At 45.3% G+C, this 144,179-nt stretch overlaps 1 protein-coding gene and 1 long non-coding RNA gene across 3 annotated transcripts; both read right to left on the bottom strand.

The window, feature by feature from the left end:
• Positions 1–666: 666 nt before the first annotated feature.
• Positions 667–35,411, bottom strand: IFI30 (IFI30 lysosomal thiol reductase). 2 transcript variants are annotated; one of them, XM_069741003.1, is made up of 7 exons: positions 35,237–35,411; positions 29,169–29,234; positions 28,126–28,200; positions 27,491–27,586; positions 23,257–23,409; positions 21,040–21,108; positions 667–843 (listed from the first exon to the last, which is right to left on the bottom strand). In XM_069741003.1, the coding sequence occupies exons 1-7, from the start codon at positions 35,351–35,353 to the stop codon at positions 772–774; spliced, it is 648 nt and encodes a 215-aa protein (XP_069597104.1). In that variant the 5' UTR covers positions 35,354–35,411; the 3' UTR covers positions 667–771. The 2 variants fall into 2 exon arrangements, with proteins under 2 accessions (XP_069597104.1, XP_069597096.1); XM_069740995.1 differs by having other exon boundaries at positions 29,043–29,234; positions 35,237–35,409.
• Positions 35,412–85,531: 50,120 nt separating this feature from the next.
• On the bottom strand, positions 85,532–143,638 carry LOC138658161 (uncharacterized). The gene is made up of 3 exons (XR_011317369.1): positions 143,552–143,638; positions 104,574–104,771; positions 85,532–86,223 (listed from the first exon to the last, which is right to left on the bottom strand). It is a non-coding gene; the product is annotated as an uncharacterized lncRNA (long non-coding RNA).
• Between the last annotated feature and the right edge of the window lie 541 nt (positions 143,639–144,179).

Raw genomic sequence — 144,179 nt, 5'->3', positions numbered from 1 at the left:
TCTCTTCAACCCATCTCCACAACTGAGGTTTTCCCCTCATCTTTCAAACATACCTCAATCACACCCATCTTCAAAAAAGCCCTCTCAACCCATCCTCTCTAGCTATTGCTGAGTCCTGTTGCTGGGTTGTTGCCCTCCTAGAGCCCCCTTCATCTCCTTGTATCCGCTCCATGCTCTGGACACTGACAGACACAGCTACTCTTGCCACAGCTCACATTGATGTGCCATCATGTATGAGCTGCACTAGAATTTCTGGTTACAGAAACCACTTCATGCTACTGTACCTTGGGAGTGTAGAACCACCCCTTTATGTGGGTTGTTTTACTAATTGCCTATCATTTCTACTTGTTTGTTCAATTTACAGAACAGCAGGAGGACTAAATGCACAATCTGTGTTGCTTCATAACTGGACAGGTTGATTCCATAGAAGTGTGTTTGACTTGGAACTACATTGTATTTGTGTGCTTTTCTTCAGCAGTGTATAAATATATAGAAGTTACACATCTCCAGTGCGGTTGCATTTCTTGCTTGTCACAGTTACTGTACTAACTGATGCACAATGCAATATGGCAGAAACATCTAGTAAACATAGGTCACGCAACAAGTGTTGCTATATAGCCCCAGTTGAAGAAGTTAAATACTGTATCTTGATAAATGACAACCAAGTTTGTAAAAATAAACCTCAAACTTTATTATTTATATACTGTAATTTAAGAATGCATTTTTTAACATTTGATTTAACAGGTGGCAAAAATTCTTGTAGTAACTAATTCAGTTGAAACAGACAGCATCCTTCCTTAATGGAGTAACTTCTTCCTTTCCACAAGCTTCTGGTTTCACCCCCTGGTTTTAGAAAACAAGCAAACGTTAAATTGTTAGCATCAATAATGGAAAGTGAACTTAGAGGGGAGCAAACATCACTTGAATTGTATTTGATATTCCTGGTGTTTACACACAAGAGTCCACTAGGCGGTCCTATTCAATGATGGACAGTTTTCCATGTGTGATGGCATGCAGAAATTGCAGTCGATCACTAGGGGGGACCACTCAGTTATACGTATACAAACACCTGGGATTTCATTGGAAAATACTCAACAGCAGAATACGAAGGTTTGTAGGAAAAAAACGTTAATATGCAAGTTTCCCCTTTAAGCAGTTACATGTGCACAACTATATATGCCACATAGATAGTATATGATACTCTATGGTGTTATGACAAGGTATTCCAAATTAGGGGGAAAAAAAAAAAGGGAGATGTCAAATTTTGAGGTTTAAAGTTTTAATTCTTATGCCCTTAAACCAGAATGTTATCACACAAACTAGTTTAGAATGCTGAAGTAAGTACCGTAAATATTAATTTTCGCTAGGAGGGTTAAAGTTTTCCAGCAATTTTTCAGTTTTCTAACAATTTTTTTTTTTTTTTAATTTTATTTATTTTTTTTTAATATAAATAAAATGGTAGGGCCCACATCATATTTGAAGCGACTTTGGGATGCGGGGGCCTATATGACAAAAACCCCAAAATGACACTATTCTAAAAACTGCACCCCTCAAAAGCATATCCAAAAAGTTTAACAACCCTCTGGGTACTTTGCATTAATTCCTATAATGTAGGGGAACAAAAAAAAAAAAACAAACCACAACCTTGTCCAAAACAAGATTTTGCAGCGCCACATTTGAGTGCCATTAGTTTTCTATATTTCTACCGACAGCCATGTGAGTGCTTGTTTTTTTGTGGGACAAGTTGATGTTTTTATTGGTACCAAAACCACTGCTGTATGCTGATAACTATAACATTGTCTGACACTGTATGGGGGGGGGGGGTGGCGCTTGTTTATTGCTAGTCAAGATGACTTCAGCTATACCATTTTTGCTTACATTTGTCATTTACTCCACTTAGTTCGGCGGTATAAAAAGCAGTTTTTTCTCAATTATCCCCTTCGGTGAACACTGTGAAAAGAATAATCTAGTGTGACAGTTGGTCGTTCGAGGTTGGGTCGTTCCGGAGGTGGAGATACCAAATATGTACTTTGGTTTATCATTACATAATATTTATGGGAACAATAGTTTTATGTCTTTTTTTTCTTAGTGTTATACTTCGTTTTTACTTTCACTTTAGCAGTCTGAATGCAGTTCTAAAGCATAGCAATTTTTTTTTTTTTTTTTTTTTTTAAACTGTCAGTTCTACACTGACATGCTGGCTAGCCTGGTGACCCAGACGTAATCGTGGTCACCATGGCGTCGATTGGGCCCTTGCAATGGCATCAAATGTGTGCCGACTGGCAGGGAAAGCCTCTTCCTTCTAAATGCTATACTCGATATCCATCACAGGATTTAGGGGGTTAAACAGCCAGGAGAGGTGCAGGCACCGCTCCTGGCAGTGAGCCATGTGTTATCTGTGATGTTCACCTGGTACAGAGTTAAATAGAGATAAAGATATATATTTTGTGGTAGATAGACTCAGAGGTAGACCGGAACATTTCCTGGTTTATTTAAATCACGGCATAAACCAGTGCAGGGTTCGACAAAATAAACATGGCCTTTCTGGCAAAACCGGGAACCAAAATGATAGTGTACAGCACAGTCCATATGCCTGTGTGAAGCTGACCACCAGGGGCGGATTATCAGAGGGTCAATATGGGCGGTAGCCCAGGGCCCAGTGGTCTGGGGGGGCCCTGGGCTACCGCACAGATTGACCCTCTGATAATCATCTGTGAATGCCGGCGGCCGCCGCTGGCATTTATGTGCCCCCGCCGTACCCGGTGGGCAGAGAGAGGGGGCCCGCATCGGGCCCATTCTCATCTGCTCACCGGGCCCCTTCCGGCGCTGCGGCAGTTTCCTATTGACGTGCGGGCGCTCGCCCGCACGTCAATAGTTAACAACAGCCGCCAGCCAATTGGAGGCTGGCGGCTGATGTCGGCCGCAGGTGCACACGTCGCCGGCGTCTGACGTCATTGTCAGTCGCCGGCGAGTGTGCTCTGTTGGAGGGAGCTCCGCGCTGGAGCGGACAGGTGAGGAGACTTTGTTTTTTGTTTTTATAATGGTGGAAACACTGAGGGCAATGCTGGAGGACGCTGGGGCAGATTGCTGGAGGACGCTGGGGCAAGGCTAGAGGACACTGGGGCAGATTGCTGGAGACACTGGGGCAGATTGCTGGAGACACTGGGGGAAATGCTGGACATACTGGGGCAGATTGCTGGACACACTGGTGGTAATATTCTGGACACACTGTCTGGGGGCAATGCTGGACGCACTGGGGCAGATTGCTGGACGCACTGGGGCAGATTGCTGGACACTGTCTGGGGGCAATGCTGGACGCACTGGGGCAGATTGCTGGACGCACTGGGGCAGATTGCTGGACACACTGTCTGGGGGCAATGCTGGACACACTGGGGGCAATATGCTGGAGACACTGGGGCAGATTGCTGGACACTGGGGCAATATGCTGGACATACTGAGGCAGATTGCTGGACACACTGGGGGCAGGACTGGAGGCATGGGCAGAATGTAGACACGGGGCATGATTGGAGACACGGGGCAGAATGAAAGACATGGGGCAGGATTGGATCATGGGGCAGGATGGATACGATGGAGACAGATGGGGCAGGATGTGGAGATCATATGGGGTAGAATGGATACTCATGAGGGCAGGATGCGAGAACATATGGCTGGAGCCAGGAATGAGACACATGGGGCCAGGGTGGGGAATATTATTACCATAGGGGCTAATTAAGGGATATTATTACTGCAGTGATGTATTTATTTTATTTTTTGAGTATACTGTTTTAAATGGGGGTCGGTCCTGTTACTGTGCAGAATGACACTATATCGCCTTTTTTTCTTCATGTGGTGTAATGTAGAAGTTGTGAAAAATTAAGTAATGTGTTCTGCAAGCGAAGCTCGAGAACTTATTTCCTGCAGAAACGAGTCCTGGCTGGAAGAAATGATGGCGGTCTGTGCTGGATGAAAGATGAAGGACTTCACCTAGAGACGTCACTGGTGAGTCAGTGTTACCTATACACTGACACTATACACTGTATACTATATAGAGGTCCTGTGTATAATACCACCAGTGATCTCTGTATTACCTCTACACAGACACTGCATACTAAGTACAGATCTCCTGTGAATACTGGCACTTATGGTGATAGTATTGTGTTTTTTACTGATCAGTATTGTAGTATTCAGTCACTATGTGGTGGTAATATGTGGTCTGGACATGGTGTTGTGGTATTTGTCCCTTGTATGTGATATTTGGTCACCAAGTGGTTGTAATTTGTGGTCTGGTCATGGTGCGGTGGTATTTGTTCCTTGTATGTGATATTATTGGTCAAAATATACCTAAATTGTATTGCAGATTTTAACAAATATTTAATAGGTTACAGTAGAGTAGGGCCTGGCCATTTTTCTGGAATAATCTGGTTCGGGTATATCATGACCCCCGTCACATGACCCCCATCACATGACCGGGGGGGGCCCACAGTGTCTGAACAGCCCGGGGCCCTGGCTACCCTTAATCCACCCCTGCTGACCACTCAGGGTACAGAGCCCAGCACACTGTCACAAACACTTCACTGGAGCTTCCTGCCTCTACACCCACAAACAGAACACAGTAGTAGGACATTTAACTTGCTGAACCACACCTTTGGGGTGGACATATGGCGAGTAGTCCATCTTACAGCTACTCACAAAAAACCCAACCCTGTCATGGCTGATTAACCCCTCAGCACATAACATGGAGAGAAATGTCTGGGTTTTCACATCACGGATAGCAAAGGGATATATTGTGACAAGGTCAATGGTAATGTAATAAAATCCACTGCTCAAAAAAAATAAAAATAAAGGGAACACCAAAATACCACATCCTAGATCTCACTGAATGAAATATTCTAGTTGTAAATCTTTATTTCATTATATAGTGGAATGTGTTGAGAATAAAACCTAAAAATTATCAACGTAAATCACAACTAATATCCCATGGAGACACAAAAGAGAATAGTAAAACCAAAAACACTCAGTTTGAAAAAATGTTGCAGTAATCCGCAAGTGCTAGTAAAAGATGTAAAAAACAGGGTATTTGGTTGATACGTTTTTTGCAAAAAATGTATACTAAGCTGCTCTACCAATCTTCATGGTATACCCTTATCAGAGCAGTCCTAACTAATGTATGCAATCCCTATCTGATGTATTTAAAAACCTGATCATCTGTATATAACCTGTGTGAACAGGGTTCAGAGAGGAAAAATCCATGTGTGCATACAGGGTAGAACAGCTTTTGTGCAGATAGCCCAAGAGGAGTGGTGGAACTCCCCAGTCTTGTAGACACAAGAGAACAATTATGGAAACAGGAACACATGGGCTACTTGCACAGTGAACAAGTCTGTATGATCATGTTCACACACCACCAAGAAACCTGAAGACACAAAAGAGAATAGTAAAACCAAAAACACTCAGTTTGAAAAAATGTTGCAGTAATCCGCAAGTGCTAGTAAAAGATGTAAAAAACAGGGTATTTGGTTGATACGTTTTTTTTTTTTAAATACATCAGATAGGGATTGCATACATTAGTTAGGACTGCTCTGATAAGGGTATACCGTGAAGATTGGTAGAGCAGCTTAGTATACATTTTTTGCAAAAAACGTATCAACCAAATACCCTGTTTTTTACATCTTTTACTAGCACTTGCGGATTACTGCAACATTTTTTCAAACTGAGTGTTTTTGGTTTTACTATTCTCTTTTGTGTCTTCAGGTTTCTTGGTGGTGTGTGAACATGATCATACAGACTTGTTCACTGTGCAAGTAGCCCATGTGTTCCTGTTTCCATAATATCCCATGGAGGTCTGGAGTTGGAATGATGCTCAAAATCAAAGTAGAAAATGAAGTTACAGGCTGATCCAACTTCAGTGGAAATGCCTCAAGACAAGGAAATGATGCTCAGTAGTGTGTGTGGCCTCCATGTGCCTGTATGACCTCCCTACAATGCCTGGGCATGCTCCTGATGTGGCGGATGATCTCCTGAGGGATCTCCTCCCAGACCTGGACTAAAGCATCCGCCAACTCTGGACAGTCAGTGGTGCAACATGACGTTGGTGGATTGTGCGAGACGATGTCCCAGATGTGTTCAATCAGATTCAGGTCTGGGGAACGGGGGGCCAGTCTATAGTTTCAATGCCTTCATCTTGTAGGAACTGCTGACACTCCAGCTACATAAGGTCTGGCATCGTCCTGCATTAGGAGGAAACCAGGGCCAACCGCACCAGCATATGGTCTCACAAGGGGTCTGAGGATCTCATCTCGGTACCTAATGGCAGTCAGGCTACCTCTGGCGAGCACATGGAGGGCTGTGCGGCCCTCCAAAGAAATGTCACCCCACTCCATTACTGACCCACTGCCAAACCGGTCATGCTGAAGGATGCTGTAGGCAGCAGATCACTCTCCACAGCATCTCCAGACTGTCACATGTGCTCAGTGTGAACCTGCTTTCATCTGAAAAACACAGGGCCCCAGTGGCGAATTTGCCAATCCTGGTGTTCTGTGGCAAATGCCAAGGGTCCTGCACGGTGTTGGGCTGTGAGCATAACCCCCATATGTGGACGTCGGGCACTCAGACCATCCTCATAAGTCGGTTTCTAACAGTTTGTGCAGACACATGCACATTTGTGGCCTGTTGGAGGTCATTTTGAAGGGTTCTGGCAGTGCTCTTCCTGTTCCTCCTTGCACAAAGGCTGAGGTAGCAGTCCTGCTGCTGGGTTGTTGCCCTCCTATGGCCCCTTTCACATCTCCTGGTGTACTGGCCTGTCTACTGGTAGCACCGCCAGCCTTTGGACACTACGCTGACAGACACAGGAAACCTTCTTGCTACAGCTCGCATTGATTTGCCATCCTGGATGAGCTGCACTACCTGAGCCACTTGTGTGGGTTGCAGAGTCAGTCTCATGCTACCACAAGTGTGAAAGCACAACCAACCTTCAAAAGTGACCAAAACATCAGCCAGAAAGCATTGGTATTGAGATGTGGTCTGTGGTCCTCCCCTGCAGAGCCACTCGTTTATTGAGTGTGTCTTGATAATTGCCAATAATTTCCATCTGCTGTCTATTCCATTTTTCCATTTGCACAACAGCATGTGAAATTGATTGTCAAACAGTGTTGCTTCCTAAGTGGACAGTTTGATTTCACAGAAGTTTGATTTACTTGGAGTTATATTCTGTTTAAGTGTTCCCTTTATTTTTTTTTGAGCAGTGTATAAACATACATGTCAAATATCATGAGGGGGTCGATATACAGATAAAAATACCCCCCTCAGGATGCAACAATAAGACATGTTATGGTGGGTAAGCACTAGTCTGTCTCCAGTGGAATTACTTTTAAAAAAGGGGCATTTTCATATCCAAGATCCTATCCAAATATGTAGTAGGTATATTAATATCAAATGCCTCCAGTTAGAAACCGTATAGTTCTGATTAGCTTTGTCCTCTCATGTGCAGGCATTGCAGGACCTTAGTGGCTAAGTGTCATAACCATGAATACGCAAGATCCTCACTTAAAATGACATTAAAAAGTTGTGGGCCAAAAGGATGTACAATAGGGATCCAGAATATAGGAGACACCAAGGATGGCAGGCAAACTAACAGCAAAAAGCAATTTGCAAGTCCAATAGGTTATATCACCAAAACTGAATATAATTAAGTATTAACTGACATTCCTAACTCAGATTAAAATGCACAGTGCATATAAAGAACATAGGGCATATTCAGTAGTGCATATTCAGTAGTGCTGCAGAAGCAAAATATACATATAGTACGCTGCAAGAGAAAGCGTTTACCTGAACCATGCAATGGTGCCACAACCCCATAGTCTGGTCGTGGTATTTGTCCCCTGTATGTGGCATTATTCGGTCACTATGTGGTGGTAATATGTAATCTGGTCATGGTGTGGTGGTATTTATTCCTTATAGGTGGCATCATTGGTCTTGGTATAGGGGATTGTGTTGTGTATGGAGGTCACTTGTTCTCCGATATCTATAAGGGGGGACCAGTCATGTGACTATAACAAAGTAGCAAATATGTACGTACAAGGCTTGATCACCTAGCACATGTCTATATTCACACATTCAGTATTTGGTCAACAAATACTAGTGGGGGATAAATACAGAAGTGGTGATCTGTTTCTATTATCATTTTCCTCTGTTCCACTCCTGGCTTTTACCTTACAAAATACTGAACGTTTGAACGTGGCCAAAGGATAAATGATAAGTTATTAGATAAATGATTAGGAGTTATAGATTGGTGGGGTCCGACTGCTGGGACCTGCACCGATCTGCAGAATGTGCAACTTTTATCCCCATTAGTATGGAGTGACATGTACAACTCGACCACTGATCCATTCATTCCCTAAGGGGCTGCACTTGGCTTTTTCTGGAAGCTCCCAAAGAGGATGAATGGAGCTGTGGTCAGACATGCCATCTGCTGCTCCATTTTAGAATAGGAATAAAAGATCACCGTTCTTCCGATTGGTGCGGTTTCCAATAGTTGGATTCCACTGATTAATAAAGTTATCACCTACCTAACCTGTGGATCGGTGATGACGCGTTTTCACCAAAGAACCCTTTAATGTAAACTACAGTAATTGTACATCCCAGTTATGGTGGTGCACAGGAGATGTGCAGGAGCCTCGCTACACTATATCACAGATGATGGCTAACAGATATTTGCATATAGTTGTAGGGTGGACCCCTAGAGTCCATTCCACCTGTGGGACACCAGTCTGGCCCTGTGGATAGCACTGACTGAAAAACAGACGTGTAAAGGAGGCCCAAGAATGGAACATTGCCCATACAAGTGCAATGCTGCATTCCAACATTTGAGAGTCAAATTCATATAGACTTTGAATGAATCAACAGCTTGCAAGGGTGACCGGTGGGTACAGTAGGCAATGGTGTTCTTTATGGGAAAACCCTTGACATTTTCCAACAAAGTGCATTTAATTAATAAACCCTGGAATAATGTTGAAGGGTCTTTAAACCGCTCACCCCCGCAAAAAAAAACAAAAAAAAAAAACAACACATTGCCTCTTTATTAGGTGGGCTGTATACTTTTCATATTGCAGGAGTTTTCCATTTCTCTCTACACTGACTCATTAAAATTTTAGAATTAGACCATTGAGAAATTGTGTCCAAATTATTTTTACCAAGCCTGTGCAATCTCCAACTGGACCACAGGCTGAACATAATGGCAAGCACAGCAGATCTCTGGCTACGATACCAACCAGAGAGGGTGTGCCCTGCCAGTCAGGTTTGTGTACTTTTAACAGATTTGTTGTCCTCCCCTCCCAAGCCTGGTTTCACCTTCCTGACCGGGCAAACATTTTACAATTCTGACAGATGTCACTTTATGAGGTTATAACTCAAGCGCTTCAACGGATCCCAAAGTTTGAGACATATTGTACACAATGACTGAAGTCCTACTGAAGAAACGTTACCACGGTGTTTGGTTTTTTCTACAAACGCAAGCTTGACCAAAAAATCAGTTTGAAAATTGCAAAATTAAAGGGCATAAAAGCCATGTCTTACAAACTAGTTACCGGTAACTAACATTTCTTGTTTTAACAACAAAATACACTTTTTGGAACTAAAAACACATTTGAAGTGACCGAGGGGGGGTCCGACAGAAAATACCCAAAAGTGACCTCATTCTAAAAACTGCACCCCTCAAGGTATTCAAAACCACATTCAAGAAGTTTATTAACCCTTGAGGTGCTTCACAAGAACTGAAGCAATATGGAAGGAAAAAAACGAAACAAAAAAAAAAAAAATTGGGTCTAAAAGTAAAATCTTTATTTTCACAAGGGTAACAGGAAAAAAATGCAACGTACAATTTGTGCAATGTCTCTTGAACACGCCCATAACCATTATGTGGAGGAAAATACTGTTTGAGAATACAGCAGGTCTTGAAAGGGAAGAAGCACCAACTGACTATTTGAATGCAAAATTTGCAGGAATCATTAGCGGACACCATGTCGTGTTTGGAGATCCCCTGATGTGCCGAAAGAGTGTAAACCCGTGCTAAGTAACCCCATTTTGGAAACTAGACTCAAGGAACTAATATAGATGTGTGGTGAGCACCTTGAACTCACAGGTGCTTCACAGAATGTTACAAAAATTTACAAAAAAAAAAAAGTTCCCATAAAAATGTTTTAGCCACAAATTTCTAATTTTGACAAGAATAGCAGGAGAAAATGGACCTCAAAATTTGTTGTGCTAATTCTTTGAGTACACATACCCCATATATGGTCGAAAACTACATTCGAGGCACAGTACAAAGCTTAGAAGGGAAGAAGCGCTATATTGGGATTTTCAGATTTTGCTTGACTGGTTTGAGTTTGCCATATCACATTGGCAGAGTCCTTGAGGGTGCCAGAACAGCAGAACCCACCCCCATAAGGGACCCCATTTTACAAACTACACCCCCAATGAGGTCATCTAGGGGTGTAGTGATCATATTGACACAACAGGTGTATCACAGAATTGTATACCATTGGGAAATGGGTAAAAAAAGGGCACCAAAATTTGTTCCACAATTTGTTGAATGTAGAAATACAGTACTGCTAGGCCATATGAGGAGACTCAGGAGGGACGTAGCGCTATTTTCCTCCTGGAGTGCAAATTTTCCTAAAATAGTTTTCAGACTCCATATGCAGAGCCCCCAAGTTCTAAAAGAACAGAAACCCCCTCAAGTGATCCCATTTAGTAAATTATACCCCTTGGGGAATTTATCTACAAGTGTAATTATGATTTTGACTCCATGGATGACTTCCAGAAACAAGCATCATTGGATATTGGAGTGAAAATTTGTACACTGCCATTTTAATGTCTGTATGTTGTAGTGGACAGCTCATGCTTCTGGAGACACATACAAATAGGCAAGCTCTCCTTGCTACAGAAATGCTAGACATTAAATCTGGTTTAGGCACACTGCGGGGCTCAGAAGTGAGAGGGTCATTTGGGTTTGGGAGCCCAGACTTTGCCGAATTTCTTTTGGGGGGCAAGGAGCTTTTCAAGAGCCATTAGACTACCAGTAACATGGAAGCCCCCTATACACGTATTTCCAGTAACAGATGATAGACCTGAGTGGGGACTTTATTTTTTTTTTGTGGATTAAATTGAAACTTATTGGGAACACGTTTAATCCTGCTCTTTATGATGAGCACTTACTTTGGGGGTTTACATCTAAATCTCCAAGTGATGCGATTCAGATGAAACCCGTGAGGGAGCCACTCACTATAAGGAGGCAGCAGAGTTACTGTGGCGGACCATGCTTTTATGTAAGAAAAAAAAAAAAGTTCATTAAAAATTCTACACCAATGTTACATCACATTGGTATATAATACAATTTTGCAGTGGGAGGGAACTAGTAGTGCTGTCAGGATGGATTCCTGGCAATACAATTACCGGTAGGTTTAATTAGTAACATAGTAAGGCCGAAAAAAATACATTTGTCCATCCAGTTCAGCCTATATTCCATCATAATAAATCCCCAGATCTACGTCCTTCTATAAAACCTAATAATTGTATAATTACCATTTTCCAGTTCACCACCTGACAGCACCATTGCAGAAGTACCAAAGAATTGTAATCTTAGGGTGGGACTACTGCATGCAATACTTTCCTACCAAAGGTTAACTGCTCTGATGAGACATCAAGCTTATAAGGTCTAGCAAAGGTAAAAAGACTGGTCCAAGTTGCTGCCCTACAGATCTGCTCTGCTGAAGTTGCCCCCTTTCTGCCCATGACGTAGCTATAGCTCAGGTTGAATGGGCTCTAAGGATGTCTGGGGGATCTTTCCCTTGGGCTTTATACGCTAGTTCTACAGTAGTTTTAATCCACCTAGCAATGGTAGACTTTGCTGACTTGCAACCTTTATTTGGTCCCCCGTACTGTACGAACAGTTTCGTATCTTGTCTCCAACCTTCAATCGCCCTTAGATATTTTAAAACAGTCTCTCTAACGTCCAGGTTATGATAGACGCCCTCTTGAGTTTCTAGGATGTTGGCAAAACAAAGGAAGGATTACTTCCCGATTGATATTTGTAGATGAAACTACTTTGGGGAGAAAGGCCGGGTTAAGTCTTAAAACTAATCTGTCCTCAAAAACCTGAAGGTATGGGTAACGCCTGCAATTCCCCAAATCTCTTCGCTGAAGTGATGGCCACCAAAGGCTGTTTTAAAAGAGAGATTGGCTATATCCATGTCCTCTGATAACAGGTATGGGGATCTACACAGAGCATTGAGGACTAAATTTAAGTCCCAGGGTGGAGATTACAAGGGGTCTCATTCTCTGTGTGGCTCTGGAGAACCTTGCTATCCAAGGATGGGAAGCTAGAGAGGAGTCAAAGAAGACACTAAGGGCTGCAATCTGTACTTTTAAAGTGCTAGGCCGGAGGCCTTTTTTAAAACCTAGTTGTAGGAAGTCAAGTATCCTAGGAATGTCTGGATTTGAAGTGTCTACTGGGACTTCACCTAAAAGAACAAAACGCTTCCAGATTTTATTATAGATTGCTGAAGTCACCGGCTCGCTACTTGCTTGGAGTGTGGTGATCACATCCTCTGATAGGCCTCTAGATCTTCGGGTTAGGCGTTCAGGATCCAAGCAGATAGCTTGAGTGAGTCTGGGTTGCTGTGGAACACCAGACCTTGGTACAGCAGATCCTGTCTCTTCGGTAGAAGAGAAGATCCACTCGAGGCATTCCCCACTGCTGGCATATGCTTCTGAACACTTCTGGATTCAACTCCCATTCCCTGGGATCTATTGGCATTCTGCTCAAAAAGTCTGCCACCTGATTTTTGGCACCTTCCAAGTGGACCGCCAAGATGGATCTAACGGATTTTTCTGCCAATCTGAAAATCTAGTCTGATAGCTGCTGTAGAGATGATGTCTCGGACCTCCTTGATGCCTCAAACGTCACTGCTGTCACATTGTCGGACAATATCCTTACGTGTTGGTCTCTGACCTGTGACTGGGCTTGGTAAAAATCACTTTCAAAATCGCATAAAGTTCCCTGAAATTCAATGATTTGGTTATCTCCGGACTCCACTTCCCCTGGTAGTATGTTCTTCCTATATGTCCACCCCATCCGTACTGACTGGCGTCTGTGGTAATGGTCACACAGGGATAAAGGACCCAAGGAACTCCCACTTTCAGGTTCTTTGGGATGGTCTACCAGGTTAGAGATTTCCTTCTTGAAGGAGAAGGAGTCATCCTCTTTTCCAGAGAACTTTGCTTTCTGTCCCAAATTTTCAGACTGTTCTTCTGTAACCCCCGTGAGTGAAACTGACTCCACTTCACACAGGGAATACAGGCCATCATTAAGCCCAGAATGCTCATTGCCTCCCTTATAGAGGCAGGGTTCTCTCTGAACCGGCGTACGCTCTCGATTAAGGCTCTGTGCACACGATGCGGATTTTGCTGCGGATCCGCAGCACTTTCCCATGAGTTTACAGTACAATGTAAACCTATGGGAAACCAAAAACGCTGTGCCCATGCTGTGGGAAAAAAAAAAAAGAAAAAAAAAAAAAGAAAGCGTGGAAACGCAGCAGTTTACATTATTCAGCATGTCAATTCTTTGTGAGGAATCTGCAGCGGTTTTACACCTGCTCCATAATAGAAAACCGCAGGTGTAAAACCACAGTGGAATCCGCACAAAAACCACGGTAAATCTGCAGGAAAAAACAGTGTTTTTGCCCTGCGGATTTATCCGTGGAAAAATCCACAGTGGACCATTCTATACGTGCACATACCCTTATGCCACCTGTCTCTTCTGGCAGAAAAGATGTTCTGGTGTGGGAATCCAACATTACCCCAAAAATTTTTATTCTGGAATGTGGGACTAGATTTGATTCTCCCAATTCACAATCCACCCCAGTTCTTGTAGACTGGAGAGTGTGAAATTGCAATAGATTGAGAAGCTTCTCTACTATGGAAATACCTTGATTCCTTAAGTAGGCTACTACTTCTGACATCAGTTTGGTAAATATCCTGGGGGCAGAGGCTAGGCCGAAGGGAAGACATCTAAATTGAAAATGTTAAATTACTCCCTTGTTTATCAGAGCGAATCTCAGGAATTTTTGGTAGGAAGCATGGATTGGGACATGGTGATGTGCACCTTAGATCTAAAGAGTGCATGCTACCAAGTCCCTGTCTATCAGAGGTATTGTGGACTATAGACTCCATCCTGAATCTCCTGTATCATATCCACCTGTTCAGGGGTTTGAGATTTATAATCGTCCGGGAGTCTCCCGATTTTTTTTTTTATTGAAAAGGAGGTTTGAATAATGACCCTTGTCTCTCCGGGATGGGTACTGGGACAATTGACTCTACTTTTAATAACTCCTGGATGTCTGGCCACATTCAGGAACTTAGAGGGGATAGGATCTGGTTACTGTGAACCTTTCTGGAGGAAGACTGGTGAACTCTAGCCTGTAACCCTGACCGATTACTTGAAGAATCCATTGATTTTTGGATATTTTCTGCCAACCCCCTAGAAATTTTTGTAACCGACCTCCCACTCTGATGTCATTTGTTAGGCTTCCCTCAACCAGGACACGGGAAGATGGAGTCTCTACCTTTTCCACTTTTGGGATAAGACCATCTCCCAGTTTTCCCCTTACCTCTGTTGTCTGTCTTGTGACTGGGTCGGGACCTACAAACGGGCTGGTATTTTTTTTTTGTATTTTCCTCAGGGAATCCTTTTTGTCTGAGGCCTTTTCTAAAATGTCATCTAGAATTGGCCCAAATACTTTACCCCTTGAGAACAGGATCCCACAAAGTTTACTCTTTGATTTAATATCCCCTGACCAAGTTTTTAGCCAGATAGCTCTTCTGGATGCATTGGACAACGACTCGCTTCTGGCGGCAAATCGCACCGACTCTGCTGAAGCGTCCGCCATGAATCCTGTTGCGAGCTTTAGTAATGGCAAGGACTTAAGGCTAAAACCTCTAGAGATGTCATCCTCAAGATGTTCCTCCAAATCTTCCATCCATAGATGCATGGACCGGGCTACAGAGGTTGCTGCTATATTTGCCCGTATTACTGCTGCTGAGGCTTCCCAAGTTCTCCTAATCTATCTTGGGAACTTCATTATTGACCAACAAGAGAGCGACGATACGTCAGGAGGTTCAGGATGAAGTCTGCTCCTCGCTTACGATGTTAGACGTGCATGACTTGCAAAGCGGCTTCCTCCAGTTCTCTGGTAATCTAGCTACACAAACGGGACATTAAGGCCATGTGCACACGTTCAGGTTTTCGCGTTTTTTTGCGCTAAAAACTCATTAAAAACGCATACATTATGCATTCTATCATTTAGAATGCATTCTGCATGTTTTGTGCACATGGATGCGTTTTTTTCCCGCGAAAAAAAACGCATCGCAGTAAAAAAATTAGCATGTTCATTATTTTTGCGGATTTTCTGCGTTTTTCCCGCAATTTTATGCATTTGGGAAAAAACGCACAAAAACACCAAAAACGCGTCAAAATCGCGGTAAAAACGCATGCGGATTTCTGGCAGAAATGTCCGGTTTTTGTCAGGAAAATTTCTGCAAGAGATCCTGATGTGTGCACATACCCTTACTCTTCCCAGTCTTTCTTTTCAGATGCAGGGGTGGGAGGCTCTCCCTATAACAGATATCCAGTATTACCTCTGAGTAAATAGGGAATCAGGAAGTAGCATTGTGGTATGGCTTAGAGTAGCTACTCACGTGCCCCTGTGTCGGTTCTGGGCTCTCAGGTCTGCCTGTATCTTCCATTAGGAAGGTATACTAACCGGGTGCTCCCTATCAGGATGGCCGGTGGCATATGCAGCCCTATTACCCCTTTTATTCGTTTCGTTACCTGGTTGATCCTGCCGCCCTCACCTCATCCACACGGTGCGACCATGCTGAAAGCGCCTCTGAGGCCGGTGCTACCGCTGGAATCTGCCCGCCGGCAGACGCCGAGTGCCCCGTCAACCGTAAGGGATGCGGTTGTCACGGCTGGAAGTGACGCGGCCTGGAGATAATTCCAGAAAGCGCCGCTACACACCCAGCAGCTGGCACCGGGACCAAGAGCCCCTGGCGTGGAAGAAGCGGACCTCAGGATACTGGGGAGGCTCAGGGACTCCCCAGCACAGGTATCAGCCGCAGATATCTTGCGATGGGGAAAGGAAAGGCTGGACCCCCCCCCCGATCACCACCATCGGAGGACCTGATTGCCGTTCCTATCCACTGTGGGACAGGAAAAACACTGGTGGGTGGTAAGGGCAGGGTCCTTTTAACCACTTGGTGTTCCTGTCCCACTGAGGGTAAGAAGGACGTCCTCCAGTGGTGCAGTCAGGTGGTGAACTGAAAAAATAGTTTTATTCATTTTTTATGCTGTTTTTAGCAGGACAAGTTGACATTTTTATTGGCACCACATTCATGTACATTCAATTCCCCCCCCCCCCCCATTCCGATTTGTGGGAGGCAGAATGAACAAAACCAAGCAATTCAGGATTTTGCGTTTCTGCGTGATAACATTGATTTAGGAAGCTTTATTCTTCAGGTCATTACGGATGCAGCGATAAAAAAAAAAAAAAAAATAAAAAATATATATATATATATATATATATATATATATATATATATATATATATTATAATAATAATTAGTGTTATGTTTTGGTGCTTTTACACATCTATTTTATAGGAGTTATTGTTTGCATCGCTTCATTCTAAGAGCCAGAACTTTTCGACTGAAGGAGCTGTCTGGTGGCTTGCTTATTGCGAGACAAGATGACTTTCAGAGATACCATTTTTATTTCCATTGATCTTTGATAGTTTTTTTTGTTCGGTAGTATGAGGACGTAGTTTTTTTTTTTGCCTTTATGGTGTTCACTGAGGGGGTTAACTAGTGGGAGAGTTTAGTAGGGCAGGTTGTATTGGACAAGGCGATTCCAAACATGTACTTTTGTTTTTAGATAAATAAGGTTATTTAATTACTACTAATTTGTTTGTGTTATGCTAAATATTTTGAATAACTTTACACTGTCCCAGAATGAGACATCAACTTTCTCGGTCCTGATTGCTGATCTAATACTATGCAATGCTTTTGCACCACAGAGCATTAGAACAGTGCATCGCAGGCAGGGAGGCTCTGAGCAAGAGCTCACAGGCCACCATCCCTGGGTGACACTGTTCTCCATGGTAATACCGGACTAAAAGATAGCCACAATTGGCAGATATGTACCAATTAGGAGCTCCCTCTTCAATGCCCATCAGTGTTGCTGTCACTTAACAGCAGGATCAGAGGGGTAAAATGCCCGTTATTGATGCATCGATCATGGGCGTTGCCACAGGGTTACAGCTCTCACAGAACCGACACCGGCATTTGATCATGAAAAAAAAATAAAAAAATTATATTATATATATACACACACACACACACACTGAAGTTTGTGGGAATGCAGCTCCTGCAGTGCCATAAATGCAGCGTATGTCGTGAAGGGGTTAATACTGCTGTCAAATTATATGCGGTATTTTAGAGGTTAACAGCAGCCAGAGCAAGGTCGGGGGTCACACTCAGCGTAGGGAAATACGGTCCGTTTTTACAGGCGAAATACGCAGAAATGTTCCCTAAACAGTGATCCGTATGTCATCCGTAGGCAGGGTGTGGCTGCGTATTTTACGCATGTCATCCTCCATATGTAAACCGTACTGCGTTTTTCTTGCAACCTTGCAAAATGGACATAATGGATCCATGGGCTCAAATATTCGTGAAAACATACATACGCCATCTCCTTATCAAACCCGACAGGATATGAGCCATGGTTTACATACAGTAAACCATTTCATATCCTTTTTTTTTTTAACATATTCCTCACTAATGTTAGTAGAGAGTGCAAAATTTGGTCGCTCTAGCTGTTAAAATAAAGGGTTAAATCACGGAAAAAACTGGCGTGGGCTCCCGCGCAATTTTCTCTCCCAGAATGGGAAAGCCAGTGACTGAGGGCAGATGTTAATAGCCTAGAGAGGGACCATGGTTATTGCCCCCCCTCTGGCTAAAAACATCTGCCCCCATTCACCCCAGAAAAGGCGCATCAGTAAGATGCGCTTATTCTGGCACTTAGCCTCTCTCTTCCCAATCCCCTGTAGTGGTGGGATATGGGGTATTGAAGGGTTAATGTCACCTTGCTAATGTAAGGTGACATAAGCCTGGTTAATAACGGAGAGATGTCAATAAGACACCTATCCATAATTAATCCAATAGTAGTAAAGGGTCAACACACACACTAAGAATAAAGTATATTAATGACATGGGGTTTTAAAATCTTTATTGTATGCTTAATCCACCTGAAGACCCTTGTTCTGTAAAAGAAAAAAAAGCAACAATATCCCATACCTTTCCGGCGTGCAGTCATATCCCACGCTGTAAATCCATCTGAAGGGGTTAAATAATTTTACAACCAGGAGCCTGCTAATGCAGCTGTTTCTCCTGGTTGTAAGAACTGGGGAATGACTGGAATGCAGGGGAATGTGGTATCGTGGACTTGCAGTGCTGCGCCCCCTGCTGGCATAAACTCATGAACTCTACTAGATGGTGGCCCGATTCTAACGCATCGGGTATTCTAGAATATGCATGTCCACATAGTATATTGCCCAGCCACATAGTATATTGCCCAGAACCACATAGTATACTGCCCAGTCACGTAGTATATTGGCCAGTCACGTAGTGTGCACCATATCCCTGTTAAAAAAAAAAAAATATATAAAAAAAATGGAGTGGTCACCGGGGCGTCACGAGGAGCATCGGTAACCGGCCGCTTCGATCCGGGGGCTCCGGATGGTGAGTACGTAACTTTTTAACATTAGATATTTTTACTATTCATGCTGCATAGACAGCATGAATAGTAAAAAGTTGGTCACACGGGGTTAATAGCAGCGTTAACCGAGTGCGTTACACCGCGGTCAACGCTGCCATTAACCCTGTGTGAGCGCTGACGCCAGGCACTACTGTGGGGAGTAAGGAGCAGCCATTTTCTTCTTGACTGTGCCCGTTGCTGATTGGTCGTGGCTGTTTTGCCGTGACCAATCAGCGACTTGGATTTCCATGACAGACAGAGACCGTGACCAATGAATATCCGTGACAGACAGAAGGACATACAGACAGAAGTGACCCTTAGACAATTATATAGAACATGGTGAGAACATATTAAAAAAAATTCCCACGCTAGAGTACATACGAGTTTATGCCAGCAGGGGGTGCAGCACCACAAGTCTACGATGCTACGTTCCCCTGCAGTCCATTCATTCCCCAGTTTTTACAACCAGGAGCAACAGCTGCATTAGCAGGCTCCTGGTTGTAAATTCATCTGAAGGGGTTAAATTTTACAGCGTTGGACATGACTGCATGCTGGAAAGGTATGGGATATTGTTGCTTTTTTCTTTTACAGAAAAAAGGGTCTTCCGGTGGATTAAGCATACAATAAAGATTTTACAACCCCATGTGTGTATTCGTTTTATTAAAATATTTTATTCTAAGTGTGAGTGAGCGAGTTAACCCTTTACTACTATTGGATTAATAATGGATAGGTGTCTTATTGGCATCTCCATTATTAACCAGGCTTAATGTCACCCTACATTAGCAAGGTGACATTAACCCTTTATTACCCTATATTCCACCGCTATTCGGGAGTTGGAAGAGAGGCCAAGTGCCAGAATAGGCGCATGTTACAGCCTTTTCTGGGGGCAGATATTTTTAGCCAGGGGGCCCACCCAATAACCATGGTCCTTTTCTAGGCTCCCTCTCCACTCTGGCAGAGAAAATTGCGCAGGAGCCCATGCCAGTTTTTTCCATGATTTAACCCTTTATTTTAACAGCTAGAGCCCCCAAATTTTGCACACACACACACACACACTCTCTACTAACATTATTACTGAGGAATATGTAAAAAAAAAATAAAAGGGATATGATACACACACACCTATTCTATGTGTAGACATTTATTCTATTCTAACCTGTCAGTGTGATTTTACTGTACACCGCGCTGAATTGCCAACTTTTCTATAGAACACCGGTACGTATTTCTCGCAAGTCACACGTGTGGTCCGTGTGTAATCCGTATTTCTCGCCCCCATAGATTTTCATTGGTGGATTTTTTGTACAATATGCTGACAAACGCAGCATGCTGCAATTTTCTACGCACATAAAATACAACTGAGAAATATACGGCGGATAGGCGCTGCCCCATAGAGAATCATTGGTCCGTGTGCAATGCGTAGTTTATGACCTCTCATAAGTCCGTAAAACTAGTGTGACGCCAGCTTAAAAAGGTGTCTAATTTTAAAGACTCTAGCCCAAGTATACCAGCCATTAGTTGGCTTTGTGCGCATGGCATATTAAGCCACACCCCTTTCCTGACAATCCCCACTCCCTAGCTAGACAAGTGTGTGCATGTATATACAAAAAAAAAAAAAAAAAAAAAAAAAATGAACCCCCGACACATGGGCTCACAACATGCATTATATTTGCATTTATAATTTTTTATGCAAATTACACCAGAATCCTGGTGTGTTTAGTTTGACAAACTCAAATTGTTTTTACTGTTAGTTCTTCAAATCTAGAGCCGCAGCGTTTCAGAGTCAAACACTTTATAAGCCGCTGAGGGACCAAGCTGCATGATAAGACTAGTTGGACAGATAGGTCGCTGATGGCTTCTCTCTGGCCTCTGCACTGGATTGACTGGTCTCTCCCTGCATGTGAGCTCAGGGAGAGATCTGTCAGTGATTGGCAGAAGGCAGGGAGAAGCCACCAGGGACCAACCCGGCCATTTACTCCTCCATGGGGCTTTTAAAAATAAACTTTTCTTAGAAACAGAGCCAAGATCACACAGCCAGTGCCTGATACGTGCCAATGGTGGATCGGGAAATAAGTCAGGTTTACCTTAACGTGATATAAAATGGTGATGCTGTGTTCTACTGTAGAAGGGTCGTACATCACATGCACAGGATGAATTGTGATAAGCATAATACTCACAGTGTACATGTCACAGACAAGGTTGAACAGTGCACTTATGGCTGTATCCTGTAGTGTATCGTTGTGTTTCTGAAACAAAGAACATGAAACATTTCAAGTTATATAAAAAACATTGGAAGACAATTAGGTTAGTCTCATATATACGCCAAATATAACTGGTGTGTGTCAGAAGCCCACCTGTGCTTCTATAGGTCTGATGTGGCGTGCCATACGATAATTTACCCTAAGGAACGGGATGATTCGGCTGTCCTAGATCCACCCGGAAGTGGCAAGTTACTTGTCCTGGATCCGTGCTTGATCCTCCGCAGACCATGTACCAGCCGGTCACGTATGTTCTCACACTGGTCTGCAAAAATCTGCCATCCTGTGCGACATCACTAAAGCTGGATATTTTCCTTCCCTAAAGCGAGAGAAAGTCCAAATGTTCATCCAATACGTTTGCGGTTTCGACCTGTTTCATCAGATCAAAGCTTCAGAAATGTGTTGGATGAACAGTCAGACTCTCTCCCTTTGGGAAGGAAAGTCTGGCTTTAGTGATGTCACACAGGCACAAGATGGTAGATTTTTGCAGATTAATGCTAACAGACGTGACCGGGCGGCACTAGCACGGATCCAGGACAGCTCAATCACCATGTCACCATACCTACGGGTGAAACCCAGGATAGCACACCACATCAGACAGGCTTCTGACAAACAGTTATTTTTAGCATACAAGGTTTTTTTTTTTTTATAATATGGTTTATTTGCACATGTAGGCAAAAAGTGTGCCCATATGCAGATTTAATAACTTTATTGGAGCGCTGATGCACACATTTTAAAATGTTTCTTCCAATTAGATTTGTATTATGAGGAACTGTCAAATCTATGTTGTATAACGCGAGGAAGTCTTATAGAGGCTGAAGAATTAGGAAACAAACATTGGGGTAAGAAGAACTTTAAATGAAGACTTCATGCAGCAATGTGGTCATTGTGGGAAAAGCCAAAATGTGCTGGGCCACTGGTCAATAGCCCTTGGCACTTTGGAGCCCATTCAAAGCCTTCATGATAGCCATCAAGATTAGATTTAAATCTGCACCATTTTCCTGAAGCCCACCTCCTGGAGATCAGTGGCTCCTACCTCACACTGCTGGGACACCCCTGCTCCCAGCCCTGTGCCTGCAGCACTGGCCCACTCCAGATCCCACACACACACCACACCAAGTTGAAGAAACTGACACCTTGGCATCTGCGATTTGATGTCTTACTCCAGAGAAATCCACTTTTTTTCTTAAAATGTAAACGAGCTTTTAAGATCTATAGGCTGGACACAGATCTGAGAATCTGCCTCCAGGGGTACTTTTAAGTGTATGGGTGTTTATTACCAGTGCGAAACATGTAATGACATTCTTGCTCTCCTGATCTACATGTCTCACACACATATATCTAAACGGCTCATTCACAGATAAGGTTTCCCCTGATTGCAGATATCAAGGTATTTTAACTTTCTATGACCTGCATGCACATGTAGACTGCTTTGAAAGACCTGCCGCCAGGTTGCACCAAAGCACAAGCCGTCTGTTTCTATGATGAGGCGGCCTGTGGACATGTCTTTCCTTGGTTTCTTTGTCTTTGAGCAGGAAGATAAGACCCTGCCTACAGTCCGGCCCCAGAGCACAGGCATATTAGCTGAAGGCTTCCAACACAAGAACCACCAGATGGATTTCTTCACCCCAGGAATAATTGAAGACTGCCAGTTTAAAACCAGCAGCATAGCCAAGTGACTAGCCCAAACTTAACACTGATTCTGCGGAAGCAAAGTTTCCTCTAACCATATTGTGGTGCAGAATGCAGGGGGGGCAAAGGCTACCCAGATTTAGCCACTCAGAGCAGCGTTTGCAAGCAGTAAAGCTTGCAAGTGCTTCCTTCTTGTCCAAGAAAACTGCCGACATGGGTGGCAATGTAGGCAAAGTTGTAAACTAGAAAATCAAAAGCCCATTATCCTTAATAACGGAGAGGACTTTTAATGAACAGTAAGAATGCAAACTGGCTTTTTCTTTTTTCTTTTTTTTTTTTTTTTTAGGGCATCAGGCAACATTCCTAGCCATCTGGATCAAGAATACTGAACTGAGGATAGGAAACAGAAGATAAGATTTTGCAGCTTTAAATCCATACGTGCTACTAACTGTTAAGTTGCTGTGTAACACAGCTCATCTACATCACCACAGACGTACAACTTACCCCATTAATAACCACCCATGGCACATACGCATGTGGTGGTTTTAGTGAATCTGTTTTTATGGCATTTTCATGCATAATTTTGTTCCCTAGGTCGCCATTCACACAGTCCATAACAGTTTTGGTCGACAGGTCTGGCTGATATGCTGCAAGGCACTGGAACGAGTAAATCACAAGAGAAGAGAAGTTAAAGATTAACGCATAAAAGAAAAAACCTCGTACCTTTATTTTTCTAGCATTTATTTTAAAGGGACACTTGTCACCTGAATTTGGAGGGAACAATCTTCAGCCATGGAGGCGGGGTTTTTGGGTGTTTGATTCACCCTTTCCTTACCCGCCGGCTGCAATATTGGATTGAAGTTCATTCTCTGTCCTCCGTAGTACATGCCTGCACAAAGCAAGATTGCCTTGCGCAGGCGTGTACTATGGAGGACAGAGAATGAACTTCAATCCAATATTGCAGCCAGCGGGTAAGGAAAGGGTGAATCAAACACCCAAAAACCCCGCCTCCATGGCTGAAGATTGTTCCCTCCAAATTCAGGTGACAGTGTCCCTTTAACAACATTTTCATCTTAACAGTGCCCTTCATTTTTATTCTTTCTGCAGCCAATGGAGTTGCAGTTTTTATTTCCAAGTGTGAAGAGTCATGCACAAAATGCTTTTCAACTCATTTTCCACATGGGGTGTAGGGGAACTCTTAAGATACATCCCCATGTATTACCTTTCGTCCTATATACACTGATGTGTCTCTGCTCTGTATATTTTGGGCAATACATGCCTTGTTTATCCTGCCCCGCATGTACACTCCCCTGATAGCTCAATACACATTCGAGGGAACTTTATTTTGGGACAATATAGTCAGAACTACACTAGGGCCCTTGTTCGGATGGGAGCATGTGCATGGGGCATGACAGGGTAGATAAGGGCTGCACCTGACTTCAGCTGCTTGTGGGACACCATGGACTTTTAGATCTTACCCATTTTTGACACGAGGATGTAAACCATCTTTTTATGTACAATATGTTCATTACCTACAGTGGTTACGGAAAGTATTCAGACCCATTTAAATTTATCACAGTTTCATTGAAGCCATTTGGTACATTCAAAAGTTCATTTGAAAAAAGTGAGCATAGGGTCCAGATACTTATGACCATGTGATATTTCAGACACATTTAAGTCAGATGCTGTCCATTTCTTGTGATCCTCCTTGAGATGGTTCTATTCCTTCATTGGAGCCCAGCTGTATTAAAACTGACAAGACTTGATTTGGAAAGGCATACACCTGTCTGTATAAGACCTCACAGTGCACATCAGACGAAATGAGAATAATGAGGTCAAAGGAACTGGCCAAGGAGCTCAGACAATTGTGGCAAGGCACAGATCTGGCCAAGGTTACAACAGAATTTATGCAGTACTCAAGGTTCCTAAGAGCACAGTGGCCTCCATAATCCTCAAATGGAAGACGTTTGGGACCACCAGAAGTCTTCCTAGACCTGGCCATCCAGCCAAACTGAGCAATCGCGGGAGAAGAGCCTTGGTGAGAGAGGTAAAGAAGAACCCCAAGATCACTGTAGTTGAGCTCCAGAGATGCAGTAGGGAGATGGGAGAAAATTCCACAAAGTCAACAATCACTGCAGCCCTCCACCAGTCGGGCCTTTATGGCAGAGTGGCCCGACGGAAGCCTCTCATTTCAAGCATATGAAAGCCTGCATAGAATTTGATTCAAAACACATGAATGTCTCCCAGACTATGAGAAATAAGATTCTCTGGTCTGATGCTACGAAGATAGACCTTTTTGGTGATAATTTAAACGGAATGTGTGGAGAAAAACGAGGCACTGCTCATCACCTGCCCAATACAGTCCCAACAGTGAAACGTGGTGTCGGCATCATGCTATGGAGGTATTTTTCAGCTGCAGGGACAGGATGACTGGTTGCTATTGAAGGAAACATGAATGCGGCCAAGTACAGAGATATCCTGGATGAAAAGGTCTTCCAGAGTGCTCTGGACCTTGGACTTGGCCGAAGGTTCACCTTCCAACAAGACAATGACCCTAAGCACACAGCTAAAATAACAAAGGAGCGGCTTCAGGACAACCCTGACCATTCTTGACTGGCCCAGCCAGAGCCCTGACCTAAACCCAGTTGAGCATCTCTGGAGAGACCTGAAAATGGCTGTCCACCAATGTTCACCATCCAACCTGATGGGACTGGAGAGGATCTGCAAAGAAGAATGGCAGGGTATACCCAATCCAGGTGTGAAAGACTTGTTGCATCATTCCCAAGAAGACTCATGGTTGAACTAGCTCAAAAGGGTGCTTCTACTCAATACTGAGCAAAGGGTCTGAATACGTTTGACCATGTGATATTTCAGATTTTCTTTAATAAATTTGCAAAAATTACATTTTTTTTTTTTGAGTCAAGATGAGTTGCAGATTGTACATTGAGAGGAAAAAAAAAAAAAAAAAACACAGCATTTTGAATTTACCAAGATGGCTGCAATGAAACAGTGAAAAATTTAAAAGGGGTCTGAATACTTTCCGTACCCACTGTATATAGATTCTTTATCCACTTGTAGTATTGGTATATGTACTTTTTTGTATGTTTATTTCCCTTGGGAATATCTCCATTTTATACTACGGTACTTATTAAAAAGTTGTTTTAAGATGCTGCTTAGATCGAATGCTTACACAGCAAATACGGGACCCGCATGCCATAGGAGACAGGCAAGTGTGACTACATCTCGTACACAGTGACTGCCACAGATGTGATCTGGACATGCCCAGTTCCCGCCTAAAAGGGGGAGGAGGCGTCAGGTGCCATTTTATTATAGCCCAAAGCTGCGATCTGAACTATAATCTCCCTCCATCACTAGTCATGCATTGTAGTACAGCTGCGACAGGTGGTCCTGGCAGTGGTGCAGAGCACAGGTTGGCAGCCTGGCATTGTACTACTAGTTCCAGGCTACTAAACTGTTCTCGCTGCAGCAGTGGCCTCTTCCAGTGGCGAGAACAGCTTGGTGGCCTGGCATCAGCTGCAGAATGTCAGGCTGATCATACTCAACACTTGCAGTGAGAAGATGTCAGCAGTGAAATAATCATGCTACAACTTTTTTTTTTTTTTTTTTTTTTTTATTGATTTGGGGCCCTTCATAGAGTAACAGTAATACTGAGGTTTTATATTTGGTGTCCTCAAATGTCTACTAACACATCTTTAGATAATTCTGATTTTGCTTTATCTGCCACTGTGGGTCAGCTGTCCCTTTGTTACATACAATAGTGGTCACTGATGATTCAGACAAGTCTAGTCAGATGCGGTTTGCCCCCATGACAGTCTCTGGCGGTGGAAACAAGTCATTGCAGGGTCCCTAGTCTTCTCCCAAAGGCAGTTTATTTCTTTTCGTAAATACAGTTACTCATAGTTCTGTTAAAGGCCAACTGCAGTAAGATCAGAGACCGAAATTCTTGATTTGTGGTTTAGTGCTTATTGTGTGGCTGCCTGGCATCGACTTTTTCTAAAGTCAAAAAGGTATTTTTGTATAGTGTCAATGCTACAACACAGATGCAGCAAATATGATGCTAAGTGCAGGTATTGGGGTGCGGGACTGACTTTTGCTCGCTGCGTTCTCTCCTTGCAATATGCACTGATAATGCGCTCTTTTCGGCTTGTAACTTCTAATTAGAGCCAGAAAGGGAGCATATGATCATTGTGCACTGAAAATGTTGCACAATAAGAAGAGCTCATACTGAGCATCTCATAATTGACAACCGATGCATGCCAGCGGAGACGAGCCCATCCTCGGAAATGCATGTCACTGATGACACTTTCACGATGGGGACAGAGGCTGCGACAGTGACCGCAGCCTCTATTTCCCGACGATGTCATGTTTGCGTATTGCATGCACTGAGCTTCTCAAATAAAGTGTTAAATGGGAAGGAAACACGCAATAAAAAAAAAAAAAAGTTAAGTTTTTCCAATATGCTATAATAAAAAAAAAAAAAAAAAAAATTAAATGGGGACTATTACATTACTACATTAAATAGATATTTTGATCCTAAATGTCTTGCTTTAGGATCACTTCCTTAAGCATTACCATACTCAAATTCTAAACAGATGACTTGGTCTGCAAAGAGTGTGACTTTCAGGTGAAATAAGTATGCCTCAGGGAATGAGCTGTGTTCACCAAGCCAACAAGTAATTTTTTCTATATATTAAAACACTGTTTCAATTTGACTTACTGGTTCCAAAGCACTCGTCAAATTAGAGGACTGTTCAATGCAGAAAATAACGAAAAAATAGTTTTGTAGGTCCTTCAGATGATACATAACACAAGCCTAAAATAAAAGTACATACAGAGAAAGTTCAGACAAATACAACCAAAAAAAAAAAAAAAAAAAAAGTTTTACCAGTTGACATTTATGGTGTCAGCCCATACTGTGGTGCTAGAGGTTGTAGTGGTAGTCACAGCCATAACAATCAGAAAACAGACAAAAGTTACTTATATTCAGCCTGTGTTAGTGAAAAATTCCCAACTGTGTGGATGGATTCTGATTACATGGCATTATAGAAATTCCTTATGTAGGAAGCATTCATTTCGTTTTGGTCATAGTGATGGGTAAAGTGATAGTTGACTCTTTGGAGGTATGGAATAGGAAGGACAGACTGCCATCTGGTCTCACAGATGAGTTTTACTTAGTTGGATGAGACTATATGCACAGTTGAAGTATTAGCTATATTTCTATATTTTGAGGCATTATCAGTGTAACTGCCCCCCCCCCCCCCGAAATACGGTATGTATAGCGTTACTGGCGGATGTAAATTATGGTCCTCGGCCAGCATGTTGTGTGTAAAATATTTGCATTAAGATGCAGACCTCAATTGTGTTTACATAGCATTCATCTGGTCCATGCTGACACGTAAACTCCCATTTTCCAGATACATTCTTCTCCTAGAAGACACAAAAATCATTTCATTTGTTTAAGAATAAGTCTGACTTTTCTAGGCCTCCTTTAAAGCGTCACTTACATTTACAGCTCTGGAGTTGCATTACAAGTCTATGTTCCCTGCACCTAGAAATATGCCTAGCAATCGCTGTCTTCTTCCCTTACCAGCATCGCTCTATTCCTGTTCCACCTTTTTGTGACCGTAGCTCCTGACTTACAAGGAGAGATTGAGACTGTTCGTGCCAACTTCCAGTAAGTGTACGAGAGCCTCGTTCTCAGACACCCATACTTACAATGGAGTAGTGACTTCTGGATCACTCCATTGTTTGCTGGGCGAGTCAGGAGGTCACAGCCTGCAGAAGATGACACCAACAACAGAAGACTAGGTAATAAGTAGGATACCAGGTGCAAGGATCTTACATTAGGGGCGCCACTCCAACAAATAAACTCCAGTTTGGTGTTTTCATTTTTTCTGGACCCAGATGTAGACAAATGAATTTGGATCATCAGATTCAGGCATTAAAATGGAAGGTCAAACCTTCAAACTGGTGGCAAAATGAATTGAATCATCCACGATAATTGCATTTGATTTCTGGGAAAGACAAACCAAGTTGCTAAATCTCTGCGCAGTGTCAGTTTCCACAGTCTGTCTGATCAATAAAATATTGACCTATAAACAAGCAAATCTGGAAGAAGCTCCTACAAAAGGGGACAACCAAAAAGGCAGTGCAATCTTCTGTTCAAGAAAAACATCTCAGTAAGAAAAAAATAAAGTAATATATTGATACATAGACCAGTTTGTAATCGAGGATATGATTTAGCCACAAGTTTTGGCATCAATTCTTACCTGGGCATTTCCATAAGGCACCAACGTAACATTCATAATCTCATTTAACATTAGCCAAGTTGGGAAGAGTTGCAAGACAATAAATTTTCGACAAGCTCCACAAAGGCTCTCATAATACAATTCTACCTGTACAGCCGGCTCATTTTTATTGTTCTGGTTGTGAGATAAGTACTCCATGCACTGTTGTTCTACCTGCAAATTAAGACATACATTTATATAAAACAATGACCAGACATTAAGCAAACATTAAAAACAACTTATTTATTCCTCCAACGACATAATGAAATAGGGCACTTGGAGGTGTCCCAATTATTTGGTTGATAATGACCTGTTATACTAGGCCATGAATCATGGCTGTTTCCAAAATTGAAAAGTTTTTTTTTGTTTTTAAACCCTAATACATGCCCTGCCAGACAGGGTTTACTGTGCTGCAGCAATGATGTGCCCAGGTTAATTGCTGGTCTCAGCAGCATATATCAGGAGACTGTGGAAACCAATGACTGGCTGCATCTGTTATTTGGTAGATGGGCTGGACATCTTTGCGGTAAAGTAAATAGACAAGGAGTACCTTAGCAAAAATTGGTTTTTTTGATCTCCGAAAACCTCCATTAGTTTTTTGGATGCCTGTAGGCACAGATGCCCTCATTTAGTCTACTTTTTCTCTTTTTAAAATTAATGAGCATTACAGAAACCATTTGTCAATGCTCTGCTTTTTTCTATGACAATCAAACCCAATGTAAAAGGTTATAGGCTTTTCTCAAAATCGTGGTTTCTTGGGAACCAATCCAAATGATGTGTATTGTTATTCTGCAGACTTCATTGATTGCAATGAAGTAAGGCATCTTGCTCTTGTACCTCTTTCACACTTCCGTGTTTTTTTTTTTTGTTTTTTTTTAACAACCAGTCACAATCCGTCAAAATGTTGAAAAGACGGATCCTTTGCCGATTGTAAAAAGGAAATGGATGCACTGGAGCAGTTTTTTTTGATGGTTCCAGTGCATCCTAGAAGGCTATGTGCATAAGTTATGTATGCATCTTCGCTGCGGTTTTTCGCTGCCAAAACGCATACAGAACCAATGATAAAAAAAAAATAAATAAATAAGATATCCTTACCTTCCGACGTCCCGCGCAGCCTCTGCAGCCTTCCCAATGCTCCATTCCCAGTGATGCATAGCGAGACAACTAGTGATGATGTAGCGGTCTCGCAAGACTGCTTCGCCATCGGGTCATTTCGCTATGCATCACTGGGAATCGGAGCTGCCGGCAGCATTGCGAGCGTCGGGAAGGCTGCGGGGACCGCCGGAAGGTAAGAGTATCACCATTTTTTTATTTATTTTTTTTATTATTTAACATTATATATCTTTTTACTATTGATGCTGCATAGGCAGCATCAATAGTAAGAGAGCGCGAGAGAATTTCTGACGGGAAATTCTTCCGCGCATGCTCAGTTTGAAAAGACGGCATCCGTCGCTGGATTCCTGCTTTTCACAGTCAGCGATGGATCCTGCGTCCATAGGCTTCCATTATAGCCAAAGACAGAACAGGATCTGTTGCTGAGCGATTTTCTGACAAAAAAAAAAAAAAAGTTCCTCTGTGCATTGTCTCTGCCCGACGGACAGCAATTTTACGATGGATCTAGTACATGATGGATGAAACGTGTGACCATCCATCACAATTTGTCGCTAATACAAGTCTATGAGAAAAAAAAAAAGAAATCCAGCAGCACCATTTGCTGGTTCAACTTTTTTCACAAAACAACGGATTGTGACGGAAAAAGACGGAAGTGTGAAAGAGGCCTTAACTGATATCACTGGCCTCTTAACTGAGAAATGAGCATAACCACCATTTTAGAAGTGTAGCAAAAAACAAAAGTAGGATTGTCAAACAGGTTTCTGGAGATTCTCAGAAATTGAGATATTGAGGCAAAAAATGTCCTAGTAATCCTTAGTTCTGTCAAATTGCTGATCATGGGGAGAAGTGGAGCATTTTCTTGCTCATCAGGTTAGATTTTTTTTTTTTGCAAAGCCACCGTCACACACACTTAGCAGCATTTATCCTACCAACACTACAGATGATTTTTCCAGTGCAAAAACAAAAATATTTAACATGTGCACATAAGACCTAATTGTACGAGAACTTTTTTTTTTAGCCAGACAAGTTGTAGTTTTTAATGTCACCACTAAGTGCATTATATGGCAAGGTTCCAACTGCGGTATATAATAAAAAAAAAAAAAAAAAAAAAAATTATAACACCAAGATAAGTCAGTTTTATGGGTTTGGAGTTACAGTTCAGTTAAAATTTGGAAAGATTCAAGTCATTATGATTCCTGCAATATCAGTTATTTTTTGCTCTTAAATTTATGGCGGTCATTGACAACATTTAATCTTAAATAGTGCGCTTTTTTTTTTTACGTAGTGCGCATGCGCGGATCAGCGCCGGCTCCCCCGGCCTAGGCGCCCCAGAAGTCAATCATCCACTTCCGGGGTAGCCTGTATAGCTATATACCAGTTTAAAGATTTTCGGTTGAATATCATTCTCATTGAACAGTCTGGTTTGGTGTAAGGAAAAGAGTGCTATAGAACCCTTGTCCCACTTGTGAATGTGGTACTTTTTTTTTTAGGACTTTCGTTTGTAGAAGGATCTGAATTTTTTCTCTAGTGCGGCCTGATTTTTCTTGGCCACTTGAGTGAATACTGTTCGTGGCGGGGGCCTGATGAAATTTAGTCGCAGGCCCTCGGATAATAAATTTGTTATCCATTGAGAGGCAGGTAATGCCACCCATTGATTGAGGAAATGTTGGAGCCTTCCTCCCACCAGATTCCTGGCGTCATTGCTGTTTTGAGTTTGATCTAGGGGGAGGCTTATTGAAGAGGAATCCCTTACCTTTCCTCCAGGATCTTCCTTGCATGGACCCATCATCAGATCGTCCACCCCTATTTCCTGATCCTTGAAAGGACAAGCGAGTATCACCCCAATGACGTTTAAAGAAGAGAGGAAGTTGAAACCGTTTTGTTTTTTTTTTTTATCCAAGGCTTTTTCCAGTAGATCATCTAATGTTTTCTCAAAAAGGTACTGCTCCTCATAAGGGACTGCACAAAGTTTTACTTTTGACTGAAAGTCTGCGTTCCAGTTTTTTAGCCATAATGCCCTACGCCGAGTTTGATAGGGCACATGCACGGGCGGCACATCGAACGGAGTCCACCAACGCGTCCGCTAGAAAACCTGCCACTTTCTGTATTGAGGGTATTGCCTCTAACAGTCTCTCTTGGGCATTTATTTTTAATTTGCTCAGTTAATTTCTCCAGCCACTTGACCATAGCACGAGCTGTGCAAGTGGTGGCAACCCCTGGTTTAAATGACCACGCTTACGTCTCCCAAGTGGATTTTAAGAAGGCATCAGCCTTTTTGTCAAGGGGGTCTTTTAGGGCACCCATATCCTCAAATGGTAAGGCTATCCCTTTAGATGTGCTGGCGATGGCTGCATCTAATCTTGGGGTTTTCTCCCATTTTTCACAAACTTCCTTGTCAAACGGATATTTGCGTTTTAGTGTCTGTGGTACGGACATCTTTTTGTTAGTTTTTTTTCCACTCCTCCCTTTTAATTAGATTTAGGATACTTTCATGAAAAGGAAAAAAACCTTACTTTTTTTCCCTCTAAATTGCTAAACAGAGTCTTGTACAGTGCGTTGCTCCCTTGGCGTTTCAACCCTCATAGTGGACCTAACCAATTTTAGCAATTCCCAGATAAGAAATAAGGGTGGCCACACTCCTCATCCGATGAGTCTAGATCTGATATCTCGGAGGGGGTTAATTCTCCCAGCTCGTCCTCTGAGTCTATATCAGAGCTTTGGAGGCGTTTTTTTTTTTTTTTTTTTTTTTTTTTTTTTTTTTTAAGAGGTATGGGGAGCGATGGGTTTTTAGGGCTGATTGTTTGTTCCTTTAACTGCTCTTTTACTGACATTCACCTCATCCCTAATGATTGTTTTAATGCTCTGGAGTAGGGATGGCGAGTCTTCGGCTACTGTTTTTTCAATACGTGGCCGACATCCGTTTTTCTTATCTTTTAGGGAGGGTTTCCCTGCATAACGCACACAACCTATTCTTCTGCTTTGTGGTGGCCCTTCTACCCTATAATATAAACATGAGATAGGGCCGTCAGTAATAGTGTGCTTCGCCTTACAAAAGCACTCACCCACCGAACCCATGAATACCACAACAGGCTGTGGGTCATCCTCTGGTGCGCATCCATCTGTAGCGGGGTCCACCATGCTTGAGGCTGCTCACTGTGCGCTGCCTTTTTTGAGTGGAGCGGTGTGTGCGCTCCTGGAACAACTTCCGCCTGGAAGCGTCCAGCACACCCTCTCACTCCGGCGTGTGACGTCACTTCCGGAAGTAGTCACCCATTCAGTCGGTGCCATCGTCATGATGGGCACGCCTGCACCCCGGCCCAGCCTCCTGATCGAAGCAGCCGCTGGGGACTCCAGGAAGGGGACGAGCGCAGCCAGACAGCTCCCCATGGCCGGGATCACAGACACACCACCGCGCCCAGTTGCAGCCCCCCTCCCCAGACCTCGGTCTCCAGACCAGCAACATCACAGGGGATCCCTCCGAAGGTATTTCTATACAGGCATCCGCCTGAAGGAACAGAAAACCAAAACTGAGGAGAGAGGTGCCGACCCCTCTTCTCTGCTACAGGTTTCCTGTTCCTGGGGGCGGATACTATCTCAATGTGCGGTGCTGTCATAGGGAAGGGAAATATACGTTTCTGCACTGTATTTTCCACAGCATGTGCACTGCGGATTTTCCATAGGTTTACGTGGTACTTTAAGCTGCATGGAAAACTGCTGCAAATCTGCAGCGGCCAATCCGAAGCCAAATCCGCAACGTGTGCACATACCCCAAGGCGTGTGGTAAGGAACAGGGAAGTGCTGATTGTTGTGGATGGGTGTGCTTCTTGCGCACACAGGTTCCTGTCCCAGTTTGCAGGGAAGCACAGTACTCCACTTCTGAAGCCAGAACAGGTTTGCACAGGCAAATCCCAGCAGAGCACAGTACGTGGGGGGCATGGGAGATTAATAAGTCTGCAGTCACACAGTGACTGTAGACTTACTGATTTGGACAGGACAACCCCTTTAAAAGGGAACCCACACACAAAAAAAAAAAAAAAAAAGAGAAAAGAAAGCTATACATAAAAATTGCAGAAACACATACATGATTGGTACTGGCATGGAGAATCCTGTTGCCTGGCCATTTCTAGCATACAATGAACACACCTTGAAAGGAGGAAGAGAACAGCAGTTGTAGGAACAAGAGCAGATGAGGGGATTACTCAGCAGATACCGCGCCATGGGCTGCGCCTGAAAATGCAGCTTGACTCCACTAGTGAACCCGCCTGATCTGTGATATTCCACACACCCAGTACATAGGCCACGTTTTATCAAATAATTGACAACTCCGAAGTTTGGAGGGAAACATTAAGGCCGTGTTCACACACTTTTTATGCCAAATTTTAAGCTGCGTCTCACAGTACAGCAAAGTGATTTCAGAAGACACTTTTTCCTGACTGATTTTGAAAACTTCTATGTTGCTCACCCCCCACAAGCTGCAACATGTCACTTGCAGTGTTTGGTTTTTTTACCCATAGGAAATAGGCAAGTGCAAAAAACACGCATCAGGTTTTGGTGCAGTGACCTTAAGGACCTTGCATCATGATTTTGTTTTTTGTTTTTTTTTTTTTTTGGGGGGGGGGGGGGGGGAGGGGATGCATTAAACTTTGAGCATGCACAAGAGACAAACAGCCATTTTTAATTTTTTTTTTAAAGCAGCGCCTTTACTGCCGCCAAGAGAGCAGTTTTGAATGCAGAATTAAAAAACAAAAAAACAAACCCTCACCATGTGAGCATGGCAAATAGTAGTTGGCTAATTAAAAATAAGAGTTTGACTATGGAGACTGTTCACTCCAGGAGAAACAAGTGTGTACCCCATCATACAGCAGTGACCCCTCTGTGCCCCATTAATAACAATGAGACTTCTCGAAACATAGTAAAGCCTGGAATAAGTGGTGACAGGGGTGAGCAGCGCCCTCTCTGTGCCTCATCATACACCATTAATAACCTTGGATAACAGTCATGTAACTTCCTGGAATCAGTGGTGCCAGGTGTGAGGAAAGTGTGTGAGCAGCGCCTCGTCCTACCTTACAGGCTTTAGCAATCTCCCAGGTGCTGCACCAGTCTCTCGGAGGGTGGTCACACACCAGCTGAGCGTACGCCCCTGCCAGGCACACCGTGACCAGCAGCACAGCAGCCCTCATTGTGCAGTGTCGGCCGCTCCGGAAAGTGGAAGCTTCTTATGTCTCCACACAGCCACTCCCCAGTGTCAGCCTCTTCCTCACCCTCCCACAGTGCACATGTGCCAGTGTAGACACTCTGCACCCAAGACACACAGATTCATTGTTTCGAAATACTTGGGGATTTTTTGCACCTATTAGAAAACTTCCCAAGAATGTATTTTAATCATACTAAACTGGGTCATGCGATATTTTTATTTCCATTGCCCATGTTATTTATTTCTAGGTCTGTGATAAAGCCTGTAGATACCCTCCAGTCTAACTATACACTGAACATGTAACATGCCTGGTAGCCCCCCATGCAGGTGTGGACTGGGGCTGGAACTTAGTCCTGGCATTTGAAATCACACAGGCCCATGTTGTCCCCATCCCCAAGAACCAGATGGGATATATTACTAATATTACCCTGGATGGAGCAAAGGAAGATTTACTAGAAGACCAATATGTCTAATGATACCCATGGCCTGCTGGGCTAAGGCTACTTTCACACTAGTCTGTCGGTACGGGCCGTCGCAAACCGTCGGCCCGACGGACATTGTGATTGATTAGCACAACGTGGGCAGCGGATGCATTTTTACAACGCATCCTCTGCCCATTGTGAGTTCCGAGGAGGAGGGGGCGGAGTTTCGGCCGCATGGAAACATGGAACGTTTTTTGGGCGTCGCTGCCGCCAAAAACATGACGGATGCGACGTGTGGCAATACGTCGCAATGCGTCACTAATGCAAGTCTATAGAAAAAAAACACATCCTGTGGGCAACTTTGCAGGATGCATTTTTTCTCCAAAACGACGCATTGCAACATCCGTCACACGACGCTAGTGTGAAAGTAGCTTAAGTGACTGAGTCAGCAACTTTGTTCTCTATCACAACACTTAACAGTATGGGTTTCTTGAGCACACCAATTCTGTTAACAACGTAGCAGACAAGGAAGCCCATAACCAGACAGGCCCTTCTGGCATTTGCCAGAATTCCCAGATGGCCAGTCCGGCCCTGCCCCCATGCCTCTTCTTCATGTTCCTCTACTCTGACGCAGACGCCGGTCCTTTCTTATGGCAATGCAAGGGTGTATGTCTCAGACATGGGGCTCAGGCACACCACCGATTTCTTGTACGTGGATAGCACTCGTACCTATGATATTCTATGGGGCTGTGCACATGTCTGATTTTTTTCCTCAGACCAAGTGGTCAGCAGAAAAAATAGAAGACAAGTCCGGTTTTGATCCGAGTACTCACAATCTACAATACTGGTCTATGGGTCGGTGAAAAACATTGGCGTGCACTCGGATGATATCTGGGTGCGCTCCAATTTTCATAGACTGACAGGAAAAACATTTTTTGTTTTCTCTCTACAGTCAAGAAAAAAACTATGCCACTTTGATCAATGTCTTATCTGACCCTTTTGCACAGATGTGGAGGACACGGTGGGGTGAGCCTTCCCTTACTAACAGCCAGGGCCGCCATCAGGGCATTACGGCCGTGACTGGCGTATGGGGCCCAGTGGGCAGAGGGGGCCCGCACCGGGCCCTATCTCATCTGCCCATCGGGCCTGGGCCTCAACGGCAGGCTTCAGACAGTACACTGAACCTGCGTCGGTGTCCTCTGTTGCTTGTGGGCCCGTCTGGGCCCACAAGGCAACAGTTAAAGCCGCCAGCCAATCGGAGGCTGGCAGCAACGTCAGCGCTCACGGGCGTCATTCGCCAGCGACTCCGCTCTGAAATGCCTGCGATGGACATCGGCACTGGAGCCCGGCCAGGTAAGGAGAAAGTTTTTTTTTTTTACTGAATGCGGCAAGCCCAGGGCATGATAACGACAAGAGGACAGGATGGGAGACACAGGGGCGTGATGGAGACACGGGGGCAGGAATGTGAGATGGGGCAGGAATGTGAGACACAGGGCAGGAATGTGAGACACGGGGCAGGAATGTGAGACACGGGGCAGGAATGTGAGACACGGGGCAGGAATGAAAAGACGGGGAAGGAATGTGATACATGGGGCAGAAATGAAAACACAAGGGGCAGGAATGTGAGACACGGGGCAGAATGTGTGACACAGGGGGTAGAATGGAGACAGATGGGGCAGGACTATGGGGCAGGATGGAGACAGATGGGTCAAGATGGAGACAGATGGGGCAGGAATATAGGGCAGGATGGAGACAGATGGGGCAGGAATATGGGGCAGGATGGAGACAGATGGGGCAGGAATATAGGGCAGGATGGAGACAGATGGGGCAGAATGGAGACAGATGGGGCAGGAATATGGGGCAGGATGGAGACAGATGGGGCAGGATGGAGACAGATGGGGCAGGAATATGGGGCAGGATGGAGACAGATGGGGCAGGAATATAGGGCAGGATGGAGACAGATGGGGCCGGAATATTGGGCAGGATGGAGACAGATGGGGCAGGAATATGGGGCAGGATGGAGACAGATGGGGCAGGAATATGGGGCAGGATAGACAGATGGGGCAGAATGGAGATAGATGGGGCAGGAATATGGGTCAGGATGGAGACAGATGGGGCAGGATGGAGACAGATGGGGCAGGAATATGGGCCAGGATGGAGACAGATGGGGCAGGATGGAGACGATGGAGACAGATGGGGCGGCAGGATCATGGGACAGATGGGGAGATCATGGATCGCCCCCAGAGTAGGGCAATGGGGTACTCGGCACCGGGTCCTGCGGTTCGGGGGATGTCATGGTGGCTGACCCGGTCTGTGGCCCTCAGGGGTGTCCAGTAAAAGAGTTTATATATGGGCGAGATGCAGTAAAGAACGAGGAGACAGGTTTGCAGTCTTTTACGTTGTTAACTGAAAACTTCAGATGGTATCCTCAGCCCGGAGCGCCAGATGACAGGGCAGGCAGAGTCCGGTCGGTCTGAAGGCAATTCCAGAGTCCCCATATCCAGGTGGAAATCAGTAGCCTTCCTACTAGCGCCTGGGTGTTGTAGTACCTCCCTGCTGAGCTTCTCGGTAAGGTCCTCACAACTCTTGTAGATGTTCCGGATGTTATTTCTTCCTCTCTGTCCCCCAGATGGTGTGGATAGGACAAGCCCATATGACTGATGGCCTGAGGCTTGTTTATAGGGACCCTAGAGACGCCCCGACCCCCACAAGTTGCCACGGTGTCTTCTTAGGTATTTAGGTCGGATAGCCAACTTGGAATTGACTGCCCTGCCAGTCTCTGGAGCAAGGCTTAGAGACAGTTGCTCCCTCAGTGTCCCTGGCTACCGGCTCCTGCGCTTCAGAAAGGAGCAGCTTGTTCCTGGCTGATCTCCCTCTGGTATTTCTCTCCTGTGCCCTGCTTTCCTGCACTCTCTCTGCAGTATGTTCACCTTATAGTGTATTTTTCCAGGAGTTACAGCACGTCATGCCAGCAGAGCTCCTCTCCTTCTGTCTCCCTGACAGGAACTGAACCCTTTTCCCTCCAGATCAGGATGTTAAATAGGGGAACTCACCCTAAACAGGCTTAGAACTCCCCCTTCTGGTCTGGAGTGTGAACATGTTGCATGTGTGTAATACCTAAATGTGGTTGTCTTTCATTGCCTTCAGACATGACATCACTTCTCCCCTGAAAGGATAATGACATCACTGCGACGACCAGGACACTGGGGCGCCGCACTCCCCCCCCCCCGTTAAATCCAGTACTCCGGGACTGGGAAAAGAAGAACAACAATACATGTTAGCAAAAGACATACAATTTTGAAATGCTATAAACAACTTGTGCAAAAGTGGTGCTTCCTTTTATGGGAGGTGAGGACACTTGAATGTCGCAAAAGTCTTGGTCATGCACAGTTCATGACTCCCAGTTCAGTGAGTGCAAACTTGAAACAACAAGGATCCCGGGTAAACAAAGGGATCCCTTTTAAAAGTATAATGGAAGTTTTAGAGTAGTTCACTGTCCATTTTAAACCTGTAACAAAGATATATATATATATATATATATATATATATATATATATATATATATACTAGATGGCAGCCCGATTCTAAAGAATCGGGAGTCTAGAATCCATATATACTTTATTTATTCAAATGTAAGAATAATACAATTAATAAATAATAGTAAGAAAGAACAAAAATAATAGGCAGTATATGGAGAAAACACCAAACAAAAGTTCAAAATTGGTGTGAAAATGTCACTGAACCACTTCACAACTAAATATATATAGTTTTGGTAAATGGTATTATCATTTTTTTGACGAAATTCGGCAGGAGCTTGAAGAGCAACGTCACTGGGCCCGCCTCCACGCAGTAGAAACTTGCTGTGAGGTAAAAATTCAAAAATCACACCAAAATGGCGGGCGGAGTGTGTCACAGTACGGCACGTTTCTGATTGGTCGCTCGCAGCAGGCGGCAACCAATCAGACACTGGACACTGTTGACGTCACTTATCTCCGAACATTAGCTCCGGACATTAGCTCCGGACATTAGCTCCGGACATTAGCTCCGGACCTTATCTCCGCACATTAGCTCCGGACATTAGCTCCGGACAAAGCCACGGAAGTTGGCACAAATTGCAGGAAGTAGTATTCTAGGCAATTAATCTCCGGACATTAGCTCCGGACATTAGCTCCGGACATTAGCTCCGGACAAAGCCACGGAAGTTGGCACAAATTGCAGGAAGTAGTATTCTAGGCAATTATATATTAGATATATATATATATACAGATATTTTCAAACAAACAGTGGCAACCATTAATATTTCCAAGATTTGTAGCAAATTGGGGTTTGATTTTTGGTGCTACGTGTAGACCTCCGCAATACAGGGGTTGCTAGTGACCTAACAGGGTCTGCTGTGCTTGCTATCGCTGGTGTGGTGCACTGTCTTTAGGCTACACTTCTAGTGAGTCTAGGTAGCACTGGCATTCTGGAGCTCTCAGGACTGCTTCTACTAACTGTAGGCATGGCAAATTCGCCAATAGCAGAGGGTGGACTTGCCGATTTGGCTGTTGGCATGGCGTCCTCTGTTGGAATCTGTTGGTGCAGAGTCTCTCTTGGCTTAAGATGATCTGGCATCACATTTGGTTCCGGCGGTTTCGGCTGACGAAACGTCAAAACAGGTACCACGATGGCCTGATTTATTTGAGTCCAAGACTATGGAAAATCTCCAAGAACAGTGTGTATCACCTCCTCTTCCACGGGTGGAGATGTTCTTGGATCTGTTTCTCTATTTCTCAACTTGTCAGGGCATACTTTGAGGTGGTCTCTGGATACGGCTGTCGAAGTTTCTCCTCCATCTTTGCTGATGAGACAGACCAAAATTGGATGGCAGGATGGTATATGGTTCTGCTTCCCATTGGTTGTCAAGTTTATGTAGTCTCCCTTTCCGTTTGAGCACCTGTTCACCTGGTGACAAGGGAAATGCAGGAGCATGCTAGTTGTAGTCCCTTTCTTGTTTTTGTCTGGCTTGGGCTAGACTTCTTTCCACGCATTCCTGTACATTGCAGATACCTTTGCTGTCTTTCTGTATCCCAATCTGCATCTGGCAAGGTATCTTCTGGGGTTAGGACCCCCATGTCTAGATCAACAGGTAATTTGCTGGATCTTCCTCTCATCAGGTATGCTGGGGTACAGTTGGTGGAATTCACTGGGATGTGGTTATATATGTCTACCAAGTCGTGCAACTTTGCTGGCCATAAGTTCCATTCCTCCACAGGCAAGGTCTTCAGTAAGTCGATTACCACTTGGTTCATCTTTTCACACATCCCGTTGGTTTGTGGGTGATACGGTGTCGTTCTGATCTTTTTACACCCGTATAAATTGCAGAATTCCTGGAACACTTCCGCTTCAAAGGCTGGTCCTTGATCAGTCAGTAGCTTTTCCGGGTACCCATGTGGTCTGCAGAAGTACTGCTGGAAGGCTTTGGCTGCTGTCCTTGCTGTCAGATCTTTGACAGGCACAACTACAAGAAATCTAGAGTAGTGGTCCACGATGGTTAGGGCATAGACATAGCCTGACCGGCTGGGTGTTAGCTTCACATGATCTAGCACGACCAGTCCGAGCGGTCGTTTGGTGATGATGGGCTGTAGAGGAGCCCTTTGGCTGTCACGGTCCTTCCTGCGTAGGCTACATGGGCCACACTCTCTGCACCACTTTTCGATGGCTTTCTTCATGCCAATCCAGTAGAACCTTCCACGAAGTAAACTCTCCAACTTCCTCCATCCAAAGTTTCCTGCTCCATCGTGGTACGTTTCCAGAACCATTGGCGCATCTCGCCTTGGGACTACTATCTGCCATACCAACTCATGGGTGCGGGGGTCGATGCTTCTTTGGCACAGCTTACCATTGTAGATAAACAGCTTGCTTCTCCCCTTCCACAGTTGTTGTGTCTCTTGTGGATCATCCGGGCCAGGGTGTGAACCTGCCTGCGTCAGGAGCTCTTTCACCCGACGGACCGCGGGGTCACTGTCCTGGGTCTCTGCCCATCCATGGTGGGGCAGGGGGTTCAGCGTGGCCTCCTGCTTGTCCTTGCGCCTGTCCCTCACATGATGGGAACACTGATCCGCCTTGGGGCGATGGAAAGCTGGTAACTATCTCTTCGAGTGTCTCGGACTCTTCTCCCATCTCTGGCAAGTTGAGCATCCGGGACAAGGCATTGGCATTCGCATTCTTGTGCCCTGCACGATATCTGATGGTGAAATCATAATTGGACAACCTGGCCATCCACCGTTGCTCTAAGGCACCAAGTTTTGCTGTGTCCAAGTGCGTCAACGGATTGTTGTCCGTGAAAACGGTGAATCTTGCTGAAGCCAGGTAGTGCTTGAATCTTTCTGTTATGGCCTAGACGATGGCGAGGAACTCCAGCTTACAGGAACTGTAATTTTTGGGGTTCCTCTCGGTAGGACGCAGCTTCCTGCTGGCATAGGCGATGACCCTTTCCTTGCCTTTCTGGACCTGGGACAACACGGCTCCCAGTCCCACATTGCTGGCATCTGTGTACAGCACAAACGGTTGGTCATATTCAGGGTAGGCCAGTACCTTGTCTCCCGTCAGAGCCAACTTCAAACAAGTGAAGGACCTTTCTAATCCATCGTCCCAGTTGAATGGGGTCTTCTTACCCTTGGTCTTCTTGGATTGGCCCACTAACAGATCTTGTAGCAGTGCGGCTTTCTTGGTGAAGTCCTTGATGAACCTTCTGTAATAGCCTACCAACCCAAGGAACTGCCGGACTTCATGGAGGTTGCTGGGCTTCGGCCAGTCTCTGATCACAGTGACCTTGTCAGGGTCTGGGGCCACTCCTTCGGCACTCACCACATGGCCCAGGTACTGCACTTTGGGCTTTAATAGATGACATTTGGACGGTTTTACCTTTAGGCCAAAGTTGGACAGAGCTTCGAACACCTCTGCCAGGTGCTTCAGATGGTCCTCATAGGTTTTGGAGAAGACGATGACGTCGGCCAAGTACAGCAGGACGGTTTCTAAATTCTTGTGTCCCAGACAGCACTCCATCATCCTCTGGAACGTTCCTGGGGCATTGCACAGTCCGAATGGCATGTAGTTAAACTCACAGAGACCCATCGGCGTGGTAAAGGCCGTCTTTTCCTTGTCCTCCTCCGCTACGGGAACCTGCCAGTACCCACTGGTGAGGTCTAAGGTGGAGAAGTAGTTAGCAGATTTTAAAGCAGCTAATGACTCTTCTATTCTGGGCAGTGGGTATGCATCTTTGTGTGTAATGCGGTTTATCTGCCTATAATCTACACACATTCTCATTGTGCCATCCTTCTTCTTGACATGGACTAATGGGGCTGCCCAGGGGCTACAACTGTCTCTAACTACCCCAGCCTCCTTAATTTCTCATAACATGTTGTACCATAGCGACTGGTCATGTGAATGATGGATGGTATGTATCGCAGAGGTGGATGGCCCTGTGATGGAAGCCTGGGTATGTTTTGCTCAAGCAGATCTACTGCTTAGGGGTTTGTTTACATTGGGAAGGCTTCCAGGTGATTGGAGAGATGGGTGGGTTCAGTCACCTACAAACCCACCCTAAGAGGCGTGTTTGAATACCTAAGATGGTTTTGTGTGTAAGGACCTGTGGTGATGTCACGCTCACCTGACTAGCCATGTGACAGGTACCTGGGTGTGGTTACACCTATGTAAAGGAGGTGTGTGTAGCACATGAGAGATTGAGAGAGATTGATTGAGATTGAGTGAGTGTCTGTCAGGGTGGACACACTTCCGTGTGTCCTGGCAGGACACTGCAGAATGGCCTGTGTGTTGGACGGTTCCAATTGGGGACAGAAGTCCTGGAAGCACACAGAAACCATTCCAGGCTGGAGAGCCTGCGTGCTGGACATAGCATGGACGGTCGGTGTTGGAGGCTCCTGTGAGTGGAGTTGTCCTGGAGACAGTAGACCTGGACGGTCTGTGTTGAGGACCTGGGACTGACCTGAAGTCAGTGTAATAAGGAGTGGAACTTCTGAGAGGTAACCCCGGACAACGGGATTGTAATATACAGCAGAGAAGCCTATCTGCTACGTGAATTGTCTAATGTTTCATGGCTGTAATGAAATGGACTGTACCCTGTCTGGTTTATGCAGAGTTTAAATAAACCATATGGACACATATGTGTGAGATATCGTGCCTGAAGTGTTTATCCTGCTGCCAAGCGAGTATCCCCAAGACCCGTAGCGGGTGAAACGCTACAATGTCCATGGCACACTGATAATGAGCTGGAGGTATAGAACGGTATCTTTATTTGATGGGCGGATGATTTCCTGTGGGGATATGATGTTGAATCCCTTTTACCTGCCCAAAATCTAAGGGGTGCTTGCTAAATACCCGCTCATACTCACGGACTACCCTGTAAGCCCCTTGTTTTTGGTGTGATGGGGTAGAGTCAGTGCCCACGTGCAATTTCTGACACCAGTCCTCCATTTGTCCTGCAGAGCCATTGTCCTCCACCTGATTGGACGGGACCAAGGGTTCTGTTGTCTGTATCACATTATTATCAACAGTAAATAGTTTGGCAAGTGTGGCGTATCTCTTTCGGTGGACCTCTTCCTCTCCACAGTTAAGGACACGTACTGGCACCCTCCGCTTGCGGACTTCAACCACCCCTCTGGCTGTCAGGAGGGTGGGCCTACTATCTGAATACACAGGTTCTACCAGGGCTTGATAGTCTTTACCTCTGAGGCCCATTGCTGCCCGACACCATATTAACATTTCGCTCCTGGGGGGTATTGTAATGGGGATTGAATCACTCACGGTGACACGGCCAATTTCTCCACCAGTCAGTTCTATCTGCTGTCTCTGCATCAGAGCTCGGATCTCTTTCTGCAGGGCATGTTGTTCACTGTAACCAGCTGTGTCTGCCACCTGCTGCAACAAGACAATAACCTCTGCAAGACAATTTTCTATGACATTAGTACCAATGGTCATCATGGGGTTACATTCACGTCGGTCAATATCAACAATCACAATTCCTTGGGCCTTCAATTCTACCCGCCCCACTTTAATGGTGACCTCTTTGTACCCCACTTGTGGCAATGGCTGACCGTTACTGGCTACTATGGTGAAATCATCATCAGGGCCACGAGTAAAGTCGGTGTCCTCCCAATAACGTTTATAAAGGATGTAAGGCATATTGTCAATTGAGAGCCGGTGTCCAACAGAGCGTTCATGGGGATACCGTCGATCACAATGGGGAGAACAGGTCGTCCTCCAATGTACTTGGCTGTCCAGTTTTGCGGGCCTGGTCGTCCTACTCCTGGGGGTTGGCCCTCTGCCCCAGGGGTTGCTCGTTTAAATGACAGTACCGTGCAAGGTAGCCCGCCTGGTTGCAGCGGCAGCAGATGGGTCGGCCGTCCTGATGAAAGCGATCATTGTCTCTGCCTCTGGTCGGCGGGATCCTCCTCCGTCGTCGCCAGGGAACATCCTCCAGTCTGGAAGCCAGCTGGATCTTCTCCTTGGGGGCCTCCTGTAGGGACTGCATGGTCCGAGCTAAGGCAGCAATGCTCTTGGTCAGCTCCTGCATCTGGAGGCGTAGTCCTGCAGGGGAATCGTCTTCCAGGATCTGGGCATCGGCCTCGGCAGAAACTTGAGGATCTGGCGCCACCTCCTGGTGGTACGTGAGGGCTTGACGTCTAGGAAGTACTGCACGGCTGGGCTGTCGCTCCTGTAGCACTTGGATGGCCTTGTCTTTAAATTGTGCAAAGGTCAGGTCAGGATTCTGCATGGCCAGGAGGTGCAGTTGGGCCCTTTGGTGATTGCACAGGAGCCCCTCGATGATCCGCTCCTTTAAGAGTTTATCCTCATCTTGCATGCTGTTTGGATCATTTTGCTTGATTGCCCGCAGTGCCTCCTGGAGATTAAGGGCATAGTCCCGTAAGCTATCCTGCGGCCTCTGCTTGCACCCATAGAACGTCAATTTAATTTTGGTAGCAGTGCGGGTGTCAAAGGTGGTTTTAAGCTTTGCAAAGACCTGCTGCACGGTCCCTTTAACTGCAGCGGGCCAGGACTTCACTTCTCTCAGAGCCGCTCCAAACAGTTGGCCCGTTACCATGTGAACCTTCTGAGGCTCGGTCAGGGGATAGAACTCAAGCAGGCTGCAGATCCCTTCTTTAAAGTCAGTTAGTGTATGCGATTCTCCAGAGTATTGTGGGAGCCAGGATGCTCCAGGTATGTATGGCATGGAGAAGGGCATTATGGCTGCTGTAGCCGTGGTAGTGTCCGGCTGGCTGACAGAAGCGGCAAGCTCTGCGGGACCCGGCGGCGGTACAAGGCCTGCGGCTGCGTCTAATGCGGGGTCTGGAGGCACTACTAAGCCTGCGGCTGCGACCGCCGCTACTTCCCTCCCCGGATCGGACATGGCCGCTTCTCCCCTCTGCTAACCTGGTGGAAGTCGGGACTCCTCTCCGGAATCGGCACTTTGCAGTGTCTCGTCTGGCGGCTCTGCTGCATGGCGTCTCTACTTCCGGCTTCCCAGGCAGCAGCACAGCGCCCGTCTCCTTGCTTCGTGCTCTTTTTGGCTGGCTCCGCCCATGACGGGATGGCTCCTCCCCTCGCGCTCCACACGGTGCGGCAATGGCGGATTTTGGTGGCAATTTTTGCAACACAGTCTGTAAGCAAATCACAGTTCTTAGGCGCACATGACCCGATTTTTCAGGCTTGAGTACATCCTGTTTGTGACGCCAAAATGGATCGCCCCCAGAGTAGGGCAATGGGGTACTCGGCATCGGGTCCTGCGGTTTGGGGGGATGTCACGGTGGCTGACCCGGTCCGTGGCCCTCAGGGGTGTCCAGTAAAGTTTATATATGGGCGAGGTGCAGTAAAGAATGAGGAGACAGGTTTGCAGTCTTTTACCTTGATACCAGATGGTATCCTCAGCCCGAAATGACAGGGCAGGCAGAGTCCGGTCGGTCTGAAGGCAATTCCAGAGTCCCCTTATCCAGGTGGAAATCAGTAGCCTTCCTACTAGCGCCTGAGTGTTGTAGTACCTCCCTGCTGAGCCTCTCGGTAACGTCCTCACAACTCTTGTAGATGTTCTGGATGTTATTTCTTCCTCTCTGTCTCCCAGATGGTGTGGATAGGACAAGCCCGTACGACTGATGGCCTGAGGCTTGTTTATAGGGACCCTAGAGATGCCCCAACCCCCACAAGTTGCCACCGTGTTGTCCAACTTGGAATTGGCTGCCCTGCCAGTCTCTGGAGCAAGGCTTAGAGACAGTTGCTCCCTCGGTGTCCCTGGCTACCGGCTCTTGCGCTTCAGAAAGGAGCAGCTTGTTCCTGGCTGATCTCCCTCGGGTATTTCTCTCCTGTGCCCTGGTTTCCTGCACTCTCTCTGCAGTATGTTCACCTTTTAGTGTCTTTTCCCAGGAGTTACAGCATGTCATGCCAGCAGAGCTCCTCTCCTTCTGTCTCCCTGACAGGAACTGAACCCTTTTCCCTCCAGATCAGGATGTTAAATAGGCGAGTTCACCCTAAACAGGCTTAGAGCTCCCCCTTCTGGTCTGGAGTGTGAACATGTTGCATGTGTGTAATACCTGAATGTGGTTGTCTCTCAGTGCCTTCAGACATGACATCACTTCTCCCCTGAAAGGATAATGACATCACTGCGACGACCAGGACACTGGGGCGCCGCAATCATATGGGGGCAGAATGTGAGAACATATGGCTGGACCCAGGAATGAGATACACGGGCCAGGATGGGGGATATTATTACCATAGGGGCTAATTAAGGGATATTATTACTACAGTGATGTATTTGTTTTATTTTTTGAGGATATTGTTTTAAATGGGAGGGCGGCCCTGTTACTGTGTAGAGTGACAATATGTCGCCTTTTTTTCCATCATCTGGTGTAGTGTAGAAGTTGTGGAAAAAATTATGCAATGTGTTCTGCCAGAGGAGCTCTAGATAATTGTGTTATTTCCTGCAGAGACAAGTCCTGGCTGGAAGACGTGATGACGGTCTGTGCTGGATGAAGATGGAAAGCGAGGCTGAAGGACTTCATCTAGAGACGTCACTGGTGAGTCAGTGTGTTACCTGTACACGGACACTGCATACTAAGTACAGATCTCCTGTGTATAATGGCAAATATAGTCATATTAGTATTGTGGTTTTTTTTTTTTAATAATGATCAGTATTGCAGTATTCAGTCACTATGTGGTGGTAATATGTGGTCTGGTCATGGTGCTGTGGTATTTGTCCCTTGTATGTGCTATTATTCGGTCACAGTGGTGGTAATATGTGGTCTGGTCATGGTGTGGTGGCATTTGTTCCCTGCATGTGGTATTATTCACCACCATGTGGTGGTAATATGTGATTTGGACATGATGCGGTGATATTTGTTCCTTGTACGTGGTATTATTCGGTCACTGTGGTGGTAATATGGTGTCTGGTTATGGTGTGGTGGTATTTGTCCCTTGTATGTGATATTATTGGTCATTTTAAAAATAAATAAAAATATACCTAAATTCTATTGCATATTTTAACAAATTTTTAATAGGTTACAGTAGCGTAGGGCCTGGCCAAAAGAGACTGCCGTGTCGTGGTGGCAGATTAGAAAAATCTTTTGGCCAAAACAAAAGCTGTTGTTATATGTGTGATCTGGTGATGGGAACTGTTAGGGTATGTGCACACGCTGCGGATTTTGCTGCGGATCCGCAGCTGCGAGTCCGCAGCAGTTTCCCATGTGTTTACAGTATAATGTAAACCTATGGGAAACGAAATCCGCAGTGCACATGCTGCGGAAAAAAACGCGCGGAAACGCAGCGGTTTACATTCCACAGCATGTCAATTCTTTGTGCGGATTCCACTGCGGGTTTACACCTGCTCCAATAGAAAACTGCAGGTGTAAACCCGCAGCGGAATCCGCAATAGAAACCGCGATAAATCCGCAGGAAAAACAACAGCGGTTTTGCCATGCGGATTTATTAAATCCGCTGTGGAAAAATCCGCAGCCCTCACAGATACGTGTACACATACCCTTAATGTGTGATAGGTGAGAAGTGGAGTTTTGCCAAGAGAGAGCAGTGGGGCTGTGGACAGTTCGAGGGGTGGAGGCGGAGCTGGGGTGGAGCCTGGGCGGAGTCTCAAGGGGGCCCCGAAAATTTTGTCGGTATGGGGCCGCGAAATTCCTAGTGGCAGCCCGGCTAACAGCCATCTTAGGGTATATGCACACGCTGCGGATTTTGCTGCGGATCCGCAGTGTTTCCGCAGCTGCGGATCCGCAGCAGTTTCCCATGCATTTACAGTACCATGTAAAGCAATGGGAAATGAAATCCACAGTGCACATGGTGCGGAAAAAAATGCACGGGAACACAGCGGTTTATTTTCCGCAGCATGTCAATTCTTTCTGCGGATTCCGCTGCGGGTTTGCCCCTGCTCCAATAGAAATCTGCAGGAGTAAACGCGCAGAGGAAACCGCGGTAAATCCGCAGTAAAAAACATTTGGGGTAGTGTGGTGCCACCTGCAGGTCATTTTTCCTTACTGCAGTTTTATGAAAATTAATGTTTAAAGTGTATTTTGTGATAACATTGTGGATGTGTGGTTTGTTTGGCTATTTTCTTGCTGAAGGGGGCAAGTTTACCTTTCAAATGGTGTATCATTTGTATGTGTGGGTGCAGTCTGAACAGAGATACAAAGGAATCACTGAAAAGAGTGTTTTGAAATAATGTAGAAGGATATAATATTCACCATGTAAAATAGGGGGCAGGTCAGTGAGGGATCAGTGACCTGTCAGCAGTCTCCTTTATGAATACCTAATCAGAGCACCACATGAAGACCCCGCACAGGCTGCCCCAGAGCACAGGAATCTCATAAACTGAAAATAAACATTAAACAACAACCACAAGACGGATTACATCAAGCCAAGGTATCATTTTAATCAGTATAACGGCGCCGACCTGACACTTTCTGTAGGTTACTGAGCACAATCCTGCTGACATATTCACTTGAAACATTTGTTTGCTACGAGTTCTTGTTTATATTTACACTCCTAGTTTTGTGTCTTCTCGTGATTCCTACTCCGCTTGTCTGCCTGCTGACTTGCTTACCCTGCTGTTCGGTCAGTGCTGATCCACATGCTGTCAAGCAAGTTGTGCCCACTGTATCATCAACTAGAGAATCCACCACAACTGATGAACCCATAACATACAGCAATCTATAGGTACTACTGTGTATTTGGAATCCCATAGTCATGAAAATGATTACTGAATTGCTGACAATATGCAATTCAAATTTTATTCTGTTACTCTCCATAGCTAGACAGCAGTCTACAATTCGGTGGAGGGTATGTATAGAAAATTTGGGTTGTCTTGCACAGTTGTCAATACATTTTTGGATTCTCTTTGGAATTAGCTTCTTTGTTAAAGGGAACCTGTCACCTGTTTTGGCCGATACGAGTTATGGCCACCACCTTTCATTGCTTATATACAGCATTCAATAATGCTGTATATAAGCCCCCGATCTGACCTGTAAGAGAAGAAAAATAACTTATTACACTCACCATTGGTATCACTCTTCTTGGTCCGGCGCCTCCCATCTTCTTGCGATGCCGTCCTTCTTGCTCCGTGTGGTTGATGTGTCCCTGCATCATCCACACTGACTCCCGGCATCTCACTTCTACGCAGGTGTACTTATCTGCCCTGTTGAGGGCAGAACAAAATACTGCAGTGTTCAGGCACCGGGAAAGGTCAGAGATGCCCAGCGCCTGTGCACTGCAGGACTTTGCTCTGCCCTAAACATGGCAGATAAGTACGCCTACGCAGAAGCACGATGCCGGGGAGTCTGTGTGGATGATGCATGGTCGCATCATCCACACGGAGCAAGCAGGAGGGCGGCATTGTAAGAGGATACGAGGCGCCGGACCAAGAAGAACGACACCCATTGGACCGGACTGCCCCACAGGCGAGTATAATAAAAGTTATTTTTCTTCTCTTACAGGTCGAATCGGGGGCTTATATACAGCATTATAGAATGTTGTATATCAGCACTGAAATGGGGTGGTCGTAACTCGTATGAGCCAAACCTGGTGACTTGTTCCCTTTAATTTACAGAGGCTGTGAAACAGTGTTTCTGCAGAGATGTACCAATCTGTCAAAATGTTGCAATAGAAGCAATGTATGAACACATAAATGTGTAAAAAATGAAAAAAAAAAGAGAACCTGAACTAGAAAAGAGATTGCATCTCAGTGTGGGCCAACCCTGACCATCTGATATAATCAGTATAAAGGTACCTTCACACTGAGCAACTTTTGAACGATAACGATCGCGATCCGTGACGTTGCAGCGTCCTGGATAGCGATCTCGTTGTGTTTGACACGCAGCAGCGATCAGGATCCTGCTGTGACATCGCTGGTCGGAGCTAGAAGGCCAGAACTTTATTTCGTCGCCGGATCACCCGCTGTCATCGCTGGATCGGCATGTGTGACGCCGATCCAGCGATGTGTTCACTGGTAACCAGGGTAAACATCGGGTTACTAAGCGCAGGGCTGCGCTTAGTAACCCAATGTTTACCCTGATTACCATTGTAAATGTAAAAAAAAAAAAACACTACATACTCACATTCTGGTGTCTGTCACGTCCCCCACCGTCAGCTTCCCGCACTGACTGTGTCAGCGCCGGCCGGCCGTAAAGCAGAGCACAGCGGTGACGTCATGGCCTTTTGGCCTTAACACACTCAGGAGTGTTTCATCTCCACACATATCTGCTGTGTAAAGCATTAGCCTGCCTTATATAGAGCTAACCACACCCAGTATCCCATCTGACATGTAGGGCAGGACCTGCAATAGTTCACTATTTTCTGGTGACACCCAGGCCAATAGAACCTCTGCACAACCCGTTCCTGCGTTTTTTTTCCACCCCTAGGTGTCCACCCAAGATGTGTGAATGGGCGATGTCCAACACCTTCCGTCTATATGGACCCGGCACTACCAACTGCTCTACCAACTCCTCCCTTATTTTCGTGACCCGGTACAACAACTCCCCACTCATCAGAAAATGGGGAAATCTTGTGTCTGCCCCCGGCTCCTGTACCACCCCGTTAATAACTGTGACATTATTAAAGGCTTCCCTCAGAGTGGGGTCCCTATGTTGAGCAGTCCCAAAATTTTCACCGGTTACCTTTAACTCCAGAATGTCAGATGCAGGGGACACTTCCTCCTCATCCCCAACCAGAACACAAAAAGGAAACCTGTCTGTCTCTGGCTGTGGTGACACCCTTCCAGGGTTCATTGGTTCCTTACTCTTGCTAGGGAGCTCAAAACCTTTTCCCCACAAATCCCAAAACAAACAGAAATCCCGGCCAATAATTATAGGGTGCAACAAGTCCTGAACGACGCCGACTATATGGGACTCAGTGCCACATGCTGTTTCAATGTCCACCCTGGCCATAGGATAGTCCTTTGCATCACCATGTATGCATCGCACTCCGACCTTCTTTCCCGGGAGCAGGTGAAGAGGAAAAGTGGCGCTCACCAGGGTCACTAAGCTCCCCGAGTCTAACAGCGCCGTTACCGCTCGACTGTTCACCTTTACGGGACACGCTTGAGGTCCCTCATTGGGCGGAGAGTTCACACTGCAGGCTGGATACGCATAGTATGAACTACGGCGTCCCATGCTGCAGTCCATCTGCTCAGTGGTCTGGGAACAACAAACAGCTATATGTCCTGGCTTGTGGCACCTCCAACAAATAATATCACCCGTAGGGACCTTGTGCACCACCTCCCCCGCCCTTTGTGACCTTGGATGCCCCACCCCTTTTTGGGACTCAATTCCCTTCTGGGACCCCCGGTACGGCATGGGTTGCCTCACGGAGGAGACTTCCAGCCCTTGGTATCTCTCAACCAGTCCGATCAGCTCGTCGGCATTCTGGGGATCACCCTGGGCAACCCAAGGCTGTATTGGCCTCAAGAGGAATGGACAAACCGATCCATCATCACCCGTTCTACCATCTGTGCAGGTGTAGATGACTCTGGCTGCAGCCATTTCTGGACCAGGTGCAACAGATCAAACATTTGGGAGCGATGTGGTTTGTCCCGGTGATAGGCCCAGCAGTGAACTCGCTGTGCCCTGACAGTCAGTGTCACCCCCAAACATGCGAGAATCTCAGCTTTCAATTTGTGATACTCCTTGGCATCCTGCAAGGTCAAGTCATAGTACACCTTCTGGGGCTCTCCCGTCAGGTATGGCGCCAGTACCTCTGCCCACTGCTCTGGCGGACATTTTTCACTCTCAGCGACCCTCTCAAACACCGACAGGAAGGCCTCAATATCTTCCCCGGGGGTCACTTTCTGCAATGCGCATCTTACCTTCTTCCGGACGTGGGTGTCATCAGCCAGACCTGGGGTTGGGGCGCTCGTCTTGCCCTGGATGGCGGTTGCCAGAAGCTGCATCTGCTGCTGATGCTCCTGCTGCCTCTGCCGTTGCTCCTGCTGGCTCTGTTGTATCAGCTGCCGTTGCTCCTGCTGGCTCTGCTGTTGCTTCTGCTGGCTCTGTTGTATCTGCTGCTGGCTCTGTTGTATCTGCTGCATCAACAGCCTGTTGGTCTCTTGCTGCCTTTGCACCTGCTGTGACTGCATCTGGACCAACTGTTTCAGCAGGTCCTCCATTTTCCCTGGCAATCCTTGCTGGCTTGCAAGAGACTTGACCCAGGACATTCAATAATAGTTTTACGTCTCCGCTGGGAATGCCGCCCGCATTCTCCACCAATTGTAGCGATTTCACTCACTCAGGTACGACGGCTGATACTCAGAAGGCACGTTCCTTTAAAAGTTCACAGGGTTTATTGCTTCATAAACCACATGTGAAAAAAATAACAGAAAACAAATAGCCTTTGGCTCAGGAAAGAAAAACAAGTGTCCAGTCCTTCAGGCTCAGTCCTGGAGCCTTAACACACTCAGGAGGGTTTCACCTCCACACATATCTGTTGTGTAAAGCATTAGCCTGTCTTATATAGAGCTAACCACACCCAGTATCCCATCACATGATTAGACATGTGGTCTGACATCACCACAGGTCCTGAAACACATATATACATGGTTATGTGAAATAAAGAAAACACTCCGGGCTACATCACAGCGACAAGCCACCTATGTGACACAAACCTCCCGTCGACTACACACCCTTTAGCCATGCTACAATATGCACAAGTATACATAGCCATTAAGGAAGGGTTGTTTCTATAGGATTACTTCTTTTTGTAGAAGCCTGAGTATAACAAATTTTCATTAAAGCCATCTGGTGCAAGGCTGCCCAGGTCATATATCCATCTAGCTTCTCGGCGTAGAAGCTCCTCTGTTACATCCCCTCCTCTAATGTTTATATTCACCCCTTCCAAACCCATAACTTTAAGGGAATCCCCCAAACCAGCATGAGCCTCTAAGAAATGTGATGCCACTGATGTAATCGCTTTACCTTTAGACCTGTCCGATCTAGCTGTGGCTATATTTGACAAGTGCTGTTGTGTTCTCCGTCGTATCTCCTGGGTCGTCTGTCCAACATAAATTTTGTCACAACCACAGATCTCCCTCTCTTTTTCTCCCCATCTCTCTCTTAGTTTTACCACCACAGTGGAAATCAAACAAACAGGACCAGTGAAAATGAAAACTTTGGGGCAAAATCCCTAAAAACAGAGACATCTAAAGAAATCAGCTTGAACTATCTGTACGGAATACAGTGGACCTACATCGTGTTTTTTTTTGTTTTGTTTTGTTTTTTTTGCAGAATATGGGACTTTATCAATTCTAATGAGACGTTATATCAACAACTACCTAAACCTATATAAAATGGAAGAAAGACCAAAGAGTTCCATCATATGTGTACTATCAAATGTGCCTTATATATGGGTTCCCATATATAGGTTTCCAATTTATAGGTATGCCGGGGGGTTTGAACTTTTTGGCATGACTCTTGGTGCCATTTATATTTAGGTAAAATAAATATTAGACTCCACACACCAAAAAAACAAAAAAATGTGTAATTCGTATAGTATAGTCATATACCGTTTTGTGACCCAATACGCATGGTGTCTACAATTACAGCCTGGGCTTATAACAAGTCTATAAAAGACTTTCTGTCAAATGTGCCGAAATTAAGGGAATAGGTGTAAAGAGGCACTATGATTTGCAGAGCATTTAGAATCATCCTTATACAGGCCAAATACAGTAGGTACTCAACGGTATAACATGCAATGTGCAAGCGCAGAATTACATCTAGCGCATTCTAAAGCGCAAACTCCGGGTGCCATTTATACCTAGGCCAAATGGATATTATACTCTAAAAATATGCAATGCGCAGGCGTAAAATATACATATTCCGTATTGTGACAAAGTATGTATGGTGGTCAGATGTATTGAGTTCATTGTCTGTAGTCACAGTCTGGGCTCATAGTCTTATAAGTTAGCAAAATATCAAGATGCTTTGCCAAATGTCCCCAAATTAAAGGAAGATATGTAAAGAGGCTGTAGCGTTTGCGCAGAGCACTTAGAGTTACCTTTATACAGGCGGAATAGGCATTTTATAGTACAATATGCAATGCGCAGGCACAAAAAAAACATATAATATGACCAGACTTTGCGTACTCAATGCGCAAGCGCATACTAACAAGGACTTGAACTCCCGACGCGCAAGCGCATACGAACAAGGTAAATGGAAAACATATAACATGCGCAGGCGCATTGCAGGACACAACCCCAGCACTCCATTTCCGGGTCATGGCCAGACGCGCTGGTGGCACCAGCTTAAACCGCTTCTCGCAGCTGCTTAATTGGTAATGCAATTTAGACATCTTAACCCTCCGTCACATACAACTGATCTGACAGGCGCTTCTCTTTTACTTTCATTTCTCCTTCCTCACCAGATTGTGAGGAAACCCCCTCCCTCCAGGTAGTCTCCTGTCTCTTGAAGGTCTGTGAAACCTGATATCACAGTTGGATTTCAGAGCTTCAGGGGAGAAGCTTCAGGGGATTCAAGCTTGAGGAGGCTAATTTGCATATTCCAGGTGCCTTCTGGGAAAAGCGGAGTCTCCCTAAGCTAGAAGATCGTTGGGTACAGCCGGGACCAGCTGCTTGGAAAGCATCACCAAACCGCGCGCCCTACGGCGCGCGAATTTTTGCCTGTAGGACATTATTGCATGAGAGCTTCGCTGAGTAGATTACACAAGAAGGAAAACACACAGCAAGTCAGCAGGATCTAGGAGCAACATGGCAGATGTGACCACCTACATGGTGAGCTGCAGCATGTGCTACATGTTCGCAGATCGACCAGAAGAAGAATCCAATTTCACCTGTCAGAAGTGTAGACTAGTGGCCCTTTTAGAAGAAAAGGTGCGGGGTCTGGAAGAAAGAATAGCAACTTTGAAACTCATCAAAGAGAATGAAGACTTTCTAGACAGAACAGAAGCATCTCTACTGGTCACAGAAGGTGAAAAAAGTGTCAGAGAACCTCCCAAAGCAGATGAGTGGAAGCATGTGACCAAAAGAAGCAAGAAGACCATGGAGAAATCACCAACCACACAACTGAAGAACCGATATCAAATCTTTGTAGAGGATGAAGATGGCACACCTAAGGATGAAGCAATACCAGCAAGCAAAAAAGAAAAGGGCACACAGCAACAAGTGACAGCAAAAAGTACAGCCAAGAAGCAACGAAGAGTGGTGGTGGTGGGAGACTCACTACTGAGAGGCACAGAAGCAGCCATCTGCAGACCGGACATAACTGCAAGAGAAGTATGCTGCCTTCCAGGTGCGATGATCAAGGATGTGACCGATAGGATACCAAAGCTCTTCAGCTCCAAGGACGTCCACCCATTTCTTCTGATACATGTTGGCACCAATGACACGGCAAGGAAGGACCTACCGACAATCTGCAAAGACTTTGAAGAGTTGGGGAAGAAAGTAAAGGAACTGGATGCACAGGTAGTTTTTTCTTCTATCCTTCCAGTAGACGGGCATGGCACCAGGAGATGGAACAGGATCCTTGATGCAAACAACTGGCTAAGACGATGGTGCAGACAACAAGGATTCGGATTCCTGGACCACGGTGTGAATTACTGGTACGATGGACTCCTCGCCAGAGACGGACTACACCTCAACAAACCTGGGAAACACACATTCGCCAGAAGACTCGCTACACTCATCAGGAGGGCGTTAAACTAGAAGAAGAGGGGACGGGAAGAAAAACATTAGACTCGAACAAAGACGACCCAGGAAAACATACTCAGAAGGGAGGTAAGAACATTTCTAAAACAATTCACAGTGAGGAGATTGGAACAAAACAAAATCCTCTAAACTGCATGCTCGCCAACGCCAGAAGCCTGACAAACAAGATGGAAGAACTAGAAGCAGAAATATCTACAGGTAACTTTGACATAGTGGGAATAACCGAGACATGGTTAGATGAAAGCTATGACTGGGCAGTTAACTTACAGGGTTACAGTCTGTTTAGAAAGGATCGTAAAAATCGGAGAGGAGGAGGGGTTTGTCTCTATGTAAAGTCTTGTCTAAAGTCCACTTTAAGGGAGGATATTAGCGAAGGAAATGAGGATGTCGAGTCCATATGGGTCGAAATTCATGGAGGGAAAAATGGTAACAAAATTCTCATTGGGGTCTGTTACAAACCCCCAAATATAACAGAAATCATGGAAAGTCTACTTCTAAAGCAGATAGATGAAGCTGCAACCCATAATGAGGTCCTGGTTATGGGGGACTTTAACTACCCGGATATTAACTGGGAAACAGAAACCTGTGAAACCCATAAAGGCAACAGGTTTCTGCTAATAACCAAGAAAAATTTTCTTTCACAATTGGTGCAGAATCCAACCAGAGGAGCAGCACTTTTAGACCTAATACTATCTAATAGACCTGACAGAATAACAAATCTGCAGGTGGTTGGGCATCTAGGAAATAGCGACCACAATATTGTGCAGTTTCACCTGTCTTTCACTAGGGGGACTTGTCAGGGAGTCACAAAAACACTGAACTTTAGGAAGGCAAAGTTTGACCAGCTTAGAGATGCCCTTAATCTGGTAGACTGGGACAATATCCTCAGAAATAAGAATACAGATAGTAAATGGAAAATGTTTAGGAACATCCTAAATAGGCACTGTAAGCGGTTTATACCTTGTGGGAATAAAAGGACTAGAAATAGGAAAAACCCAATGTGGCTAAACAAAGAAGTAAGACAGGCAATTAACAGTAAAAAGAAAGCATTTGCACTACTAAAGCAGGATGGCACCATTGAAGCTCTAAAAAACTATAGGGAGAAAAATACTTTATCTAAAAAACTAATTAAAGCTGCCAAAAAGGAAACAGAGAAGCACATTGCTAAGGAGAGTAAAACTAATCCCAAACTGTTCTTCAACTATATCAATAGTAAAAGAATAAAAACTGAAAATGTAGGCCCCTTAAAAAATAGTGAGGAAAGAATGGTTGTAGATGACGAGGAAAAAGCTAATATATTAAACACCTTCTTCTCCACGGTATTCACGGTGGAAAATGAAATGCTAGGTGAAATCCCAAGAAACAATGAAAACCCTATATTAAGGGTCACCAATCTAACCCAAGAAGAGGTGCGAAACCGGCTAAATAAGATCAAAATAGATAAATCTCCGGGTCCGGATGGCCTACACCCACGAGTACTAAGAGAACTAAGTAATGTAATAGATAAACCATTATTTCTTATTTTTAGGGACTCTATAGCGACAGGGTCTGTTCCGCAGGACTGGCGCATAGCAAATGTGGTGCCAATATTCAAAAAGGGCTCTAAAAGTGAACCTGGAAATTATAGGCCAGTAAGTCTAACCTCTATTGTTGGTAAAATATTTGAAGGGTTTCTGAGGGATGTTATTCTGGATTATCTCAATGAGAATAACTGTTTAACTTGATATCAGCATGGGTTTATGAGAAATCGCTCCTGTCAAACCAATCTAATCAGTTTTTATGAAGAGGTAAGCTATAGGCTGGACCACGGTGAGTCATTGGACGTGGTATATCTCGATTTTTCCAAAGCGTTTGATACCGTGCCGCACAAGAGGTTGGTACACAAAATGAGAATGCTTGGTCTGGGGGAAAATGTGTGTAAATGGGTTAGTAACTGGCTTAGTGATAGAAAGCAGAGGGTGGTTATAAATGGTATAGTCTCTAACTGGGTTGCTGTGACCAGTGGGGTACCGCAGGGGTCAGTATTGGGACCTGTTCTCTTCAACATATTCATTAATGATCTGGTAGAAGGTTTACACAGTAAAATATCGATATTTGCAGATGATACAAAACTATGTAAAGCAGTTAATACAAGAGAAGATAGTATTCTGCTACAGATGGATCTGGATAAGTTGGAAACTTGGGCTGAAAGGTGGCAGATGAGGTTTAACAATGATAAATGTAAGGTTATACACATGGGAAGAAGGAATCAATATCACCATTACACACTGAATGGGAAACCACTGGGTAAATCTGACAGGGAGAAGGACTTGGGGATCCTAGTTAATGATAAACTTACCTGGAGCAGCCAGTGCCAGGCAGCAGCTGCCAAGGCAAACAGGATCATGGGGTGCATTAAAAGAGGTCTGGATACACATGATGAGAGCATTATACTGCCTCTGTACAAATCCCTAGTTAGACCGCACATGGAGTACTGTGTCCAGTTTTGGGCACCGGTGCTCAGGAAGGATATAATGGAACTAGAGAAAGTACAAAGGAGGGCAACAAAATTAATAAAGGGGATGGGAGAACTACAATACCCAGATAGATTAGCGAAATTAGGATTATTTAGTCTAGAAAAAAGACGACTGAGGGGCGATCTAATAACCATGTATAAGTATATAAGGGGACAATACAAATATCTCGCTGAGGATCTGTTTATACCAAGGAAGGTGACCGGCACAAGGGGGCATTCTTTGCGTCTGGAGGAGAGAAGGTTTTTCCACCAACATAGAAGAGGATTCTTTACTGTTAGGGCAGTGAGAATCTGGAATTGCTTGCCTGAGGAGGTGGTGATGGCGAACTCAGTCGAGGGGTTCAAGAGAGTCCTGGATGTCTTCCTGGAGCAGAACAATATTGTATCATACAATTATTAGGTTCTGTAGAAGGACGTAGATCTGGGGATTTATTATGATGGAATATAGGCTGAACTGGATGGACAAATGTCTTTTTTCGGCCTTACTAACTATGTTACTATGTTAGGATATAGCTGCACAGATCTCTCAGGCTCATTGTATGTGAATACGTCACATTCAGTAAGGTTGGTATTTTATGTTTTTATTCATCACAATAGTTTATTTAGCTTGTTTTATGAATGTATAGCACAAAATGTGAGGATATTTCATAGAAATAAGGGAGATTTTATAAAAGAAAGTGTGCTGCTCAGGCATATACAGTAGTTCCCTAACATATTCCTTCTCTTGCTTCAGATTATCTGCTGAAATGGAGAGGAAAATGTACAATTTATCCAAACAACTTGATGTTGAGGAAGTAACAAACATGCTGTTAGATGATAGAGACCTCACACTGAATGAGGATTTAGGAGAGGAAAGTGAGATTGATTCTCATGATGAGGTGGAAGAATGTGTCCTGGATTCTGAAACAGAGCAAGATGGTGACAGTGGTGAGGATGAAGAAGTTGGATCATATTATATTGGAAAAGATAAAAATACTAAATGGAACAAGAAGCCATTCCAGAAAAAACGTAGGGAACCTTTAAACATTATTACTCACCTTCCTGCAGTAATAGGAACTGCACGTAATGCAAAAACTGCAGTTGAATGCTGGAACAGTATATTTACAGATGACATTCTGGACTCTATTGTCACATATACCAACCAATATATAGACATTATAAACAGGGGCGGGCTGGGCCAGGTGGCAAAGGGGCATGTGCCCCCCGGGCCGGTCACCCAGCAGCTGATTCGGGCTGCTGGGCGCTGTGTTCTCTATGTCCTGGCAGCTGCCTCACAGTGGAGCCGACACGCCCCCTGCTCCCTGTGTGCGGCCGGCTGCTGAGGTAGAGAGGGGACACTGCTGCATGTAACTGCTGGAGATCAGCATGTGGATGGCTCAGATATCAGTGAGTACAGTAGTACCTTCAGCTCTCTGTGTGGTGAGCAGGTGAATGCTGCTGCTCACCTCCCGATTAGTCCAGCCTGGGCCGGTCTCTATAGTATCAGTGGCCGCTCTGCTGATGCTCACAGATTTATTGCAGGAGTCTGAACTTTCACCCTGTCAGTGCCAGGTCATCGGCTCCAAGGTCACCAGACTGCAGGAAAGTTCAGTCTCCTGCAATAAATCTCCCTATACCGAGAGTGAGCACAGACTGTCTACAGAATCCAGCACTGGAGTGATCACGCCTGAACCTGGTGACTGGGCATCACATGCTATATACATGGCCCTGTATATATACAGTGCATGTATGTCCAGGGCCAGGTGCAGGATTGATCCTTCCAGTGTATATAATATTGCATATCTGTGCCTATGGTATACCACTATCAGGGACGTAACTACAGAGGTTGCAGCGGGGCCCGGAGTGCTAAGGGGCCCCTAAGCACGCTGAGCTACAAAATGGGCCCTCGGCCTCTTAAAATCCTCTGCACAGGCCCTGGTGCGTGCTCTCTTGGTGAACGCGCTGACCAAGGCTGTGGCAGCCCCCATGAGCACAGCCCTCGTTCGTGCTTGCGTACACGGCTGCAGCCTTTGTCAGTGAAGGCAAACAGGAGAACGCACGCACCAGGGCCTGTGCAAAGGTTTGAAAAGGCCGCCACTGTGTGCACAGACGCCCGAGCCTCACCGTGTCTGACGCTGGCCAGAACCAGCATCAGAGAATAGTGCTCTCCTCACCAATCCCCGGCCGGCATCCGCCCCACATCCTCAGCACCTCCGATGCTGACTGGACAGTGGACCCTCCTCATCCTCCCCTATCTCAGGTGAGAACCAAGATGAAAACTTTTTTATGTATATGCAGCATTTGCAGTTTCACCTATATAATGTATATACAGTTAGGGCCAGAAATATTTGGACAGTGACACAATTTTCGCGAGTTGGGCTCTGCATGCCACCACATTGGATTTGAAATGAAACCTCTACAACAGAATTCAAGTGCAGATTGTAACGTTTAATTTGAAGGGTTGAACAAAAATATCTGATAGAAAATGTAGGAATTGTACACATTTCTTTACAAACACTCCACATTTTAGGAGGTCAAAAGTAATTGGACAAATAAACATAACCCAAACAAAATATTTTTATTTTCAATATTTTGTTGCAAATCCTTTGGAGGCAATCACTGCCTTAAGTCTGGAACCCATGGACATCACCAAACGCTGGGTTTCCTCCTTCTTAATGCTTTGCCAGGCCTTTACAGCCGCAGCCTTCAGGTCTTGCTTGTTTGTGGGTCTTTCCGTCTTAAGTCTGGATTTGAGCAAGTGAAATGCATGCTCAATTGGGTTTAGATCTGGAGATTGACTTGGCCATTGCAGAATGTTCCACTTTTTGGCACTCATGAACTCCTGGGTAGCTTTGGCTGTATGCTTGGGGTCATTGTCCATCTGTACTATGAAGCGCCGTCCAATCAACTTTGCAGCATTTGGCTGAATCTGGGCTGAAAGTATATCCCGGTACACTTCAGAATTCATCCGGCTACTCTTGTCTGCTCTTATGTCATCAATAAACACAAGTGACCCAGTGCCATTGAAAGCCATGCATGCCCATGCCATCACGTTGCCTCCACCATGTTTTACAGAGGATGTGGTGTGCCTTGGATCATGTGCCATTCCCTTTCTTCTCCAAACTTTTTTCTTCCCATCATTCTGGTACAGGTTGATCTTTGTCTCATCTGTCCATAGAATACTTTTCCAGAACTGAGCTGGCTTCTTGAGGTGTTTTTCTGCAAATTTAACTCTGGCCTGTCTATTTTTGGTATTGATGAATGGTTTGCATCTAGATGTGAACCCTTTGTATTTACTGTCATGGAGTCTTCTCTTTACTGTTGACTTAGAGACAGATACACCTACTTCACTGAGAGTGTTCTGGACTTCAGTTGATGTTGTGAACGGGTTCTTCTTCACCAAATTAAGTATGCGGCGATCATCCACCACTGTTGTCATCCGTGGACGCCCAGGCCTTTTTGAGTTCCCAAGCTCACCAGTCAATTCCTTTTTTCTCAGAATGTACCCAACTGTTGATTTTGCTACTCCAAGCATGTCTGCTATCTCTCTGATGGATTTTTTCATTTTTTTCAGCCTCAGGATGTTCTGCTTCACCTCAATTGAGAGTTCCTTTGACCGCATGTTGTCTGCTCACAGCAACAGCTTCCAAATGCAAAACCACACACCTGGAATCCACCCCTGACCTTTTAACTACTTCATTGCTTACAGGTTAACGAGGGAGACGCCTTCAGAGTTAATTGCAGCCCTTAGAGTCCATTGTCCAATTACTTTTGGTCCCTTGAAAAAGAGGACGCTATGCATTACAGAGCTATGATTCCTAAACCCTTTCTCCGATTTGGATGTGGAAACTATCATATTGCAGCTGGGAGTGTGCACTTTCAGCCCATATTATATATCTAATTGTATTTCTGAACATGTTTTTGTAAACAGCTAAAATAACAAAACTTGTGTCACTGTCCAAATATTTCTGGCCCTAACTGTATAGACTGTTGTATATACAATATATAAGTGATACTGAGATTATATACCGCAGTAGCAGTATCACCTATATAATGTATGTACAGCAGTCTATATACATTATATAGGTGAAACTGCGGTACATACATTATATAGGTGATACCATTGTGTGTAATAAGAATGCAATTACATCGTACTTTTTTCCCCCTATGTGGTAAGGGATTTACTTGCTTTTTTTTATGCTTTTTAACTCTACATCTTTTCTATAAACCATTGTGTGTAATGTACTGCGACCGCTATGTTTAGCCCATGGGTCAGCCACAGTGTGTGTGTGTGTATATATATATATATATATATATATATATATATATATATACACATATATATATATATATATATACACATATATACAGGGTGGAGCGCGGTAATTTGCTTTTTTGCACTGCATGCTGTGGCGGCACTGTCGGTCGAAGAGAGGGGAGAGTGGGTGTGGCTTACAGTGGCTGATGGGAGATTTGTATTCCTCTGCCTTTCAGTTGCCATCATGCAGTGGACTCGTTAGGAGAGGTCATTTTGTGTTGAAGCGTATTTTTCAAATGCCCACTCGATCATTGCAGTGCAGCGTGCTTTTCGTTTACAATTCGCTGTTCCTCCACGCGGACGTGTTCCTGGACGGCAATCAATTGTAAATTGGGTGAATGCATTCAGAACAGCAGGGAATGTGTCATGTGTACGAAGGAGACCTGAGAGAAGGATTGCAACACCACAAAACATCGAGAGAGTTAGAGCAGCAGTACTGCAATCTCCGAAACGCTCTGCTCGGAAGCAATCATTTGCTCTTGGCATTTCAAGACGTTCTCTCCACCGGATTCTTCATGATGAACTGAATTTTCACCCGTATAAAATGTGCGTGGTCCAACATTTGTCAGCATGGGACTATTTGACACGGCGGACCTCTTGTGAAGACATGTTAGCAACGATACCCCGTGACGCAATTGTGTTTTTTTTCTGATGAGGCACATTTTCACCTCAGTGGGTGTGTAAACAAACAAAATATGCGTTACTGGAGTGAAACAAACCCCAGAGAAGTTCACGAGAGACCTCTGCATTCGGACCGCGTCACTGTGTGGTGCGCCATATCACGAGTAGGCATCATTGGTCCTTACTTTTTTCAGGATAATGGTCGTGCCATAAAAGTGAACTCCGAACGGTACTTGTCTATGATACAGGATTATTTTCAGCCGGCTCTTGAGGCAATGGAACTAGAGGATACATGGTTCCAACAGGATGGTACCACTGCACACACAGCGAGGGTTACCATGAATTGTTTGAGGCAAATGTTTCCTGGACGGCTTATCTCTTTGAGGGGAGATGTGAACTGGCCAGCACGCTCACCAGATTTAGCCCCATGCGATTTTTTCCTTTGGGGTTACCTGAAGTCTAAGGTGTATATCAACCGTACAGGTTGATCTTTGTCTCATCTGTCCATAGAATACTTTTCCAGAACTGAGCTGGCTTCTTGAGGTGTTTTTCTGCAAATTTAACTCTGGCCTGTCTATTTTTGGTATTGATGAATGGTTTGCATCTAGATGTGAACCCTTTGTATTTACTGTCATGGAGTCTTCTCTTTACTGTTGACTTAGAGACAGATACACCTACTTCACTGAGAGTGTTCTGGACTTCAGTTGATGTTGTGAACGGGTTCTTCTTCACCAAATTAAGTATGCGGCGATCATCCACCACTGTTGTCATCCGTGGACGCCCAGGCCTTTTTGAGTTCCCAAGCTCACCAGTCAATTCCTTTTTTCTCAGAATGTACCCAACTGTTGATTTTGCTACTCCAAGCATGTCTGCTATCTCTCTGATGGATTTTTTCTTTTTTTTCAGTCTCAGGATGTTCTGCTTCACCTCAATTGAGAGTTCCTTTGACCGCATGTTGTCTGCTCACAGCAACAGCTTCCAAATGCAAAACCACACACCTGGAATCCACCCCTGACCTTTTAACTACTTCATTGCTTACAGGTTAACGAGGGAGACGCCTTCAGAGTTAATTGCAGCCCTTAGAGTCCATTGTCCAATTACTTTTGGTCCCTTGAAAAAGAGGACGCTATGCATTACAGAGCTATGATTCCTAAACCCTTTCTCCGATTTGGATGTGGAAACTATCATATTGCAGCTGGGAGTGTGCACTTTCAGCCCATATTATATATATATATAATTGTATTTCTGAACATGTTTTTGTAAACAGCTAAAATAACAAAACTTGTGTCACTGTCCAAATATTTCTGGCCCTAACTGTATGTGTGTGTGTGTGTGTGCGCATGTATGTATGTGTGTATGTGTATATATACAGTATGTGTGTGTGCGCATGTATGTATGTGTGTCTATGTATGTGTGTGATTGTATATATATATACATATATATGTGTGTGTGTGTGTCTGTGTGCGCGTATGTATGTGTGACTATGTATGTACAATATATATATGTGTGTGTGTCTATGCATGTGTGTGTGTCTGTGTATGTGTGTGTGTGTGTGTGTGTGTGTGTGTGTGTGTGTGTGTGTGTGTGTGTGTATATATATATATATATTATACACACACTTATTTTTTTGGATTATAAGACGCTCCGGGTTATAAGACGCACCCCAAATTTTGAGGAGAAAATTTTTTTTTTAATAAAATGGTGGTGCTTCTTACAATCCATGTGTCTTATTGCTTACTGGGGGTTGTGGGTGCAGTGAAGGGGGGTCTCAGGGTCGTTGCTGGAGGAGGCAGGAGTGGGGTGATGCTGCAGGCCAGGATGAGGGGGGCACTGATGTGCGGCGTGATGGTGTGGGGGGTCTTGTGCTGGTGCATGTCTGGTGCTGCTGCTGGGTGTCTCTGGGTGCCTGGCGGTTGCTGGCTGGTGCTGCGGGTGTCTCCGGTGCCCAGCAGTGCTGCGTGGGTGTCCGGCGCTGCCATTTTGTGACAGGCCAGAGCCCCGGTAATTTCACGGTTCCCTGTGTGTGTGCGGTGCACTCCGAGAATATGGGCTAATAAAGAGTCCACTGCTTAAAGGGATTGTCTCCCACTAGGACAACCTCGTCTTAAACTGAATGTTTGGCCGCGATAAATTAATAAAGCCTATACTCACCTGCTGTGCCAGCGCCGTTCCCACAGTGGCTGTGATGTGGTGTTGTGACACGTGTTGCCCGGAACCAATCAGTGCTGGTGTCACTGTCTTCGCCTTCAGACAAACTGAACATGAAGAGGACGTGCAGGATGAGCTGCTTGATCCCGGACGTCCTCTTCATGTTCAGATTGTGCGAAGATTGAGACAGTGACACCAGCACTGATTGGTGCCGGGCATTACGTGTCTCAACACCACATCACAGCCACTGTGGGAACGGCGCTGGCACGGCAGGTGAGTATAGGCTTTATTAATTTATCGGGGCCGAACATTTAGGGGTTGTCCTAGTAGTGGACAAGCCCTTAAATATTTGGTGCTGCTCAGTTTTTATATATATATATATATATATATATATATATATATATATCCTGCGTGGTGTAAATCTAAGTATCTGTGTATGTACACCGCACAGTACCACTTCTCCTGTCCTGTATATATACACCGCACAGTACCACTCCTCCTGTCCTGTATATATACACCGCACAGTACCACTTCTCCTGTCCTGTATATATACACCGCACAGTACCACTCCTCCTGTCCTGTATATACACCGCACAGTACCACTCCTTCTGTCCTGTATATACACTGCACAGTACCACTCCTCCTGTCCTGTATATATACACTGCACAGTACCACTCCTCCTGTCCTGTATATATACACCGCACAGTACCACTTCTCCTGTCCTGTATATATACACCGCACAGTACCACTCCTCCTGTCCTGTATATACACTGCACAGTACCACTCCTCCTGTCCTGTATATATACACTGCACAGCACCACTCCTCCTGTCCTGTATATATACACCGCACAGTACCACTCCTCCTGTTCTGTATATATACACCGCACAGTACCACTCCTTCTGTCCTGTATATATACACCGCACAGTACCACTCCTCCTGTCCTGTATATACACTGCACAGTACCACTCCTCCTGTATATATACACCGCACAGTACCACTTCTCCTGTCCTGTATATATACACCGCACAGTACCACTCCTCCTGTCCTGTATATACACTGCACAGTACCACTCCTCCTGTCCTGTATATATACACTGCACAGTACCACTCCTCCTGTCCTGTATATATACACCGCACAGTACCACTCCTCCTGTCCTGTATATATACACCGCACAGTACCACTCCTCCTGTCCTCTATATATATATACACCGCACAGTACCACTCCTCCTGTCCTGTATATACACTGCACAGTACCACTCCTCCTGTCCTGTATATATACACCGCACAGTACCACTCCTCCTGTCCTGTATATATACACCGCACAGTACCACTTCTCCTGTCCTGTATATATACACCGCACAGTACCACTCCTCCTTTCCTGTATATACACTGCACAGTACCACTCCTCCTGTCCTGTATATATACACCGCACAGTACCACTCCTCCTGTCCTGTATATATACACTGCACAGTACCACTTCTCCTGTCCTGTATATATACACCGCACAGTACCACTCCTCCTGTCCTGTATATACACTGCACAGTACCACTCCCCCTGTCCTGTATATATACACTGCACAGTACCACTCCTCCTGTCCTGTATATATACACCGCACAGTACCACTCCTCCTGTCCTGTATATATACACCGCACAGTACCACTCCTCCTGTCCTGTATATATTGTTGTGAGTTCTGTTTTTGGGCTCCCTCTGGTGGTTACTGATGGTACTGGGTGATTTGTGTTCTGCTGTCTCTGGTGTCCACTTGTTCTATTAGGATTTGGGAGTTTCCTATTTAACCGGGCTTTCTTGTCATTTCCACGCCGGCTATCAAGGTTATCAGAGTGTTTCGTTACCTCAGCTTCTGGCTTCAGTAATCTTCAGGACAAGCTAAGTTTTTGATTTCCTTGTTCCACGTTTTGCTTTATTTTTGTCTTGTCCAGCTTGCATATAATTGTTTCTTTGCTGCTGGTTGCTCTTGCGGGCTGTAATTGCTCCTCATGTTCCATGAGTTGGAACATGAGTTCAAGTAATTACAGGATGGTTTTTTGAAGGGTTTTTTGCTGACCGCACAGTTTACTTTTGTATCCTCTGCTATCTAGTTTTAGCGGGCCTCATTTTGCTGAATCTGTTTTCATACTGTGTATGTGCCTTCCTCTCATTTCACCGTCATTATATGTGGGGGGCTGCTATTTCTGTGGGGTATTTCTCTGGAGGCAAGAGAGGTTTGTGTTTCTTCTAATAGGGGAAGTTAGATCTTCGGCTGGTGCGAGACGTCTAGGATCAACGTAGGCACGTTCCCCGGCTATTGTTATTTGTGTGTTCAGGTTTAGGGTCGCGGTCAGCTCAGGTTCCATCACCCTAGAGCTCGTTGGTGCTTGTCCTTTTGTGATTCCCTGCCATTGGAATCATGACAATATATATACCGCACAGTACCACTCCTCCTGTATATATACACTGCACAGTACCACTCCTCCTGTATATATACACCGCACAGTACCACTCCTCCTGTCCTGTATATATACACCGCACAGTACCACTCCTCCTGTCCTGTATATATACACCGCACAGTACCACTCCTCCTGTCCTGTATATATACACTGCACAGTACCACTCTTCCTGTCCTGTATCTATACACCGCACAGTACCACTCCTCCTGTCCTGTATCTATACACCGCACAGTACCACTCCTCCTGTCCTGTATATATACACCGCACAGTACCACTCCTCCTGTCCTGTATATATACACCGCACAGTACCACTCCTCCTGTCCTGTATATGTACACCGCACAGTACCACTCCTCCTGTCCTGTATATGTACACCGCACAGTACCACTCCTCCTGTCCTGTATATATACACTGCACAGTACTACTCCTCCTGTCCTGTATATATACACCGCACAGTACCACTCCTCCTGTCCTGTATATATACACCGCACAGTACCACTCCTCCTGTCCTGTATATATACACCGCACAGTACCACTCCTCCTGTCCTGTATATATACACCGCACAGTACCACTTCTCCTGTCCTGTATATATACACCGCAGAGTACCACTCCTCCTGTCCTGTATATATACACCGCACAGTACCACTCCTCCTGTCCTGTATATATACACTGCACAGTACCACTCCTCCTGTCCTGTATATATACACTGCACAGTACCACTCCTGCTGTATATATACAATATACACTGCACAGTACCACTTCTCCTGTATATATATACTGCACAGTACCACTCCTCCTGCACTTTATATATACACCGCACAGTACCACTCCTCCTGCACTTTATATATACACCGCACAGTACCACTCCTCCTGTCCTGTATATATACACTGCACAGTACCACTCCTCCTGTATATACACTGCACAGTACCACTCCTCCTGTATATACACTGCACAGTACCTCTCCTCCTGTCCTGTATATATACACCGCACAGTACCACTCCTCCTGTCCTGTATATATACACTGTACAGTACCACTCCTCCTGTCCTGTATATATACACTGCACAGTACCACTCCTCCTGTCCTGTATATACACTGCACAGTACCTCTCCTCCTGTCCTGTATATACACTGCACAGTACCTCTCCTCCTGTCCTGCATATATACACTGCACAGTACCACTCCTCCTGTCCTGTATATATACACTGCACAGCACCAATCCTCCTGTCCTGTATATACACTGCACAGTACCTCTCCTCCTGTCCTATATATATACACTGCACAGTACCTCTCCTCCTGTCCTGTATATATACACTGCACAGTACCACTCCCCCTGTCCTGTATATATACACTGTACAGTACCACTCCTCCTGTGTATATACACTGCACAGTACCACTCCTCCTGTCCTGTATATATACACTGCACAGTATCACTCCTCCTGTATATATACACTGCACAGTACCACTTCTGCTGTATATATATACACTGCACAGTACCACTCCTGCTGTATATATACAATATACACTGCACAGTACCACTTCTCCTGTATATATATACTGCACAGTACCACTCCTCCTGCACTTTATATATACACCGCACAGTACCACTCCTCCTGCACTTTATATATACACCGCACAGTACCACTCCTCCTGTCCTGTATATATACAGTGCACAGTACCACTCCTCCTGTCCTGTATATACACTGCACAGTACCACTCCTCCTGTATATATACACCGCACAGTACCACTCCTCCTGCACTTTATATATACACCGCACAGTACCACTTCTCCTGTCCTGTATATACACTGCACAGTACCTCTCCTCCTGTCCTGTATATATACACCGCACAGTACCACTCCTCCTGTCCTGTGTATATACACCGCACAGTACCACTCCTCCTGTCCTGTATATACACTGCACAGTACCACTCCTCCTGTCCTGTATATACACTGCACAGTACCACTCCTCCTGTATATATACACCGCACAGTACCACTCCTCCTGTCCTGTATATATACACCGCACAGTACCACTCCTCCTGTCCTGTATATATACACTGCACAGTACCACTTCTCCTGTCCTGTATATACACCGCACAGTACCACTCCTCCTGTCCTGTATATATACACCGCACAGTACCACTCCTCCTGTTCTGTATATATACACCGCACAGTACCACTCCTCCTGCACTTTATATATACACCGCACAGTACCACTCCTCCTGTCCTGTATATATACACTGCACAGTACCACTCCTCCTGTCCTGTATATATACACTGCATAGTACCACTCCTCCTGTTCTGTATATATACACTGCACAGTACCACTTCTGCTGTATATATACACTGCACAGTACCACTCCTGCTGTATATATACAATATACACTGCACAGTACCACTTCTCCTGTGTATATATATACTGCAGAGTACCACTCCTCCTGCACTTTATATATACACACCGCACAGTACCACTCCTCCTGTCCTGTATATATACACTGCACAGTACCACTCCTCCTGTCCTGTATATATACACTGCACAGTACCACTCCTCCTGTCCTGTATATACACTGCACAGTACCACTCCTCCTGTCCTGTGTATATACACTGCACAGTACCACTCCTCCTGTCCTGTATATATACACTGCACAGTACCACTCCTCCTGTCCTGTATATATACACTGCACAGTACAACTCCTCCTGTCCTGTATATATACACTGCACAGTACCACTCCTCCTGTCCTGTATATATACACCGTACAGTACCACTCCTCCTGTCCTGTATATAGACACTGCACAGTACCACTCCTCCTGCACTTTATATATACACCGCACAGTACCACTCCTCCTGTCCTGTATATATACAATGCACAGTACCACTGCTCCAGTGCTGTATATATACACTGCATAGTACCACTCCTCCTGTCCTGTATATATACACTGCACAGTACCACTCCTCCTGCACTTTATATATACACCGCACAGTACCACTCCTCCTGTCCTGTATATATACAATGCACAGTACCACTCCTCCTGTCCTGTATATATACACTGCACAGTACCACTTCTCCTGCCAATCCTGTTCCTGTCCTGTTCTCGGATAGGTGACATTGGTCTTTGGGAGGGTTAATATTGGTTTAATATTTTCAGGAATACTATGGGAAAATAAAAAATATATATATTGGAAAACACATTTAAATGGATTATACCAAGTAATCCCCTTTCCCGAGCGAGAACTTTGTAGTTGCTGGGGTCCGACCGCTGGGACCCCCATGATCCTGAGAACCGGCGCTCTAAAGAAGCGGTCAATCGTGCGCACTGTGACGGCATTCACACATGGCTCTTCAAATAACGCCTTTAAGAGGAGCGTTGAAGGGCACAACACAGTATAGGAAAATCGGGTGTGGGGGGAGTGTTATAGTCTGGGCTGGTGGGGTTTGTGTGGCATTGCTCCTTTTTTGTCCCAGTACGGCCTGGACAGCTCTGCAGGGAGGCTGCCATACTTTGTACTGGTTTAAAGGTACCGTCACACTCAGCAACTTTGCATAGAGAACGACAACGATCCGTGACGTTGCAGCGTCCTGGATAGCGATCTCGTTGTGTTTGACACGCAGCAGCGATCTGGATCCCGCTGTGCCATCGCTGGTCGGAGCTAGAAGTCCAGAACTTTATTTCGTCACCAGGTCGGCGTGTATCGTCATGTTTGACATCAAAAGCAACTACGCCAGCAACGAGCATAGGGCCCCTAGATGTGTGTCGGATCGGTACACTCCGGCTGTTTGACATGGAGCTAACAACCAGCGAGAACGAGAAGTGAGTCGCCGTTACGTCTCTGGATCGCTCCTGCATCGTTCTGGAGTTGCTGTGTTTGACGTCTCTACAACGACCTAAACAGCGACGCTTCAGCGATCTAGTTTAGGTTGGCTCATTGTGTATATCGCTGCAGCGTCGCTGAGTGTGACGGTACCTTTACTCCCTGCATATTGTGGGGCAGCTGAGGGGTTCAGGTAGCAGTGTCATCGCCCTGTGTTGTTCTGTAGCCCACATTCCCACACTGACTATATACAGTGGGCAACTAAGGGGTAGACAGCAGTTCCTTATGAATAGTAGGGTCAGTGGGTAAATGTGTCTACCTGTTTCACAATGGTATGGCCCAAATGTGAGCTGAGGTAAAACATTGCCAGAAGCTAAGAGGGACCAAGCTTTCTTCTCTCTAGCCTCTGACATGTCCATACACAGGCACTAATGCCCTCACACTTCTGCCAGTATGTACTGCCATGTGTGTGGCAGTAGTTTTTCTAATAGTCTTATCACACCTGTCTACCATACTTCCTTGAGGCGGGACGGGAACCAAAGTTGACGTGTTCTAATATTGAACTCCCTTTTCCCAGCCCTGGAAATTCACCTCTTACGGTTGGAGGATTGGCAGTGATTGCATGGTTTAGAGGAGCACACTTCCATTTATGAGGGGTTGTCCCCGTCAGGCTGGGTTTACAGGAGGGATACCCACCGCGAGGCTGGAGGTTATGGTGTGTATACAGAATGTAAACTTCACTCTTGTGAACCCACCCTACAACTAATTATGTAATGGTGCATGTATTACTAATGCAGATGATGTTTGCGTGTGTCGCCACTGTTCTGTCTCCGTCATACAATTTGTTCATATCTTTATTTATCTGTGATGCTTTGGCTCCCTCTAACGGTCAGAGTTATGTTGACAGTTCAATCTTCTGTGTTTGTATTATCCATGTCTGATTCTCCTCCTCTTTTGCAATGCATTATGGTAGCTCAGCCTCCATTTCCCTCCATTTTTCCTTTCACTTTCTTCAGTTTGCCTTCAAGGAAAGACGCTTCACTTCATCCCCCTTGCGATTGCATTGCCGGTATGTCTTTATGCTTTCCGTAGATATTTCTGCTCCATATTAGCCTAGCCTAGCCAGTTGTACTCCCAGTTTAGTCACTAGCTTTCTAAATGTTATGCATAATGTATATCATGTGTATTATGTATCTGTTCTATACCATGCACTGATTCTATGTATATCATTGTTCACAGTTTCACCGCATCAATATACCACTACGTTTAATAAAGCACAGACTCAACCACAGTCTCCTTATTGGACCCGGTATAGTGGTTTAGCTGACTGTATAGCTACGTATGAGCCTGCCTCAGCTAGTGAGGACAGAACAGTAAAACGGCAGCCATCCAACTAGTGGGATTCAAGTCACCGGCTACAAAGAGACTGAATACAGCTGCAGCAATCTCTGCACAGCCAAGCACTTTCCCAAGACACCATGTCTCACAAATCACATAGGACAAGATCTGTTACTTCCGTCTCCTCAAAGACAACATCCATCAGCAGCGCGGTCGCCATTGCCCGCGCAAATGCTGAAGCCGCCAAAATACGAGCGAGCTTTGCTGACCAAGAGATGCAACTTAAATTAGAAAAAGCACGCCTAGATGACGAAGAGAGAAGGTCACTCTTAGAGAGAGACGAGCAAGAGAGAAGAATGCAGTTAGAGAAGGCACGCATGGATGCCGCCTTAGAAAGCCTAGCAGCAAAAAGGGAAGCTGCCGCAGCCCTCGCCAAAGCAGAATCGCTAGAAGCCGCGCAAAATCCCAAGCTGCATAGCCAAAGCAGTACGTCGAGTCTGGAGTTTCCACTGCAAGACTCACCACAACGCACATCTCAGTATGTTAATGAACTTCCTGATCCAAACTATAACCCTGAACCAGTACCAAAACCAGAATATGACACCTACAGCGAAGTGAGCGAGAGTCGTCACGAGGCTCAGGACAGAAACAAACTCGAAAATGTGAGGCAAAACAACTCTGCTAATGACTACCTTACCCCTCACCAGGTAACCAACATGGATCACCCTGCTGACACACCGTACATCAGGCCGAAGCAATACGACACCGGCTGGCGCCACCCTGAGGACACTAACAGGTACGAACGCACCTCACATCATTATCAGGGCGACCCATCACCAGTATACTCTGCTGACAACCGGTTCACGACAGAATTTGCCAAGTTCTTCACACGACGTGAACTGGTTGCCAAGGGACTCATGAAATTCACTGACCGAGCTGAAGGTTACAGAGCTTGGAAAGCTTCCTTCCAAAATGTCATTAGAGACTTGGGGCTACAACACAGGGAAGAGATAGACCTGTTAGTCAAATACCTGGGAGAAGAGTCAGTCAAACATGCAGTAAGGATCAGAGACATTAATATAAACCGCCCTGAGACTGGCCTCAAAGAAATCTGGAAAAGGCTGGATGAGTGTTACGGCTCAGCAGAAGTAATAGAAAGAGCCTTGTTCAAAAGAATCGATGACTTTCCTAAAATATCTAACAAAGGTCTCCAGAAACTTAGAGAGCTAAGCGACTTGCTAAAGGAAGTCCAAGTTGCCAAATACGAGGACGACCTACAGGGACTTGCATTTCTTGACACAGCCAGAGGTGTTAACCCTATAGTCCAGAAGTTGCCCTACAATCTACAGGAGAGGTGGCTCACACATGGTTCCACGTACAAATACAAACAGTGTTCCATTCCCTCCCTTCTCCGTTTTTGTTGACTTCATACACCAACAAGCAAGAATTAGAAACGATCCCAGCTTTGACTTTGCAATACCATATGCCACACCGTCACCACCTGCAAATCCACGCAGAACATCTGTGGAAGTACACAAGACTTATGTTTCTTCTCCAGGTTCTAATTACAGGTCTGCTGGCTGCTCCCAATCAGAGACAAAGGTGCAGGACCCTGACAAGCAGTGCCCACTTCATCAGAAGCCTCATCCTCTCCTGAAATGCAGAGCCTTCAGAGGAAAATCTATGCCAGATCGCAGAAGCTTCCTGAAAGAAAACGGTATCTGCTACAAGTGCTGCTCGTCCACAGCTCATCTCGCCAAGGATTGCAAGGTCAGTGTAAAATGCACAGAATGTGGCACCACAGATCATAACACCGCTCTACACCCTGGCCCAGCTCCATGGAGTACACAAAACACGCCAGCTGACAGTGAGCATGGCGGGGAGGAAAGGAACACTGATACAGCTACGCCAGAGATCACTTCACAATGCACCGAGGTCTGCAAAGGGACAATAGACAGTAGGTACTGTTCAAAAATATGCCTCGTCAAAGTATACCCGAAGGGCCATAGAGACCAAGCTGTAAGACTGTATGCTATCTTAGATGACCAAAGTAATCGATCCTTGGCTAGATCAACGTTCTTTGACCTATTCAACATCAAAGGGCCAAGCACTCCCTACTCCTTAAAGACGGGTGCAGGTACTGTGACAACAGCAGGCAGGAAAGCTACTGACTACCAGATCGAGTCTTTAGACGGACAATTCTGCCTACCACTACCTACGATCATCGAATGTAACCAGATCCCAGACAACAGATCTGAAATCCCTACGCCAGATGTAGCAATCCATCACGCTCACTTAAAACAAATAGCACACCTCATACCGGAACTCGACCATCAGGCCCAGATAATTCTGCTGTTGGGGAGAGATATCCTACAGGTTCATAAAGTGAGACGTCATATCAACGGACTCCACAATGCTCCCTATGCCCAAAGGCTAGACCTAGGATGGGTCATAATTGGCAACGTATGCTTGGGACGCATGCACGCCCCATCTTCTGTGACAAGCATGCTGACAAATACATTGGAGAAAGGACGTCCATCTCTGTTTCAACCTTGTAACAATGAGTTCCATGTCAGGGAACTGCCACACAGCATCCAACTACCTGATCATTTAATAGACTTTACTCACGACAGCAGTATAGTGTCGGGAAGCTATGAGGATCAGTTAGGGTGCACAGTCTTCCAAAGAACTAAGCAGGACAACCAAGTGGCAATGTCGGTAGAGGACAAGTTGTTCTTAGAGGTAATGGACAAGGGACTCGTTAAAGATGAGACCAACAGCTGGGTCGCACCTCTTCCCTTCAAAACCCACAGACCACGTCTACCGAACAACAGAAATCAGGCATTACAACGTTTCTCCTCTCTCATTCGTAATCTGCAAAAGAAACCAGAGATGAAAGATCACTTTTTCTCCTTCATGTCAAAGATTTTTGAAAACCGTCACGCAGAACTAGCTCCCACTCTCAAAGACTCTGAAGAATGCTGGTTCCTACCCATGTTCGGAGTATACCACCCTAAAAAACCAGGCCAGATCAGAGTCGTGTTTGATTCCAGTGCTAAATTTAATGATGTCTCCCTGAATGACGTTCTGCTGACAGGACCAGACCTCAATAACAAACTACTGGGTGTACTTATGCGCTTCCGTAAGGATTCCATTGCCTTCATCGCTGACATCCAGCAAATGTTCCATTGTTTCCTTGTGAGAGAGAGAGACAGGAACTTCCTAAGATTCTTCTGGTACAGAGACAATGATCCTACTAAAGAAGTCACAGAGTATCGCATGAGAGTGCACATCTTTGGCAACAGTCCTTCACCTGCAGTCGCCATTTACGGACTCAAAAGGTCAGCTCAGGAAGGAGAACCAGAATACGGAGCAGATGTCAGACAATTCATAGAAAAGGACTTTTATGTCGACGACTGTCTAAAAGCCATGCCTTCAAATGAGACTGCCATCAGTCTTCTCAGGAGAGCTCAGGACATGCTTGCCTACTCGAACCTTAGGCTTCATAAAATAGCCTCAAACAGCCAAGAACTCATGGAAGCGTTCCCTTCTCAAGACCTATGTAATGGTCTCAGAGACCTGGACCTGGGGTCAGACCCCGCACCAATGCAACGCAGCCTCGGGCTTCTCTGGAATCTACAATCAGACACTTTCACCTTTCAGGTCAGCCAGGAAGAAAGGCCTTTCACACGTAGAGGCGTCCTGTCTACCATTAACAGTCTGTACGACCCCTTGGGTTTCGCAGCTCCTGTTACTATACAAGGCAAGGCCCTACTAAGAGACTTAACTAGGGAAACATCTGACTGGGATGCACCTCTGCCACCTGATAAGAGGATCCAGTGGGAAGAGTGGAAGAACTCGTTAGCAGCACTCTCCAACCTGCATGTGCCAAGACCGTACACCCCTGTGCCATCTACTGAGATACAGAGCCAAAGACTGTACGTATTTGCAGATGCTTCTGTCAAAGCAATTGCCGCTGTTGCCTACCTCAAAACTGTAGACTCTAAATGTCAGTGCCACATTGGTTTCATCATGGGAAAGGCCAAACTCGCACCACAACCAGAGCACACTATACCCAGGTTAGAGCTTTGTGCCGCAGTCTTAGCCGTTGAGTTAGCGGAGCTCATCGCATCCGAAATGGATATCGACCTGACACAGGCCAAGTTCTACTCAGACAGCAAAGTAGTCCTGGGATATATCCACAACGAAACCAGGCGATTCTACGTTTATGTCAATAACAGAGTGCTACGAATCAGGAGATCAGTTCATCCAAAGTAGTGGCATTACATACCCACAGACCAGAATCCCGCAGATCATGCAACTAGAGCAGTTGACGCAAGTCGACTAGGAAGCACAACGTGGCTCTCTGGACCAAAACTATTGTACATTGAGGAATGTTTTCCAGACACCTTTGAACTAGTAGGAGAGGACTCAGATGCTGAAATCCGCCCTCAGGTGTCTACACTACATACAATGACCTCTGTTATCCAGCTCGGATCTTACAGGTTCAACAGATTCTCAAGTTGGAAGTCACTTACTCGAGCCATTACCTGCCTGACTCATATAGCTCGCTCATTCAGGACCACCAGAACTCGTGACATGGAAAAATGTAAAGGAGCAGCGAGGCTTACCCACGAAAGCCTAATCACCTTCTTGGCTGAAGCTGCAGCTATAATCAATGCAAGACCCCTGGTTCCAGTTTCTAACGACCCTGAGGAGCCTTTGTTATTGACTCCAGCTACTTTACTTACCCAGAAAACAGGACTGTCCAGTGCCCCTCCAGGAGGATTCGACGCGAAGGACCTCTACAAGCGCCAATGGAGACAGGTACAAAGTCTTGCAAATACTTTCTGGGACAGGTGGCGCAAGCAATATTTGTCTACCCTGCAGCCACGTACGAAGTGGCAATCTGCTAAACCTAATCTGAACATAGGTGACCTTGTTCTGGTGAAAGACTGTCAAATTCATCGGAACCAGTGGCCACTTGGCCTAGTTACCGCAACGTTCCCGAGTAAGGACGGCAACGTCCGCAAAGTTGAGCTAAGGATGACCAAAGGGAATGAACCTAAGACATTTTCCAGACCGGTATCTGAACTGGTACTATTGTTGCCTTCGGAAGAAAGGAGTAGTGACATCCGTTGATGCCAGATGGGGAGTGTTCTGTCTCCGTCATACAATTTGTTCATATCTTTATTTATCTGTGATGCTTTGGCTCCCTCTAGCGGTCAGAGTTATGTTGACAGTTCAATCTTCTGTGTTTGTATTATCCATGTCTGATTCTCCTCCTCTTTTGCAATGCATTATGGTAGCTCAGCCTCCATTTCCCTCCATTTTTCCTTTCACTTTCTTCAGTTTGCCTTCAAGGAAAGACGCTTCACTTCATCCCCCTTGCGATTGCATTGCCGGTATGTCTTTATGCTTTCCGTAGATATTTCTGCTCCATATTAGCCTAGCCTAGCCAGTTGTACTCCCAGTTTAGTCACTAGCTTTCTAAATGTTATGCATAATGTATATCATGTGTATTATGTATCTGTTCTATACCATGCACTGATTCTATGTATATCATTGTTCACAGTTTCACCGCATCAATATACCACTACGTTTAATAAAGCACAGACTCAACCACAGTCTCCTTATTGGACCCGGTATAGTGGTTTAGCTGACTGTATAGCTTCGTATGAGCCTGCCTCAGCTAGTGAGGACAGAACAGCCACTTCTAATTCATCTATATATTTTACTATATTATACTGCTCTGTAGTAAGCTCGGTTCTGCGCCCATATGTCTGTAGTAAGCTCCGTTCTGCTCCTGTATGTCTGTAGTAAGCTCTGTTCTGCTCCCATATCTCTGCAGTAAGCTCTGTTCTGCTTCTATATCTCTGTAGGAAGCTCTGTTCTGCTCCCATGTCTCTGAAGTAAGCTGGGTTCTGCTCCCATATCTCTGTAGTAAGCTTGGTGCTGCTCCCATATCTCTGTAGTAAGCTCGGTGCTGCTCCCATATCTCTGTACCAGCCTGTTTTTAAAGCCTGTTATGTCTGCTGCTTTAATGCAATGGCCAGAGGTAAGCAGGGAAAAGCAGGGCCACCGTAACTCGAGGGCCACTGCCTTGTGATTGCCCCCCAGGCTGAAAAGTGCCAGCCAGCCCCTGATTATAAAGGACAAGTACATCTGCAACAGAACCATCAAGCCCACAGATGAAATAGAACTGCGTGCTTTTTTTTGATTACTGTACCTTGCAGGAGCTTATAGGGCAAATAGACAAAGTTTGGAGGAACTTTGGGGTAAAGATGGGGATGGAGCTGAAAAAACCCCGGAGATAATTACATTTTACAATGCCACCAAAGGGGGTGTGGATACAGCAGATCAGATGTGCTCCACTTTCAACGTCAGCAGAAACATCAAACGCTGGCCAATGGTCATATTTTTTGCTATGTTGAATTTGGGTGGTATAAATTCACAAGTAATTTATCTTGAAAACAAGCTTGAACCACTCCGTAGACGATTGTATCTGAAAAAATTGGCCCATGAACTAGTACTTGGAGAGCTACGCAGGAGAAGCGTGAAAACAATCGGTATCCCCTCTCGCCTTCAAGTTCAGCTCAAAAGGTTCCGCCCAGAAAATGATGGTGAAAAGTCACCATCTGCACCACCTCACAAAAGAAGGAGATGCACCACCTGCCAAACGGAAAGCGGAACCAGAAGGCTTTCAAATTATGAATGTCTCAAATGTCATAAAGCAATTTGCCTGACACATGCAAAAATGGTGTGTAATTCTTGCTATTTGCTCTGCAAGTGTGACTTTTCTGGGGAAACCTCAGCATCTACTTCTGATTGAATATGTTTTTAATAGTACTTAAGGTACCTTAAAATTAAGTTTGTGTTCAAAAATTTTCTTTGTACATTTTTTTGAGAGAGTCGAACTGGGGACTATTTGGCGGGAGTTTTGAAAAGTTTGTATTTCATAGTTATTAGTTTTATGTTAAGGAAATGTTTTTTTTTGCAACTGATTATGTGTAGTCTCTTTTATTACATCCCTATGAAGGTCACTGATCACTTTTAGAGCACTGAAATTGCAAACATTAGATATTATAGGTATTTTTCCAGCAGGCGCCTGACAGGCACATTGTATGTGAACTCGTTAGTCCGAATATTGTATGTGACGGAGGGTTAAATAGACAGGATTCCTCACACTTGATACACTCACCTTGAGAAAGACACCGTGTGTGTCGGAACACGTGGGTCTTATACTCCTCCACATCCTGGCTGCACCGCTGCTTATGGGACCAGGGGGCGACACTAGTGGACCGGTCAGGGTGAAGTATTCAGCACCATTTTGCATTGGTTTCTGATTTGCAAATCCTGTTTGGTCACATGTACTAATGATATACAATGCCATTTCCTTTGGCATGGGTATCTTTGTAGACCAAGTTTAGGACGTCCATTACCCACATACTGTGTGCACTCTTATTATATCCTTCCTCTAGTGTAAAGGCCCCTTCACATTTAGCGACGCTGCAGCGATACCGACAACGATCCGAATCGCTGCAGCGTCGCTGTTTGGTCGCTGGAGAGCTGTCACACAGACCGCTCTCCAGCGACCAACGATGCCGGTAACCAGGGTAAACATCGGGTAACTAAGCGCAGGGCCGCGCTTAGTAACCCGATGTTTACCCTGGTTACCATGCTAAAAGTAAAAAAAAACAAACACTAGATACTTACCTACAGCCGTCTGTCCTCCAGCGCTGCGCTCTGCTTCTCTGCTCTCCTCCTGTACTGTCTGGGAGCCGGAAAGCAGAGCGGTGACGTCACCGCTCTGCTTTCCGGCTCACAGCCAGTACAGGAGGAGTGCAGAGCGCAGCGCTGGAGGACAGACAGCTGTAGGTAAGTATGTACTGTTTGTTTTTTTTTACTTTTAGCATGGTAACCAGGGTAAACATCGGGTTACTAAGCGCGGCCCTGCGCTTAGTTACCCGATGTTTACCCTGGTTACCAGTGAAGACATCGCTGGATCGGTGTCACACACGCCGATCCAGCTATGTCCACGGGAGATCCAGCGACGAAATAAAGTTCTGGACTTTATTCAGCGACCAACGATCTCCCAGCAGGGGCCTGATCGTTGGTCGCTGTCACACATAACGATTTCATTAACGATATCGTTGCTACGTCACAAATAGCAACGATATCGTTAACAATATCGTTATGTGTGAAGGTACCTTTAGGGTCGTGACTGACCCGTTTTAGGTTTTAAATGCATACAAATTCTACATACATTTGTTTATTGCATCAAGACTTTTTGACTATTCCTGGAACTTATTGTTAAACAAAATACAATAAAATAAAACTATTTTACTAAATTGTAAAATGCTCTTATTAAAATTATAACATTTGTGTTGTTGGGGTCAATTTCGACCCAGGTCTAATATAAGAGTAAAAAAACAATAATAAGTCCCAAAACTGAACTCATAACCACAATATAAACCAACAGCCCACATCTAGCTCTACCTCCAACAACTTGAGTTAGGGACATGTCCAGGCATGTATGGCCAAATCAGCTTAGCATTGGTACTTTGCAGAGTATAGTTTATATTATTCTCTTGAGATTCATTTGACAATATTTTTATATTGAAAATGAAGGGTATACTCTCAAATGAAAGGCCCAGGGGGCCACAACAAAAATATTAAAATCAATCCTTCCATGGATGAGAAACCCTAACAAGGTAACTAAGAGGTAAGAAACAAATTGGATCATAAATAACTGTTTTTAGGGTATCCTAGGGGTGATTTAAGACACAGGTCAAAATCGACCCGTTAACATAAGAAAGAGTAACAGAAAGATAACACTAGAGGAAGGATATACTAGATGGTGGCCCGATTCTAACGCATCGGGTATTCTAGAATATGCATGTCCACGTAGTATATTGCACAGCCCACGTAGTATATTGCCCAGCCACGTAGTATATTGCCCAGCCACGTAGTATATTGCCCAGCCACGTAGTATATTGCCCAGCCACATAGTATATTGCCCAGACACGTAGTATATTGCCCAGCCACATAGTATATTGCACAGCGACGTAGTATACAGCACAGAGCCACATAGTATATTGGCCAGTCATGTAGTATATTGCCCAGCTACGTAGTATATTGCCCAGCCAGGTTTGTCACAGGTTAAAAAATAAAAAATAAACATATACTCACCTTTCCGAGGGCCCCTTGTAATCCACGGCAGCTTCCGGTCCCAGGGTTGGTATGAGCGCAGGACCTGTGACGTCATGGCAGGTCTTTCTAGCGCAGGCGCGCAGGACCTGTGATGACTTCGCGGTCACATGACCGTGACATCATGGCAGGTCCTTCTTGCGCAGGCGCGCAGGGCCTGTGATGTCACGGTCACATGACCGTGACGTCATGGCAGGTCCGTCTCCCATACAAATTTTTGCCACCGGAACCTGCAACGGAAGATGGTGGCCGACGCGAGCGACTACGGAGGGTGAGTATAGCAGGTTTTTTTTATTATTATTATTTTTAACATTACATTTTTTACTATTGATGCCGCATAGGCAGCATCAATAGTAAAAAGTTGGGGACACACAGGGTTAATAGCGATGGTAACGGAGTGCGTTACCCGTGGCATAATGCGGTCCGTTACCGCCGGCATTAACCCTGTGTTAGCGGTGACAGGAGAGGAGTATGCGGGTGACAGGCACTGACTGCGGGGAGTAAGGAGCGGCCATTTTCTTGCGGACTGTGCCCGTCGCTGATTGGACGGAGTCCTAAAGGCAGTTGATCCATCAGAGCTGGCTCCATTTGCTCTTCCACTCCTTCGAGGGGGGTACATGCTCGCATGGGCAGCGTGAGCACAGTCTGGCCAGGCGGTAAAATCTTCCCCAGGTCTTTTCCTTTTCTTGACGTCACTTGAACCTGGGCTACCCGTATTAGCAGTTGGAACACCTGTGGTGGCTCCAACAATGAAGAAAAGCATCGGGTGACTCACTGACTAGGATGGTCCCAAGTTCCTTCAGCACATTCATCCCTAGCATCACGGTGGGGCCACTGCCAGGGTCTCCAGTGGTCAATACTACTCCTTTTCAACCCACATCTTTGCCACACACAGTAATTTGCATCCAGACCACCCCTGCGACCGGAATGGGCAACTGGTTGGCCACCGTCAACTTGATCACTGGGCCCCATTCAGACCGCATCGCCTCAGAGAAGTGATGTCTGGAATAAGTCTCTGGCATGGTATTCACTTGGGAACTGGTATCAACTGAACAATAGATGGCCCGTCCATCCATTTCAGCCCATACGAGGGGGCTCAGGCAAGCTAAACTTGCAGAAGTTCCTTCTCTCGTTCTTGGCAGCACAGGCTCCCGGTGGCGTCCCCCAGCCACGGAGCCCACTAGTTTAAAGCCTGATGGGTCGGTGGTCTACCCCATCTGGCGCATGCTCAGGCATAAAGTCCAGTGTCTCCACATCTAAAACAAATCGCCTGTCTCCCTGCTCGGGATGGCCTCATTTCCAGAAGGGGCTCGGGGTTAGATCTGCCTCCGGATGAGTTCGGCACTTCCAGGGAGATTTTTCTTAAGCCGGACCACTCTTCTTGTATGTCCTGAATTTCTTTCTGGATTTCTCTAACCCAACCTGGTTCAGCTGCGGGCGGAATGGTTACCTCCCCACTCTGGACCTTCCCTGTCGAGGCTGTCATCCCCTGCTCTTACTTGTGCGCACGCTCTTCTGCCCTAACTTCCAGAAAAGACATACGGGGATTGGCTCGCAAGCGCTCCCGCAGGGCTTGTTTAAGCAGCAAATCCCTCAGGCCTGCCAAGAGTTGGTCCCTCAACATTACATCAGGGGGCCCCACATCATCCCGCTTAGCGATTGCGGCGTGGATCTCCTGCAGTGCGTTCATATATTGGGTCACAGACTCATCCTCCCTTTGGACGCGGCTAAACAAGCGCATCCGCAATTCACTGATATCATGGGATCCCCATGCATCTCTTCCAAGATCTGTAACACTTTGGTGAACATGTTCCACTCATTCCAGAAAATAACAGAACATCTGGCTTCCCTGTCTCGGGCCATCACAGCAATCTCCGCCTGCATAGCGGAGATCATGGGGTGCATCCTTAGCATGCCCTTAACGCGCTCAGACCAGTCCCATAACAGTGAATTTCTCCCTGTAAACTTTGAGAGATTGCTGAGCATGGCCCCCAATGGTAAGCTGGCCCTTGGGACACCCACAGCAGCTTGGTCTGCCACCTCTGTGCTTGTGGATGGCATCCTGCCGACTACACCAAATGTAAGCAGGTTATGGGATGCAGTGACAGACAGAAGGCAGAGCAAGGGTTAACCAAATGTAACAGTTTAATAGAACAGAGTATTCACTCCTCACAGGGAGGTAAATGATTAAAGAATGGTTAATAAGAATAGTGAAAGTAAAACAATAGCAGTCCATGAAGTAACTTAGCGTGTCCTTTATGCTCCTCCTCAGCAGGTGATCTCGCAAGGGTTGTAGCACGAGGAGCGTCTGGGAAGATGTCCTCAGATGGTGTCCTTTAAATGATGGTCTGTCTTCTGGCGGCAGCGGTCGGTCTCCAGTACCTTCCGCTGAGCCCCATGGTCCATAAACACCTGTGGCCGAAGCAAACAAGGCTGCGGCACTTCCAGTGTCAAGCGGGAACGGGCGCGAAGTCACTGGCAGGGAAGGCCACACGATTCTGTCTGGTGCTCGGCTCCCTCTGCTCTGCTCGTGCGCGGTACTCTGTCATTAAGCGCATGGTACCTCTCTCCTCAGCGGCCCTGCTAGAGACGGCGTGTACCAACCAACGCAGCCTGTCGCGGTGCCTGTAATCAGGCGACGGAGAACGCTGCTCACCCAACTGCGCTCTGCTTCTGCTAGTTTACGTCAAACTGCCGGCTGCTGCATGCACTCTTACTTTTATCTTGCCCCTCCTACCCGGGTCATGGGGTTAGTCCAGCTCCTCCTTCTTTCCCTCAGGCAACAAGGGAGGCAGCCTCAACAGTTCCGGACCCAGCTCGGTACAGATACCCGCATCCCGGTCTTCCTCCTTACACAAGCAACATAGAATTTGAGATTATAAACAGACTCCTTGCAACAGAAATCATATTATTTCTCCTAAACTGTCAAACCCAATAACAAGTGGTGAGGGGGCCATAATAGCCAGGGATACTCCCATAATACAGGACACAACCAAAAGGAAGAAAGGAGCACACAAACATCCCATAATATAAGAAGGTATCAAATTTTATTTAAAAAAAAACATGGAAAACATAACTAGAAGAAATTCATAGACAAGTCAAAGAAAAAGTGGAATGAATGACATTTCAGGTGTAACACACGGTGTCCACCTACGTTAGGTGGCGGGAAGAAGCAGAAGATAGCAGTAGGAGAACAAGGCAAGTGCTAATGGTAAATATTTTGTTCACCCAGAAAGTCTCTAAAAATTCAATGTGCCCCAAAAATATAAAAATATACCACCACAAGCTATCCACCCAAAAAATCTTTGCTGAATTACTTGAAAAATACTAAATCATATAAGGTGCTGCCAAGAGATGGGGAAAGAAAGTGGTAAGGGGCAAAGAGAATCACCTAAGCATAGTGTTCAATTCAAGTGAAACACATACAGTGGGGCAAAAAAGTATTTAGTCAGTCAGCAATAGTGCAAGTTCCACCACTTAAAAAGATGACAGGCGTCTGTAATTTACATCATAGGTAGACCTCAACTATGGGAGACAAACTGAGAAAAAAAAATCCAGAAAATCACATTGTCTGTTTTTTTAACAATTTATTTGCATATTATGGTGGAAGATAAGTATTTGGTCAGAAACAAACAATCAAGATTTCTGGCTCTCACAGACCTGTAACTTCTTCTTTAAGAGTCTCCTCTTTCCTCCACTCATTACCTGTAGTAATGGCACCTGTTTAAACTTGTTATCAGTATAAAAAGACACCTGTGCACACCCTCAAACAGTCTGACTCCAAACTCCACTATGGTGAAGACCAAAGAGCTGTCAAAGGACACCAGAAACAAAATTGTAGCCCTGCACCAGGCTGGGAAGACTGAATCTGCAATAGCCAACCAGTTTGGAGTGAAGAAATCAACAGTGGGAGCAATAATTAGAAAATGGAAGACATACAAGACCACTGATAATCTCCCTCGATCTGGGGCTCCACGCAAAATCCCACCCCTTGGGGTCAGAATGATCACAAGAACGGTGAGCAAAAATCCCAGAACCACGCGGGGGGACCTAGTGAATGAACTGCAGAGAGCTGGGACCAATGTAACAAGGCCTACCATAAGTAATACACTACGTCACCATGGACTCAGATCCTGCAGTGCCAGACGTGTCCCACTGCTTAAGCCAGTACATGTCCGGGCCCGTCTGAAGTTTGCTAGAGAGCATTTGGATGATCCAGAGGAGTTTTGGGAGAATGTCCTATGGTCTGATGAAACCAAACTGGAACTGTTTGGTAGAAACACAACTTGTCGTGTTTGGAGGAAAAAGAATACTGAGTTGCATCCATCAAACACCATACCTACTGTAAAGCATGGTGGTGGAAACATCATGCTTTGGGGCTGTTTCTCTGCAAAGGGGCCAGGACGACTGATCCGGGTACATGAAAGAATGAATGGGGCCATGTATCGTGAGATTTTGAGAGCAAACCTCCTTCCATCAGCAAGGGCATTGAAGATGAAACATGGCTGGATCTTTCAACATGACAATGATCCAAAGCACACCGCCAGGGCAACGAAGGAGTGGCTTCGTAAGAAGCATTTCAAGGTCCTGGAGTGGCCTAGCCAGTCTCCAGATCTCAACCCTATAGAAAACCTTTGGAGGGAGTTGAAAGTCCGTGTTGCCAAGCGAAAAGCCAAAAACATCACTGCTCTAGAGGAGATCTGCATGGAGGAATGGGCCAACATACCAACAACAGTGTGTGGCAACCTTGTGAAGACTTACAGAAAACGTTTGACCTCTGTCATTGCCAACAAAGGATATATTACAAAGTATTGAGATGAAATTTTGTTTCTGACCAAATACTTATTTTCCACCATAATATGCAAATAAATTGTTAAAAAAACAGACAATGTGATTTTCTGGATTTTTTTTTTCTCAGTTTGTCTCCCATAGTTGAGGTCTACCTATGATGTAAATTACAGACGCCTCTCATCTTTTTAAGTGGTGGAACTTGCACTATTGCTGACTGACTAAATACTTTTTTGCCCCACTGTATGTGTACTGCTTTAAGGGGGCGAGTACGTACTAATGAATGCTAACAGCTGCTCTTACCCATGATCTTCACTAGAGGACACAGTGTGCGCAGCCCCAAAGCGCGTTTCGCGTGGGCTTTGACATTTTAGCTTGAAACATTCTTTTGTTCAACTTTTTTCTCTATAATTTTGTTTTAAGATTATGGCATCAATTCATCAAGATTAGCATAGACAACACCGGTCTTAATGAGGACGATTATAAGAATCAGATGATCTTGATTCAGTCACCCCTTTACGATCTATAGGTATGTCATAGGTCGTCTCTCTCTCTTTGATATGGGCTCCAGTACTGAGTCTGCATATTTTCAAGCACATGACAGCTGATCTGATCAACTTTCATGTGCCTCTAACAGCCACAGATGGAATCATATTCCACCTGTATCTTTTAACATGTTAAATGCTGCTGTCAATCTCTAGCAGCATCATTTAACACACCAATAGCGGAAGAGCATTATTAGCTCCGCCCATCGGCACCCATGTTACATGGTCGTGAGGTGCCGATAGATTGGCATGACAATCTGGGGTCTACAGGAGACCCTTCTGGTTGTCATTGCTGATCTGCTATGAGCGCCGCCCAGTGGCTGGAGTTTATAGCAGATGAGCATTTCTGCTACACATAGCAGGGCTGAAGCACAATTGATAAGAAGATCGCAGCTTCAAGTCTCCTACAAAAACTATTGAAGCATGTGAAAGGTAAAAAAATTAAATAAAAATTAAAAAATATGAAAGTTCAAATCACCCTCCTTTTACCCGATTCAAAATAAAACAAATAAAAAATACTCATATTTGGTATCACCACGTTCATAATCGCCCGATCTATCAAAATATAAAAAGAATTAATCTGATTGGTAAGCGGTGTAACGAGAAAGAAATCAAAACACCAGAATTACTTTTTTTTAGTCATTGCAACATTGCAATAACAGACAATCAAAAAATCATATCTACCTCTAAATGGTATCAAACGTCAGCTCGGCATGCAAAAAATAAGCTCTCACCCAGCCCCAGATCCCAAAAAATTGAGACACTACGGGTCTCTGAAAATGGTGCTATTTTTTTGTTTTTATAAATTTTAGATTTTTTTTTTCACCACTTAAATAAAAAATAATCTATACATGTTTGGTATCTGCAAACTCGTAATGACCTGGAGAATCATAATAGCAGGTCAGTTTTAGCATTTAGTGAACATGATAAAAAAAAAAAAAAAACAATTGTGGAATTCCACATTTTTCAAAATTTTTTACCGCATTTGGAGTATTTTTGGAATATTTTCCCATTCTCCAGTACACTGTATGGGAAAACCGATGGCGTCATTCAAAATTACAACTTGTCCCGCATAAAAACAAACCCTCACAAGGCTACATTGATGGAAAAATAAAAAAGTTTATGGCTCTGTGAAGGAGAGGAAAGAACAAAAACATAAAAATGGAAAATCCCACAGTGGTGAAGGGGTGCAATATGTCTCTTAATGAATCAGACATGTATGAAAGATGGCATGTGCCTCACCACAAATTACTTACTACAATTAGGGACATGGAGTAAGATTTTGGGCATAAGGTACACCACAATTTGTCATAAATTAGACAATCGATGGTCTCATGCCCCCATTATGCCCCAGATCCACACATAATGGCAGAGATGGGCAAAACTGGCATGAAAACGTCAAATGTGATACATTTTTCTCATAACCTTGAGTCGCACAAAAATGTTGTGACTTATCAAGTATTTGACACCAAACATCTGTCAAAAACACTTTGCTGAATTCGAGTCTATATCTTTGTCACTTGAACAGATAATTTCAGAGATAATAGAAAAATGTGTGCCTGCAGATTTTACTTTGTCAAGACCCAAAGCCTTTTCCACCCAAAACTACTGGAGATAGATTTTGTATTCCTATAGTCCAGAAAGGCCGTACTGGGGGCCCACGGCACGTAAAGGGAGGCCGCCATGACGGGGTTACGTGGGACCTGGGGAGCTGGAGCAGTTAGAAGGGATACGGTGGTAAGGGGTTAACTGGGAACTTGAGGGGTGGCTTTAGGGGCATTTTTTGAAAATAAGGGGTGGAACTAGGGGACTGTGGGGAGGGGGCACATAAAAAGGGGCACGCTCCTCACGCAGGCATCCATTTTAGGTGCCTGCGTGACAAGTGAGGAATCTCTGTCACACTTACCAGAATGGACGTTGAAGCGATCCTCCAGCGTCTCCGGACGGCAGCCAGCTCCCAGGGGACAGATTGGCTGAATGCATCCGTTAACAGCCTTCTCCAGGGGACATCGGGAGCACCATCGCAGGCACCGCAGGACGGGCGCCGGCCGCGGAGGACTAGGCCTCCGGCGCGCCTAAGCCCGGACATCATCCCCAGGGCCCGGCGCCGAAATAGGAGCCCCTCTGCGGACCCTCCGGTAAGCAGCGCTGTTCCCTCCACCTCACAGCGCGGCGCCGGGAGGAATCCTCCAGTGCGGCGGGGCCTACAACGGGGGGTGGATCCTTCCTCCCCTCCTTCAGTGTCCGGGCGACGTGGGGCGGCAGGAGCAGGAGCCGGTACGGCGGCCGCCAGCATGCCCGCTGGCGCCGCTCAGCGTGGGAGGCAGCGACAGCCGAGGAGACGGGGGTCAGGTGCGGTGGCCCCTCAGCGCCGAGGATTATGCGGGCGGCAGTCGGCTGGCCCTGGCATCAGCGTGCGGCCTTCTGCAGTGCACAGCTCTGGAGTCTTCAACGCAGCAGCGCCCTCTGCTGGTGGTGTCCTGGATATTGCAAGTTCTGCGCCCTCTGCTGGTGTTGGCCGGGATTTTCCTGCAGCTGCGCCCTCTGCTGGTGATGGCCGGGATTTTCCTGGATCTGCGCCCTCTGCTGGTGATGGCCGGAACTTTCCTGGATCTGCGTCCTCTGCTGGTGGTGGCGGAAATTTTCCGGATTCCGGCAGGCGACATTCCGTCGCTTCGGTACGCAGTGCCGGGGACGTATCCCTGGCAAGGAGCCGCACATCTTCCATCGGGCGGCAGGATGCTGGCTCGGCCTTTTCCCTTTCCGCAGCACCAGGGCAGTCGACGGCATCACCGAGTCGCCAGGACACGGATACGGCCGCCAGGAGTTCGGCGGGCAACATCGCGGATCAAGCCGGTCGGGATGCAGGACACCTTCGGCTGGGAGCTGGATCTTCGGCTGCTGGGCTCACAGCACCCAGGCAGCTAGGTGAGAACATTTTCCCTATCTTTAATTTGCCAGGCATAGTTTCCCCTGAAGCTAGGAATAGTGACATTACTTCGGGAGTTGCTAGCGGGGGTATGGGTTTAATCCTTAGAGGTTTAGGGGAGCTAGCGGGCTTGTGGGGGTCCGGTCTTAGCAGTGGGTCTTTGCCGTCAGCTGCTTGGTTGGGAAATACGGGGTCGTTTGAGGGGTCTAGACAGTTGTCTGAAGTTACGGGTACATCCAGCAGTGCGGGTCCTGCGGCAGACACGGGGAGCTCATCAAGGGAGAAGGACGGAACAGCACCAGGGCCTGGGTCAGGAATTGATGCACCAGGTGAGGGAGCTTTGCAGGATAAGGAAAAGGAGGATGTACCGCAACTAGACGATGCGGCTAGGGGGGAGGTCTATGTCTGCTTCGAGGGCCCGTTAGGGGCACATTTAAAACAAGAGGTTAGGGAAAAAATCTGGAAAGGGGAGTACATAGAAATATTTTCTCTTTTACCCCTAGAGAGATTTAATTTGGATAGACCTAGAAGGGAGGACTCTAAAAAAGAAGATGAGGAGAAACGGAGATATAGGCTGATTCCCAGATCATTTTCAAATTGGCTGCAAGCTTTCGCTATTATGGCTAGCGTAATCGGGGAGAAGGCCCCGGAAAATTGCTCGGCATTATTTTGTTACTTAGATGCCATAGGGGAGGCTTACAGGACCTATGGGGGACAGGGTTGGTTACGCTATGACGAACAGTTTCGTCAGCGTAAGGCTTTTAGGCCAAGTATCAGGTGGGATCACAAGGACATAGCGTTGTGGATGAGAGTTATGGTCCCGTCCCGTTTAGGTCAGACTAGCCAGCCTTTTCACGGGGGCGCCGGGAGTTCAGGGCAGTCAGGACACTCGGCGGCTTTGCAGAAGGGACTGTGTTTCGCCTTCAATGATGGCATATGCAGATTCGGGAGCAAGTGTAAATATAGGCACGAGTGTTCAACCTGCGGGGGGGTGCATAGCACTTCAAAATGTTTCAGGGGTAACAGGCAAAAAGTTGGAGATTCAGCTGACAAAAGGGGTGACTCCGGTGCAGTGGGTCGTGATGGAGGCCTTTCTAAGTAGATACCCTGATAGGTCAGCTGCAGTTTTATTGCGCGACGGTTTTAAGGAGGGTTTCAAAATCCCTTATGTTGAGCAGGATGTTAGTTTAAAAAGAAAAAATTTGAAATCGGCGTTACAATTCCCAGAGGTCGTGTCGGAGAAGTTGAATAAGGAAGTTGCTCTGGGAAGAATGGCAGGCCCGTTTGTCGCCCCTCCGATTGCAAATCTGAGGGTGTCACCTCTTGGCGTGGTCCCTAAGAAAGAACCTAATAAATTTAGGTTAATCCATCACCTGTCATTTCCGAAGGGATCTTCGGTTAATGATGGTATTGATCCCGAGTTGAGTTCGGTGTCGTACTTATCATTCGATTCAGCGATGGAGTGGGTTAGAGCATGTGGAAAGGGGGCTAAGCTGGCTAAGACCGACATCGAAGCGGCCTTTCGTTTGTTGCCAGTTCATCCTGACAGTTTGCATTTATTGGGTTGTTTTTGGGATGGCGGCTTCTTTGTTGATCGTTGTCTTCCCATGGGTTGCTCGATTTCATGTGCTTACTTTGAGGCCTTCAGCACGTTCCTAGAATGGGTGGTGAAAGATGTGTCTGGGATACGCTCATGTTCGCACTATCTGGATGACTTTCTGTTTATAGGGCCAGCGGAATCAGCAGATTGTTCGATTTTGTTGCATACAATGGAGAGTGTGACAAAAAACTTCGGGGTGCCTTTGGCGGAGGATAAAACAGTTGGTCCGGTGACAGTGTTGAGCTTCCTAGGCATTGAAATCGACACGGTAGCAATGGAATGTAGGCTACCTGCAGACAAGGTTACCGCGTTGCGCCAAGATGTGGTTAATACGATTGGTTTGAAGAAGATAAATTTGCGCAGTTTGCAATCGTTGTTAGGGAAACTGAACTTTGCATGTAGGATCATGCCGATGGGTCGAGCGTTCTGCCGCCGCCTATCCTTGGCAACAGTAGGGGTAAAGTCCCCTTTGCATTTCATCAGGATAAAGAAAGAGTTTCGGGACGATTTGAAGATGTGGGCGGATTTTCTGGACGAGTACAATGGCAGATCTCTGTGGATTCAGCCGGTGGCAGATGCTACCTCCTTGGGCATTTTGGTGCATGTCGTTGAAATGAGTGGCTTTGGTCTTTTCTTTCATGGTAGCTGGTCAGCAGCGGCTTGGCCGGAAGAATGGAAGGAGGAGGGGTTAACAAACAACCGGCTACTGTTGCATTTGTTCCCCAGGGTAGTTGCGTTGGCCCTGTGGGGTGACAAATTGAGGAATTTGAAGATTTCTTTTCATTGTGAGCATGTTGGAATGGTGACGGCGGTAAACTCGTTGTCAGCGGCTACGCCTGCAGTAGTGAAGGTCTTGCAGCACTTGGTTTTCCTGGGTCTTAAGTTTAACTTATGGATTGTATCTGAAGTTAGCTTGTCAGCGCCTGATCCAATAGTTGTTGCTCTTTCTCAATTTCAGTGGCAGCTTTTCCGGGATTTGGCACCACAGGCGGAGAGCGCGGGCCGGGATTGTCCAGTGGAGTTGTGGAACCTGCCGCGAGGGCCGTAACAGAGTTATTTACCAAATCGCTCGCGGATTCATCTTGGTCTCATTATAATCAGGCTTGGAGCTTGTGGGAATCCTGGATGTCAAGTATGGACCAGGATATGGAGGAGGAGTATGGTTTGTTGTTGTTCTTAGGTCATCATTGGGAGGCAGGTTGGTCTGTGACACGTTTGAATAAGTTTCTGGCGGGGCTAGCCTTCAACCTTAAATGGAGGGGGGGTAAGGATATAACGAAATCCTTCTTGGTTCGGCAAGTTGTTCGGGGTTGGAAGAAAGGCTGGAAGGCTTCGGACGGTCGCCGACCCGTATCTTATGAGGTGCTCTCAGCCATTGAGCGGAAGTTGCAAGAGGTGTGTTTTTCCGAATGGGAAGTGGTTCTGTTCTGTGCAGCCTTTTCTTTGGCCTTCTTTGGGGCATTTCGGTTAGGTGAGTTGGTTAGCCCGTCCGTTAGTAAAAAAGGTATTTTGTTAAGAGAAAACGTGGATGTCGAAGGGAATAAGGTGGTAGTGTTTATTAAGGCTTCCAAAACGGACGTGTATGGGAAAGGGTGCAAAGTGGTGTTGTTCAATGTTGAAGGATCCCCGGTGTGCCCGGTGGCATCCGTGAAGAAGTACATGGCAAAAGGCGGGGTGTTAGACGAGCCATTCTTGGTGCACGAAAATGGGTCTTTCTTGTCCCGTTTTCAGTTCATTTCTGTTTTTAGGAAATGTTTGGCGGCAGCGGGCTTACCTGCAACACAATATAGTGGTCACTCCTTCAGGATCGGGGCAGCGACTGAGGCCGCTAGGTGGGGCCTTGGTGAGGATGTGGTTCGGAGAATTGGGAGGTGGGAATCTTCAAGATTCCAGTCGTATGTTCGCCCAAACCTATTGTGAGTTAGAAGCTGTGTTAAGTTAATTGTTTGTTGCCTTTCTTTCTGTGTTGCAGGGCCTGATCCGATGCTCGTCTGGATCATGGGGCATTCGTATGTTGTATGGGCTGCGTTGCGTGCTGCGGTTCGTCCGGACGGTCGTCAGTTGGGTCTTTCTCGAGAGACAGTGACTTTACGATGGATCGGTAAAAGGGGGATGGTGTGGAAGGAATGGTTACCTGAATTTCATCGTTTTGTTAGACTGGATAGAGTGCCGGAGATCGTGGTGATACATTTAGGGGGGAATGATTTGGCTAAACGGTCTTGTAGGGAGCTGATTAAGGATATCAAATTCGATATCCTGAGGTTCTGGGTCATGTTTCCAAAAGTGTTGTTGGTGTGGTCCGACATCATTCCCCGTAAAAGATGGAGAGGTGCTAGATCACACGAGGGGGTGAACAGGGCCCGGATTAAAATAAACAGGGCCATATCTCGGTTTATGGTGAGGAATGGCGCGTTGGCCGTGAGACATGTGGACTTGGAATCGGGTCAAGGAGCTTACTGGAGAGCTGATGGCGTGCACCTGAACGCGGTGGGTAATGATATGTGGTGTTTGGCTATCCGTAGTGGCATTGAATTAAGCTTGAAGGTGTGGAGGGACATGAATGGCTAAGGTGTCAGGCCATTCGTGTTCGTGGCGGGGGTGGAGGTCCTCGAAGTCGGTGGAAATGGTAAATCGTGGTTCAATGGGGTGGGGATCTTGAGAGGTTCTGGACACCCCATGAGAGAATTTAACAAGGCGCGGTACGGTTATTCCGCGTGAGGTGGATTTATGGACCCCTGGCATGGGGGTGGGTTCGGTGGACCAGGATTGGTTGTTATCTATCCCTGAGCTGGTGCTTTACGGCTGGGGGTAAGACTCATCCTGGGCTGAACATTGTGGAGTTTTTGGGATACTGAGTTTTTTATAACTTTGGGGCTTCGAGGACCGCCCCTCCTATTCTGGGTTGTCATAAAAGTTCTGTTATCTTTTATTTAATAAAATGGCTGCTGTGGCCAATTAAATCCAACATATGTCTCCGTCTGCTGTTTTGAGTACGTTAGAAGTTTATTCTTTAGACTGTTAAGAGATCTGTTTAAGGGGGTTGGGGTAATTTTTTCCAGGTCACGGAACTCACGTATACCCTATGTCAAGAAAGGCCGTACTGGGGGCCCACGGCACGTAAAGGGAGGCCGCCATGACGGGGTTACGTGGGACCTGGGGAGCTGGAGCAGTTAGAAGGGATACGGTGGTAAGGGGTTAACTGGGAACTTGAGGGGTGGCTTTAGGGGCATTTTTTGAAAATAAGGGGTGGAACTAGGGGACTGTGGGGAGGGGGCACATAAAAAGGGGCACGCTCCTCACGCAGGCATCCATTTTAGGTGCCTGCGTGACAAGTGAGGAATCTCCCGCCCACCCTCCCTTTTTTGGTTAGGATAATGGGGGGGGTGAAGTCGGCATATGTGGGCTTTTGGAGTATTGTTTTAAGAGGCGTCTAAATGTATTTATTTTGTTATGTGAATGCTGTCAGGGTATTGTCACGGCAGTTGGCGGGGGTGGAGGTCCTCGAAGTCGGTGGAAATGGTAAATCGTGGTTCAATGGGGTGGGGATCTTGAGAGGTCCTGGACACCCCATGAGAGAATTTAACAAGGCGCGGTACGGTTATTCCGCGTGAGGTGGATTTATGGACCCCTGGCATGGGGGTGGGTTCGGTGGACCAGGATTGGTTGTTATCTATCCCTGAGCTGGTGCTTTACGGCTGGGGGTAAGACTCATCCTGGGCTGAACATTGTGGAGTTTTTGGGATACTGAGTTTTTTATAACTTTGGGGCTTCGAGGACCGCCCCTCCTATTCTGGGTTGTCATAAAAGTTCTGTTATCTTTTATTTAATAAAATGGCTGCTGTGGCCAATTAAATCCAACATATGTCTCCGTCTGCTGTTTTGAGTACGTTAGAAGTTTATTCTTTAGATTGTTAAGAGATCTGTTTAAGGGGGTTGGGGTAATTTTTTCCAGGTCACGGAACTCACGTATACCCTATGTCAAGTGGTTCCCAGTGGGGAGGAAGCAATATATACATAATGTGCCACAGCCATTGGTTGGGGAGGAAATAGCAAGTGCAGTCCCGTTTTTTTCCAGGTTAAGGCAATAGTTTGTCTAGCTATTAGAAATATAAAGGAAATAAGGGTGTGGGACTGTTTGGGGATATTGTGGAGGGATTTATTTAGTAATGTAACTCGGTGACTTTTCTTTAGGTTATAATCTGTGATTGAAAGTATGAGGAAGTATACCCTGATCCAGAGCCTATGTGCTTTGGGGCAGAGTTACCATTTATAGTACATTGTTGATTGCGGATTGGAAGCCTCTGAATCATTAGGATGAGTAGTTAAGGATAGCTTTAGCAAGTCTGGCTGGGGTCAGATACCATCTCATCATAGCTTTATTGTCATGCTCCTGGATACGATCCCTTGAGTTTGTGTTCAGTGGTTGGCTTCACTTTCTGCCAAGCCACAGGAGACACACCTTTTCTCTGGGGGTTTGGGTTCTGCTTTTCTGGCTGCATTTTGCTTGGCTTAACACACATGTTTTCATTTGGGCATCTATCACCTTTTGGGTGCAGTTTTATATTCTGTCTCACTGCTGGCTTTTCTTGTGGTGATAGATTAATTTGGATGTTCTGATATTCTATTGATGTTTATAGTGAGTCTTTGAGATTCCAGCAAAGGGTTTTTCATTTTGCTGTTTTTTTGCTATACTTTGCACCTATTTTCTGTTTACCATTAGGAAGAAGACATTATTTTTGGTAAAAGTACTTGCTGTATACTTTGTTTTGTATTTTATTATTTACTTTACTCACTTTGGAATCTTTCCTTTGTTCAGCACAATTCTCTTCTTGTATGTAAGGCTACTTTCACACTAGCGTTTTCTGCAATCCGTCACAATGCGTCGTTTTGCAGAAAAAACGCATCCTGCAAAAGTGCTTGCAGGATGCGATTTTTTTTCCCCATAGACTTGCATTGACGACGCATTTGCGACGGATTGCCACACGTCGCTACATGTAAGGTTTTTTTCTCCTGACGGACCGCTTTTTCCGACCGCGCATGCGCGGCCGGAACTCCGCCCCCACCTCCCCGCACCTTACAATGGGACAGCGGATGCGCCGGAAAAATGCATCCGTTGCACCCATTGTGCAATGCAGCAAACGCTAGCATCGGAATCTCTCCCCGACGCATTGCGACGGGGAGATTCCGACGCTAGTGTGAAAGGAGCCTAATTCACACTCTGCTCTGCCCTTCGGTTCTTTAGGAGGAATGTCAAGCAACTCTTCGGTCCTTTCGGCAATTTGGGCCAGCATTTCCATCTCCTAGTCTGTGGTTATGTCTATTTCTGCACCCTCAGGTACCACTAGGGACTGTAGACTCAGGATATCTAGTCTGTACAGAAACCGGCAGGGTCAGTTTCTAGCGTATTACCTATGTTCAAAAATTAATTGATACACAGGCATATAAACTATACTAGGAGCAGTTAGGAGCATTCAGGGTGAGTCGCCTGGGGGTGACATTGAGTTATCTTAGGGTGCCAACCTCCTGGGTCAGGTAGGGACAGACCGGGGTCAGAGTAGGGCTTTTATCAGTCTGAACAATGATCTAAAAAGTTCTGGTATTTGCACTCCTGGTTTGTACGCTAGCCATGTGCATGTACTTGTGCAGTCATAACATTTATCATTTGTTTCTAACATCAAAGTGTGGAGTAAACCGCATGTGGTGGAGGACCTGATTTGTGTCCAGTTTGAGTCGTTAAAGCACCACCAATATCTGTTTTAACTCCCATGGGGAAGTGTAGGGAGGTGTTACATCTGTAGGCCGCATGGTTTAAATGAGAACAGAGAAGTGAGATAGTACCTGGGCATGAGAGTGTATGCAGCATCACTATTCAAGTAGGGTAAAGGAGTAAGGTGGGGGTTGTATTCCTCAGTAGTGAAGTGATAAAATGTTTGAGCTGCGGGTAACTAAATACCTCTTTAGAGGGAAGAGGACATTTTTCTTAGTGAGCAGGAAAAGGGATAATGCCATCTACATTACATAGGTAGTGAAATCTGGTGATCCCAGCTGTGATTCATGTGTGGAATGCTAGGGAAATTGAGTTTTGCCCCATAAAAGTGCTAAAAGTTAAAATGAATAGGTAAGGTCAGAGGAGTATTTTAATGAATCCAAAATTGTGAGTGAGTGGGACATTATATTGTTTTAAATATGTTTACTTTGGGTTGGAAGGAAGCTCCAAGGTGTCATTAGAAAGCCTCAATGGAGAGCCAAAAAGGCGGTTTAAACCATGCATGATCTAATGTTGATTGAGCCAGTTGGGCTGCTTGATAATATTTAGTTTAATTAACTCTAGGCCACCCATCAGGCAGGTGCAACATAATGTGGTCCTCAGGGGAGTCCACCTCTCCAAACGAAGGAATTAATCAGTCGTTGAATTGTTTTCACTTAATAGGATGAGACGGTAACCGAGAGAACTCAGAATAGGTAAAGTAATTGGGGAGCAGCGTCATTTTGAAACGTGGCCTGTGATTATTTTAAAAATTTATCTATTTTACTTCCTACCTCAGGATTTACTGCATGATTTTTTTTCAAGGCGGATAACGCTCCAGACTTTCAGGATGGAGATTATAAAGAAATAAAGATGTGCCATTATCTCTAAAACAGTCTTCAGATAGATGTTAGTAGTAAAAAATTGCATCAAGGCAACACAATGTGCAAAACAATATGTAGATGCTACTGAAAAAAAGTAGTACAAAAGATCTAACCCGGGCACACTCCAAAAACGTGAAGAAAGAACTGTTGCTTTCAAAGTTTTTTTAAGTTTTCTTGTGCAAAAGAGAATGGTTTCCAATGTTTCGGCTCAGGCATTAGCATTCGTCTGGACGACAATCTGTTCATACGTAATAACAAAAAAAAGCATATATTACAGTCAAAATCAAAAGAATAATAAACAAAAGAAAACATAGGTACACGTTTTAAGCATCTCACATATTCTACATATGATATTACTATATAACGTTATCTGGTGTGCATGCTGAAACCACTTCTGACAGTGTGATGGTGTTGTAGTGATTGAGAGTGGAAACAAGAGGATTGAAATGATGAAAAGAAAAAAGGTCATAGACGTGCAGAAATGGTGTTAAAATGGAACAGATAGAAAAGCACACAAATAGAGGTAAGGGAATACAGAGTATGGTCCACCTTATGGTAGTTATATTGTATGTAGGTCCCGGGCTTTCAGATTACCCTATGGAAGTCTGTCAAAAGTGGTCTATAAGAAAGAAAGGAGGTTACCTATCCATTTGTTTGTCTTACATTATTTACATTGATCTCATAACTACCTTGATTGGCCAGCAGAATGGAATTAAATGAAATTGTTCACACCCATAATGGACTATCCTGTTAGACAAAGGGTAATGCTAAGTTCAGATTAGCGTTCGGGGGCTTTGCGGAGGACTGCGTACATCCTCCGCTAAGCCCCGCCTACTTCCGCATACGTCCTGCTCTTTAACATTGGGTACACAGGACATGCGGATGTATGTGGATGTGTTGTTTTGACGCGCCCGCCGACCACACTGGAATGCAACAATTTGCGTTTTGTGCAGACGGCGGGAGCGTCAAAACGACACATCCGCATGTCCTGCGTACCCAGTGTTAAAGATAGCTACGCAGGATGCATGCAGAAGTATGCGGAAGTAGGTGGGGCTTAGCAGAGGACGTACGTAGCCTTCCGCAAAGCCCCCAAGTGCTAAAATGAGCCCGGCCTAAAGGTACCGTCACATTTAGCGACGCTGCAGCGATCTAGACAAAGATCCCGATCACTGCAGCGTCGCTGTGTGGTCGCTGGAGAGCTGTCACACAGACAGCTCTCCAGCGACCAACTATGCGAAGTCCCCTGGTAACCAGGGTAAACATCGGGTTACTAAGCGCAGGGCCGCGCTTAGTAACCCGATGTTTACCCTGGTTACCAGCGTAAACGTAAAAAAAAAAAAAACACTACATACTTACATTCTGGTGTCTGTCCTCCAGCGCTCTGCTTCTCTGCACTGTGTAAGCGCCGGCCGGAAAGCACAGCAGTGACGTCACCGCTGTGCTCTGCTTTACGGCCGGCCGGCGCTAGTGGAGAGAAGCAGAGCGCCGGAGGACAGACACCGGAATGTAAGTATGTAGTGTTTGGTTTTTTTTTACGTTTACGCTGGTAACCAGGGTAAACATCGGGTTACTAAGCGCGGCCCTGCGCTTAGTAACCCGATGTTTACCCTTGTTACCAGTGAAGACATCGCTGAATCGGCGTCACACACGCCGATTCAGCGATGTCTGCAGGAGATCCAGCGACGAAATAAAGTTCTGGACTTTCTGCTCCGACCAACGATGTCACAGCAGGATCCAGATCGCTGCTGCGTGTCAAACACAATGATATCGCTAGCCAGGATGCTGCAAGTCACGGATCGCTAGCAATATCGTTGTTAAGTTGGCCAGTGTGAAGGTACCTTAAGTGAAGGATTTAAGATAATGATCTCTAGCTTTTTGGAGTGTCTACATATAAGAAAGTGATGGTTACCTTTGTTATCAATTGCTAGGAATACAGATGTATTGAGGTAGACTTAGCCTTTGTATCTAGAGATTAGAAAGATATCATGTAAGTATATCAGTCCATGGGTATAGGGTATATGGTCAGTATACTATGGGCCAGTAAAAATTTACTTTCTCATACACTGTTCAAAAAAATAAAGGGAACACTGAAATCCCACATCCTAAAAATCACTGAATGAAATATTCCAGTTGTAAATCTTTATTCATTACATAGTGGAACGTGTTGAGAGCAATAAAACCTAAAAATTATCAACGTAAATCACAACTAACATCCCACGGAGGTCTGGAGTTGGAATGATTCTCAAAATCAAAGTGGAAAATGAAGTTACAGGCTGATCCAACTTCAGTGGAAATGCCTCAAGACAAGGAAATGATGCTCAGTAGTGTGTGTGGCTTCCACGTGCCTGTATGACCTCCTTACAACGCCTGGGTATGCTCCTGATGTGGGGCAGATGGTCTCCTGAGGGATCTCCTCCTAGACCTGGACTAAAGCATCCGCCAACTCCTGGAAGTCTGTGGTGCAACGTGATGTTGGTGGATGGTGCGAGACATGATGTCCCAGATGTGTTCAATTGGATTCAGGTCTGGGGAATGGGCGGGCCAGTCCAGAGCTTCAATGCCTCCATCTTGCAGGAACTGCTGACACACTCCAGCCACATGAGGTCTGGCATTGTCCTGCATTAGGAGGAACCCAGGGCCAACTGCACCAGCATATGGTCTCACAAGGGGTCTGAGGATCTCATCTCGGTACCTAATGGCAGTCAGGCTACCTCTGGCAAGCACATGGAGGGTTGTGCGGCCCTCCAAAGAAATGCCACCCCACACCATTACTGACCCACTGCCAAACCGGTCATGCTGAAGGATGTTGCAGGCAGCAGATCGCTCTCCACGGCGTCTCCAGACTCTGCCACGTCTGTCACATGTGCTCAGTGTGATCCTGCTTTCATCTGTGAAGAGCACAGGGTGTCAGTGGCGAATTTGCCAATCCTTGTGTTCTGCAGCAAATACCAAGTGTCCTGCACGGTGTTGGGCTGTGAGCACAACCCCCATCTGTGGACGTCGGGCACTCAGACTATCCTCAACCGTTTGTGCAGACACATGCACCTTTGTGGCCTGCTGGAAGTCATTTTGCAGGGCTCTGGCAGTGCTCCTCCTGTTCCTCCTTGCACAAAGGCTGAGGTAGCGGTCGTGCTGCTGGGTTGTTGCCCTCCTATGGCCCCCTCCACATCTCCTGGTGGACTGGCCTGTCTCCTGGTAGTGCCTCCAGCCTCTGTACACTATGCTGACAGACACAGCATCACAAACAGCTCATTACAGTTCATTATATACATGAACGGAACACATTAACCACCGACAGTCTGTTCCAATGGCAGATATGTCTCTGCCTGTAACCCCGTTATCTGGAGTTACCTTACAGGAGCTCTGGCTTCACACACTGACTCCTGTCAGTGCTGGTTCCTAGGGGAAAGCTGTCTCACTGAGGTCACCGTCCTTCTGACCAGGGTACCTCAGATAGTCCAGACCCGCAGTAGGAACTGTTGCTTCCCCAACACAGTAGCCATCACAGACTATTTAGATGCAGCCCCTCCGTGCACTTTTCAGGAAGTCCAGTCCCAGGCACTTCCAACACACAGGCCATCAGTCCATGGGCTCACCAGGTGCTTCCAGGACTCCAGTCCACTCCAGGACAATCCAACACACTGACCATTCCAGGACTCACACTCTCAGTAGGTGCTTTCAGGAATCTAGTCCATCCCAGGACATTCCAACACACAGGCTATTCCTGGACTCACACTCTGAACCTTCCAGGTCTAAACATACTCTCAACCATGTGACCTACACTCTGGTCACATTATGTAGCTGTAACCACTCCCATAAGTGGGTTGTGTGTGTGTGGCTAGTTCGACCCGCCCAGCTCTTCAAACTAGCCCTATAAGCTCTCCCTTATAAGTAAACACAACAAACACTTGTGGAACTATAAGTCCCAGCATAACCATATAATTTTGGGCTTACAGCGCAGAGCACCTCTGCGACACATATCGGCCATTTACAACAATGTCAGTCCCTAATTCACCATCATAATTATGCCCACAAGTGCATCTTGAAGCGCCCCCTGCCTGCAACATGGGTCACTGCATCACACCACTCAATCACTACAACACCATTGCACTTTCACAAGTGGTTCAGCATGCACACCAGATGGCGTTATATAGTAATATCATATGTAGAATACATGAGATACTTAGGCGTGTACCTATGTTTTCTTTTATTTATTATTCTTTTGATTTTGGTTGTAATATATGCTTTTTTTGTTATTACGTATGAGCAGATTGTCGTCCTGACGAAGGCTCGTGCCTGAGCCGAATTGCTGGAAACCATTTTTTTTGCACAAGATAACATAAAAAAACTTTGAAAGCAACAGTTTTGTCTTCACGTTTTTGGAGTGTGCCGGGGTTAGATATTTTTTATTGTCTTATCGTATTACCCCTGAGCACCTAACAGTGGTCGAGCCTGATCCTATCCGCTGTTAGTACTGAAAAATGTAGGACCCAAATATATTTACTAAAATGCAATAAATAGAGAGTATGCAGATTAAATTAAATGAAATGGACAAGATGGGATAGTCCCATAATCCAGCAACCAGGAAGATTATTTGATAGTCTGGCAGAGAAGGAAAATAAGTAATTTATATACAACTAGAGTTTCACCGGTATTCTATCCAGATTGTTACTACAAGTATTCCCTATCTTGCAACAAAATACACACCAATCACAACAGCCTTACGGGCCATTTTGATGGAGGGAGCAATCTAGAGGAAGGGCGCTTGATAGCTGAGTTCACTGAAGGCAACCTCCATGTACAGCACATTACCAAGCAGCTGGGATCCGGCAGTGCTGGCACACAGGCTGTGATGATGTGATCCTCAAGTTCTTTTGTTTCCAACTTCTCAACTCAAAAGAAGGCCTATAGGGCAAAGAAAATCAGTGGAAGAGGGTTAGAAGACACCAACAGCCAAAAAAAAAGGCAATCCAGTGAGGGTCACAGAATTAGCAAGCATGGAAGAAGAGAGTTGGATGGATCCATAGGAGAGCAGACCCACACTAGATAGTCTCCATAGGGCCATGTAATATACCAGCACTGGCTTAGGAATGCGTTAGTTCAACAAGGCGTAGGGCCGAGAGCAGGGGATGGAGGAGACCCGGCAGCACATCCTACATTATGCTATCACACCAAGTAAATTCAGAGACATTAACATCCCAGTACCCATTTCAGTGAATGCTCGCCCACCACATAACCTTATGACTATGTAGACTAACCAATCACATAGTCCGATGAGGGGGGATATAAACTTTCCTTGGAGTCTTTTGCTATTTAGGGATGGACCTACATCGTAGAAACATCTTGGCCCAGGAACCTTCACTTTATGTCCAGAAGTTTGTCGTACTAATGAGTTCTAATGGCTGAAACTAGTGGTTCACAATGATGTCGCCAATGTGTAACCTAGCCATCAGTCAAATGTAAGATAATATGATGAATAATAATAATAATAATAATAATAATAATAATGGTGGATTTTGTCTCTCACAGGTAGCAGTTTGCAGGAGCATACATCTATGCTGACCAGGTGTTTAACTGGATAATATCAATTACATGGACAGCCTGCAACCAGATGCAGTATACAAGACTAATCAGGTTTCATTGGTTTTCAGGTCTGATTACTCAATATATCTTTATAACATATGATCTGTAGATATGCATATATAAAGGAATTTAACCCATTAGTGGTGGAGGCAATTTTGACCTAAGTCCCATTTATCAAATCTAAACTGTGTCATTTTATGTAGTAGTAATTCTGGAATTTTTCAACATATCACAGTGATTCTGAGATGGTTTTCATGACTTATTGTACTTTATGTTTCTGGTAAATTTAATTCAATAGAAACTTCAATTTCTATTTTTTATTCCACTATTTAGTTTTGAAGTGACTTTGAGACGCCTATCCATTGAAAAGCACCCAAATGTGATACTATTTTAAAAACTACACACCTCAAAGTATTCCAAACTAATGTTATGGAACTTGTTAACTCTTCAGGGATTAATGAAAAGTAGAATGAAGAAATTAGAAATTGTACTTTTTCTACTAAAATATTGATTTAGCACCAAATTTTTCCTTTTTTTCAAGGGGAAATAGGAGAAAATAGTACATACAATTTGTTACGCACCTTCTCCCGAATGTGACAATATCCTATATGTGGTTGAAAGCTAATGTTTGGCATATGGCCAGGCACGATAGTAAAGATTTGATTTTTTTTTTATTATTTGATTTTTGGAGCCAAAATTTGTCTGGAATAGGCTTCAGACACTATGTCACGTGATGCAGTGATCCCTGTTACAGGTAGGGGGCGCTGCATGGTGTTCTCAGAAATACGCACGGAGTCGTATTGAGGCCATAGGAATGTATGGCAGTCACAGGCATAACTGTGGTGATGAGACAACGTCCGGCATTATTGTAAATCGCTGGTATGTGTCGCAGAGGAAGATACTCGGTGGTTCTGGAACTGACTGATGTGTGCCTGTCAGGCAAGTTGGTGATCCCCGTAAGGCAGCTTCTTCGGATATAATTAACTGTTCGGCGTGCGGTCACCCATGATAACTGGATGAAGTGAGAAGTCCGGCATGTTTAGTGTCTGTGAGATGAAGACGTATATGAAGTGATGTATTGAGCAGTTCGTGGTTTCGGTTTATGGTACCTGAATAAACTGGGTAGACTGTTTTATGTGCAAAAAGTGTTACTGTGTGCATTTATACCATTGCCAATCAAGTGTCCCCCAATCCATCAGTGAACGCTATCTCACAGTCAGTAGAACCCCACCCCCCACAAGTGACCACATTTTGAAACTAGATAACTCAAGTTATTTATCTAGCTTTGCTGTACATTTTGAACACACGTGCTTCCCAGAACTTTATAACATTGGGAAACATAATAATTACGTTTTTTTCCAGTAAAATGTTGTTTTAACAGATATAATAGAAGAAAATAGACCTCACAATTTGTCATGCAACTTCTTCTGAGTGCGGTGATATCTGATACATGATTGAAAACTAATGTTTGAGCACAGGACAGTGCTGGTAAGGTGAAGAAGCACTATTTGATTTTTGGAGCACAGATTTGGCTAGTGTAGATTGCAAACGTCGCAGAAACCCCCAACAAATTACTCCATTCTGGAAACTAATCCCCTCAAGGATCTCATCTATGGGTGTACTGAGCATTTTTAATCCACATGTGCTTCACACCATTATATATTTGAAGGAGAGGGAGACACAAAGAGCAAGATAGGGTCTTATCCCACAAATAAACCAGAGAGCTTCCAAACAAAAAACTGCTCACCTGATATTACAGAGTCAGAGCGTGTGAAGATATAGGCTGCTGCAGATCCACGAGTCGATCAATGACCAAATAATACAGTATACCGCATAGGAAATGTGGATTACGTCCGCGCTGCCTCAGTGATGAAATTCCAGAAGATTGATGAAGTTTAACGGTGGTCGAATAAACCACCGTTAAACTTCATGACTCTTCTGGAATTTCATTAATGAGGCAGCGCGGACGTAATCCACATTTCCTATGTGGTATATTGTATCACACCATTTTATAACTTTGGGCCATGAAAATTAAAAATGTATATTTTTTCTCACTAAAATTTTACTTTAGCCTAATTTTTTCTATTTTCAGAAGGGGTAATAAAATAAAATGGACCATACGTTATGCAATATTTGCCATGCAATTTCTACCACAGTAATATCCCATATGTAGTTGTACTCTACTGTTTGACACAGTGGGGATCTGATGGGAAGGAGCAGCATTTGACTTTTGCAATGCAGATTTTGTTTGAATAGAGTGTGGGCACTATTAGCAGAGCCACTGAGGTGCTAAATCAACAAATAAAACTCCACAAGTGGCATCATTTCGAAAATTTTGCGGCTTAAGGAATTAATCTTGGAGTTTACTGAGTGCATCACAGAATTATATCATTGGGATATGAAAATAAAATAATATATATTTTTACCACTAAAATATTATATCAGCTGCACATCTTTCATTTTCACAACGGATAAGTAAAAATCAAGTCCACATTTCTGACAAATGTGGTGATATCCGGTATGTCATCTAAAACTACTTTCTTGTTACAAGACAAGGATTAAAGGAAGGAGCAACATTTGAATTTTGGAATGCAGATTGCAGAGTTGTTAAAGTGGCAAAACAGCAGAAAAAAACCCCAAAGTGACCCCATATTAGAAGTTTGACCCCTCAATTAATTTATCTACAGGTGCAGTGACTATTTTTGCTTAAAAGGTGTTTTCCAGAAAAAAAAATCATGGCTTGGATGTTGCATAGTGAAAAATTAAAATGTACTAGATTACTGCCCAATACATTGTTCTCAGCCAGTGCACCTGGAGACACTCAACTCACTAATTGGTAAATTTTCTCTAAGTTCTACAGTAATGGCATACATGTGGACATTAACTGCGAAGCTTGGTAGTGTAGATTTCTGAGGATTTTTTTTTTTGGCGGGGGTCATATCACTTTTCCTGACCCTTTGTGCTATCAGCAACGTGGAAACCCACTTTTTTCTGATGATGGAACTGATTGGGGGTTTGTTTTTATATGGGATGAATTGAAGTTTTTCATGGTACATTTTTGGTGTACATTTTTTTTATCACTTTTAAGGCTAGGCTCACATTTATTCTGTCAGTAACACAAGAGAGAGAATTTGAGAGCTTACATCCATATTAGTAGATAGAAAAGTGCAGGGATAAAATCTATAAAGGTCCAGTCTCAATTGAAAATTATATGAAAGGTCTTTATTAATTAGTATTATCCTGTGCTCTATGCTGAGCACTCACATCAAAGTTTCTGTCTAACCCCTTCCCGACATGTGCCACACATATACTGCTCTGCGGGAGCTGTTTTCCCGTAAGGAGCAGTATATGTATGGTGTCAGCTCTGTGTGAGAGCTGACACCCCGCAGCAATGCCCAAAATCGGTGCCATCACTGATCGTGGACACTTAACCCCTCTGATGCCGCTGTCAGAAGAGACAGCGGCATAGAGGAGCATCGCGCAGGGAATCAGTTCCCTACGTGCTTCCATCAGGACAACCTGATTCGATAACGTTGTCCTGATGATCTCCATGAAGACCCATGGCCCCAAGATGGCCACAGGGTCCTTCAGGGTCCTGCAGGGAAGGTGACTTGTGAGTATCTGCTGGGAGCAGGCTCTAGCATGCCTCCCTCCCTGCATGTCAGATCCTGATGTGATACTCTGCAGGACAAGGCTCTGTCCTAGCCCCAGTGTTGTTCAATAATTTTAAAATGATCTAGATAAGGGAAGTGAAGGTAAACTAATCAAATTTGCAGACAATGCAAAGCTAGGAGGGATAGCTAAAGGTACCGTCACACTTAGCGACGCTGCAGCGATACCGACAACGATCCGGATCACTGCAGCGTCGCTGTTTGGTCGCTGGAGAGCTGTCACACAGACAGCTCTCCAGCGACCAACGATCCCGAGGTCCCCGGTAACCAGGGTAAACATCGGGTAACTAAGCGCAGGGCCGCGCTTAGTAACCCGATGTTTACCCTGGTTACCATCCTAAAAGTAAAAAAAACAAACAGTACATACTTACCTACCGCTGTCTGTCCTCGGCGCTCTGCTTCTCTGGTCTGGCTGTGAGCGCCGGGCAGCCGGAAAGCAGAGCGGTGACGTCACCGCTCTGCTTTCCGGCCGCTGTGCTCACAGCCAGACCAGAGAAGCAGAGCGCCGAGGACAGACAGCGGTAGGTAAGTATGTAGCGGTTGTTTTTTTTACTTTAACGATGATAACCAGGGTAAACATCGGGTTACTAAGCGCGGCCCTGCGCTTAGTTACCCGATGTTTACCCTGGTTACCAGCGAAGGCATCGCTGAATCGGTGTCACACACGCCGATTCAGCGATGTCTACGGGGAGTCCAGCGACCAAATAAAGTTCTGGACTTTCTTCCCCGACCAGCGACAGCACAGCAGGGGCCTGATCGCTGCTGCCTGTCACACTGGACGATATCGCTAGCGAGGACGCTGCAACGTCACGGATCGCTAGCGATATCGTCTAGTGTGACGGTACCTTAACACTAGAGAAGGATTTAGAAGGATTTAGACAAGCTTGAACAATGGGCAATGATTAACATAATGGTATTTAACAAGGAGAAATGCAAGATTTTACATCTGGGCAAGAAAAATGAAAATTACATCTATAGAATGGGAGGAATAGAACTAAGCGACAGCACGTGTGAAAAAGACTTGGGTATACTAATAGATCACAGACTGCACATGAGTCAACAGTGTGATGCAGCAGCAAAAAAGGCAGACACAGTTCTAGGATGTATTAAGATAAGCATAGTCAAGATCACGTAAAGTAATTATCCTTCTCTACTCCTCCTTGGTCAGGCTCATCTGGAATATTATGTCCAGTTCTGTGCACCACAATTTAAAAAATACATTAAAAAATTGGAACAAGTTGAGAGACGAACTACAAGGATGGTAAGTGGACTGCAAAGTATGTCCTACGAGGAATGGTTAAAGGATCTCCGAATGTTTAGCTTGCAAAAAATAAGGTTAAGGGGAGACTTAAAGGGACACTGTCACCTGAATTTGGAGGGAACAATCTTCAGCCATGGAGGCGGGGTTTTGGGGTTTTTGATTCACCCTTTCCTTACCTGCTGGCTGCATGCTGGCTGCAATATTGGATTAAAGTTCATTCTCTGTCCTCCATAGTACACGCCTGCGCGAGGCAAGATTGCCATGTGCAGGCATGTACTACGGAGGACAGAGAATGAACTTCAATCCAATATTGCAGCCAGCATGCAGCCAGCGGGTAAGGAAAGGGTGAATCAAAAACCCCAAAACCCCGCCTCCATGGCTGAAGATTGTTCCCTCCAAATTCAGGTGACAGTGTCCCTTTAATAGCTGTCTACAAATAGCTGAAGGGATGTCACAGTACAGAGGGATCATCATTATTCTCATTTGCACATAGAAACATGAGAAGCAATGGAATGAAACTGAAAGGGATAAGATACAGATTAGATATTAGAAAAAACTTTTTGACAGCGAGATTGATCAATAAGTGGAACAGGCTGCCATGAGAGGTGTTGAGTTCTCCTTCAATGGAAGTCTTCAAAAAGACATGGACAGACATCTGTCTGAGATGGTTTAGTGAATCCCTTGAGGTCCCTTTCAACTTTAACTAAAAGACATATGACTAAAAGACATAGTTACTTACAGGTAATGGGATTTCTCAGAGCCCATGACAGCACCATGGAGAGAGGGGATCCCCCCTTCAGGGACAGGAAACCTACAGATAAAAGGGCGGTACCTATCCCTCGCATCAGTTGGTTTACAGAGCATAGGAGGACCTCCAGGTTATTGACAATAATTACATATGTTTATCATACTACTTATCAGAAACTACACTGTGCTTATACATAAATCACACCACAAACAGTGAAAGCGTACTCACCCACACGTGATGGGAGGGAATAAACGGGTGCTGCCATGGCTCTGAGAAATCCTGTTACTGGTAAGTAGCTATGTTTTTCTCCAACCCCCCATGACAGCACCACAGAGAGAATTACAGAGAAATGTATCTTATGGAGGGACCACAGCCTCCTAAAGGACAGATCAGAAGAAGAGGCTAGGACCAGTAAATAGTGCTTGGAAAAGGTAGAAGGTGATGACCAAGTGGCAGCCTTAAGGTACCTTCACACATAACGATTTCGTTAACGATATCGTTGCAATGTCACGCTTTTTTGTGACGTAGCAACGATCCCGCTAACGATATCTTTATGTGTGACAGCGACCAATGATCAGGCCCCTGCTGGGAGATCGTTGGTCATGGGGAATGATCAGGATCTTTTTCTGGTCGCTGATCACCCCGCTGTCATCGCTAGATCGGCGTGTGTGACGCCGATCTAGCGATGTGTTCACCTGTAACCAGGGTAAACATCGGGTTACTAAGTGCAGGGCCGCGCTTAGTAACCCGATATTTACCCTGGTTACCATTGTAAAAGTAAAAAAAACAAAAAACACTACATACTCACATTCTGATGTCTGTAACGTCCCCCGGCGTCAGCTTCCCTGCACTGTGTCAGCGCCGGCCGGCCGTAAAGTAGAGTACAGCGGTGACGTCACCGCTCTGCTTTACGGCCGGCGCTTACACAGTGCAGGAAAGCTGATGGCGGGGGACATGACAGACATCGGAATGTGAGTATGTAGTGTTTTTTTTTTTTTTTTACTTTTACAATGGTAACCAGGGTAAATATCGGGTTACTAAGCACGGCCCTGCGCTTAGTAACCCGATGTTTACCCTGGTTACCCGGGGACTTCGGCATCGTTGAAGACAGTTTCAACGATGCCGAAGTCTTTCCCCGGATCGTTGGTCACTGGAGAGAGCTGTCTGTGTGACAGCTCCCCAGCGACCATACAACGACCTACCAACGATCACGGCCAGGTCGTATCGCTGGTCGTGATCGTTGGTAAATCGTTTAGTGTAACGGTACCTTTACAAATCTGTTATATTGATATCTCCGACCTTTCTTTCCAGGGGGTTGCCACTGCTTTTGTGGAATGAGATCTCAGACCCTCCAGGGCGACATTCCCACTAGATAAGTAGGTCAATGATATTGCATCTCTTATCCATCTTGCCAATGTACTTTTGGAGTCTTTGAGTCCCTTTCTAGGCCCCTGAAAGCATACAGAGATCCTTCCTTCCTACACTCCTGGGTGGACCCTAGGTACTGAACCAAACATCTTTTAACATCTATTTATCTTTCTCCATATTTTTGGGGTTAGAACTAAAGGAAGAACTACCTCTTTGGACCTGTGGAATCGAGATGCTACGTTGGGCAAGTAAGCAGGGTCAGGTTTTAAAATAATCTTATCTTCTAGGATCTTAGTAAAGGGAGGGCCTGCAGATAAGGTCTGCATGCCGATTACTCTCCGGCCTGATGTTAGAGCCACTAGAAGGATCGTTTTAAGGGACAGGGCCTTGAGAGGGACCGAATCCAAAGGTTCAAAGGGAGGACCTGTTAGGGCTGACAGGACTAAATATAGATCCCATGGTGCTAATCTCTGACTGATAATGAGCCTTGATCTTGCAGAGACTCTAATAAATCACGCTACCAATGGATTGCCTGCTATGTCTTGATTATATAAGGCACATAGAGCTGCTACTTAGACTTTTAAGGTGCTGGTTGCCAAGCCTCGTTCCTACCCCTTCTGCAGAAATTCCAGGATTGCCATAATTGGAACTTCATCATGGATTCTCACCCCTGAGGTGGATAAGAATTTCCTCCAGGTTTTACCATAAGCTATAGTGGTGACAATTTTTCGACTCTTGAGCAGGGTGGAGTCCAAGTTTGGTGAAAACCCTCTATCTCTCAACAGTGCCCTTTCAAATTTCATGCTGTTAAATGTAGGTTTGCTGCCTGAGGGTGAAACACTGGTCCCTGAGAAAGAAGGTCCGGAATTTCCGGTAGTACCCAAGGATCAGTGATAGACATCATCCTCAGCCAGGAGAACCAAGTTCTTTGTGGCCAAAAGGGGGCTATCAGTATTATCCTTGCCCTGTCCTCCCTGATCTTCCTTAGGACCACTGGGATGAGAATGACCTGGGAAAGGCATAGGCCAGGGTCTGATTCCATGGGATCTTAAAAGCATCTAGAGCTTGAGGGTTCCCTCTGGGATCTAGGGAGTAAAACGAATCTACTTTCGTGTTTTTGATATTGGCAAAATTATCTATGACCTGGTGACCCCACATTTCCACAATCTGTTTGAAAACAGACTCCCTCAGTGCCCACTCGCCTCGTCTCAGCCAAGTGCGGCTCAAAAAGTCTGCCCTGTGATTCTCTACCCCCCGAATAATAATAATAATTTTTATTTATATAGCGCCAACATATTCCGCAGCGCTTTACAAATTATAGAGGGGACTTGTACAGACAATAGACATTACAGCATAACAGAAATACAGTTCAAAACAGATACCAGGAGGAATGAGGACCCTGCTCGCAAGCTTACAAACTATGAGGAAAAGGGGAGACACGAGAGGTGGATGGTAACAATTGCTTTAGTTATTCGGACCGGCCATAGTGTAAGGCTCGGGTGTTCATGTAAAGCTGCATGAACCAGTTATCAGCCTAAGTATGTAGCAGTACAGACACAGAGGGCTATTAACTGCATAAAGTGAATGAGAACATGATGCGAGGAACCTGATTTTTTTTTTTTTTATATAAATAGGCCACACAGGGATCGTTAGGTTAATACATTGAGGCGGTAGGCCAGTCTGAACAAATGAGTTTTTAGGGTACGCTTAAAACTGTGGGGATTGGGGATTAATCGTATTAACCTAGGTAGTGCATTCCAAAGAATCGGCGCAGCACGTGTAAAGTCTTGGAGACGGGAGTGGGAGGTTCTGATTATTGAGGATGCTAGCCTGAGGTCATTAGCGGAGCGGAGGGCACGGGTAGGGTGGTAGACTGAGACCAGAGAGGAGATGTAGGGTGGTGCCGAGCCATGGAGTGCTTTGTGGATGAGGGTAGTAGTTTTGTACTGGATTCTGGAGTGGATGGGTAGCCAGTGTAATGACTGGCACAGGGTAGAGGCATTGGTGTAACGGTTGGTGAGGAATATGATCCTGGCAGCAGCATTCAGGACCGATTGGAGCGGGGAAAGTTTGGTAAGAGGGAGGCCGATTAGTAGAGAGTTACAATAGTCCAGACGAGAATGAATAAGTGAAACAGTAAGAGTTTTTGCAGAGTCGAAAGTAAGAAAAGGGCGAATTCTAGAAATGTTTTTGAGATGCAGATAAGAAGAGGGAGCCAGTGATCGGATATGGGGGGTGAATGAAAGGTCACAATCAAGGATGACCCCAAGGCAGCGGGCATGTTGTTTTGGAGTAAAGGTGGAACCGCACACGGAGATGGCAATGTCAGGCAAAGGTAGGTTAGTAGAGGGAGAGAACACGAGGAGTTCAGTTTTTGACAGGTTTAGTTTCAGATAGAGGGAGGACATGATGTTAGAGACAGCGGTAAGACAATCCCTGGTGTTTTCTAAAAAGGTCGGCGTGACAACAGGAGAAGAGGTGTATAATTGGGTGTCGTCAGCATAGAGATGGTACTGGAAACCAAATCTACTGATTGTTTGTCCAATAGGGGCAGTATACAACGAGAAGAGGGGGCCTAGGACTGATCCTTGAGGAACCCCAACAGTAAGGGGAAGGTGAGAGGAGGAGGAACCAGCAAAACATACAGTGAAGGATCGGTCAGAGAGATAGGAGGAGAACCAGGAGAGAACGGTGTCCTTGAGGCCGATGGAGCGGAGCATAGTGAGGAGGAGCTGATGATCCACAGTATCGAATGCTGCAGAGAGATCCAAGAGAATTAGCATCGAGTAGTGACCATTAGATTTAGCTGTTAGTAGGTCATTAGAGACTTTAGTGAGGGCGGTTTCAGTAGAGTGTAAAGAGCGGAAGCCAGATTGAAGAGGGTCGAGAAGAGAGTTATCTGAGAGATAGCGGGTAAGACGGGAGTGGACCAGGCGTTCGAGGAGTTTAGAGATGAAGGGAAGATTAGAGACAGGTCTATAATTAGCTACACAGTTTTGATCGAGGGATAGTTTTTTAAGTAATGGCTGTATGATGGCATGCTTAAATGAGGAGGGAAAAATACCGGAAGTGAGGGAAAGGTTGAATATTTTTGTTAGATGAGAGGTGACAGCCGGGGAAAGGGACTGGAGGAGATGTGACGGAATGGGGTCACTGGTGCAAGTGGTCGGGCGAGAAGATGCAAGGAGCCTGCTTACTTCTTCTTCTGTAACTGCGTCAAAGTCAGAGAGTGAACTTGATGCAGTGGGGGAGGGAGGACAGTGCATGGTATGAAGAGATTGGGAGATGATTTCCTGTCGAATGTGGTCAATTTTTTCTTTGAAGTAATTGGCCAGATCGTCAGCACGGAGATCCGTGGTTGGGGCCTGCTCTCTTGGGTTGAGTAGGGACTGGAACGTGTCAAAGAGACGTTTAGGGTTATTGGACAGGGAGGTGATGAGGGTGTTGAAGTAGGTTTGTTTGGAGAGGTGAAGGGCAGAATTGTATGTCTTTAGCATGAACTTATAATGGATGAAATCTTCGGGTAGATTAGATTTTCTCCACAGACGTTCTGTGCACCTGGAGCACCGCTGCAGGAAACGTGTTTGCAGCGTGTGCCACGGTTGTTGCCGTCTGTGCCGAGTTGTTTTATGTATAGGAGGAGCAGCTTCATCCAGAGCACTTTGCAGGGTTTCATTGTAATGCTTCAGAGCAGAATCAGGACATGAGATGGAGAAGATTGGGGCCAATGAGGACTGCAAGTTCTTCATAAGTTTCTGGGTGTTAATGGCCTGTATGTTTCTATAAGTGTGGAAAGTGGGGGTGACCTGAGCGGGATGGCAGTTCTTGATAGAGAATGAAAGAAGGTTGTGGTCAGAGAGTGGGAGAGGGGAGTTTGTGAAATCATCCACTGAACAAAGCCGGGAAAAGACCAAGTCAAGGGAGTTTCCATCTTCATGTGTTGGAGAGTTAGTATGCTGTGAGAGGCCGAAAGAGGAGGTTAGAGATAAAAGGTGAGAAGCAGATGGGGAGGGGGGAGAGGCAGTGGGGATGTTGAAATCACCCATGATAAGGGTGGGGGTGTCACAGGAGAGAAAGTGTGGAAGCCAGGTGGCAAAGTGATCCAGGAACTGATGAGAGGGGCCAGGAGGACGATACACCACCGCCACTCGCATGGAGAAGGGGATGTAGAGTCTGACCACATGGACCTCAAAGGAAGGGAAGACAAGTGAGGGTACTTGGGGGATGACTTGGAAAGTACATTTGGGTGAAAGGAGCAGACCAACGCCTCCACCTGCTCTGTTGTCTGATCTTGGGGTATGAGAAAAGTGTAGTCCACCATATGAAAGAGCAGCAGCAGCGGTGGTGTCTGACTGCTGGATCCAGGTTTCAGTAAGAGCCAGGAGATTAAGAGAATTAGAAAGGAAGAAGTCATGAATGAAGGAGAGTTTATTACACACAGAGCGAGAATTCCAAAGGGCACAATTCAAAGAGACAGAAGGCATGCAGGGAATATTAATAAGGTTAGAGGGGTTTCTGGGTGTAGCAATTGGGAGATTTGACTGGCTATAACATGGGGGGCCGGGGTTTGGAGAAATGTCTCCAGCGACTAGGAGAAGGAGGATCGAAAGAGTGAGCAGATGGTTAAGTGATTTGTGAGAGCGTCTCTTGTGTTTGATGGTGGGACTGAATGGATCTGTGCTGTTAAGCAATGTGAACAGAGCATGAGTGCTATACATAGGAGAGACAAGGACAGAGGGGCCGATATGGATGGAGTGTAGAGAGTTAATGCAAGGGCGGTGAAAGTGAGTGAATGCAGCAGTCAGGATATAGATTATACAAATAAATATGGTGAGTATTTGTGCTGTTTCAAGTGAATAGGGATTAGATTTAGCTTGTCTTACCTGTCTCACTGCCATGTTATAACTGCCGAGTACTTAGAAAAAAAAGTACTTTGAATAAAAATACACGAATACTAAGGCACGAATGCACCCCTGCACGAATGCATCCCCAAGCTAAGTCTACATTTATAGAAGGCTAGCCCTTAGATCTCACTTTTTTTTTGGGGGGGGGTTAAAGCTCGTTAGCAATCAATCTAACTCAGTTGAGACAACAGGACACAATAAATGTAGTGATCAGATAAACAAATGTCCAGGTCTACATGGATCATAAACCACTTTGAAACAGTTATGTGATCTCTCTGAGTAAGGACATGCAAAAGTCAGATTAAATATCTATAAACACAAACAAATGCATAATAGGATGAATAACATATACAGATATATGCAGGATTCAATGCCGAAAATAGAATGACTCAGATACCATCCAAGCTGCTTGCTGTCAGGGACTGGAGCAATAGACATGCAGGATATTTCAGCTCAGAGAATGAATGATATGTTTACCATCCAAGCTGCAAATCCCGAATGTGCAGTGCTGACAGGGATAGGAGATTGCTTTCCGCCAACCTGAAAATGTGGGATGTTGTGTTCATCAGGTTCCATGATCTGGTTCCCCCCTGATAGTTTAGATAGCCCACCACCACCTTATTGTCCAAACATATTCGTATATGATGACCTCGCAGGGTATCCAGGAATTCTAACAGGTCACAACTCACCTCCAGCAGCTCTTTTTGGTTTGAGGATACGCCTTCAAATCATCTGAGTAAACTTGTTGCCCAGGTGAGCCCCCCATCCATTGCTGCTGTGACACTAATTTGGTAAATACCCGATGGGTTATCGATAACCCAAACGGAAGGGCCACGCTAGGACTGTGGGGTACTCGGGCCAGGTCCAGCGGTACGTAAAGGGGATGTGTCACTGCAGCATCCAATAAAATATGAAAATGGGGAATAGAGTTTATGGGATAAGTGTTCGTGACGCCACCTGTGGTACTCAGCCAGGGATGGCCTATGCTGTTTAAAGGGGTCCACTGGGGCTGATGCTATTGCAGCAGAATTGGAATAGCTCCCCGCAGGTAGAGCTTAGTCCCCAGGGCTCCCAGTGCAGTTGGTAAGGGATGATAGATGGTGGAGTGCAGGAAATAATTGGAGGACACAGGATTTGCAGTCTCTTTACCTTTTACGCGTGAAATTGCAGTCCAGTGCACAGGTTACAGGTAATCTTTGGAATCCATGCAGCCTGGAAGATGTTTGGAATCCCCCTAGCCAGGTGGGGTTGGAAGCGTTCCTTTCTGCACTGAATTCTGGGTTCTTTATGCATTAGCTTTCCTCAAGTCCCTCTCTCAATCTGTCCTTTAGGTGGAACTTTACCCGCATGACAGGCAGCTCGAGCCTTTTTTTTTTTTTACAGATGTCCCTTTCTCATGGTGACTCAGGGCTCTAATCTGCTACTATGCCTTCAGATGTCAGTTGTGGCTAGAGGACCTGCAATCTCCTGCCCTCCGGTTTCTGCTGTAGGCATATACTTCCCACACAACCTTGTACCCCGGTGTCCGGCTTCTTGTGCTGAATCCTGGGAGTGGGCTCAATCGCAGCTCCACTCCCAGTTTCTCTCTCCTAACGTGCGTCCTTTCCCTTCATTGTCTCACCCAGACTGACTGTAACTCCTCCTCCAGACCAGTACTTATAGGGAGGCTACCCTGAAACCGGGTCTAGAGCTCCCCCTTCTGGCCTGGAGTCAGGAAAGTGTTGTATGCTAGTGGTACCTGCTAAGGGGACTCCTTCTCGCCAGGAGGCATGGCATCACCCTCCCCGGGAGACAGGCATTACCACTGTGACCACCGGATTCCTGGGGTGTCACACTTGATTTAAGCTCCTCTCTGGCGGGAATGTAGCACTTTATCAGACATGGCTGTACACAGTGTCTGCCCTACTGTGAGTGGCTGGGCCGGCACACCAACATATTCAAAGGAGCAGTGCTGGCCCAGCTAATAAAGAAGCAGGTGGCCGAGCAACTCTGTAAAGTTGCTGGGGGAGCTGGGGCATGTGTTCTTTTGCCCTCTGACCCAGCCAGACCATTGTGACAATGCAGCATGGTGTCAGACATATTATACAGATGACACCCACTGCATTCTTGCACATCAGAAGGTGCAATTTACTTAATACTCAGCACTGTTTTCTATAAGTGATTTCATTGCCAACCTTTGTAGCTGACATAGTTTCTATACACTTATTCACATGTGCAAATAAAACATTGAATATCTTACATTCCTTTTGTCAATAGGAAGCTATTGCAACCAAAGAGAACAACCCTTACATACAGGAGACAGTGGTAAACTTTACTGAATTCTATCACCTTATATAACAAAGAAGTCTTGTGACTAATTTCATAATGCGCAAATGTAAAGAAATCAACTTTATTTGGTGTATCTACTATTTTACCTATCCAGGCAGTCCCACGTAGCTGCTCACAAGATAATGGTTACCCCGAGAAAAGCTATACACTAATTAAATACAACATAATTAGCTGAAAGCATAGAAAATGAAGCATAGGACATACAAAATGGCAACCACTCTAACATTCCCCGTTATTTCTTTTATTAGTTTTCGCTAGCTAGCTAATTTTGGTCAGCTTCTCAGAACCAAGACTGTCACAGCCATTCACTAACTTTTCTGACATGAAACCTTCTCCATAATATGAAAGATGGTGACTCAGGGAGGCTGTATCCTTTGATACTTTATGGTATGTGGGGGACAATGTGGAAATGGACACTTCACTGGAGTGGTCTCTAAGGGTATGTGCACACGTATAGAGCTCCTCTGCGGATTTTTCCGCAGTGGATTTGATAAATCCGCAGGGGAAAACCGCTGAGGTTTTTACTGCGGATTTATTGCGTTTTCTATTGCGGATTTACATCTGCAGTTTTCTATTGGAGCAGATGTAAAAACACTGCGCATTCCACACAAAGAATTGACATGCTGCAGAAAATAAAACGCTGCGTTTCCGCGTGTTTTTTTCCGCAGCATGGGCACAGTGTTTTTGGTTTCCCATAGGTTTACATTGTACTGTAAACTCATGGAAAACTGCTGCGGATCCACAGCTGCGGAAACGCTGCAGATCCGCAGCAAAATCCGCAACGTGTGCACATACCCTAAGGGTGTTCTCATCAATGTCACCTTAACATCAGGATGGCGCTCTTGTTTTTTTGTTTGAGAAAAATAACAATCACAGTTACTCATCTAATTTATGCCTACCTAAAAAAAAATGTTTAACCAGTAAGCATCCCAAAAATAGAAACAGGCTGAATTCAAGTGATGCATGCATTTGCATTAGAAGCCTAGTAGACCTGCTGCCAGGTAGTCAAGCATATTAATAAACCCGTCCTCACCACTGATTGGCAGCTTTCTGTGTATACTGTGCATGGGCAGAAAGCGGCCAATCAGTGTTGTGGGCGGGGTTATACTGAGCTCAGCATCCAGAAAACTGATATATTTGCAGCAGATTAACCCCTTTCTGCCATTAGACGTACTATTGCGTCCATGTGGGGTGGGCTTTACTTCCCAAGGACGCAATAGTACGTCATATGCGATCGGCAGCGCTCACGGGGGGAGCGCCGCCGATCGCGGCCGGGTGTCAGCTGTTTATCGCAGCTGACATCCGGCACTATGTGCCAGGAGCGGTCACGGACCGCCCCCGGCACATTAACCCCCGGCACACCGCGATCAAAGATGATCGCGATGTGCCGGCGGTACAGGGAAGCACCGCGCAGGGAGGGGGCTCCCTGCGGGCTTCCCTGAGCCCCCCGCAGCAACGCGATGTGATCGCGTTGCTGCGAGGGTCTCACCTCCCTCCCTGCTCCCTCCAGCCCCGGATCCAAGATGGCCGCGGATCCGGGTCCTGCAGGGAGGGAGGTGGCTTCACAGAGCCTGCTCAGAGCAGGCACTGTGAAGGCTGCAGCGCTGCATGTCAGATCAGTGATCTGACAGAGTGCTGTGCAAACTGTCAGATCACTGATCTGTGATGTCCCCCCCTGGGACAAAGTAAAAAAGTTAAAAAAAAAAATTTCAAATGTGTAAAAAAAAAATAAAAAAAAATATTCCAAAATAATGAAAAAAAAAATAAAAATATTATTCCCATAAATACATTTCTTTATCTAAATAAAAAAACAAAAACAATAAAAGTACACATATTTAGTATCGCCGCGTCCGTAACGGCCCGACCTATAAAACTGGCCCACTAGTTAACCCCTTCAGTAAACACCGTAAGAAAAAAAAAACGAGGCAAAAAACAACGCTTTATTATCATACCGCCGAACAAAAAGTAGAATAACACACGATCAAAAAGACAGATATAACTAACCATGGTACCGCTGAAAACGTCATCTTGTCCCGCAAAAAACGAGCCGCCATACAGCATCATCAGCAAAAAAATAAAAAAGTTATAGTCCTGAGAATAAAGCGATGCAAAAATAATTATTTTTTCTATAAAATAGTTTTTATCGTATAAAAGCGCCAAAACATAAAAAAATGATATAAATGAGGTGTCGCTGTAATCGTACTTACCCGAAGAATAAAACTGCTTCATCAATTTTACCAAACGCGGAACGGTATAAACGCCTCCCCCAAAAGAAATTCATGAATAGCTGGTTTTTGGTCATTCTGCCTCACAAAAATCGGAATAAAAAGCGATCAAAAAATGTCACGTGCCCGAAAATGTTACCAATAAAAACATCAACTCGTCCCGCAAAAAACAAGACCTCACATGACTCTGTGGACCAAAATATAGAAAAATTATAGCTCTCAAAATGTGGTAACGCAAAAAATATTTTTTGCAATAAAAAGCGTCTTTCAGTGTGTGACGGCTGCCAATCATAAAAATCCGCTAAAAAACCCGCTATAAAAGTAAATCAAACCCCCCTTCATCACCCCCTTAGTTAGGGAAAAATTAAAAAAATGTATTTATTTCCATTTTCCCATTAGGGCTAGGGCTAGGGTTAGGGCTAGGGTTAGGGCTAGGGTTAGGGCTAGGGTTAGGGTTAGGGTTAGGGCTAGGGTTAGGGCTAGGGTTAGGATTAGGGTTAGGGCTAGGGTTAGGGCTAGGGCTACAGTTTGGGTTGGGGCTAAAGTTACAGTTAGGGTTTAGATTACATTTATGGTTGGGAATAGGGTTGGGATTACGGTTAGGGATGTGTTTGGATTAGGGTTTCAGTTATAATTGGGGGGTTTCCACTGTTTAGGCACATCAGGGGCTCTCCAAACGCGACATGGCGTCCGATCTCAATTCCAGCCAATTCTGCGTTGAAAAAGTAAAACAGTGCTTCTTCCCTTCCGAGCTCTCCCGTGTGCCCAAACAGGGGTTTACCCCAACATATGGGGTATCAGCGTACTCAGGACAAATAGGACAACAACTTTTGGGGTCCAATTTCTCCTGCTACCCTTGGGAAAATACAAAACTCGGGGCTAAAACATATTTTTTGTGGGAAAAAAAAGATTTTTTATTTTCACGGCTCTGCGTTATAAACTGTAGTGAAACACTTGGGGGTTCAAAGTTCTCACTACACATCTAGATTAGTTCCCTGGGGGGTCTAGTTTCCAATATGGGGTCACTTGTGGGGGGTTTCTACTGTTTAGGTACATTAGGGGTTCTGCAAACGCAATGTGACGTCTGCAGACCATTCCATCTAAGTCTGCATTCCAAATGGCGCTCCTTCCCTTCCGAGCTCTGCCATGCGCTCAAACGTTGGTTTCCCCCAACATACGGGGTATCAGCGTACTCAGGACAAATTGGACAACAACTTTTGGGGTCGAATTTCTCCTCTTACCCTCGGGAAAATACAAAACTGGGGGCTAAAAAATAATTTTGGGGGGAAAGATTTTTTTTTTTTAATTTTCACGGCTCTGCGTTACAAACTGTAGTGAAACACTTGGGGGTTCAAAGCTATCACAACACATCTAGATGAGTTCCTTAGGGGGTCTAGTTTCCAAAATGGTGTCACTTGTGGGAGGTTTCTACTGTTTAGGTACATTAGGGGCTCTGCAAATGCAATGTGACACCTGCAGACCATTCCATCTAAGTCCTCATTCCAAATGGAGCTCCTTCCCTTCCGAGCCCTCCCATGCGCCCAAACAGTGGTTCCCCCCCACATATGGGGTATCAGCGCACTCAGGACAAATTGGAAAACAAATTGTGGGGTCGAATTTCTCCTGTTACCCTCGGGAAAATACAAAACTGGGAGCTAAAAAATAATTTTTGTGGGAAAAAATTTTTGTTTTGTTTTTACGGCTCTCCATTATAAACTTCTGTGAAGCCCTTGGTGGGTCAAAGCGCTCAGCACACATCTAGATAAGTTCCTAAGGGGGTCTACTTTCCAAAATGGTGTCACTTGTGGGGGGTTTCTATGTTTAGGCACATCAGTGGCTCTTCAAACGCAACATGGCGTCCCATCTCAATTCCTGTCAATTTTGCTTTGAAAAGTCAAACGGCGCTCCTTCCCTTCCGAGCTCTCCCATCCACCCAAACAGTGGTTTACCCCCACATATGGGGTATCAGCGTACTCAGGACAAATTGTACAACAACTTTTGGGGTCCAATTTCTTCTCTTACCCTTGGGAAAATAAAAAATTGGGGGCAAAAAGATAATTTTTGTGAAAAAATATGATTTTTTATTTTTACGGTTCTACATTATAAACTTCTGTGAAGCACTTGGTGGGTCAAAGTGCTCACCACACCTCTAGATAAGTTCCTTAGGGGGTCTACTTTCCAAAATGGTGTCACTTGTGGGGGGTTTCAATGTTTAGGCACATCAGTGGCTCTTCAAACGCAACATGACGTCCCATCTCAATTCCTGTCAATTTTGCATTGAAAAGTCAAACGGCGCTCCTTCCCTTCCGAGCTCTCCCATCCGCCCAAACAGTGGTTTACCCCCACATATGGGCTATCAGCGTACTCAGGACAAATTTTACAACAACTTTTGGGGTCCAATTTCTTCTCTTACCCTTGGGAAAATAAAAAATTGGGGGCGAAAAGATAATTTTTGTGAAAAAATATGATTTTTTATTTTTACGGTTCTACATTATAAACTTCTGTGAAGCACTTGTTGGGTCAAAGTGCTCACCACACCTCTAGATAAGTTCCTTAGGGGGTCTACTTTCCAAAATGGTGTCACTTGTGGGGGGTTTCAATGTTTAGCCACATCAGGGGCTCTCCAAACGAAACATGGCGTCCCATCTCAATTCCAGTCAATTTTGCATTGAAAAGTCAAATGGCACTCCTTCGCTTCCGAGCTCTGCCATGCGCCCAAACAGTGGTTTACCCCCACATGTGGGGTATTGGCATACTCAGGACAAATTGTACAACAATGTTTGGGGTCCATTTTCTCCTGTTACCCTTGGTAAAATAAAACAAATTGGAGCTGAATTAAATTTTTTGTGAAAAAAAGTTAAATGTTCATTTTTATTTAAACATTCAAAAAATTCCTGTGAAGCACCAGAAGGGTTAATAAACTTCTTGAATATGGTTTTGAGCACCTTGAGGGGTGTTGTTTTTAGAATGGTGTCACACTTGGGTATTTTCTATCATATAGACCCCTCAAAATGACTTCAAATGAGATGTGGTCCCTAAAATAAAATGGTGTTGTAGAAATGAGAAATTGCTGGTCAACTTTTAACCCTTATAACTCCCTAACAAAAAAAAATTTTGGTTCCAAAATTGTGCTGATGTAAAGTAGACATGTGGGAAATGTTACTTATTAAGTATTTTGTGTGACATATCTCTGTGATTTAATTGCATAAAAATTCAAAGTTGGAAAATTGCGAAATTTTCATAATTTTCGCCAAATTTCCGTTTTTTTCACAAATAAACGCAGGTACTATCAAATAATTTTTACCATTGTCATGAAGTACAATGTGTCACGAGAAAACAATGTCAGAATCACCAGGATCCATTGAAGCGTTCCAGAGTTATAACCTCATAAAGGGACAGTGGTCAGAATTGTAAAAATTGGCCCGGTCATTAAAGTGCAAACCACCCTTGGGGGTAAAGGGGTTAAACAGTCATTTTGGGGTAGCAAAAACCCGGTAGCAAACTCCCTTTAATTCACATCATTCATGCAGCTCATCACTGAACTTATTTCATAGATTGTCACACATCTGTTGCAATACTCTCATAACATAATGGCAATGAATAAACACAGAGGTGTAGCTAGGGTTTTGGTTCAGGGGGGGCGAAACTTCTGAGTAGGCCCCTAACCAGGTAACCTTGATTACAACTCGGTGCCGCACCCTAATAGTGGAGGAGAGCCTCAGCAGATGACCGCGCTGGTACTGAAAATGATCTCTAAATAAAGACCAACATTGATATTACCGCCATATGGTCAGTGGTAGATACCAGCCCTACAGAACATATAAGAGATCACAGCACAGTTACAGATAATGTCTTACCGCTGACGTTCTTTATGATGAAATAGTTCATTTTTCCCGTCTTTCACCTCTGGCCCAGACCGACATGACAACTTCTTCCAGCCATGAATCGGCTGCAAAGATTACAACAAAGACACATTTCACTTCTCATATTCCAGCCCCATCACCTCCAATCCCCAACCCGCACAAATTCCTTATCCTGCTGATTCCCCAAATACCGAGCTGCTGCTGCCATATGTGACTCTATTACTGCACCTGCTGTGTGGTTCTCTGTGCCCTCTAAATTCTAAAGCAACCCTCTATAATATAGAAATACAGGGTGCAAGTGCCCTAGAAAACAGTGCTCATATTTTGCCCCCTAGAAAGCAATATTGTCCTGTGTGCCCCTTTGACAATCACAGTAACCTCAGTTCCCCTATAACAATAAGTGCCCACTTTACATTTAATAATGTCCTGAATCTCCCCACTGTACAGCTCCCCTTATACACAATATAATACCCCCTCACTGTATAGTACCACCCACACAGTATACTGACCCCTTAGTAGCCCCCAATCTGTTTGATGGCTCCAACACTGTATGATGACTCCTTCACTGTAATCCCCACACTGTATGATTGCCCCCTCACTGTAATCTCCACACTATATGATGGCCCCCTAGATAGCCTCCATATAGTATAATGCACCAGATAGTCCTAAATATAGTATAATGCACTCCCCATAGGCCTACTCTACATTGTATAATGCACCCCATAGGCAGACTCTATATTGTATAATGCACCTCCATAGGCAGACTCTATAGCACAAGGCCAGCCCCCCATAGGTAGACCCTGTAGTATAAGGCAGTTGTTATGAAAGGCAATTCAGTACCACAATGGACATAGCGGTCAGAGCACATACAGTGATCTGACAATAACCCAAAATCATAGAACGAGCTCTGAGACGTGGGAACTCTGCAGACCGCAATCCCTAATCCTCTCCAAACAACACTAGAGGCAGCCGTGGATTGCGCCTAACTCTGCCTATGCAACTCGGCACAGCCTGAGAAACTAACTAGCCTGAAGATAGAAAATAAGCCTACCTTGCCTCAGAGAAATACCCCAAAGGAAAAGGCAGCCCCCCACATATAATGACTGTGAGTTAAGATGAAAAGACAAACGTAGAGATGAAATAGATTCAGCAAAGTGAGGCCCGACTTTCTTAACAGAGCGAGGACAGAAAAGGTAACTTTGCGGTCTACACAAAACCCTAAAGAAAACCACGCAAAGGGGGCAAAAAGACCCTCCGTACCGAACTAATGGCACGGAGGTACACCCTTTGCGTCCCAGAGCTTCCAGCAAAAAATTAGACAAGCTGGACAGAAAAAATAGCAAACAAATAGCAAAGAAGAACTTAGCTATGCAGAGCAGCAGGCCACAGGAATGATCCAGGGAAAAGCAAGTCCAACACTGGAACATTGACAGGAAGCCAGGATAAAAGCATTAGGTGGAGTTAAGTAGAGAAGCACCTAACGACCTCACCAGATCACCTGAGGGAGGAAACTCAGAAGCCGCAGTACCACTTCCCTCCACCAACAGAAGCTCACAGAGAGAATCAGCCGAAGTACCACTTGTGACCACAGGAGGGAGCTTCGCCACAGAATTCACAACAGTACCCCCCCCCTTGAGGAGGGGTCACCGAACCCTCACCAGAGCCCCCAGGCCGACCAGGATGAGCCACATGAAAGGCACGAACAAGATCGGGAGCATGGACATCAGAGGCAAAAACCCAGGAATTATCTTCCTGAGCATAACCCTTCCATTTAACCAGATACTGGAGTTTCCGTCTAGAAACACGAGAATCCAAAATCTTCTCCACAATATACTCCAATTCCCCCTCCACCAAAACCGGGGCAGGAGGATCAACAGATGGAACCATAGGTGCCACGTATCTCCGCAACAATGACCTATGGAATACGTTATGTATGGAAAAAGAATCTGGAAGGGTCAGACGAAAAGACACAGGATTAAGAACCTCAGAAATCCTATACGGACCAATGAAACGAGGTTTAAACTTAGGAGAGGAAACCTTCATAGGAATATGACGAGAAGATAACCAAACCAGATCCCCAACACGAAGTCGGGGACCCACACGGCGTCTGCGATTAGCGAAACGTTGAGCCTTCTCCTGGGACAAGGTCAAATTGTCCACTACATGAGTCCAAATCTGCTGCAACCTGTCCACCACAGTATCCACACCAGGACAGTCCGAAGACTCAACCTGTCCTGAAGAGAAACGAGGATGGAACCCAGAATTGCAGAAAAATGGCGAAACCAAGGTAGCCGAGCTGGCCCGATTATTAAGGGCGAACTCAGCCAAAGGCAAAAAGGACACCCAGTCATCCTGATCGGCAAAAACAAAGCATCTCAGATATGTTTCCAAGGTCTGATTAGTTCGTTCGGTCTGGCCATTAGTCTGAGGATGGAAAGCCGAGGAAAAAGACAAGTCAATGCCCATCCTACCACAAAAGGCTCGCCAAAACCTTGAAACAAACTGGGAACCTCTGTCAGAAACGATATTCTCTGGAATGCCATGTAAACGAACCACATGCTGGAAGAACAATGGCACCAAATCAGAGGAGGAAGGCAATTTAGACAAGGGTACCAAATGGACCATCTTAGAAAAGCGATCACAGACCACCCAAATGACTGACATCTTTTGAGAAACGGGAAGATCAGAAATAAAATCCATAGAGATATGTGTCCAAGGCCTCTTCGGGACCGGCAAGGGCAAAAGCAACCCACTGGCACGAGAACAGCAGGGCTTAGCCCGAGCACAAATCCCACAGGACTGCACAAAAGTACGCACATCCCGCGACAGAGACGGCCACCAAAAGGATCTAGCCACTAACTCTCTGGTACCAAAGATTCCAGGATGACCAGCCAACACCGAACAATGAACCTCAGAGATAACTTTATTGGTCCACTTATCAGGGACAAACAGTCTCTCCGCTGGACAACCATCAGGTTTATTAGCCTGAAATTTTTGCAGCACCCGTCGCAAATCAGGGGAGATGGCAGACACAATTACTCCTTCCTTGAGGATACCCGCCGGCTCAGACAAACCCGGAGAGTCGGCCACAAAACTCCTAGACAGAGCATCCGCCTTCACATTTTTAGAGCCCGGAAGGTACGAAATCACAAAGTCAAAACGGGCAAAAAACAGCAACCAACGAGCCTGTCTAGGATTCAACCACTTAGCAGACTCAAGATAAGTCAAGTTCTTATGATCAGTCAATACCACCACGCGATGCTTAGCTCCTTCAAGCCAATGACGCCACTCCTCGAATGCCCACTTCATGACCAGCAACTCTCGGTTGCCCACATCATAATTTCGCTCAGCAGGCGAAAACTTCCTGGAAAAAAAAGCGCATTGTTTCATCACTGAGCAATCAGAACCTCTCTGCGACAAAACAGCCCCTGCTCCAATCTCAGAAGCATCAACCTCGACCTGGAATGGAAGAGAAACATCTGGTTGACACAACACAGGGGCAGAAGAAAAACGATGCTTCAACTCTTGAAAAGCTTCCACAGCAGCAGAAGACCAATTGACCAAATCAGCACCCTTCTTGGTCAAATCGGTCAATGGTTTGGCAATACTAGAAAAATTGCAGATGAAGCGACGATAAAAATTAGCAAAGCCCAGGAACTTTTGCAGACTTTTCAGAGATGTCGGCTGAGTCCAATCATGGATGGCTTGGACCTTAACAGGATCCATCTCGATAGTAGAAGGGGAAAAGATGAACCCCAAAAATGAAACCTTCTGCACACCAAAGAGACACTTTGATCCCTTCACAAACAAAGAATTAGCACGCAGGACCTGAAAAACTGTTCTGACCTGCTTCACATGAGACTCCCAATCATCCGAGAAGATCAAAATGTCATCCAAGTACACAATCAGGAATTTATCCAGGTACTCTCGGAAGATGTCATGCATAAAGGACTGAAACACTGATGGAGCATTGGCAAGTCCGAATGGCATCACTAGATACTCAAAATGATCCTCGGGCGTATTAAATGCAGTTTTCCATTCATCTCCTCGCCTGATTCGCACCAGATTATACGCACCACAAAGATCTATCTTGGTGAACCAACTAGCCCCCTTAATCCGAGCAAACAAATCAGATAACAATGGCAAGGGGTACTGAAATTTAACCGTGATCTTATTTAGAAGGCGGTAATCTATACAAGGTCTCAGCGAACCATCCTTCTTGGCTACAAAAAAGAACCCTGCTCCTAATGGTGACGATGACAGGCGAATATGCCCCTTCTCCAGGGATTCCTTCACATAACTGCGCATAGCGGCGTGCTCAGGCACGGATAAATTAAACAGTCGACCTTTTGGGAATTTACTATCAGGAATCAAATTGATAGCACAATCACAATCCCTATGTGGAGGTAGGGCATCGGACTTGGGCTCATCAAATACATCCCGGTAATCAGACAAGAACTCTGGAACCTCAGAAGGGGTGGATGACGAAATTGACAGAAATGGAACATCACCATGTACCCCCTGACAACCCCAGCTGGACACCGACATGGATTTCCAATCTAATACTGGATTATGGGCTTGTAGCCATGGCAACCCCAACACGACCACATCATGCAGATTATGCAACACCAGAAAGCGAATAACCTCCTGATGTGCAGGAGCCATGCACATGGTCAGCTGGGTCCAGTATTGAGGCTTATTCTTGGCCAAAGGCGTGGCATCAATTCCTCTCAATGGAATAGGACACTGCAAGGGCTCTAAGAGAAACCCACAACGCTTAGCATATTCCAAGTCCATCAAATTCAGGGCAGCGCCTGAATCCACAAATGCCATGACAGAATACGATGACAAAGAGCAGATCAAGGTAACAGACAGAAGAAATTTTGACTGTACCGTACCAATGGTGGCAGACCTAGCGAACCGCTTAGTGCGCTTAGGACAATCTGAGATGGCATGAGTGGAATCACCACAGTAGAAACACAGCCCATTCAGACGTCTGTGTTCTTGCCGTTCAACTCTGGTCAAAGTCCTATCGCACTGCATAGGCTCAGGTTTAAGCTCAGGTAATACCGCCAAATGGTGCACAGATTTACGCTCACGCAAGCGTCGACCGATCTGAATGGCCAAAGACATAGACTCATTCAAACCAGCAGGCATAGGAAATCCCACCATGACATCGTTAAGGGCTTCAGAGAGACCCTTTCTGAACATAGCTGCCAGCGCAGATTCATTCCATTGAGTGAGCACGGACCACTTTCTAAATTTCTGACAATATACCTCTATCTCATCCTGACCCTGACAAAGAGCCAGCAAATTTTTCTCTGCCTGATCCACTGAATTAGGTTCATCGTACAGCAATCCGAGCGCCAGGAAATACGCATCGATATTACCCAATGCAGGATCTCCTGGCGCAAGAGAAAATGCCCAGTCCTGAGGGTCGCCGCGCAAAAAATAAATAACCATCAAAACCTGTTGAACTGGATCACCAGAGGAGCGAGGTTTCAAGGCCAGAAATAATTTACAATTATTTTTGAAACTCAGAAACTTAGTTCTATCTCCAAAAAACAAATCAGGAATAGGAATTCTTGGTTCTAACATAGATTTCTGATCAATAGTGTCTTGAATCTTTTGTACTCTTGCCGAGAGCTGATCCACAGATGAAGACAGACTTCTAATGTCCATCGCTACACCTGTGTACTGAACCACCCAAATGTCTAGGGGAAAAAAAAGGCAAAACACAGTGCAAAGAAAAAAAAATGGTCTCAGAACTTCTTTTTTCCCTCTATTGAGAATCATTAGTACTTTGGGCTTCCTGTACTGTTATGAAAGGCAATTCAGTACCACAATGGACATAGCGGTCAGAGCACATACAGTGATCTGACAATAACCCAAAATTATAGAACGAGCTCTGAGATGTGGGAACTCTGCAGACCGCAATCCCTAATCCTCTCCAAACAACACTAGAGGCAGCCGTGGATTGCGCCTAACTCTGCCTATGCAACTCGGCACAGCCTGAGAAACTAACTAGCCTGAAGATAGAAAATAAGCCTACCTTGCCTCAGAAAAATACCCCAAAGGAAAAGGCAGCCCCCCACATATAATGACTGTGAGTTAAGATGAAAAGACAAACGTAGAGATGAAATAGATTCAGCAAAGTGAGGCCCGACTTTCTTAACAGAGCGAGGACAGAAAAGGTAACTTTGCGGTCTACACAAAACCCTAAAGAAAACCACGCAAAGGGGGCAAAAAGACCCTCCGTACCGAACTAACGGCACGGAGGTACACCCTTTGCGTCCCAGAGCTTCCAGCAAAAAATTAGACAAGCTGGACAGAAAAAATAGCAAACAAATAGCAAAGAAGAACTTAGCTATGCAGAGCAGCAGGCCACAGGAATGATCCAGGGAAAAGCAAGTCCAACACTGGAACATTGACAGGAAGCCAGGATCAAAGCATTAGGTGGAGTTAAGTAGAGAAGCACCTAACGACCTCACCAGATCACCTGAGGGAGGAAACTCAGAAGCCGCAGTACCACTTCCCTCCACCAACAGAAGCTCACAGAGAGAATCAGCCGAAGTACCACTTGTGACCACAGGAGGGAGCTTCGCCACAGAATTCACAACAGGCAGTACACCCATAGGCAGACTCTGTAGTGTAAGGCAGCACCCCCAGGCTTCTGTGCAGGCTTACTGATTTGCCCGGTTGAGGGCAGCGTAAAGTACTGCAATGAGCAGGCACCTCTCTGAATTTTCACGGTCCCTGCACACTGCAGTACTTTACGCTGCCCTCAACAGGGCAGACAAAGTACGCCTGCACAGGAGCAGCGACAGCATCAAGTAAGAGGGCAACATCGTATGAAGATGGGAGGCGCTGGACCCGGACCTGCGGAATGCTGTAGATAAGCCCCTGATGGCGGTGGCCGAATCTTATAGGGTCAAAATTAGGTGACAGATTCCCTTTAATTAACCATAAATATCATAAGAAACAGAACAAGTCTGACCAAAGAACTGAGGCGAGCTTCCAGGGCTGCTGAGCGCAGATGGAAAAGATCTCACTCCAACAAGCACTTCATCGCATTCAAACAGTCCCTCACTACTTTCAAGACCAAACTCGCCACAGCTAAACAAACCTACTTCTCATCTCTCATATCCTCCCTGTCTCACAACCCTAAACAGTTATTCAACACCTTCAATTCTCTCCTCAGTCCTCCAGCACCTCCTCCCTCCCCACTTATCTCAGCTGACGACTTTGCCTCATTTTTCAAGCAGAAGATTGAAAACATCAGAGACAGTTTTGGTCAACAACCCCCAGAGCCCTTCCTCCCGACTTCCCAGCCCTCTGCCTCCAAAACCAACTTCTCCACCATTACAGAAGATCAACTCTCCACTCTACTCTCAAGATCGCATCTCACCACCTGTGCACTTGACCCGCTCCCATCCCACTTCATCCCAAACTTCACCACAGTCTTCATACCAACCCTAACCCATCTCTTCAACCTATCACTAACAATTGGTGTTTTCCCCTCAAGCTTTAAACATGCCTCAATCACACCTATCCTCAAAAAGCCCTCTCTTGACCCATCCTCTGTATCTAGCTATCGCCCTATATAACTTCTCCCCTTTGCCTCAAAACTACTGGAACAACATGTCCATCTTCAACTGTCCTCCCATCTATCTTCCTGCTCCCTCTTCGACCGCTTACAATCTGGCTTCCGGTCACACCATTCCACTGAAACTGCCCTTACTAAGGTCACCAATGACCTCTTAACCGCTGATATATTTTTATTCTTTCGTCTTTGTTATTGTGGCTTCTGCTCACATGATTTGCAATTACAATGCTGCTCCGTGCTTGCCTTTGAACCTGCCCTTTTGTATAATCGTCATATTTGTGCTGTGCACATGACGCCTTTTCTGCCATGCATTCGCTGTCTGTCAGGCACTGTACCTTCACTTTCCCAACAAAAGTGAATTAATCTTACTTTCGCAGAGAATAATAATACTGTTAGCAATTACAAGAAACATTACAAATATAAATTGCATAAATATTACAGGCAATATCATATATTCAGAATTACATTATGCATTACAATTAACAGTATATCTTCAGGGGATGCTTCTTCTGCTATACTCTTACATACAATCTATGAAAGATAGCATTGGTAAATCAAGCTACTGTAACATCTGACTGCTGTGGTTGAGAAATAAATATAGTAAACTTCAGTAGAAATCTGACATTCAGTTCCTCTAACTGAAATTTTTGGTGTGGAAGTTCCCTAATAATCTGGAAAGTGACTTTTATATTAAATTAGTAACACTCTTAGCCTGTTTTGCCTTGTTTAATTTTACTTACTGTAACTGCAGCGTAAAATGTATCTGTTTAACACAGTAAAAGAAAAAAGGTAATTAATTGGTGATACGATCTGAAAATGTACTCCACTGCATTTTTGTTACTTACTCTCTCAACATTTGGAAGAGACATTTCTTGTAATTGTAAACATTTGTTCAGGAGCTGTGATTCGAGATGTAATTCTAATAGTGTGTAAAAAATGCTGCAAATTAAGAATGCTTTAAAAAAATGTAACTGTTAATGGTTTTTTTTAATGAATTAATGAAATGCAAGTGAACAAAGTTTTAGGAAGGTGTCGGAAAAAAATTGCTGTAAGGTAAGAATACTGACAATAATAATTTGGCTCTTATCCTAATGTAGGGGTTCAGCCCCTGCCAAGAACTGAGTTACACTGTGACTTTAAGAGGCTCTTTTCTGATTTGTGTGCACTTGGACTATTCCTTTCCCACTACAGCTTGCTTTGTGTTGGTTTGAGCAAGAAGCAGGAAGTTAGATTAACACACTGAATCATAATGATACTAAGCAACACTACCATGGATACTAAATCCCCACACAAGGCACAAACACTAAAATTATTGAAATAGTAGAAACCTTGTTGTTATTTCATATTTATAATTTAAAGCTAAAAGACAAGCAGAGATATCCCAGAATGTAGCAAACAGATATCACACGTCTTCACACACAAATGCACTCTCAATGTTAGCAAAAATGCAGTTGACAGTGATAAATGGACTAAATAGCTCTATAAATTAAAAAATAAAGTCCAAATGCTATTGTAATCACAAAGGTTCCACGACCTGTTTGTCCAACAACATTAATTAGAATGGCAGTGTAAAGGTATGGGTGTGTAGGAGGCGCATAATCATTGAGAACAATCGCGTTACTACTTACACTTTTAGAAAGAGAAGCCGGTGTGCACCTGGGCTACCACCCTGATGTTTTGGTTTCGCCTAAGCTTTTTCCAAGGGGCAATTGAATGCACCTCCTACAAGCCCATACCTTTGCACTCCCATGCTAATTAACTTTGTTGGAGAAACAGGTAGTGGAACATTTGTAATTGCAATTGCACTCGCACTTTATGTTTTGATCTATAGAGTTCTACTTTAGCCCATTTATCACTGTAATGTGCATTGTTGCTAATGTCGAGAGTGCATTTATTTCTATGATATCTGATATGCTACATTCTGGAATATATTTGCTTGCCTTTTAACTTTATTTTATAAATATAAAATAGCAATAAAGTTTCTACCATTTTAATGATTTAGCATTTGTACCTTCTTGTATGGGGATTTAGCATCCCTGGTAATGTTTTTAAGAAGCAGGAAGTGTCTGATCCGAAAGGCAGGACCAAGAGAGACTCGTGTCTGTGTCAGGAAGACAGAACAATAAGGATGTTGTAACAAGCTGGGTAGTAGAACCACTGTGCCAAAGCCCTAGGAAAGAAGGAAAAGTACGGCTGATTAGGGCGCTCAGACTAAAGGTACCTTCACACTGAACGATATCGCTAGCGATCCGTGACGTTGCAGTGTCCTGGCTAGCGATATCGTTGAGTTTGACAGGCAGCAGCGATCAGGATCCTGCTGTGTCATCGTTGGTCGGCGCAGAAAGTCCAGAACTTTATTTCGTCGCTGGACTCCCGCAGACATCACTGAATCGGCGTGTGTGACGCCGATTCAGCGATGTCTTCACTGGTAACCAGGGTAAATATCGGGTTACTAAGCGCAGGGCCGCGCTTAGAAACCCGATGTTTACCCTGGTTACCAGCATAAACGTAAAAAATACAAACACTACATACTTACATTCCAGTGTCTGTCCCCCGGCGCTGTGCTTCTCTGCACTGTATAAGCGCCGGCCGGAAAGCAGAGCACAGCGGTGACGTCACCGGGGGGACAGACACCGGAATGTAAGTATGTAGTGTTTGTTTTTTTTTTTACGTTTACGCTGGTAACCAGGGTAAACATCGGGTTACTAAGCGCGGCCCTGCGCTTAGTAACCCGATTTTTACCCTAGTTACCAAGGGACCTCGCATAGTTGGTCGCTGGAGAGCTGTCTGTGTGACAGCTCTCCAGCGACCACATAGCTACGCTGCAGCGATCGAGATCGTTGTCTAGATCGCTGCAGCATCGCTAAATGTGACGGTACCTTAAGACAGACATTTGTTTTAGATAGAAACTTCTTTACTTGGTCATTATCTCTTCACAAAGCTTTTCAGGACCTGATGAAGGCGGATTCACCGCTGAAAAGCTTTGTGAGGAGATAATGACCAAGTAAAGAAGTTTCTTTTCTACCTAAAACAAGTGTCTGTCTTAAAGTACCTTCACACATAATGATTTCGTTAATGATATCGTTGCAACGTCACGCTTTTTGTGTCGTAGCAACGATCCCGCTAACGATCTCGTTATGTGTGAGAGCGACCAACGATCAGGCCCCTGCTGGGAGATCGTTGGTCGCTGGGGAATGATCAGGACCTTTTTTTGGTCGCTGATCACCCGCTGTCATCGCTGGATCGGCGTGTGTGACGCCGATCCAGCGATGTGTTCACTTGTAACCAGGGTAAATATCAGGTTACTGACGTTACCGCTGTGCTCTGCTTTACGGTCGGCGCTGACACAGTCAGTGCGGCAAGCTGACGGCGGGGGACGTGACAGACATCGGAATGTGAGTATGTACTGTTTGTTTTTTTTTTAACTTTTACAATGGTAACCAGGGTAAATATCGGGTTACTAAGCGTGGCCCTGCACTTAGTAACCCGATGTTTACCCTGGTTACCCGGGGACTTCGGCATCATTGAAGACAGTTTCAACGATGCCGAAGTCGTTCCCCTGATTGTTGGTCGCTGGAGAGAGCTGTCTGTGTGACAGCTCCCCAGCGACCACACAACGACTTACCAACGATCACGGCCAGGTCGTATCGCTGGTCGTGATCGTTGGTAAGTCGTTTAGTGTAACGGTACCTTTAGTCTGAGCGCCCTAATCATCCGTACTTTTGCTTCTTTGCATTTTACACTCTTCTGGGTGAACAGCTTGGTGCAGCACGGACCCAGCAGACTATCAACCTCCCTGCAGGACCTGAAAGATAGAGGACCTACAGTGACATCAGCATCACGTGACATTCCACATGACCGGCTACCCTCTGAACCCAGAAGCTGGGACCGCCAATGGTGCACGATAAGCACCACAGGCTCTGCCAACATGGTTATACCAGCAGTATAACCACGTATATACCAGCAGTATAACCATGGCAAGTTAGTGTACATTGTTCTTAACCTCCTCCACTTGACCACCGGGTACCACACCAGGAGCGCCCCCTCCTCTCTATTTTGTTTCTACTATAAAGCCCAAGGAAGACCTGGAGAGGCGTGACTAGGAGCCTCACCCAATCTGACCACGGACATGCAGCAGCTAACGACACCGAGGTCCATGGAGAGACAAGGGAGGTGATCCAGGTGCTAATCCAGGACTGACCTTGGATAGATGGCAGCTGATCCCTGGGAACGGGTAGCTGGAATGGCCCATGGGAAAGTCAAACAGATGCAAGCAGGCAGAGATGACAGGAACAACAGGTGCAGACAGGACAGTCTGATGGAGATATGAGCACTGGCAGTTGCAGCAGGCTCGGCTGCCATTGAAGTGAGCACTGGCGGTTGCAGCAGGCTCAGCTGCCATTGAGGTGAGCACTGACGGGTACAGCTAGCTCAGCTGCTGTTGAGGTGAGGACTGGTGGGTGCAGCTGGCTCGGCTGCCATTGAGGGAAGCTCTGGCAGGTGCAGCTGGCTCGGCTGCCATTGAAGAAACAACTGGCGGGTGCAGCAGGCTAAAATATAAGTACTGGGACCTGAGAACTGACAAGCATGTTAGGAATAAACTCACAACATTGCACAGGCACCTGCATGTTATAGGAGGAGCTTTAAATAATAAGTGACCTCCAGCTATTGGCTGGGGAAACTTTAGAGGAACGTGTGCAGCCCCTTTAAGAAAGAGGGCATGTGCGCACGTGCCCTAAGCACATTGCCTGGAGACCTGCTAGGAGTGCACGCACCCCAGGCAGCAGCAGACCCGGAAGGAGCAGGATGGGAGCCTCGGTGGTGAGTACACTGGTGTCTCTGCAGGCAGAGATGTGGGCGCTACAGATGTCTGAACAGTAAGAGACTGTTAAACGAATTAGCATTAAGGGAGAAGATAGTGCCAAGTTGCCACATGAGTGGCTAGCAGTACTGTGTCAGAAGGAAGGATTCGCATAACACAGCCAAGTCAGTTTTCCCCAAGCACCTTAACTGGAGAGAGAAAACAACGCTGTGGTACCAGTGATTCCTCAGCATTGAAAGTGGGACGATACTTGTCCAGACCCAGAAGATGGAACCATTAACCTGAAGGAGAAGTGCAACACAGCAACAGACTTTCTCCTCAGCACTCAAGGTAATTTTTTTAAAAATCAGTAACATTCAGTAAAAGTGCGAGAATATATTTGCGTTGCCAATAAAGTATGTTTAGCACTTTGGCTAGTATAGTGGTGGTGTATGATGAGCAGGAGGTGTGTGTTTGATGAGGGTAGGGGGTGGGGAGAGCTCAGAGGAGCATGCCTGTAAACTTTTTTTGCTTTTCTAACTTATGTGTGCACATTTCGGCTAGCCAATCAGGGCGCAGGAAACATCCACAATGTCCAGACACAATGGTTTGTGCCATTGGCTGCTGAAATCACATGTCCCTCTCTATATAAAGAGCGGACATTTTGTTTTAGCACAATTTCGTCAGTTTAACAGCTCAGAGAAGTTGCTCCTCACGCTGGTCCTGGGTGCTGATAGATTTTAGCTAGTTAGCTAGGCACTATCTTCAAAGTAAGATAGTTTAGATAGCTAGTTTCCTGTATGGCTGTGAAATCGACCTGCCAGCAATATATATATTTTTTGTGCCATTAGTGAGGTCCACAGACAAAGACAGCAGGGCACATTTCATAGAAGTGTGTTGTGCACTGCTTTTATTTGCTCCATGCACGAGTAGACTTTTCACAATTTATTTTTTTCAGTTGTTAAATGTGATTCAGCACACCAGATCTGTTGCAGTGTAAAAAAGGCTATGTTTAGAAACGTAATATAGCACGCCATATCCCACCTTGTCATTTAGTGGCAGTGAAATTCATTTTTGTGCACAGCTGTTGCAGAATAAAAAAAAATATTTTTTTCTGTTACAAACGTGATGCAGCACACCATATCCCACCTTGCATTAAGTGGATGTAAAATTCATCTGTGTGCACATATGTTGCAGAGTAAAAAATATATTTGTTTCTGTTACAAATGTGATACAGCATGCCATATCCCACCTTCTAATTTTGTAACGTTGAAATTAATCTGTTTGCACAGCTGTTGTAGAGTTAAAACCCATATTTTTTTGTTATAAATGTGGTACAGCAGGTCATATCACACCTTGTCACTTAGTGGCGGTGAAATTCATCTGTGTACACAGCTGTTGCAGAGTAAAAAAAAAACAATTTTTTTCTGTTGCAATTGTGATACAACACACCATATCCCACCTTGCATTAAGTGGCTATAAAATTCATCTGTGTGCACAGCTGTTGCAGAGTAAAAAAAAATATTTGTTTCTGTTAAAAATGTGATACAGTATGCCATATCCCACTTTATCATTTAATGGTGGTGAAATTCATCTGTGTGCACAGCTGTTGCAGAGTAAAAAAACACTTTTTTTCTGTTGTTAAACATGATACAGCATGCCATATCCCACCTTGTCTTTTAGTGGCAGTGAAATTCATCTGCCTTCAGAGCTGTTGCACAGTAAAACAAAAAATTGCAGTGGCTAACATGATTCAGCACACCATATCTCATTTTGCGATTTAGTGGCGGTGAAATTAATCTTTGTGCAGAGCAGTTGCAGAGTAAAAAAAACTATATTTTGCTGTTACTAACATGATACAGTAGGGGAGATCTCAGTTTGAAATTGTTTGTCACATATAGTCTATGTTATAGAGGTCTCATCAGCATTAAAAAAAAATACTTTCTTCTGTTAGTAACATCATACAGCAGGCCAGATGTCAGTTTAAAATTTTTGGGTGCTAATATTGTTCTCCATACAGGGGTGCACGATAAAATCGAAATTGTTTTTCTCTCTATCGTGCTACCTAAAGCAGGCTACATTTCGTCTTTTCATTGCTTGGTGCAGATATTGTTCTCCATACAGGGGCACACATGCTAAAATATTAATTTGTTCTGTTACTACCAGGCTCCAAAAAGTTGGCCACATCTGAGGTTGTAATTCTTTTGTGCTAAGATTCTGCTGTATCCAAGGCTCATCCAGAGTAAAGAAAAATCTATTTTTTTTGTTACTACCATGCTACACAATGCAGGCAACATTTTATCTTTTAATTATTTTGGGTTGGTATTGTGTTCCAGCCAGGAGTCCACATTTCACAATATAAATTCTTTGTACTAATAACGTTGTCCTGAAACCATGCCACATTAACCCCTTTCTGACCTTCTCACAATGAGAAAAGCCGGATTACTTATCGGTAATGCTCTTTTAGTGAGTCCACGACAGCACCCACATGAGAGAGGGGATCCAACCATAGGAACAGGAAACCTACAGAATAAAAGGAGGCTGTCCCTCCCTCCTCCTCAGTTTGGTTTTCAGAGTACGAGAGGAACCGAAAAGTGTTCGTTCTATTCTTATCAGACAATAGTAATAACTTAAGTTAGATACTTTATACACCAAGGCATTACGGAGTGATCTTTGTAAAATATATATATATAACTAAGGAGGGTAATGAGTGGGTGCTGTCGTGTACTCTCTAAAAGAGCATTACTGGTAAGTAACCTGCCTTTTTACCCTTCGCCATGACAGCACCCACATGAGAGACTTACAGAGAACCGTCACCTCGGTGGGATTACCGTGCTAAGGACAGCTCTAACAAAAGCTAAGTCAGAAGATGTGGATAGATCAAGTCTATAATGGTTGTAGAAAGTGGAAGGCGTTGACCAAGTTGCGGCCTTACATATTAAGTAAATTGACACGTCTGCTTTCTCAGCCCAAGAGGATGCCATGGCCCATGCAAAATGTGCTTTTATTCCTTCCGGAAGACTCTCGCCTTTTGACGAGTAGGCAAGACAGATAGCTTCTCTGATCCATCGAGATAAGGTAGCTTTTGTGACTCTGTGTCCTTTCCTGTGGCCCTGAAAGGACACAAATAGAGCCCTACTCTGCCTCCAAGACCAAGTTCTCTCTATATAGGTCAGGACAGCTCTTTTTACGTCTAAAGTATGAAACTTTTCTTCCTTCGGGCCTGAAGGTGTATCAAAAAAGGAAGGAAGAAATATCTCTTGTGACCTATGATAACTGGATGCGACCTTAGGAAGGTATGATGGGTCTGGCTTGAGAATTGTCTGGTCTTGGAATATTAACAGAAAAGGGAGGTCTATGGAGAGGGCCTGGATGTCACTGACTCTTCTGTCCGATGTCAATGCTACTAGTAGAGCTACCTTATATGACATGTTGTTTAAAGGGATAGAATGTAATGGCTCAAACGGGGGACTAGTTAATGCCTCAAGAACCAGATTCAAATCCCATGGTGGTAGAAGTGGAATGTGGACCGGGTTACTTCGCTCACATGCCTTAATGAATCTTGCAACCCATCTATCTCCTGCTATATTACATCCATAAAGAGCTCCCAAAGCTGAAATCTGGACTTTTAAGGTGCTGACTGATAAACCCAGCTCTCGACCCTTTTGTAGAAATTCTAAGATGGCTACAATTGGAACTTCTTTGGAGAAAGCCTCCATATGGAAGTTTAGAAACTTTCTCCACACCCTGCTATATATTAATGTTAGGAAAGAATAACAAAAAGACTGAACTCATGTCTCCATACCAACAGGGGCGTAGCTAGAGCTTTTGCCGCCCGGGGCTGCTCCCGAGCTTGGCGCCCCCCCCCCTCGGCTCAATACACACAAAGGTTACCAAAAATAGGGCAACACACATGATAGGGTCTGCAAAAAAAAAAAACAAGTTCTGCTTACCTGACCGCGCTCCTGCTCTCTCCACGCAGCTGAAGCGTGCACTCGCCGGCGACTGACAATGACGTCAGAAGCCGTCGACATGTGCGCTGCGGCAGACTTCAGCTGCCAGCCTCCAAATGGCTGGTGGCTGTTGTTAACTATTGACGTACGGGCGCGGGCCCGCACGTCAATAGCGTTAAACAGCTGCAGCGCCGGCCGCGGTTTTAGAGGGCCCCGGGCGAAAGAGTCTCAGTGGGCCCCCCCTTTAACACATAGCATGATTCATGATGCAGATACAGCAGAGAAATGTAGCATAGCCACATAGCATATAACACAGCCCACGTAGCATATAGCACAGCCACGTAGTGTATAACACAGCCCACGCAGTATATAGCACAGCCCACAAAGCGTATAGCACAGCCACGTAGTATATAACACAGCCACGTAGTATATAACACAGCCATGTAGTATATTGCACAGCCCACGTAGCATATTGCCCAGCCACGTAGTATATAACACAGCCATGTAGTATATTGCACAGCCCACGTAGTATATTGCCCAGCCACGTAGTATATTGCCCAGCCACGTAGTATATTGCCCAGTCACGTAGTATATTGCCCAGCCACGTAGTATATTGCCCAGTGATGGAGTATACAGCACAGAGCCACATAGTATACAGACTTAAAATAAAAAATAAACATATACTCACCCTCCGATGAATTCTGGCCCTGTATCGCACGAGGCAGCTTCCAGTCCCAGGGTTGGTATGAGCGCAGGACCTGTGATGACGTTGCGGTCACATGACCGTGACGTCATGGCAGGTCCTTCTCACATACCATCCTTGGCACCGGAAGCTGCCACTTGCATGGAGCGGGCACTGGAGCGTTGCGAGGAGCGGGAAAGGCGATGGAGGGTGAGTATAGCAGGTTTTTTCATTTTTTTATTATTTTTAACATGACATATTTTTACTATTGATGCTGCATAGGCAGCATCAATAGTAAATAGTTGGGGACACACAGGGTTAATAGCAGCGGTAACGGAGTGCGTTACACCGCGGCCCGTTACCGCTGCTATTAACCCTGTGTGAGTGGTGACTGGAGGGGATTATGGAGCGGGCGCTGATTGTGGGGAGTATAGAGCAGGCGCCGGGCACTGACTGCAGCGGAGGGACTAATCGGACTGTGCCCGTCGCTGATTGGTCACGGCAGCCATGACAGGCAGCTGCCGAGACCAATCAGCGACGACAGACAGAGGCCGCGACCAATGAATATCCGTGAAAGAAAGAAAGACAGAAGGACAGACAGAAAGATGGAAGTGTGACCCTTAGATAATGATGTAATATATATATATATATATATATATATATATATATATATATACATATATACTTCTCACCTGTGTCTTGCCTCTCTGTTGTTTTCTGTCTCTGTTCTCACATCTTTTCTGTCTCCCGCTCTGATTTTCATATTTCCTTCTGCCTCTTCTTCCTGCTTGTCCGTGGCTCCGCCCCCGACATTTAGCCCCGCCCCTCCATGGCTCTTCACATTGTGAGAGCTGTGACGCTGCTGGAGGGGCGGGATCGGAGCTTCTGCTGCTGACTGCAGGTGCGGGGGTGAGTCACAGCGTGTGTGACTGTGTGCCCCTGCTACACTGCAGCCAGCAACTCTGCACGGCCGCGCGCACTGCCAGCGCTCTGCTCCAGTCCTCATAATGCTGGGAGGAAGGAGCAGAGAATGAGTGCGCGCAGCCGTGCTGATAGCCGCCCCCACATTGTGCAGCCCGCCCCCCCCCCCCCGCACCCCTCTTCCTACGCCACTGCATACCACCTACAGGTAATTTCCATGTGGCTACAGTTTTATTTTTGATCAGCTAGCAGACAACAATTTTATGTACTTTATCCTCTGATCACTCACTAGTTTTTGCTGTCCAAGTCTTCAGTAACTCTGCACTTGCACCTTATTCTTACTGTGTACCCTTATGTACATGCTTGCTGCATCATTCCTGTATGTATTTATTTTACTAT

The sequence above is a fragment of the Ranitomeya imitator genome, chromosome 1 (genome assembly GCF_032444005.1).
Source record: "Ranitomeya imitator isolate aRanImi1 chromosome 1, aRanImi1.pri, whole genome shotgun sequence".
In the NCBI taxonomy this organism is placed as follows: Eukaryota; Metazoa; Chordata; class Amphibia; order Anura; family Dendrobatidae; genus Ranitomeya; species Ranitomeya imitator.
The sequence above is the reverse complement of the archived record's forward strand: the minus strand, read 5'-3'. Positions and strand labels throughout refer to the sequence as shown.

Excerpts from the sequence above, each read along its gene's own strand:
- IFI30 (XM_069740995.1), bottom strand. The coding sequence starts at position 35,353 with ATGAGGGCTGCTGTGCTGCTGGTCACGGTGTGCCTGGCAGGGGCGTAC. Across the intron at positions 27,587-28,125 it reads GCTATGTAAACACAATTGAG|GCTTGTGTTATGTATCATCT; the intron begins GTCTGCATCTTA and ends CTTTTATTTTAG. Across the intron at positions 23,410-27,490 it reads TGACGAGTGCTTTGGAACCA|TGCCTTGCAGCATATCAGCC; the intron begins GTAAGTCAAATT and ends TACTCGTTCCAG.